Source organism: Electrophorus electricus, chromosome 11, assembly GCF_041902795.1.
Source record: "Electrophorus electricus isolate QZ-2024a chromosome 11, ASM4190279v1, whole genome shotgun sequence".
NCBI classification, from domain to species: domain Eukaryota; kingdom Metazoa; phylum Chordata; class Actinopteri; order Gymnotiformes; family Gymnotidae; genus Electrophorus; species Electrophorus electricus.
In genome coordinates this window covers 21,277,070-21,378,976 of record NC_137507.1, presented here as the reverse complement: position 1 = coordinate 21,378,976, position 101,907 = coordinate 21,277,070, and the positions used below count along the sequence as shown (strand labels likewise).

At 39.0% G+C, this 101,907-nt stretch overlaps 9 protein-coding genes and 1 long non-coding RNA gene across 22 annotated transcripts; 5 read left to right on the top strand and 5 right to left on the bottom strand.

The window, feature by feature from the left end:
- Window positions 1–2,162: 2,162 nt before the first annotated feature.
- Window positions 2,163–36,605, top strand: slco5a1b (solute carrier organic anion transporter family member 5A1b). 2 transcript variants are annotated; one of them, XM_027020849.3, is made up of 23 exons: window positions 2,163–2,444; window positions 6,387–6,437; window positions 8,008–8,121; window positions 9,822–9,912; window positions 10,708–10,828; window positions 11,210–11,540; window positions 12,524–12,712; window positions 12,854–12,897; window positions 13,651–13,973; window positions 15,423–15,509; window positions 15,832–15,911; window positions 16,071–16,135; window positions 16,834–17,046; window positions 17,262–17,459; window positions 18,359–18,506; window positions 31,771–31,844; window positions 31,982–32,059; window positions 32,146–32,265; window positions 32,496–32,662; window positions 34,342–34,395; window positions 34,548–34,612; window positions 35,270–35,343; window positions 35,519–36,605. In XM_027020849.3, the coding sequence occupies exons 1-23, from the start codon at window positions 2,357–2,359 to the stop codon at window positions 35,588–35,590; spliced, it is 2,847 nt and encodes a 948-aa protein (XP_026876650.2). In that variant the 5' UTR covers window positions 2,163–2,356; the 3' UTR covers window positions 35,591–36,605. The 2 variants fall into 2 exon arrangements, with proteins under 2 accessions (XP_026876650.2, XP_026876649.2); XM_027020848.3 differs by having other exon boundaries at window positions 2,164–2,444; window positions 12,422–12,712.
- A 1,831-nt stretch (window positions 36,606–38,436) lies between these two features.
- Window positions 38,437–40,912, bottom strand: LOC145659992 (uncharacterized). Its single transcript, XR_014126206.1, has 3 exons — window positions 40,772–40,912; window positions 40,287–40,458; window positions 38,437–38,574 (listed from the first exon to the last, which is right to left on the bottom strand). It is a non-coding gene; the product is annotated as an uncharacterized LOC145659992 (long non-coding RNA).
- lactb2 (lactamase, beta 2) lies at window positions 40,366–42,620 on the top strand. Of its 3 annotated transcripts, none has more exons than XM_027020830.3 (7): window positions 40,366–40,499; window positions 40,737–40,900; window positions 41,044–41,164; window positions 41,302–41,480; window positions 41,673–41,821; window positions 41,948–42,035; window positions 42,377–42,470. In XM_027020830.3, exons 1-7 carry the CDS (start codon window positions 40,378–40,380, stop codon window positions 42,412–42,414), a joined length of 861 nt encoding a protein of 286 aa, XP_026876631.2. In that variant the 5' UTR covers window positions 40,366–40,377; the 3' UTR covers window positions 42,415–42,470. The 3 variants fall into 3 exon arrangements, with proteins under 3 accessions (XP_026876631.2, XP_035384080.1, XP_026876632.2); XM_035528187.2 differs by having other exon boundaries at window positions 41,673–41,833; XM_027020831.3 differs by lacking the exon at window positions 41,948–42,035 and having other exon boundaries at window positions 42,377–42,620.
- A 316-nt stretch (window positions 42,621–42,936) lies between these two features.
- On the top strand, window positions 42,937–55,947 carry slco5a1a (solute carrier organic anion transporter family member 5A1a). Of its 4 annotated transcripts, none has more exons than XM_035528186.2 (10): window positions 42,937–42,967; window positions 46,167–46,604; window positions 48,465–48,597; window positions 49,001–49,191; window positions 51,011–51,175; window positions 51,329–51,527; window positions 52,662–52,821; window positions 53,380–53,615; window positions 54,242–54,306; window positions 54,716–55,947. In XM_035528186.2, the coding sequence occupies exons 1-10, from the start codon at window positions 42,940–42,942 to the stop codon at window positions 55,168–55,170; spliced, it is 2,070 nt and encodes a 689-aa protein (XP_035384079.1). In that variant the 5' UTR covers window positions 42,937–42,939; the 3' UTR covers window positions 55,171–55,947. The 4 variants fall into 4 exon arrangements, with proteins under 4 accessions (XP_035384079.1, XP_035384077.1, XP_026876659.2 ...); XM_035528184.2 differs by lacking the exon at window positions 42,937–42,967 and adding an exon at window positions 42,980–44,540; XM_027020858.3 differs by lacking the exon at window positions 42,937–42,967 and having other exon boundaries at window positions 46,462–48,597.
- A 282-nt stretch (window positions 55,948–56,229) lies between these two features.
- Window positions 56,230–64,115, top strand: gtpbp4 (GTP binding protein 4). 3 transcript variants are annotated; one of them, XM_027020861.3, is made up of 16 exons: window positions 56,230–56,378; window positions 57,395–57,565; window positions 57,715–57,818; window positions 57,979–58,115; window positions 58,222–58,322; window positions 58,565–58,657; window positions 59,590–59,781; window positions 60,159–60,224; window positions 60,317–60,406; window positions 61,279–61,389; window positions 61,682–61,811; window positions 62,006–62,106; window positions 62,261–62,458; window positions 62,643–62,708; window positions 62,884–63,027; window positions 63,616–64,115. In XM_027020861.3, the coding sequence occupies exons 1-16, from the start codon at window positions 56,331–56,333 to the stop codon at window positions 63,766–63,768; spliced, it is 1,905 nt and encodes a 634-aa protein (XP_026876662.2). In that variant the 5' UTR covers window positions 56,230–56,330; the 3' UTR covers window positions 63,769–64,115. The 3 variants fall into 3 exon arrangements, with proteins under 3 accessions (XP_026876662.2, XP_026876661.2, XP_081580075.1); XM_027020860.3 differs by having other exon boundaries at window positions 62,628–62,708; XM_081723949.1 differs by lacking the exon at window positions 63,616–64,115 and having other exon boundaries at window positions 62,633–62,708; window positions 62,884–63,033.
- A 291-nt stretch (window positions 64,116–64,406) lies between these two features.
- On the bottom strand, window positions 64,407–68,098 carry LOC113584126 (uncharacterized). Of its 3 annotated transcripts, none has more exons than XM_081723951.1 (4): window positions 66,579–68,098; window positions 66,421–66,487; window positions 66,278–66,330; window positions 64,407–65,176 (listed from the first exon to the last, which is right to left on the bottom strand). In XM_081723951.1, the coding sequence occupies exons 1-4, from the start codon at window positions 66,891–66,893 to the stop codon at window positions 65,174–65,176; spliced, it is 438 nt and encodes a 145-aa protein (XP_081580077.1). In that variant the 5' UTR covers window positions 66,894–68,098; the 3' UTR covers window positions 64,407–65,173. The 3 variants fall into 3 exon arrangements, with proteins under 3 accessions (XP_081580077.1, XP_081580076.1, XP_026876663.2); XM_081723950.1 differs by having other exon boundaries at window positions 64,407–65,038; XM_027020862.3 differs by having other exon boundaries at window positions 64,407–66,330; window positions 66,579–67,090.
- On the top strand, window positions 68,084–72,121 carry LOC113584119 (uncharacterized). Its single transcript, XM_027020852.3, has 4 exons — window positions 68,084–68,438; window positions 68,525–68,628; window positions 69,047–69,104; window positions 69,185–72,121. The coding sequence occupies exons 1-4, from the start codon at window positions 68,192–68,194 to the stop codon at window positions 69,913–69,915; spliced, it is 1,140 nt and encodes a 379-aa protein (XP_026876653.2). The 5' UTR covers window positions 68,084–68,191; the 3' UTR covers window positions 69,916–72,121.
- tmem71 (transmembrane protein 71) lies at window positions 69,131–78,363 on the bottom strand. 3 transcript variants are annotated; one of them, XM_027020854.3, is made up of 11 exons: window positions 76,742–76,883; window positions 76,409–76,459; window positions 76,275–76,320; window positions 75,692–75,901; window positions 74,312–74,502; window positions 74,054–74,233; window positions 73,884–73,953; window positions 73,681–73,739; window positions 73,456–73,505; window positions 73,062–73,128; window positions 69,131–69,699 (listed from the first exon to the last, which is right to left on the bottom strand). In XM_027020854.3, the coding sequence occupies exons 1-10, from the start codon at window positions 76,755–76,757 to the stop codon at window positions 73,105–73,107; spliced, it is 897 nt and encodes a 298-aa protein (XP_026876655.2). In that variant the 5' UTR covers window positions 76,758–76,883; the 3' UTR covers window positions 69,131–69,699; window positions 73,062–73,104. The 3 variants fall into 3 exon arrangements, with proteins under 3 accessions (XP_026876655.2, XP_026876656.2, XP_026876654.2); XM_027020855.3 differs by lacking the exons at window positions 69,131–69,699; window positions 76,742–76,883 and adding an exon at window positions 78,241–78,363 and having other exon boundaries at window positions 70,515–73,128; XM_027020853.3 differs by lacking the exon at window positions 69,131–69,699 and having other exon boundaries at window positions 70,515–73,128; window positions 76,742–76,882.
- Window positions 78,364–87,773: 9,410 nt separating this feature from the next.
- On the bottom strand, window positions 87,774–94,584 carry ift57 (intraflagellar transport 57 homolog (Chlamydomonas)). Its single transcript, XM_035528747.2, has 11 exons — window positions 94,244–94,584; window positions 90,523–90,697; window positions 90,204–90,322; window positions 89,967–90,054; window positions 89,814–89,879; window positions 89,338–89,457; window positions 88,784–88,855; window positions 88,460–88,591; window positions 88,268–88,330; window positions 88,112–88,178; window positions 87,774–88,007 (listed from the first exon to the last, which is right to left on the bottom strand). The coding sequence occupies exons 1-11, from the start codon at window positions 94,396–94,398 to the stop codon at window positions 87,826–87,828; spliced, it is 1,239 nt and encodes a 412-aa protein (XP_035384640.1). The 5' UTR covers window positions 94,399–94,584; the 3' UTR covers window positions 87,774–87,825.
- A 923-nt stretch (window positions 94,585–95,507) lies between these two features.
- Window positions 95,508–98,146, bottom strand: cavin4a (caveolae associated protein 4a). The gene is made up of 2 exons (XM_027020851.3): window positions 97,618–98,146; window positions 95,508–97,184 (listed from the first exon to the last, which is right to left on the bottom strand). Exons 1-2 carry the CDS (start codon window positions 97,996–97,998, stop codon window positions 96,555–96,557), a joined length of 1,011 nt encoding a protein of 336 aa, XP_026876652.2. The 5' UTR covers window positions 97,999–98,146; the 3' UTR covers window positions 95,508–96,554.
- Window positions 98,147–101,907: the final 3,761 nt, after the last annotated feature.

The following is a 101,907-nucleotide window of genomic DNA, read 5'->3' as shown; positions in this document are numbered from 1 at the left end:
CATAGATATGCCAAAGGCTTCCATAAGGAGAAAAATACATCAATTTAACACAGAACATTTTATCTCAACACAAAGGGCAGGCTACATTTTGTTTTTAAAAAATAGGTCTTTTCAGGGAGATTTGTATTAGACTGATTGAAAGAGGAAAGTGTGGAGAAAAACAACTACTCACTATACACACAATACCATGTCATCTAAGAAACATTACCATGAGCATATATGGCTGCCTGTGGAATTGGATTAATTTAAGCACAACAATAACCCTAAACTATTAAAGCAACTATGGGGGTTTTCAGAGCCAAAAAGTAGAATATTTTGGCCCAGGCTGAACCACACTGTGCCTGAGACAAAAAGCCTCTGGTACAAACAATACAATGAAAAATTAAAATGACTGCATACCATACCTGGTAGATTGTAGAGGAATTACAATTTTGTTAATTATTATGTGAATTTGTTCACTTGCCTATGACAGGACTGTATATGTACAGTTATGTGCAAAAATAAAAGAAGTGTGTTGAAAACAACTGAGAAAAAGCTCAATCCTCATAATCGCATTTATTTCCATATACACAAAGACACCGGGAGCACTGAACATTCAATTCCAAATGAAAACATGAACGAAATATCATTTTTTAAAACTGAAAACGAAGAAAAAAGAATAATTGGCTGTTCAAAAAAATAGCAGTGTCAAACTCAAATATTTATATTATAAACTGAAAGTTGTTTACAGATTTAGCTTTTCTGTTGATTACTGAACTAATAGTTGTATAACCTTTATTTCTGCTTTACATTAAATGAGTCAATTACACCCAATTAGCAGCGTGCATGTCATGACTGTTGATTCTGTTGGTTGACCATTACTCGGCTACACCTAGTCATGAATTTTTTCCCCATGTTGTATTATCTTTTTCTGCCAAAATTTAAATACATTAGTGATTATGGACTGATATTATTTTGCACATAACTGTATATATCTGAAATTCCAAATTAAACATATTTTAACTTGTATAATTACCCTTGAATTAGGCTGTACCTCAGTCTACACGTCACTGTTACATTTCAGATCCTTTGAGCTGGCATAAAGACAAACTAAAATTACAAAAAGTCTAAAAGGACAAACCTTGACACTGTCCAATTACTTACAGACTGCTCCATTTTGGTGACTCAATCAGACAACAGCAAAACCTTACTGAAATAGGCAATTATTCTAATATTATGTTTATTGTATTGAATATTGTACTTATACACAGAATAAGATGTAAAAATGTACTATGCCCATCCATTAGAGATTTACATATGACCCTGCCCACTCTCTATTGTAAAACATTTCTAGAAAGCAGTGACATTTTCTAGGATGTCAGTGCCTTATGTACAGGCCATGCATGGTTACCAAATGATTTGTTGAGCATAAAAAGTAAACCATATGTTATTGCCGTGTCAGACATCAAATCCCCTGGCAGAAGTCATGGCCAATATCCAGAGTTGTTAATGACAAAGTCTTTCCATGCTTTCTCAGGAAAGTTCTAGAGGCATGATGGATTTTGTTGACTAGTGGAAAAAACACTGTTTGTGGTCACTCTGAATTCTTTCATTAATATTATTAGGTATTGGCAGCATAATAAAGAACGTCGGCAGCAGGCTGCTAAACTCCCATCATGTTATGTTGCCCAAAATAAATGGAATCGATATACTCGTCATACCAAAACTAAAACCTCAGAGATATTATGAATGTGACTAGAAATTATATCACCAGTTTTTTTTAAACGGTCCTGTAATCATTATTGCTCTAGTACAATAATAATCTAGAGTTTATTATATAACGTATTCAGTTTACTAGACGATTACTTCTGTATGCGGTGTAACTGCAGTACATCGATGAGTATTAATGTCGTGTCGATGAACAGAAATTCCAGAAGCACCTACAGTATGTTTCCAATAACATTTCTGATTGGATCTTTTAGGTTTTCTAATATAAAACGAAAAGGGCCTCCTAGCATCTGGTCCCTGAGGCAGACTTGTGGAGGTCAGTTGTCATTTACCGGATCCGTTTCGGTTCGTCCTGTTGGCCTCCTCCATGTTATTGTTATCTTAGTAAGAGAGCGCGCGCGCGTAAGTGACTGACGTCAAAAGGAAGCAGGCGGGCCGCGCTCTGGGTGCTAGGTGGTCATTTGAGCATCGCGCCGACTGCAGGGACAGCTGACAGGTTTCTGCGCACACTTTACGTCTCATCTTTCTCTCCTCCTCCCGCTTTCTCTTCCAGCGTCAGCTGTCTTTGCACCATCTCTTACACTGTCAATATCTCGACAAACTGAAAAATCACTGAAATGGATTATTAACGCGTGCTTGTCATGGATCTATGAAAGTAGGAATGGATTCCCGGTATCTGCTCCTGTCTCTCCTTACGCTCCAAATCGGTCTTACCGTTACAGCGGATGGGAAATTCGGTAGGTGTTTTTGCCACTATGCAGCGTATATGGCATGAAGTAAAGACCTGGAGCAAGCAATGCAGCCTCTGTCGGAGTCGTGTCAATATTAGCTCACATCCAGTATTTGCCGAACGCCAATAACACGCGGGCCCCTAGTTTCATTATCTTCTTTTATCGCCAATGGGTGAAAAAAAAGATGTCAGCAACCAGTATATTTTACTGATATACCCTTAAGCGTTTTTCTTTACTGTTAACCTTGTTTTGCTTATTTATGCTGTAACTAATATAGGTAGCGCCGTATGAGTCGGCTGTCCTGGCAGGCTTTACGGGACACGATTGGAACTGCTTTATTGACAGATGGATTATTCTGTTATCCTAAATGTCTCTAAATCATAGACAGACATAGATAGCGGAACCGAATCCACCACTCAGTCTACTGCAGAGTGCTTCCCGAAAACACAGTCAATCGCATGTATAATCGGCAGAGTTTAATGTAGGATGGTCTGTGTTTCGCTAGAATTGCAGGGTATTGCCGTGTTGCGCTTTATACGCTTCTCCGTCGTTACATAACGGGTAGGGGGCACGAGCAGTAATCAAAGTGGAAAGCCACGACTACAGGCCTACACTAGGACGCTCAACGATATCAAATCTATCTTTTAGAGAAGCGTATCACAAACGGTGCCAAAGAGGTGGGCAGCGCATTTAAAATGGTATATTGTGTGCAGCAGTATGAATGCAGTGGAATGACATCAGTAACTTCTGAGAAATAGGATATACATTTCTCATCTGTAATATCTTTTATATGTTTTTACAAAATACAAAGCTTTCATGTGGATTTATTTAATCTAAGATAGAGAATGTGGGGTGATAGTCTTACTATATCAAAAACCCACTTTTGGTGAACATAGATATCCAAGAATACAGGAGTGTGTGTGTGTGTGTGTGTGTGTGTGTGTGTGTGTGTGTGTGCGCGCGCGCGCACATATGTGTACATTCGTGTGTGTTTAAGAGTAAGAGAGAAAAGGAGAGAGACAGGAAGAAACAAAGGAGAGAAAGAGATTCATTAACCCAGCTCTTGTAAAGGTTACCTTGTCAATCAGGGGGTAGCTGTAACCATAGCAACAGGTCTTAGCATCTTTAATTCATAGTGATGGCTCATGACAGCATGTAGGACTGGCATTCAGTCTCGTTTGACCTTCATATTGTTATGAGTGTTAGCCCTTTAATTAAAACCATCAAAGCATTTGATCAATAACTCTGCAGCGATGGCCTACATTTAAACAATTACTGACGTATTATATTCAAACAATTTTATTAATGCTATTATTTTATGGATTCTGATACAGTGAACTAAAGGCTGTGTTTGTTTCCATGTCTACCTTGTAGCTACTTTCTCTGTGCTTGCTAATCTGATGTTGGGGCAATTGGAATGCTGTACAATTTCAAGAGATATCATGCTCTTTAGGCTTTTTTAAAATAATGAATTAATTAAAATTTATATTGTGTTACATTGATTTTTTTGCTATTATAATCAGATTTTGTTTTAGTAGATCCTGGTCTGTCTCATTACCTGTATCCATCTCTCAGAATCTGTTTATATTTGTGCATTGTTCAAAAAGATTCTCTATTCTGAAAGCCTTAACTGATCATTGAATAATAAATCTATAGCATAATAATAATAATAATAATAATAATAATAATAATAATAAGCATCATCGTCATCATCATTTTTTAAAGTAAGACATTACAAACATCCCATGCTTTCAAGGAAATTGTACAGTCCCAAGATATACTCAGGCATCTTTTTTGCAGTCCAGTCTTTGCAGAATTACGACAAGTTGCCCAGACCAATTTGGCAGTGACGTTGACACACAATGCATCACACAATGCGGCGTCTATGTATACACTGTATATGTCTATGATTGTGACCAATTGCTTTTTATTTTTTATCAGCCCTGCATAAAAATATGACCTATGCAAGAGTGTATGTTTACTTTTTACATTTTGCTGTTTAATACACTTCAAGCTTTACCAACTACCTTATAGGGGACTATATGCCAGTTGGTGGAACAAACTGTAACTTGCACTACTGTCTATTTAAAATAATTGAAAAGAAACCTAGCCTTCTGTATTTGGGGGTTTTTGTTGATTTATTTATTTTTTTGCATTCTAGTGAATCGTGATGTTCAAACTTTGGTGTGAACAAAACTCTAAATATTTTTGGTGAATATGTTAAAATGCTTTACTACTTTAATGCTAATATAATTAACACAAAAACCCATGGACATGATTGAACTAGTTTTGCAAGACTACTTTGAACATAAAGATGGACACAGTTATGTGTCCTGTGGAAGACTAGGGAAGGTTTTATTTATTTTATTTACTTTACTGTAGAAGCAAACATTTCACAACTAAATTATTATAACACTCTAAAATATCAAGAAAACGTGTTTAATGAGAATCATTTTCAAAACAGGTTACTTGAGGCTTCAGTCAAATTTAGAGATCCTGTAGCATGCAGTTGTATTAATCACATAGATTAAGGATTAATTCAAGATCCTGGTATCAGTGGGTTTTCTGTCAACCCTGCAGAGAAGCACCTGATTTTTAAGTGGCATGCTTACTTGTTTAATGAGGTCTAGCTACTCATAAAAGAGGACATCCTAGATCTTAGATTAACACAATTAAACACTTGCTAAATATAAGTTGCAAATATGTTTGTACATTCTGTATTGTATTCATGCTTTCATGGTTTTCCTACCCACATTTCTGTTTTCTATGATAATGGCCTGAGAGGGAAGCATGAGTGTAAAGTAAAAAATGGTGTCAGAATAGCAGGATGGAGTAACTGGCGAAAAAAATGGAGTTGTTAGATTCTAATTAGGATCTATTGTAGGAAAGTGTAGTGGCTCTGTAACTAAAATGTGTGTGTGTGTGTGTGGGGGGGGGGGCATGTATGATTGAGGGTAGTGAATACAAAAGAATTCTGACTGAAAGCAATTTACTCAGTTTGTCTCCCAGGCCTCAAATAAGCCAGCAAATAAGCACAAATACTGTACTCCTCACATCCCACTTTTGAGACATGATTAAATAAGCACAGATAGGTCACTTTCACATCCCACTCTTCAGATATGATTAAACGAGAACACACTTCTCTATCAATTTTCACTCCAAATGTGCAGCTAAACACATGCAGACTCTTGTCTGAGTGAATTTGATAGGCTTGTCTTCAAATTAAATTTATTGGTTATTTCAAATTAAAAAGGCAGTGTTTTATGCATGTTCCATGGTGTGTTTTAATGTGTGCTTTTAAATGAACTACAAACATAACATTCCTTAGATTTGCATGGGGCATAGAACAAGTTGATGGAACTGCTTTTAGGAATTCCACTATACTGCTGATGCAAACATGTAATATTATTTCCACCTTATGGTAAGACTTGTTAAAGAACAGAATGTAAATAATTTTATATGTTACAGGTAACATAACTGCTAGAAGACCTGTGACCAGAATTATTGCCATCAAGCAAATAGATAAAATATATTAAAATAAATTAAAATCCTCATTCATAATTTCCACCATAACTATCTTTATGCTTGGGGTCATTCAGGACCATGTTAAACCTAAAATTGCTTCTTACTTCAGAAGCATGTATTTAAGAACAAACAACACTAGCAGCATAATTTAGAATTTTGAGGTGAAGTGCAGAGAATACATTGTTAAAAGTATTAGAATTTTCCTTTAATCATTTTATGAATATGACTGCTATTTTAAAACTAATAATATAACTTGTTGGAGACAGATTAATTATTTGAATTTTTAGGTTATGCATTTATTTTGAATAAATATGGACTTATGGAAATAGTGGCATGTGTGCTGAGATTACACATAACCAGTATAACTTTGCTTTAAGTACTCATTTTCTCTGTATCTCCCCATTCTCTTCTTCTCTTCCCCAGGCTGCCTGTTTGAAGAGAGTCTGTGTAAGAAATATGAGATTTGTGTCAATGGTAAGATGTGTAAACACACTTATGATCATTTAAAAATATAGAATCACTGACCTGTATATAAGCCCAAGTCACTATAATCACTATACATATATGTATACATACATACCTTGGTGTAACACAGTCTCTATTATACATTTATTAACAAAGGTCCAGAACAATGGCACCTTAAACTCTTCTTTTAGTTCAGCTGTCCTTTCTCTGTGTGTGTGTGTGTGTGTGTGTGTGTGTGTGTGTGTGTGTGTGTGTGTGTGTGTGTGTGTGTGTGTGTGTGTGTGTGTATGCGCATGTGTGTGCTTGTGTAGTGATGTGTGGACATTGTGGTGACCTGCTTTCACATGATGTTGACTGGGTGTGGCAAAACAAATATCATTATGGCTACAGTTTGCTTTCCCAGCACTCTAGAACTCTTCTGAAATGAATGTCACACATTTATTTCCATGTATCCTTTTGGTCTGTGAGGTTTGAGTTTAAACTGATATGGCCATAATCACCTAGATCAACCACTTTTTTATTTATTAAGTTCAATTACTTGGACATAAGAAAGTGATGAAATACATGGAAAAAATTGGAATAAGTGGAAACAGCTGTGGGTAAGTGCCAGAGAGAACAGTAATCTCGGACCAGACGAGAAGCTTTTACTTAAAGTAGGCTATAGATTTGCAGATGTATAGTGGAAAATGATTATGGTGAGATAGCAGACATATATTCCATATATTACCACTCAATAATACAGTGGGTATCACTGAAATCACAGAGGTCAATTGATAACTGTATTGTAATGCTAATTTGACCCACTTGCAGGTGTGTGTGTGTGTGTGTGTGTGTGTGTGTGTGTGTGTGTGTGTGTGTGTGTGTGTGTTCGTATCTGTGTTCATGTGTGCTTTTGGTCAGATGCTTGGTAAATCATGCACAATTTTTTTCAACAAGTGATATAATCTAAGTAAAACTATTTTAACATATTCAATTTTATACTGGGTTGCAGTTTCTGCAGAATTTGTAATATATCATTGTGTATTCAGAACAAAAATACATTTCATGTGATAAAAGGCATCTGTAGGAGACATTAATTACTTTTTATTATTATTTTGTAGTTTAGTCTTAAAGAAAATTATTGTTCTAAGCATGCATTCTGAAAATATTTAGAAAACTAGTCAGTTACTAGGGCCTAGCACAAAATATTTGTGAATTCTTCTTAAGCATTGAGCAGTTTTCTGTTTTGTCTAATTAACCTGTTGTGTCACCATATAAATATGTTTCACATTCAGCTTATTGAGAAATGAATTATGAATTATGTGTCTGTCACAACTCAGATAAGTTCATTTTTATGCCAAGATGTAAACCCCTGACACCAAACAAAGTGTTTGGAGTGTTTGTTCCTAAGCTGCAGAAACACCTGATCTCTCCCCTTTAACAAAGAGGGGAAGATTGTTATTGACCAGGTGCTGCGATGTGCACATTTGGACCAAATCCCTATAGAGCCCTGTAGAGTTCACTGGAGACAGCCAACCTATGTCTCAGCTCTATGTTCTGGTGGTTGGAGGCATTAAGAGTTGGTGTCATTACTTTGCAGATGGCATGTTTGGTCATTGCCAGATGATGATGGTATCGGATGTGTACATGTATGACATCACACCGGGAACACTACAGAGGTTCCGCTCACTGCTTCAGAAACTCTCACTCCGAGGTATATATGTTCCTGCCACCATGGCAACCACACTTGCATTTGTACTGTCACAGTAGTTACTGTGGTGACTCACACCTAAATGTATCATTCCCAGAGCAAATGATGCACTGTAAGATAATGCTAAACAAAGTGTGTGCACGTCTGTGTGTGCTCGTGTGTTTGGAAGAAAGAGAGAAAGAACCTTACACACATTGATCCATAAATGTGTGAATCTCTTTGAGCTGCACTGGTCTGCCATCATAGAGCAGCGACTCAGCTGCTACACCAGAGGGCATTGAAAAAAGTCTACTGATGTGCAAACAATTAGACCGACTACATGTTTTAATATCCAGAAAATATCATTATTGATCTACATTCACACCATTTAAATTACGATTCAAATTTATGTGTATAACACTTTTTTGTTGTCATAAAGTAGCATTACAAAAATCAACTTTATAGAGAATCTGAATCCAAGCCACTAATGAGCAAGCCAAAGATGACAGTGGCAAGAAAATACTACTTAAGAGGATTTTCCAATGCTCATAATAGGAACCTGTTTTTCTCTGGTCAACCATCTAATAACACAAAATAAATGTAAAAAAATCAAGGTGTTTTTTTGTGATAAAATAAAAAGAACAGTCAGTTAAGAAATGACTAATGAAACATACAGCAGTGAATAAAGGCCCAATCCCATCTCATCCCTGGTCGCTACCACTTAGCCCTATTCGTCCATTTTGCATATTCAGATCTAGGGGTAGGGTGTCCAATTTTTTTGGGAAAGCGGGGTAGGACAAAATGTGAGGGCTATATTGCCCTCCAAATGGAGTGTTATGAGAAATCTCCTCCACATTTGAAGGCAGAATTTGACTAAAGTACTGCAGCAAGGATGCAGAGGGAGTACAGAGGGAGGTGATGATGGGCTCTTCACTAAAGTATCCTTGACACCCAGCCAAAGTTTGTAATCACATCAGGAGACTTGTAATCGCATCAAGTGGCACATGCAGATAAGCCTGTCAGGCAGAGCTGGAGGGTAAGTGGCACATGCAAATGAGCCTGCTAGGCAGAACTGGAGGGTAAGTGGCAAATGCAGGTGAGCCAGTCAGGCAGAGCTGGAGGGTAAGTGGCACATGCAGATGAGCCTGACAGGAAGAGCTAGAGGGTAAGTGGCACATGCAAATGAGCCTGCTAGGCAGAACTGGAGGGTAAGTGGCAAATGCAGATGAGCCTGTCAGGCAGAGCTGGAGGGTCAGTGGCACATACAGAGGAGGCTGTCAGGCAGAAATGGAGGGTCAGTGGCACAAGCTGGTGGGTCCAAGGTAATTGCACTGGTCGAGAGGGCAGACAACAAGGAACTCCCCTTCGGGGTCGAGCTAGCACCAGCATTTTACATCTTAGCAGGCCTACCTATAACAGTTTACCTGAAAAAGGAGATCCAGAAGGTAGCATAGGCATAAGGCTTCCCTGAGACATAAGTGCCCTTCTGCTCCAAACTTAGTTCTTTATGTCCCCCAAAAAATTCATTTCAAATGCTTGACTAAACAAGTATGTTTTCATTCTAGACCTAAAAATTGACACCATATCTGAGTCCCAAACATTGACTGGAAGTTTATTCCAAAACCTCCACTATACTCCACTATTCCATTAATTTTTTGTGATGTAGAGTTTCTCACAACAGATATTGTTGCGATCAGAATTAGAAATTATAGATGTTCCTCCAGACTTGTCATGGAAAGATGACGTCACTCAGCAGGTCCTCGCTAATGAATTCTCTAAACTACGCAAGATCTCCCTACCGCCACCTGACTCAAGGTAATTCACACAATACACAAATACACACCAGTTCACAAAATTCATATCTGAAAGCTGGGAAAAATGCTTCTTGTGACATAGATTCATAAGAAAAATGTAAAATTAAAAAATAGAAGAGTTAACTCTCCTCTAATTTTATTCAGGAGTTTTCTACAGAAAGACTATGGTAATTGCAAATAGTTCCAAAATTCCAGCATAATGTTATGTGAGTTTCTTGCTTTCAAAATGTAGATTTTTGGACCTTTTGAGAATTTAAATCATACTATGAGCAATTTACTCATCATAAAATCATAAATCATACTTTGAGCAATGTTAACATCAGGACTCAAATATCTGCACATAGCCTACAATTCTCTCTCACCTGCTGTCCAGGTCAAATAAAGATTGATCTTTGACTGACCCTTTTCTGTATAGAAATCCTTCACATTGCAGATATTCTAGCATATTCTCCAATATACCTGATACAGCCCGCAAAATGGCTTGATAATTACTTGTTGAGCTGAATCCGGTGTGTTCTGGCAAAAATGGTGTCAGACATAGGAAATGATAATTGCTGACCTATAAAAGAGGAATTTGTTTTTCATTTACCTGACCCTTTTATCCAAAGTGACTTATAATTACGACCGAATACAACTTGAGTAATTGAGGGATAAGGGCCTTGCTCAGGGGCCACAACAGTGACAACTTCACAGTGGTGGGACTTAACCATTGTACATTAACCACTGAGCTACCACTGCCCCCACTTTTTAGCATAGGACTGATTATGATAATAATTCACTTGCTGCTGCTGTACAGGCCAGTGGTACAATCAGTTCCTGTGGGAAATGGAAGACTGAAAAAGTTGGAGGTGGAGCTTAGCAGGAGTTTGCAGAAGTACCTGCTCAACCTGGGTTTGTTGCCTAAGCAAGGCAGTCAGGTACAGTGCTTGTGTGTGTGTGTGTGTCCTCAAAGATGTATGGTTTTTATACAAATTACAGCTTCCATTCTAAAAAGTAAACAAAAGATATCTTTGGTTTCTTAAGAAGAGAGCTAACTCATCTTAACATTGGTAAAAATCACTGAAGCACTAATGAATAATATTGATGTGTTCTTGGTTTTCTTTGGTTTCTTTCTGTGAAGAAACAAGCCTTTCAGTTGTTTATGCATTAAAGTTCCCTAGCAGCATTTATCATCCCTCTGGTGATGATATGAAACTTGGTGATTATATTGTAGATTTTGAGTGCTTCAGAGAAAACTTTATCTTGGTAAAAGTTATTAACAGCATGCATATTTACTGGTATGTGTTGGTTGTGTACAGGTCAGTCATATGAAGTCTTCTCTGCCACTGCAGTATTATCCTTCTGGGAAAACCCATAATAAAGTTGACTCCACCCCTCCAGAGTTCACCCCAGAGTCAACTTATCAGCAGGCATCTTACCCTGACCTTACACATTACCAGAGTGACACAGCATACATGCCCCCACAATGGGAAGCTGTTCCAGACCTCCTTGTTACTGTTCTAAAGCAGTACCTGTCACAGAACAGCCCACTTGAACCTGAACAGGGGGGCAGACAAAAATTAAACACAATTCTCCTGAAAGGTGGATCCTCACAGTCTTCGGGAAGGGACCCCTTGACTCCCATAGACGGTATGATCTGTGTCTCCCTCCTGTCTTTAGGTGGCATATTTATAGTATTATATAATTTTTATATTCATATTCACTGTATGTGAATACAGTGTATTTCTCATATGATATCTTATTTGTTTATTCATTTTTGTATTCGCAGTGTTATTAACAAATTGAATTTATTCCTGTACAATTACATAGGAAACACCTCAGAGTTCAGTGACAATATTGTGAGTGAATTCGCTCACACCAATACTGTGAATTTAACTAAATTATATTTTAGATGCCAGTAATAGTCTATTCAACTCTAATCAATGCATTAAAATAATCAGCATTTTAAGCTCTCAGGCCTTTGAGGTACTTGCACAAATGTATCTATAATGTTACAAAGTAAGCCTAGCTATGTTATTGTTTTCCAAATAAAAGTTGTATGTGCGTGGGCAGGTTTGTAGAAAAAAATTATTGTACCTGTCCACATACAACTAGAATACACTTTGGTATTATTGTCACTTTAATTTCACCATCAAATCCTGCCTTGAAGTGCTTTCAGGGATTGCTTATTTAGGGAAACATCATTCCTAGCCACATGTCGATGTCCATGAATCACTGGTTCTTTTGTAATAAGGCTGGATCACTGTCAAGTCCAGCTGCCTTTAATTGAAGCAGATAATTGCTTGGTATCACATTTCCCCTAATAAATGCAGCCTCATTGCAATATGTTTTGCTACTATTGGGCTGCATATTCCAGTAGAAAATTGACGTATACCCTCTATATACATTCCTGCGTGGATTTTAAGGACTTGTGACCTTAATGCTTTTACAGTAGCCAATCAATTGGCTGCTGCTGAAGGTTCCCTATTCTGCAGTTTTAACCAGGTACTTCATTACTCTGCCATCCTCAGAAACCTTCATTCAGAACGTTCTGCGAAATGTGGGAAAGCACAATGTGGATGTTGAGAACCTGAGTGCAGCAGATCTCAACAAGCTGGCTGCTCTCATCGCAGATGCTCTTCAGTTGGTGGAGCAGCAAGCAGAGCAGGGATACACACCCCGAGACCTGCAGGAAGACGACCAGCCTGGGGACCAGCAGCGTGGGAATGATTCAGGGGACCAAATTATTTCAGATAAATCAAGACAGCAGAGTGAAGAAACTTCATCTCTCGATGAAAGGTTGACAAACCCATCTGGGGCAGGTAAAGACACACAGAGATTGACAATCTACTCAAAACTATTCGCAAACTGCTAGTTCTTAAGAATAATCAGTAGATCCGTTTCATCAAAAATACATGTGTAAAAATGAGATAAGGACATTGTGCTGTCCAATTCTGTTGCAGAGAGTCAGACAGGGGAAGAGGAGAGATCTGTTGCAGACCACACGGTGAGCAAGTATGGGAGAAATGGAGGTGGAGAGAGGGCTACTGAATTACTTTGTAGGTGTATGTTCTGTGTTTTCAATATGGGTACAGCATAACAAGTACCCATTTATAGGAAGGGTTTTACTCACTCACCTGTTCCCAGGTGGATGTGTAGCCAAATGATACTGGCTGTGTCGGGCTAGGCAGAATCAGACGCTTGCGGATATAAAACAGGAGCTTTATTAGTGTTCAACTCAGTGGTAGCTGAATAAGCCAGGGTCAAAACCAAAAGAGCAAAGTAAGGGGGAATCCAAATCGTAGAGATAGAACAGTCCATGTCAAAACCAGATGAGCCATCCAAAACCAGGCAAAAAAGGGGCAGGCAAAAATTGGCAATGAGAAATACAAAATCAGGGTGCAGTACACAGGAAGATAATCAAAGATAATAACACTAAGTATGCTTAGAGAATCTAGAGGTAATACTTTGCAGTATATGAGACCTTGAGACAGGCTTATATACAAAATCCTCTGAACACACAGGGGAATTCAATATTCCAGAGATGACCATCTTACTTAACGTCTCTAATTGGCTGAGTCATTGGACGGGTGACGAACAGTGTGCTGGGTAGTGTAGTGTAGTGTGATAGGGGGTCGGGCGGTATGACACTGGCATAAAAAATGTTTGTTTTGAGACATGTAAACTCCCAGATGATGAAGTACAATGGGCCATAATTATCATTTTAATTAACTATATTTCCTGTTTCTTGTGTTGACAGAAACAAGGATTGTTGGCTAAGCTGCTGGAGTACCTGGACAAGGCCTCACTATCAGAGATTAGGCCTTTTATGAAGGGGCGGGGCATATCCATAGAGACAGTTCACAGCAGGACAACCCAACGAGATGTGGGAATGCAAAAGAAAGCCATGGAGCAGGTGGAGGAGGTGGAGGGCTGGGTGCAGGCTGCTGCTCTTGCACCTGCTTCTGTACGGGAAGAAGATACCACAACCCATCGCAAAAAGATGAAAGTGCAGGATCTACAGCTTGATGTGCAGTCAAACACAAACAGTGATGTGTATGGTTACATCATTACAGATGTTGAGTGAGTCTCACACACACACACACACACGGACAAACACACGCACACAGAGGCATGGCAAGATGCAAGTATCAGTGGCTGCTAAATGGAGGGGGGCAGTATATAGGTGCACTGTATGGGATACAATAATTGCAGAAAGCCTACACACATTTTTAATGCTCACGAAATTGTACTTTGCACAGCTTAGGGATACACTGCCAAGCATTTCACTATAATCTTAAACATAGAAATATGCAATATATAGGAAAAATAAAATTGAAACATTAACCAAATACACAGAAGTGTAAATGTAATCCCAATATAAAAAAACCACAAAAAAACACAAAAATAAACATTCAGTAAAAAACTGAGCTTTTTACATGATCTTGCACATAGTAATATTGACTACATTTCTGTATTTCCGAATGTTGCATTAACACTTGAACACTTCAGAACTACCTTTCTCTTTGTAATCAACAAACACAAACCTTTTAAGATCTACAGAATTAAGGATAGATCAAGCCCCTGGTTCTTTAGTAGAACCTCACTGCTTAAGGCAAGAAATAAAGCCTGGAGAATTGCTAGATTCAGAAGGGAGGAATATTGTTGTCTTACATTTAGAACACTTAGAAACAAATGCAAATCTCATTAGGAAAGCTAAATTGGATTACTACAATACTGATTTCTAGCTCTCGGTCAAACCCAGTCAGGTTTTGGAAGGCTGATAATTCAGTGCATAATACGCCCTTATCATATATACCCCCTCAATGAGCAAACTTACCTTCCCTGAGGTTCTCAGTTAGACTGTACATGAGGCTTCCCCCTCAATGTAAACTCAAGATTAAATAAAGAATGATGATGATGTTCAACGATATATGTGTTAAATGTGAGAACAAGAAGAACAAGAATTGTTTAATGTATCAGATGTATTCTGATTGACTCTTGAAAGTATGTTGCATGATTCCATGGAAACGTTTAGGCTAAGCATTGAAGCATCACATTCGCAGCAGTTTGGTAGTTTTAGCAAGCAAGAATAAAAATGAAAATGACCATAAATTGTTATTGTTAACGGATCATTTTTGGTTTTATGAATACTGCTTTCTGAAGGATTCTCTACATAGTTAACCATGGGTGTGTGGCAAGTTTAACACTACTTAAGAAAACATCCGAAATGCTTACTAGAAAGTGTGGACACAGCTTCCTTCTGGAGGAGTCTTCTCAACAAATAATTAAAGTACTTTTAATATATTAATCCATGTATATTTCACATCCCTACAACTCTGTAAATCTATTAACAGAAACATACACACACACACACACACACACACACACACACACATTACACCAGCAACAATGTGTATGGGTACATCACTACAGATGTTACATTACAGACACACACACACATACAGTACACTTGAGCACAGCCCAGTGACTGCTTCTCTCTTGCTCTCTTTCTCTCTCTCTCTTCCTCAGCTCTCTCACCACTGATCAGGGTGTGCATCTGATGGAGCTCGTGTCTCACAAAGCAAAGATCCAGATGACTGATTTCCTTGAGCTCTTGTGAGTCGTGTGTGTGTGTGTGTGTGTGTGTGTGTGTGTGTGCATGCTCATTTGTTTGTTTGTGTGTTGTGAATGTATTCTCTTTCTGGAACTCTCCTCTAGGCATTTATTGAAAGACTGTAATAAACTCATATCACTGTGGTAATACAGTATATATAATATATAATATATAATGTAATATATAATGTAGTAAACTCTAGTATAGCACTAGTAATATAAAGTTCAGAGATGAAAATTCAGCAATAATGACAATCACAAAGGGTTATTTTTCTTTGTGTGTGTGCATGCATCTGATTGTGTGCATGTTTAACTGTGTTTTTAGTGTTGTTGGTCCAGCTGTGACATTTCAGGTGCGCCCTAATGCTCAGAATGTCACCACAGCTGATGTCACCAGTGTTGCAGGTACAGGTTTTATACACATACACACACACACACACACACACAAACACATACACACACACACACACACACACACACACCTTTGCCTTCCCTCTAACAGTCTGTGATAACTATCACACACTCCTCTCCTGTGTGTGTGCATGTGCTTGTATATTTAATCAGTTCGTCAGAAGGCTGCACTGGAGAAAGAAGCCGGAGTCACCATAGTGGAGGCAGGAGTCACTGATGTAAGAAAACTCCATTCATTTCTTTTTACTTTTATACCTCGGACCCCTATTCTCTATTTATCCCACTGAAAATAAGACAGCCTGCTAAGCATTTAGTCATGACATGTTCATTCCCACACAAGAGCTAGATGGAGACACAGGAATAGTTTTCTTTGGACTTAGTCAAAAATAAATAAACTTTTTATGACATGGCAATGTGTGTTTATAAATAATTAAACATAAATGTTAAATATTTGCTGTGGGATAAAAAGGCCATGAAGGATGTAGTGGGAACTCACTCTCTAGCTCTGGCAGCCTTCTGAACGAGAGGTTGGCACATAAGTACACTGCTGTTAATCACACACAGGTCCAACCAATTGTGATCATCCACTCACCATCTCTCCATATCGCAGAAAATACTCAGCCATTCTCTTGGTGTGTTAGACACCAAGTCTCCACCAATACAGCCTACAGGGCACTCTGTAGCCCTTTAAATAATAGATCCCTGTTGGTTCTCCCTGTGGAGAATTGAGTCCTTCTGCTGCTGGGGGTGGTGTGTTGCAGGCAGTGTTCTGGTTCAGCAAGCAAAATAAAATGAGGTCAAACCCTAAAGCTGACAGGATGTCTCTCTCCAACTATCTTTCTCTCTCTATTTCTCCTCTCTATATCCACCCTTTTGTCTGTCTCTGTATTCTCTCTCTCTTTCTCTGTTTGTGAAGAAATCCAAGCTGAGTGAGATCCCCACCAAGTACAGCCGCTCGGAGTCTCTGAAGTTCCTGATCCTGACTGTGATCTCCATCGTGTGCATCATTGGTGTCCTGCTAATCTCCACTGTCATTTATTGCGTCCGCCATCGCTCACACCATAAACTGAAAGAGAAACTCACCAACCTCAGCACAGACCCTGCTACTGAAGCCACAGCTACTTACCAGGTACCAGGTCCTCTGTGCTGATGTTAAGGCCAGTTTCACCAAACAGGAGCAACCTATACATAGTCCAAAAATAGCCACATTAGTAGCTGTGATTTTAGTATGTGTGTGTGTGTGTGAGAGAAAGAGAGACAGTAAACAAGAAAACTCACTTGTTATCCTTTTAATAATATATTTTCAACTCTCATTTTACATTCTTCCTCCCTCTCTCCATGTAGGAGTTGTGCAGACAACGGATGGCTGTGAAGCCACAAGTGGAGAGGGCAGAGCCTCGTCACTCGTCTCGCATAAACAGCGTATCATCTCAGCTGAGTGATGGACCCATCCCCAGCCCTTCAGCACGCACAAGCATCTCTTCCTGGAGTGAGGAGCCTGCCCACTCCAACATGGACATCTCCACTGGACATATGATACTGGTACATGCATATGAACACACAGGCCATTGAGGCCAACACACAAATGTGCACGTTTGTGTATGCGCAAAAACAATCAGAAAAAAATCAGATGGGAATAAAAACAAGACCAAGATAGTGGTGGGTGTTGATGGTGTTTAGTCTTATTGCCATATACAGCAACTGCTGCATGACTTGCAGTGTAATGGAAATGAGTGCTGAATAGTTGCTCATTTTATAGGAAAACTGCTGATGGGTAAATATACGTGAGGAAATACATTTACAGCATTTGCCAGACGCTCTTGTCCAGAATGACTAACAGAAGTGTGTAACGCTGTTGGTCCGAGTGCTGCAGGGTGTGGGGCAGGACGCAGAGACTTTCTCGACAGTGAATGACGTTTATTAACATTAAACGCAGACAACATAGGTGGCACTCACATAAGACATCTACGTTGAACATGATTACACATTAACATTGAATGAAGAACACGTACATATTAATGGTGAGTACACAGACTAACGTTACGGCTACAGCGATGTTTACATAGATCGACTAACATATAAGTAGCGACATAGCTACTTATGCTACATAGCTACAATGACCAGCAACGGTGCGCACAAGGACAGGGGTTTAAATAGACTAACACGCAACATTAAACCCTGAGCACGTGTGTGCAATCCCGGGGGGCGTGGTTACAAAACAGTACACATGTGAATCCCCAAACCACCTGACTTGTGGGGGGAGGAGCATTCCATGACAGTGTTTTTTAGTTTTTTTTTCAAATAGTGCTTAGTCAAATGCAAAATTATACCTTTTCTCTCCAGTATGTACCATATTGAAATTCTGTAGAAGATGACTGAAAACAATAATGTGTCTCTCAGTTGTGTCTGTCTATTTCTCTCTGTGCCCCCAACCCCTGTAGTCATATATGGAAGACCACCTGAAGAATAAGAACCGGTTGGAAAAGGAGTGGGAGGCTCTGTGTGCTTATCAGGCAGAACCAAACACCTGCAGTATTGGCCAGAGAGACTCCAACACCAAGAAGAACCGCATCAGCACAGTCATCCCCTGTGAGCATCTCTCTTACACACACACACACATACACACACACACACACAGACACCTGGAGACAGGCAGTTACTGGTACGTTTATGTCATACAGTGGTATGTGTGACGTCTCCAACAGATTCAGCGGCAAAACATGAATCAATAAACATGCTCTTATTTTTTTAAAAAACCAGATAAAGAAACCAAAAAAACAAAAAAGAAGTGACACAATGGACACTCCTAAAACCGAGCATTAAGAAGGATGAAGGTAAGCTAGCAAAAGCAGAGGGCAAGGAATGGTGAAGTAAACGCATAAAAGCTCTAACATGAAGTACTGAAGGTTTGTGAGCTGGGGTTCAAGTGTTTGTGTGCGTATAGTGCGGAAAAGTACAGTATGTTAGTATTCAGCGGAAAGTGAGCAATATCTGTGAGATTGGAAGGTGCATGTGATGTATGCGGGGAGTGTGGGAATCATAGTGCTGTCTAGGTGCAAACTAGTCCCTTGTCAAATTTATTTATATAGTGTTTTTTACATCAGGCATTGTCACAAAGAAGCTTTATAGATGTGTGAGTCTATGCTTCCAGTGAGCAAGCCAGAAACGACAATGGCAAGAAAAAACTCCCTAAGAGCCTAAGAGGAAAAAAGACTCAAAGGGGGAGTCCATCCTCCTCTGGTTGACACTGTGGTATCAGGACAAGAGGTATAAGTAGACCCAGAAAAGGTAAGAGCCAGATGAGAATATCCACCGCCTATGGTTATTAAAAGTCTGCAGAGATTCTTGGGGCTGGTAGGATGGTACCACAGCTTTATCCTTTACCTAGCAGACATTTCAGCTCCCCTAAATCAGTTGAAGAAAAAGAACACATGCTGGCGTCATTACCTGGAGGGTTCTACATTTGACTTATACACCGACCATGGTGCTCTCACTTGGGCTTTTAATTCACCAAGAACAGTATCTAGGCTGACTAGGTGGACATTGAGGCTCCAAGACTTTGACTTCTGGCTTCATTATAAGAAAGGGTACACCATCGTTGTCCCTGATGCTCTATCAAGGGCATCCCCTGACGTCCAAGGTGTTGTCTGCTCAGCTGTGGTAAAGACTTATTGGTGTGATTTACCGACCTCTCTCCAGGACATTGCGGCTGAACAAGCCTTGAGCATCATCTGTGAACAAATGAAGGAGATGATTCAGGACACCAAAGTGTGCTGGGTCCACTACCAGGAGCAGCAAGGCATCTTGTACCAGGGTATGGCCTCTAGACATGGGGGTTTTAATTATCAACTAGTGGTCCCTGAGGAATTGGTCCCATTTGGGGGCCATTTATGCCACATGAAGACCCTCAGGAAAATCCTGGAAGTGACTTGGTGGCCTACAATCCAGAAGGATGTGTGGTCATTTGTCAAGGCATGTTAAATCTGCCAACAGCACAAAAACCCTAGTGTCCTGCCGGCAAGGTTAATACAACAGACTGAAGTCCAACAACTTCTCTAAATGGGTGGAATATCTATTAAGAGATGGTAAAACATCTCAGGTGTGTAGTGTGATATGGACAAACACTTCACTCGTTGGGGTGTACCAAAATATATAGTATCTGATCGAGGGCCACATTGGACGAGCAAGCTCATGACAAATAATGTTAAATAATGTGTATATACGTATCAGCCTTTTTCCTTTTTGTTTTTTTACTCGTGTTTTCGGTTGAGTGCATACTCCATAAGGAGGGGGCGTGGTACATGAATTCAGGGCTCGCCTCTTGCGCAGAAGATGACTGTAGTTGGGACTGATCGCCCAATACGCAGGACAATCACGAATGGATTATCAATGAAATGGGAAATCCCAGGAACCAGAAGAGTGAGGTTTTTTTTAACACATGGAAGCATCACATCGTAGAACAACATTTGGGGAAAGTTTGCATCTTCTCCCTCATCTTGGATGAGGGTTGGATGACCTGACATGTGATATTATGTAGGGAATATTTGTATAATACTACTTGTAGAGTTGTTGTATACACATATACAGTAGTCTCTAAAAGCATAGCAAGTGTTATTTTGGATTGTTTTTTAGTGTACCGTACCTTTTCTTAGTATTCCTTGTTGTATTTTGCCTGCCCCTTTTGGATTATCTGCCTGGTTATATATCTTCTGGTTTCTGACTCGGACTGTTAAACTCTCCATAATTTGGATTATCCCTTTATCTTTAGACCACAGATAACTGGTAATTCTCACCCCCCACCCTAGTCTGAGATATGAATTCAGACAAGATCCAGAGTGGAGTACATGCATTATGATTCATCCCGTTTATCTGAGGAAGAACAGAGGCGTCGGTTCCAGGAAGGTCTGTGTCTGTATTGGATCTCAAACTCCCTCATCTATTTTCACAGCCCTAGTGGATTGTGGAGCAGAGGGCAACTTCCTTCACGCTTGTGTTATAGACGACTTACACATCCCCGTCGAACCATTACCCAAGTCCCTTCGATTGGCCGCTTTGGACAGATCACCCATAGGAGCTGGGATCATATCTCTATGTACCACATTGATAAAACTCACCACCAGTGCACTCCACTTAGAACTCATCTCGTTCCTGGTCCTACCAGCATCCTCCATCCCGGTTATTCTAGGCCTTCCTTGGCTGGAGCAGCATAACCCAAGTATAGCCTGGCCTCAGATGGAGATAACGCAGTGGTCGGATTATTGTCAAAAGACCTGTTTGTCCTTACCCGCACTTACACTCTGTTCCACGACTATAGAGAATCCTGCTTACGAGCATCATTTTTCCTTTCCTAAAGAATACCAGGACGTAGGCAGCATCTTTAGCAAACAGAAAGCTACACTGTTTCCCCCTCACCATTCCTACGGTTGGGCTATAGAACTCCTGGAGGGTGCCACTTTGCCCAAGGCACATATTTACCCCTCTCTCTCAAAAGGAAGAAAGAGCTATCTATCAGTACATAGAAGAGACACTGAAACAAGGGTTCATCCAGTCCTCCACTTCCCCTCTGGTGTCAGGCTTCTTTTTTGTAAAGAAGGACGGTGGTCTTCGTCCATGCATCGATTACCATAACCTAAACCAGATCTCCAAAAAATATGCTTACCCATTGCCGCTTATCACCGTCGCCCTGGAAGAGCTACGAGAGGCAAAATTCACGAAAATAGATCTTCATAGCGCTTATAACCTTATAAGGAGCAAGAAAGGAGATGAGTGGAAGACCGCTTTTGTCACCACAAAGGGGCACTATGAATACAAGGTTATGCAGACACACATTCAACATGTTAGAACTGTATTGAAGATTCTCCTGAATAATGGGTTGTATGTGAAAGGGGAGAAATGTGAATTTCATACAACCACTACCACATTTCTGGGGTATGTAGTAAGTCATGGTGGAGTGACTATGGATGACAAGAAAATAGATGCTATCCTGCAGTGGCCCGTGCCGACTACCATCAAAAGGCTCCAAAGTTTCCTAGGTTTCGCAAATTTTCATCAACGATTCATCAGAAATTTCAGTAGTATAGCAGGTCCTCTCACAGCTCTTCTCAAAGGATCTTCTAAACACCTTAATTGGACTCAAATGGCTAGGAGCGCTTTCAACAGATTAAAGGAGGTTTTCACGACGGCTCCCATCCTGAGACACCCGGACCCTAACCATTCCATTTATAGTAGAAGCTGACGCTTCCAACATTGGTATTGGAGCTGTCCTTTCTCAGTGACATAATGGGGTAAAAACTACATCTCATGGCATATTTTTCAAGGAAATTATCACCCGCAGAACAAAATTATGGCATTGGAGAGTGCGAACTGTTGGCCATCAAGTTGGCCTTGGAGGAATGGAGACATTGGTTGGAAGGGGTAATCATCCTTTTTTAGTAATTACAGATCATAGGAATTTGGAGTATATGCATATGGCTAGGCAACTGAACCCCCATCAAGCCCATTGGTCCTTGTTCTTTTCCAGATTTAATTTTAAAATCATGTATCATCCAGGAAATCGCAATACTAAAGCAGACGCTCTTTCCCGGGTCCATCAAGAGGAGAGTGAGGAGAGAACCGAGGAGAAAGAAACCATATTAACTACATGGGTTCACCTGATGTCCATCAGATGGGAGATTGACGAGGAAATAAACTAGGTTTCACAAGGAATGTCAGAGTGACAAACGCTACGTACCTGAATCTTGTCGAAACCGTTTGCTAGCATGGGCCCATTCCTCCCTTGCTACAGGTCATCCTAGGGAGATACGTACACGTCAGCTCCTAACCGGTACTGGTGGGAGCATCTGACCAGTGATGTTCACCGCTATGTGTTATCTTGTTCTGTCTGTAGTCAGGGCAAGACACCCAAAATTCTTCCTGTGGGAAAACTCCTGCAGCTTCACATGCCTGAAAGACCTTGGTCGCACATTGCACTGGATTTCGTCACTGATCTTCCTTGTTCTAAAGGAAACACTACTGTACTTATGGTCGTGGATAGATTTTCTAGAGGGGTAAGATTCATTGCCTTCCCAGGCCTACCCACGGCCTTCCAGACAGCTGAAACATATTTGGCATTCCCGAGGATATATTATCAGATAGGAGCCCACAGTTCACATCTCGAGTTTGGTCAGCATTTCTGGAATGCATTGGGGTAACCGTTAGCCTCACTTCTGGGTATCATCCGCAATCTAAAGGACTGTTCAAATCAGGAGCTTAGTAAATTTCTGAGATGTTTTTGTATGCACAATCCTTCGGATTGGTCCAAGTTCTTATCTTGGGTGGATTTGGTGCAGAATTTGCTCACTAGCTCATCCACAGGATTAACCTCGTTTGAGTGTATTCTAGGCTATCAACCTCCTATGGCTCCATGGACTCCTGTTACTACTGATATCCCAGCGGTGGATGTTTGGATGAGACGCAGTGATAAGGTATGGGAGGAGCCTCACCAACGCATCGAACAGGCGATACAATGTTACAAGGAAACGGCTGCCAGACACAGAGGGGCGAATCCTAACTACCAACCAGGTGATCGAGTTTGGCTTTCCATACGGGATTTCCACAAGCTGGGTTCCTGCTGCAATCTGGGTTCCAAGTATATTGGTCCCCTTGAGATCTGGAAACGAGTTAACGAGGTAACATATCAGTTGAACTTATTTTCGTGTTTCTAGGGCCTTCCATGTCTCTCTCCTCAAGCCTGTTGTAGGTCCTTTGAATGAGGTTTACCCCTCTACAACCCATTGACTATGATGGCACTCTGATATATGCTGTGCATCGCGTTCTGGATTCCAGAAGGAGGGATGATACGATACAATACTGGACTGGGAGGGGTTTGGTCCTGAGGAACAGAGTTGGGTTCCTCGTGATGATATACTGGATCCTGTTCTAGTATCAGACTTTCATTCTAGAAACTCTGAAAAACCTGCTCCTCGTTCTCGTGGGTCTCCCCACTGCGTTCTTATGGTGGGAACTCATAATAGGTCGGACTCCACTGTGCCTACAAGAGATCGTCATGGCTGTCCTTGTGCCTCGGCCGTTCCAGACTCTTTGGGGGAGGGAACTGTCATAATGCCAAATCCTCTGACGGACAATACCCAGCAACCCGATCATCACCCACTTGACGACTCCAATCAGATCAGTGTCACCAGAATATTGAACTCACCTGTATGTCCTGATTACTAGATTATATAACATTTATTAGTTTGTTGGATATGTTTCTAACTCTAAGTCTTTGCGAAGTATTGCCAATAATCTCTAGAAGCATACCGAGCGTTATTTTGGATTGTCTTTTTGTGTACCGTATCATTTCGTAGTATTCCTCGTTGTTGTATTTTGCCTGCACCTTTTGGATTGTCTGTCTGGTTATATTGTGATTGATCTTCTGGTTTCTGACTTGGACTGTTAAACTCTCCACAATTTGGATTATCCCTTTATCTTCCCCTTTTGTCATCACACTGGATTATTGCACAACCCCTGAACAACGATTAAACCAACCTGCTATCCGCAAGCATCTGTTTTTGCCCGACCCGTCACAGAATGAGGATAACTGAGGAGCTACATCTTTTTCTACGATTTTGGAAACAAAGGGCAAGTTTATATTTGGCCTATAGTTTGAAATAGACCTGAGTCAAGGTTAGATTTTTAGATCAGTGGTTTGATAACTGCTACTTTGAATGATTTATGTACATTGCCAATGTTAAGGGAGGAGTTTACTATATATAATAGGTTAGAGATTCAATTATTTCAGTCAGTATTTCTTTAAGGTAGTGTGTGGGTAATCTATCTAGTAAGCAAATGTAAGATTTTGGGGAAATTAATTATACTAGTTTAAGATGTTGGATAGGAATAAAGGACTCTAATGTCTCTATTGACATGGTTGTCTCTAATTGCATGATGCCACATCAATACTCTGAATATTATTTTACATGTTTTTAATTTTTTCAATTCTACTATGTGATGTTGGTGTAATGGTGAATGGTAAGGAGGCGGACGCATGTGCGGAGAAGAGTGAGATTCATTAGGGGCAAATCCAGAGTAGGTGTCATTGTAACAGTCCAGGGTCAATTTGCCAATAACAGTCCATGGATACATAATAACAAACAAACAAAAGCACACAAAGAAAAAACAGGGGATGCAGGCTATATCAAAGAGTCCAGGAATAACACAGAGGCTAGGAAAACAAGGGCTAGGAATCACAAATAACAGTCTGTGGCTTTACTTACAATGATCAGTCAAGACACAGGCAAAAATACAGAGTTTAAATACATGAACTAATAAGAGTTAAAAAAGACACAAGTGCAAATAATGAGGGACGTAGAAAGCAAAACTAAAGAACGGAACCACAACAAGGAAGTAAAGCAAAACAAAGACATGAGGCAGAGAAATCATGGAAACATGGATGCTAGGAGGGACTAACTGTGACAGTTGAAATCAGATTTTTTTTACTACTATTTGATGTTGGAATCTGAGTTTTGGCGTCAGTTTTATTTTTAGTTGTGCTCTTATGTTTATCATCTTCTATTAGGGAAGAGAAGCTATTCAAAACTGAAATAAGTGCCTTTGTATAATTATGAAGACTCTCTTAAAGAGTCTTTTCACTTTTAAAGTGAAAGTGTAATTATTATTCTGATTATATTCTCTCTGCAAAGTAACCAAAGTAACCATATTGTAACTAATATGCAGTTCAAATGAAATAAGGGAGTGGTCTGAGATGGCATTACACTGGGATAGGACAGCTATGTTTGGTATGTCTATATGATATATCTGTATTAAATCAAATGCATGTCAACCAGAAATTGTGGGTTCTGTTATTCTGTTATATTGAATGAAAGCAACTGATTTTAGTAGAGAACAAGGGTCTTGAGGATTGACATCTCTAACAATGACTGCTCTTTCTACCAAAATAACTAGATTGATTAATAGGAAATCTGGTAGAGTCCTGGTAACTGGAAAAATCTAAGAAGACTTTTTTCTGGATACATTGTTTTTGTTAATAGAAAGTATTTCAAATTATTTGTAATCAACTTTCTGGTTTATGCCTAATGTGTCATTAGAAATAACTACAATGCCACCTCCATGGTCAGTTAGACAAGGGCAGTGCACATAGCGTTAGCCAGAAAGACCTGTTTAATTTAAGGCTCTTTACTCATTTGGCCTGTTCCAAGTTTTTGTTAGACAGAATACATTAAATCCATTATCATTGGAATGGGTCCAAAGTATATTAAAGCATTGGATAACGCCTTTGCTAATCAACACAACTTTACAATATTACTCTTTGTCATCTCTGACTGGCATATATCATTAGCTCCTACATGAATGACTATCTTAGAAAACCTACACTTGCTTAAGACCCTAAGATTATCTGCAATGTCCAGCACCCTGGCCGTTAATATACAGCTAACTACAGCTGCTGGTGCCCCTAATTTCGCAGTCACCCATTCACTCCACTATGAGGGCTGTGATATGAGTGCACGGCTCATTAACTTCACCTAAGACATCCAGAACTTACACTTATAAATTCACAATGTCCCTAACAACTTCTAAAGTCTGGGTGCATACCTCTATTACTAGAGTCTTTTTCATCAGACTATTAATTAATCTATACTTCCCACAGATAAAACGCTGATGACTGAGAAAGAATAAATAAACATCTTACACTCTGCCCATTGTAGAAGAATGGAACCAGTCATGAACAATATCTTTATTATTAATTAGTTTGTTGGATTATTATTTTTTGTTGTTGTTGTTGAAACTGGAAACGCATTCTGTTGAATGTCTCTTCTGCCCAGAGCATAATTGCTTTGTCAGCTGATAGAAGTATATTCACTCAAAAAATATGATGACCAAGTCTCCAAAGTCTTGTCAGTGTCATTGCTTTCAAAATTGTAGTTCTGATTTTAGAATGCATATCACACAGCTGTTGACCTGTTTAAGCCTGATGAGGGCACAAGCACATGCTCTCCCCTTCTTTGGATATTCAAATACATTATAAACTGGTTCATGAAAGCTTGGTAGTCTCCTGTCAGAGGAGAATCAGAGGTAATGAGAGTTGTTCCCTAGGGCTTTGCTCAATCCATTAAACTGCTAATAACGAAGACCACATATGGGGTCTGGCAAATCTTGGTTATAGGCAAAGTACGATTTACACTGTACTATAACGTTTTCATGTGCATTGGCATCTCCATTGCAATGCTCTGGGTTCACCAGCTGATAAAAAGGGTAGCATGTGGATGAAACATATCTGGGAGATGGAAGAACTAGTTAGGGTTTCAAAGTAGGAGGCAAGTAGGTTTAGGGAAGGCTCTATGGTTTGCATCTCCTGTCTTTGGGCTAGTACTTCTTGTTGCTGCTGCCTTATTGCTTACACCTGTAAATTGAGGACTTCTTCAAGGGATGTCGAAGGCACTGCGCCTGTTGCGCTAGGCTTTGTGTCAATAAACAAGCACATAACAGCACATAAAACAAGAACTTTACATTATTTTTAACACATTAAACATTACATTAATTACAGCTGTGGGGAAGTACATGCTAACCTGAGAACCCAGCTCCTGGCCAGACTTTCATTTAAAAGGTATAATACATACCATCTTACCATACTCAGCAAGTTGTTGTAGACATGCTGTTGACAACATACTGTAACTGTATTTTCGTTATAGTTGGGGTCAGGATTAGGGCCAAGGTCAGGATTTTGTCTTGAGGTTAATATTTCAGATCTGACCCTCGAAATGTTCCACTTATTGCTTGGTGTAATAAACTTGACTATGACTGTATCCAAACAGTCTGATTCATTCATAATCATGTTACTTATACTAATTTAATAATCATCTATAGAGGATCAATGAAAATGTTACCAGTGTGCTTTATTGCGGCAGGGCTGAAGCAGTCTGGAGCTAAAGCTGTTCCTCTGACTGGCCACACAGTCATGGAGAGGATATGAGTGGTCCTACTGATCAGGACTAGCTTTTTCACATTTCTTTCTTGAAATACTGACTCCAAAGAGACCAGACTGGTCTCAATGACTAGTCTAGTCTTCCTGATCAGTTTGTTCAGTTTCTTAGCATCTTCTGCTTTTATGCCACTCCCCCAGCACACTACCAAATAGAAGATAGCACTGGACACAACAGTCTCATAGAAAATCTGCAGCATTTTGTTATATAAATTAAATTCCTCAAGAAATGGAGTCTGCTCTGTCCTTTCCTGCAGACTGCATCAATCTTATATGTTCAGTCTGTGGTCCAGATGCACTGCCAGGTACTTGTATATTTACACCCTCTCCAATTCCTCTTCCAGGATGACAACTTTTGTATGGTGAATTTTTGTTATTTGTAAAGTCCACCCCCATTTAATTTGTTTTAGCTATGCTGAGCTGTAGATTATTGCCACAACACACAGTTATTTATCATGTCCCTGTACTCCAATACCCATCAGAAAATTTCTGCATGTGACAAAGCTCTGTGTTATAGCTGAAGTCAAATGTGTAATAGGAACAGGAAAGGTGACAGGGCCTTGTTCTGTGGCACTGCTGTGCTACTCAGCACCTGCTTTGACATGCACATCTGCAGTCACAAAAACTAGACTCTGGATGTCAGGCAGACCATGGTCGAGGTGATGGTGGAGTAGAGAAGGCTGGATAGTGTTAAAGACACTGGAGAAATCAAAAAACATAACCCTCACAGTGCTGTCAGCTTTATACAGGTGTGTCTGGACCCACTGCAGCATGTAGATGATTGCATCATCAACACCCAACAAACTGCAGGGGTCTACTGATAAGTCTACCACAGGTCTCATGTAGGAAAGCACTGATATCTCCAGGGTCTTCATCATGTGTAATGTTAAAGCCACTGGTTTTTAGTCCTTGACTTCTTCTAATTAAGAAGTGCCTTAAGATCCATGGTTATTCAGGGTTTATTCTGGGGAAGCAGCAGATTTTCTGCCATGGACAAGACTATAAACACAGAATTGAATGTATTCTGTGACATTCAGTCATGGTCTTAATGTCTTCTTTATATGGCTCACATATTGCTTCCTACTCTGTGACCTCAAAGCATCCTCTTAGGGTTGTGTGTCCATTTGCTAACCATTCTTGTATGTACTGGTTGCCAAAGAACAGCTGGTGTATATGAAGGAGTACATTGGACCAGACTGTGATATGAACTTCCCAGTGGTGGAAGGGAGGAAGAGCTCTATGCATTTCGTACATTAGCATACAATAAGTCCAGCAGCCAGTTGTACCATCTGAATGGAAATTCAATGGTAGCCTTAGTATAAACGTAAACTGCCCATATGCTTGAGTTTACAAGCTCCTAAAATTTTAACAGCTGTACCAAGTATCATAGTTTCAACGTACCTTTAAGTTATAACTTAAAACTTACACCTACCCATTGTTAAGTGTAAGGACTGCCATAAATAAAGTCACTCCAAGTTTATCAAAACTCATCAAATGAATGATTAGTTATATGTTGTGTACATATTATTATTAGTATTATTATTATTATTATATGAAAATATATTATTTAAAAACTTTACTAAAGTAGATAGCTAACATACCATAAACATAGCAACCACTAATGTTGAAATATTGTAACAGTTTGAAAAAAATTCCAAGCAGCATCAGAGAACAAACACACTATGAGAACTCTAGATATACACATATACTTTATTGTAAAGCACAATCTCTTTTTAAAACATAATGAATATATACAAAAAGACATACAGTACCTTAAATGGAATACATTTTTCTGTCAAGAAATGAGAAACGAGTGACTTTACTGCATGTAAAAAGTAGGTGCCATACTTCCTGTTTATGTCAGATGACATTAAAGATTGACTGCAGATAAAAACATCATTCAGTGTGATATTATGTGTTTTTGGATCTACAATCACTTTATACACCACTAGTTATGATGCAGCAGAAGTGTCTGTGGGCAATTAAAATTTAATACCTCATTTTAAACTAACTGCTGTCAATGTATGGCTTAGAATAGACTTTACACCCTAACAATCAATCAAATCGTGATAGAGTGGATTAGGTCACACACTGCTTCTGCCGGCACAGAAGAGGTAATATTAACATCAACAATTTTGGACAGAAACTCTCTCGGCAAATAACACAGCAGCAAACCTAATACTTCATAGTCTAAGATACATGTCCAGGCTAATAAGATGGCATCATTTGGTGTTCACAAGCAAAGCAATGTTACCATTTTACCACTTAGCTTTATGTTCTGGTCTACCCAAATAGTGTGAAAGTTGGTCATGTAGAACTAGCGTCATGGATTTACAGCCATGCAGCCATGTTTTGGTGAAACACATAATGCTACATTGATCATACTCTCTCTGATAAAATGCCCATGCTCTGAGTTGATCCATGTTCCTCATGATGATAACAACTGGAAGTAATTGTTTATGCTGCCATTTCATTGTCTTCCTGCTCTGCATGCTGGCTCTGTCACAGCACATCCCCTTCAGCTCCTCCAGGATCTGTTTTTTGTCCCTGGGCAGCATCAGCATGGCATGCAGCACAGTCAGCTGCTCCCAAATGTAACCCAAGTGCACAGCGTTCATCTCTGTGAAAATAAAGTCTGAAAGGGAAAGTAACAGATGAAATCTATATAAATCCAGTTATGCAAAACTTTGTATATTGGTAACATATGTTACTTAATACAAGTACGGTATTATAAAAAGAACACTGCTACATCTGATCCAATGCCCCCAGTAGCAGCCAATATTTCTGGCAGTAGTTTCATTGCTGAGAGTTGTCTTTATTGGAAGCTGCCCACTGGACAGCCCCACCTCTCATTTCCCGCTAACTCCAGTATACGTATGGGCTAGTGCAGTGTCTGCCAACACACTTATTGCTCCTCGGCCACTCGCTTTTAGGAGCTGTTCAGCATGCCATTTCTTCCCTGAGTTCCTCTGCTGCATAGTACTACACTGCTTGCCACCATGTCTCATGCCAAGAAAGAGTTCTGCTCTCTCTGCCTCCGCAGCCACTACTTGGAGGCTGGCTGGTTCACTAAGTTGGTTCACAAAGTTAAACTCGTTTGGTAACAATGCGTTGCAGTAAACGTTTCAATGCTAACTCCTCCTATCCTGTCTTCCTGAAAGCTGGATATTCCTGTCACACTATGCTCAGTTCTACAGCCAACATGTTTATTCACCCACCCTGTAGCCTCCGTCTCACTGGGAGTAGCCACCAGGCTGCTTAGATCACCAGAACCTACACAAAGCATTGCTAGAGGGCTGTGGTCAAAGCCAGTAGGTCATCATGCTCCGGCAGCAGATCCACAAATAACTGGAGTGTTTTCCCCTCTTAACTCTAGTGTTTTCCCCTCCAGACACACTGTCTAGCCATAGTGCTGAGCAACTACACATAGCTGTGTAGAATATGGCTCACAAGCACCCACGTTGTTATAGCGTGGCAGGTGGATGTGTTCTGTCTCTGCTATCACTGTCATCACTTTCTTGGTGGACACTAACCGGGCTCCGCTGCATTCCGCACCATCTTCCCCATTGCTCTTGGCAGGCAAGACCCCTTAGGCAAGGGGCAGACATAGCACTCAGTTCCCTCTTCCTCCTGGCTGCATCTTCTTTACCATGTTCTCTTGAGTTCTTTGGTACACTTCTCGATTGCTTCTAGCTTGACAGCACCATAACAATAGATAAACCACCTTGGAGGCCAGGACATCGCAGGCCTTTCATTGGGTCAAGTAAGAACCCTTCACTCTCCAACTGGCAGATCTTGACAGTTAATTCCCATACCTTGAAAAAAGAGTTACAAAAATAAGTTCTGGTGTGTGTGTGTGTGTGTGGGCATGTTCAGATGATCATTCTAGAATCTGTCTAAAAGTGGAGAACAGCCAAGGCAACTCTGATTACATCAATGCCAGCCCTATTGTGAGTACACACCATGTTCTACAGTTTACTACAATAAATAAATACATTGTAAACCAGATTGTACACTACAATACACAGTGAGTATTATCTGGTATAAGGAGTGTATTGGTGAACATGCAACTGTGTTTGTCTGTTAGATGGATCATGACCCAAGAAACCCAGCCTACATTGCAACTCAAGGTCCCTTGCCTTCTACTGTGGCTGACTTTTGGCAGGTAATTCAGAGTGAGCGAGTGAGTGAGAGTGAGAGAGAGTGTGTGTGTGTGTGTGTGTGTGTAATACATCTGTGTTTTCTGTGTAGATGGTGTGGGAGAGTGGATGTGTTGTGATCGTCATGCTGACTCCTCTAACAGAGAGCGGTGTTAAACAGTGTTACCACTACTGGCCAGATGAAGGCTCTAATCTCTATCATATATATGAGGTACAGCTCACACACAGCTTTGCTGATGACACCAACCCATTCTTTACATATGACACATTCAATGTATTTGCCAAACACACTCACTCATTTTGCATAAGATATGCTGGTTATTTGCATTTATTTGGAATATTAGCAACACTACACTCAGAAGTGTGCACATAGTGTTTTTTTAAGCAGTTTTTTTAATGCTATTTTTGTTGGGGTGTTTGCACATGTATGTGTGTTTGTAGGTGAACTTGGTATCAGAACATGTGTGGTGTGAGGATTTCTTGGTTCGTAGTTTTTACCTGAAGAACATGCAGACCAATGAGAGTCGCACAGTCACCCAATTCCACTATCACACCTGGCTCAATCAACACACACCTGAGACCAACCAGGCTCTTCTTGATTTCCGCAGGTATGCCCTACCCTGCACCCTGCCAACCCTGGTGTGTGTGTGTGTGTGTGTGTGTGTATGTATATATTTAGAACTTACCTTAATGCATTGCTCAGTTATTGTAATGACATGCATAGGGGCATTTTTTCTCCCATTTTCCCCTCTCACTGTCATTCGCTTTCTCTTTGACAGTCAGTGTACTCTCCTTTTTTTTCTAGCCCCACCCACTAATCTCTCTCACTCCTTCTCTCTCTGACAGTGTACTCTCCTTTTTTCTCCACCACTTTTTCTGCAGCTCCATCTCTTAATCTCTCTTTCTCTCTCTCTCTCTCTCTCTGTCTGATAGGGTAATTAAGGTACATTTGTATAGCCAAATCTAAGTCTACGAATTTGAGAACAATGAACTATAAAACATTAGCAGAATAACAGTAATAATGAAATTAGAAAGTTTGAGTTTTGTACATTGATTTACTAAATTAGCAGTTGTAAAAATTGTTTAACAACAGAAAGATACTGCTACCCTGCTGGCATAGTCTTTGATCTCATTCATAGTTGAGTCTGTTTTGTCTTGATATGTCACTTACATCAAGGCTCTTTTCCATCATCAATTTAAATAGTCCTATGGTCTACTGTCTCTTTAGGACCTGTTAGCATTACAGTTTACACTATAATTTAGTTTTAGTTTCCCAATAGCCAATGGACCAATTTGATTTGTTCTAGTTCAGCTTGCTGTTTTTTTCTTGCTCCTGGACTTGTGAGGGGTGAGCCCGTTGTCAGTTGTGCATTAGTTAGCCTAACCTTTGGCTCAGGACTGGCTGAGTGAGGGGACTCATTTCTTTTTTTAAGGGGATGTTTTCTTTTTTTTCTCTCCTCTCATCTCCTTCCCCCCTACCCTTCTTCTCATTTCTTCCCTTAAGCTTTTATCTTCTCTCTCACTGTCTTTTTCTCCCTCTCTCCCTCTCAGTCCCTGTCTTTCTCTCCTTCTTGTTGGTTTGAGCGGTTGCCAGTGTCATTTTTGTGCTGATGCAGCTTGTGAACTGTGACCCCAGTTGCATAGTCACAAAAGTGATCACTGACAGTCGTGACTCCACATCCAAGTGCACCTTGGGATATCCCATTCTTTCCCTATTTCCCCAGTGAGACCTTGCCTTTGTGCTAAAATTCTGAACTCAGTCTGCTCTACAGTCTGCTCCCTTCCTTATCCACTGTACTTAGCCATTGGACGGGAAGACAATTTCTCTCTCTGTAATTCTCTCTTCCATCTTTTCTGTGTTTATCCTCCTTTACCCCTAGATCCTGTCACTTGTCTAGTGTTCTAATGTCATATATGTTCACATACTGTAACTGAAGCCCTCAGTGTCTGATGGAGCTTATGTTAATGTGACAGCTTTATGTCCCAGAACCTGCAGGCACAGCAGTTCATGTGAGTGTGCTACCAGCACACATACTAGATGAAACTACAGGGAATGTGTGGCACGCACTTACTGTGTGCTACTGTGCAGTGGTGCTGTGTTCGGTTCTGGGTTTGTTTCTGAAGCTGAAAATTGCTGAAGATTAGAAACACTTAGTGTAAATGATAATATCTGCAAATGCCTGAGTCTGAAATGTGTGTGTGTGTGTGTGTGTGTGTGTGTGTGTGTGTGTGTGTGTGTGTGTGTGTGTGTGTGTGTGTGTGTGTGTGTGTTGGTTTTCTCTCACAGGAAAGTAAATAAATGTTACAGAGGAAGATCCTGCCCAATTATTGTTCACTGCAGGCAAGTATACACATGAAAACAATTAGAAACACAAATGCACACACACACACGAGAGAGAGAGAGAGAGAGAGAGAGAGAGAGAGAGAGAGAGAGAGAGAGAGCATAAGTCTTATAATTAAAATGATCAGTAATCTCCTCCCTCTTTCTCCCAGTGATGGGGCTGGTAGGACTGGGACATACATACTGATTGATATGGTTCTGAATAAAATGGCAAAAGGTAAGTGCAGATGGAGAAGCTGATTAAAATATCTTTGTAAAATCACTGGCACACTGAAAACACCATAATGAAATAAAGTAATGAGTTTAAAACTAACCATGGTTAGACTCAACACTCTTCACTGTGGTTTGGACCTACATATGTTGCTCACATCTTTTGAGAGTTTTATACCAATGTGTGTAATTGCACAAGGCCTAGGGTTCAGAAATTGTGAATTTAAATTCCACGTAGTCAACAGAATTTTAACTTTGAATCAATGGAAGCTGAATGTTAACAAAATTAACCTAACATCTTTAATTCTGGACTTTCTGATATGTTTTGAAATATGCATAGTAGCTAATGCTTTAACATTATACAACTTACTGAGTATGTCAAAATTAGCATATTGCTATATGCTATATAAAATAATTATAAGTTTTATAAAATTTATTTAACTATATTTACCTATAAAATCATTTGTATTTCTGTTATTAATAAATTAAGAGTGTCATCATCCAGTCAGATTGATTCCTTTAGCCTATCTCTTGTTGACCTCATCAGTGCAAATTCCATAACAAATTCATTTCATTAATCTAAAAGAGAATTTATTCTAAATCCACAAGAGACTCTCAAGAGACTGAAGTGATTAGCTTGGTTGACTTGTGTATGTTTATGAAGGTGCTAAGGAGATAGATATTGCTGCCACACTGGAGCACCTGAGAGATCAGAGGCCTGGCATGGTTCAGACAAAGGTATAAATATACACACTCATATACACATATACATATACACTCTCGCACACACACACACACACACACACACACACACACACACACACACACACGCAGGTCTCACTCGTTTTCTCTTTACATGTCTCCTCTCACTAATTTTTTAACCTCTCACACATTTTCTCATTATTTGCCTCAGGAGCAGTTTGAGTTTGCACTGACTGCAGTAGCAGAGGAGGTGAATGCCATCCTTAAAGCCCTTCCTCAGTAAAACATAGAGGAACAAGAGGAAATAACTTTACCCTTCTCTTTTCCCTTCCATGTCTCTCTCACTTTCTTTCACCCTCCCACCTCATCATGTATGTCAGTTTTATCCCTGGTGTTTCACCTAGGCTCAACAACTCTCTCTGTCTCTCTGTCACTTTCTGAGTGTTGTATATAAACTTCTCTTTCTGAGCTCTTTCTCTTTTTTGATGTGTTCTGACTCTGTAGTTCAGGCAATGTTCTACTGCTCTAAGATTTCTCTGTTAAATGTTTGGACTATATTAATCATATTGTTTCAGGTCTTTATACATATATGAATGTGCATTTCAATGCTCCCCCACTTTTAAAACTTTGTAACCCATTTTACATTTAATCGTCAACAAATGTAAATTACAGATGAATGTTTTGCTGAGAAAAAGAATATGAGCTAACTTGCCAACACTGACAAAGGTAATACTTTAGGATGTACCTGGCAGAAGCTGTGAATCTCTCTTTGGAGTGAAAGTCTTTAAAGCAGCATAATGATATCATCATAGCTTAATGATTATCCCATAGGATCTGCATCATCAAATTTACTCAAGTTTTTTGAAGAGACAGCTTTAGACATATGCATACATGAACTGTAACTTTAGGCCAAGGATATGACTTTCACCAAGCCAAGGAAACAATCATTAAACCATCATTTTAAACCTTTGTTTTATCAGCCAAGCTTGAGTTAAACCTGTCTCCCAAAACTCAAACATAAAGCAGACCACTCGTGTCATTTTGTATCATAGTAGGTATAAGGTTTGATTGACATTGTGGAGAAATGTATTCTGATGTTGAATGGGGTTGGCTAGTTTTTTTTTTCTCTGGTGAAATATATTGCACACCTGGTCTTATAGAGTCAGCCATTACACCTCTCTTTAACATTTGTTTCTGATAATTGTACATAAAAGCAAGAATTCTAACAGAAGCTATTTTTGCTCCCTCAGAAAATTAAATGCTAGTCTTGTGAATAAAGTTTAATTGTTTGTGCTGTATACTGAATTCTTTGTGCTCTTATATTCTTCAGGTGTTTTGTAAATACACACACACACAAACATTTTATACACATTTAGTTGTATATTGTTTTGCTTTTGCATTGTCACTATCACATTATAATAAGTTTTGGATTTTGATTATTTTTTGCTGTGTTGGAATAGTTATCTCCAATGTTCCCTTTAATGAAAGTGACAGATATACTTGATTAACAATACTATAGGATTCCAAAAAGATTCTACAGGACTTTTTGTCTTGTCTAATAGAATTCTATTGGCTTCTTAATGTTCAATGGTCTCACTGTTATAAATATGAAATAATTCCATTAGATTTAGGGGTATTACAAAAAAAAGAGTGCCAGCGCAAATACTGATATTTATTCATCAGAATGTTTTAATTACATGCTGATACAATGTATACATGAAACGTGAAGATGATACCGAAGAACAAGTGTGGAGGAATGGAATTTCATTATAAAAAATAATGAAACAATATTCCATTGCTTTACATGAATCCATTACATTTTGTAATAGTGGTATGTGGTGAAGTGTTTATTATTATTATTATTATTATTATTATTATTATTATTATTATTAATAATAATAACAACAAGAGGGGGAAAATAAATTTTATACGCACACACACACACACACACACACACACACACACACACACACACACACACACACACACACACACATATATATGCACCACCTGGATTGATTACAAGAAAGCCTGTAATTCAATGCCCGACACATGGATCCTGGAATACTTGAGGCTGTATAACATAAACAGGACTCTTACCAGCCTTCATCAAAATCACTGTACCAGCAGATAGATAGATCTCTCCTGATGGCTAACTATACTGAACACTTGGATAATATAGCCATGCCTACCATAAATAAACAAAATAATGTTTTCTGGATTTAATTTTGTTGACGTTAGACTAGCAAACCAGCGATTTACTACTAAAGATAAGAAAGTTGGCGAGGTTGACTAACTGCTGCCACTTGCTTCTGTGAACCGCGCTCGACTATGTACGCTACACCTCGGTGTGCGCATCGCTTTTAGTCATGCAGCTGTGTGACATCAGATTGAAACATAAGTCTCTCAAGATGCAAGTTTCCCTGCTAATCCAGGACTGAAGTAAGCCAACACATCAAATCTCATTTATTAGTGGCTTTTGAGGAATTGCTTTATACAGTTAAGCAGGTCGTACCTTTTGATACAATGGTCACAATGATCTCTGATATGTTTAATTTCTACGAGTGCAATAATGCACATAGTGAGCAGAGCTAACCGGTCTTTTCTAGCTAGCTAAATAGCGAGAAACTGCTAGGTTACAGAATAACAATTTAGGAACTTCGTTACTCATCTAGGTCACGATTAAGGCACTACTAAACCACAAGAATGTAAACCAAACTAGGATGGTATATTTATGTGCCGATTGCTATTTATTGCTAATTTAGGTAACGTTAGGTAATGCTAAATGCAATTAGCATGTATGCTAGTGCCAAAATATGCGAACGCATCAACAACAGCATATTTACATATATGTAAACAGCATTGCATTTTATTTGTGCACAATAAATCATGTAAATACCAAAGACATAACAGTTGTTTTGGTGTTACAACCCTGGTGAAGGGTTGTTTGTGCTTTTATTTTGTGTTTCTGTTACAGACTGTGCGGCTCTTCACCTGGATGTTTTTCTCTCAGGCTGGACGCCAGCTGCCTCCGCAGCTGCTGTTCTTCCCGATTTCTTGCCTCACCCTGGCAGATCTTCTGTAATGTCTTCTTTCTTCTCAAGGAGAAAATCTGAGTGTATCTTTGCACAAGCCTCTAGGACACTGAAAAGTTTTGTCTGTCAGATCCCAGAAACATGGCTTGTCTCACGTCTTTCAGTATACACCTGCTGACCCACTTCCCATTCTTTGTGAAAATGCATGAAAATACATGAAAATCAGTGGTATCTGGTGGCCAAGTTAAGGTATTAAGCACTATAACAGGGACACAATTTGCAAAGTGGATGGAATCAAATATAGAGAAAAACAGTAAATTATCAAATGTAGTAGTAATTTATTTATATAGTAAATTTAAAGGAGCAAAGTGCTGAACAAATATAGGGCCAAAATAATGACATGAGGCCTGATGTAAAACTAAATATAGAAGACTGTATTAAGTACATAAACATAAAACAAAGAGTAGTTGATCTAAGGACCTCAGTGTGAGAAAGTAGCAAAAATGTGAATAGGTTGCAATTTGCTTAAATTATTTCCTATTTTTATTATTTATTAATTAACTGCATAAGCCACCTTTGATGAAAGCATAGTTTGTAGATATCTGCTGTATACAAAACATACACTACTGTACACCGTTTACAAAACCTGTCCATGTACCTTGTACTTCATCTGTATCAATCTACACTATATTGCCAAAAGTATTCACTCTGCCTTCACACACATATGAACTTGAGTGACATCCCAATCTTAATCCATAGGGTTTAATGTGATGTTGGCCCACCCTTTGCAGCTAGAACAGCTTCAATTCCTCTGGAAAGGCTTTCCACAAGGTTTAGGAGTGTATTTATGGGAATTTCTGACCATTCTTCAAGAAGTGCATTTGTGAGGTCAGACACTGATGTTGGACGAGAAGGCCTGGCTTGCAATCTCCACTTCAATTAATCCCAAAGGTGTTCTGTCGGGTTGAGGTCAGGACTCCGTGCAGACCAGTCAAGTTCTTCCACACAAAAACCTCACTCATCCATGTCTTTATGGACCTTGCTTCGTGCAATGGTGCGCAGTCATGCTGGAACAGGAAGGGGCCATCCCCAAACTGTTCCCACATAGTTGGGAGCATGAAATGGTCAAAATTCTCTTGGTATGCTGAAGCATTAACAGTTCCTGAAAAACAACCCCACACCATAATGCCCCCTCCAACAAACTTTACAATTGGTACAATGCAGTCAGACAAGTACCGTTCTCTTGGCAACCACTAAGACCAGACTTGTCCATCAGATTACCAGATGGAGAAGTGTGATTAGTCACTCCAGAGAACACATTTCCACTGCTATAGAGTCCAGTGGTAACTGCATCCCATGCCTTGCATTGCGCTTGGTGATGCAAGGCTTGGATGCAGCTGCTCAGCCATGGAAACCCATTCCACAAAACTCTCTACACACTGTTCTTGAGCTAATCTGAAGACCACATGAAGTTTGGATGTCTGTAGCAATTGACTCTGCAAAAAGTTGGCAACCTTTGCATGCTATGCATCTCAGCATCCGTTGACCCCAATGCGTCTGCATGACTAGGTGCTTGGTTTTATACACCTGTGGCCACGGAAGTGAATATAACACCTGAATTCAATGATTTGGATGTGCGATCGAATACTTTCGGCAATACAGGGCAAGTAGCTAAAATTATATTGATATTTCACTGGCTAGATAGCGTCAATTCATGAAAGCCTCTGGTGGGGAGTGCCGACCTATACTTGCGGGATATCGGAAGACATCGGGGACATCTTCATCAATACTGGAAATTAAATTGGACATGCATATGCTTATAAATCTTTCTAACGAGCACAAGCGCGTGCTAACTTAAGACTTGTATTTTGAAAACAAAGACGGTTTCGAAACGGAAGCTCTTGGCTAACTGTGCCTGTTTTGAAATCCAGCTCTAAAGGATACTTTTCCACCTGTAGTAACTAGTGGAATACGATTCATAGAAGTATATGTATTTTAACATCGTGATTTTTATTTGTCTCTTTACGAGCGAAAAATGTCTGTTGTGATTCCTCGCATCGAGCAGCTTTCTTCCAGAGTTATGCGTGTGCTTGGCTGTAACCCCGGTCCGATGACCCTACAGGGAACCAATACGTACTTGGTGGGCACAGGGAAAAGGTACTAAAACAAGTCAATTGCGCTACACTTGAAAAGGACATGTTAGAAGCAGTATTCTGAAACGTCGATTTGTAATCATCGCGATAATTACTCTCTCCTCGACCTTTTCGTGGATTAATTATGCCATCCCACATTGATATAAGAATAATTTTCCCAGAGTTAAATGACAGATGTTACTCCGTGCCCTTGCCCATGTGTTTTTGTATGTTTATATGTGTGCTATGCGGGGTGTGTGAGGCGTGTGTTGATAGATGCGGGGGAACCTTCCATACCTGAGTACATCAGTAATCTTAAGGAAGCGCTCATGCAGAGTAACACCTCAATCCAGGAGATCCTCATCACACACTGGCATTATGACCACGCTGGTGGAGTACCTGATATCCTCGCACATGTACACACAGGTCAGAGGATCATGTATAGTCATAATCACAAAATCACAGTTTTGCAGTCTCAAATGATGCAGTGGCCATAAGACACCATGATTCTGCTGGTCAGTGATTGAATTAGTCGTGTGTGTGTGTGTGTGTGTGTGGGTGGTTTTCAGATCTCCAGGTGAAGAAACTCCCTCGTACCCCTCCTCAATCAGAGGAAGTTGGAGAGAAGAATAGGAAATACATTTACCTGAAGGATAGAGACATCATCAAGACAGAGGGTGCTACACTACAGTGAGCCTACCACATCTGCTATAAAGTGTGGGCATGGGGGAGAGCATGAATAATAGAGAGTGTGGGATGTATCTGCTATGCGGATAGCAGAGTCTTTGTGTATATATTGTTTGTGTGTTTGTACAATATGTGTGCAGGGTGTTGTTTACACCAGGCCACACTGATGATCATATGGCTCTGTATCTGGAGGAGGAGGGGGCAGTGTTCTCCGGTGACTGCATTCTTGGGGAAGGAACGGCTGTGTTTGAGGACCTACATGACTATATGCTCTCACTGCACACACTGCTTGATGTCAAGGCAGACCTGATCTACCCAGGTGTGTGGTATATACATACCTGTGTAGCATAGTACAGTTAGTGCAGAAAATACTGGCTGCCAAATTGCAGTTTACCTGTGGATGCACTACAGAGAGCTCTGACGCACATTATTTATGTAGATTTAATTAACACAGGCATTTCTTTCCATTGATTTAATTTACCTTGAAAGCTGTGTGTGTGTCCTGTGTCAGGTCATGGTCCTGTCGTCCTGAATGCATGCAGTAAGATCCAGGAGTACATTTCCCACCGCCTTGCCCGGGAGCAGCAGATTCTGAGTGTGCTCAGAGATAATGCCATGGATGCCTTCAGCTCCTCTGCTCTAGTTAATCTTGTTTACAAGGTGACACATCCAGTGAGCGCTGCACAGACATGTTGTGTCCCATTAGCAATCGACTGGTGTTCTGTGGAGTCATTTGTTTATGACGGTGGTGTTTTGAATTATGAGGTTATCTTGTTTTGATATTAGGACACACCTGAGCATCTACACAGAGCTGCAGAAATCAACCTGCTTAATCATTTAAAAAAATTACAGAAAGAAGGAAAGATCTTCCTAGGTACATTCATTCATTGACTATTACAAAAACTTTATCTATGCAGACTGGCCACTTTATACACCTGTTTTGTAAATATAGGTCATCTGTTTGACATGCACAGTTCATCAGCCATGCTCCTTCAGATGCTCCATCACATGACTACTGTTGATTGGGTATTGTCTATTCTCAACCCATTATTAATACTGACATTGTAGTAGCATGGTTGTGGGTTTTGAACTAATAGAAATTTGTCAGGTGCTGCTGTGGCGGGTTGGTACATGTCTGTCCTGTTTTGTTGACAGTGGTCTGCTGAACAAAAAAAAATATCCAGAAACATCACTCTTTGTTGTTTTTTTTCACAGTTGGAGATTCAGAGAAGAAATGGAAGAGCAGTCTGTGAATGTCTGCTCAATAGCATCCTAACAGGCATGTTCATAATAAAGTGTTTATCATTAATTTTGCTTAAAGTCATTACACTTTGATGATCTGTGCTTCTGGCGGTACACTAAATAATGGACAGACACGAACAATGGATGGCCATTAGATGAAAGTGAACAAATTTAAGGAATAAATATATATTTTAAAATAAATATAGCAATATTAAAACTGCAGTTGCAGGTATTTCTTTCATATCCATCGGCTTCTGTAGTGGATGATGGTGTGTATATTGTGATCATTTAGTAAACTACAATGAGAATATGGCATTTGTGGACTAGCATTTAATCACGAATCCGAACTTTTAAAAATATTCTCAATCTGTTTTACTGAGATAAATGTATCATTATTGTAAAATATAACACGAACCTTTCAACGTGAGTATATGATCAATCTAGGCGCGCTCTTAATTGTAAAAACACAATCCGAGTAACTATTTCTAATACCGTTAATGCAAGCACGCAGTTTAAGTGAAACAACCCGGAAGTTGATGCCTGTTCCATTTCGTTTTACAGGCGGTGAGTTCGAGCAACACGGTTAAGATTTTATGTTTGCAGATTATTTTTCAGTTGCGGTAAGAAGGTACTAGATTTGCTTATGTGGTAGGAAGATAGTAAATTTGCACAAAATAAATTACTCGATCACACAAAAAAACCCTATAGATAAATAACGAATAAAGACTCCATCCGTCTTTGTTGTGACTCGTGTGACGTAGCTCCTTGTTAGCATTCCTGCGCTGTTTGGCTGAGTGAGCTCGAGAAAGAGCGAATAGGACGCCGTAGCGAGCCCGTTACTCCGCAGCCGGTAAACAACCGTCGATGCGACCCTTGCTAAGCAAGGACAAGACTGCACTGGAAATATGCTTTCTTTAATATGGTCTTTATAGATGTTTTGCTGTATATTAAAATGGATCAATTAGTACAGAGAGTAGAAGATACCGTAGCGTTATTCGGTGAGACTCGAGGAGATTGTATTTTTTGTCTTTTGTTCTGTCGGGACGTTTGTGGTGTGTTCCGTTGAAGCATGCTAGTTAACTGCGCTAACGGGACCGCAGTACTGTTGCTTTTGTAGCTACCGATCGATTTTAGAATAAACTCATTTGCCAATGGTAGGGAGCTTTTGTTAGCTGTGAGCGGTAATAGTCGTTTGTGTGGTTTTCCTGTAAAGAATAACATACCGGATGGCAATTCTGCTTTGTGTTCTTGGATAAGCTCGCCTTTTAACGGTGGCTAGCTAGATATAAAAGATTTTGTATTGTCTATCATCATAATTTCAGCCTAAGCTACACTGTCGTATATCAAGCACAAACTTTAAGAAATAGAGTTGGAGGTAGATTTTCTAGCCCACAGCAACGTAAAACATGGTTATTACTAATGAGGGAGAGAAAATGACTAGCTGACCTTACCAAAGCGCAGTCAATCAAGCCATACACACAAGTCTCGTGATCAATCACAACTAGGGTTTGGCTTGGAAATGTTAATTTAGTCATATGTGAATTGTATAGATACCCACACAGCCGCTGAAATAGAGCCAAGTCGCGAAACTGCTGTCGTCTTGGGTTAGGAAGATAAGGCTAATAAATAATATTAATAAATATATACGGTACTGGGCTACTACCAGTACCGTATAGAATGGCCTCTTGGGATCGTGGAGATGCTGCAGACGGAGACGGCACCATGCCGATTAAACTCTTTGAGGATCCTGGGCAGGCCCTTAAGTCGAAAAGCCTTCCTGTACTCAACGGCAACCAGACATTAGAAACAGATGGCACTGGTAGTCCCCTGCAGGGACACAAGACACTTCTTTCAGATACGCACGGCGCGCCCCGGGGCGGCTCCCCGTCCAGGACTGACCGCTCCCCGTCCTCTGCCAGCCTGGTTGGACTGGGTTCGACTCGCAGCTCGGAGGCAGGCGCGAGGACCCGCCGCGCCACTTTGTTTCTGACCTCGCACCTTCGTCGCGTCTCCGTAAGGCGCTACGTCCGCGTGATTTTTTCGGACTCGCGCTGCTTCTTGTTTTATATGTGTTACCTCACATTTATCCAGTCGCTCATGGTGTCCGGGTACCTCAGCAGCGTCATCACGACCATAGGTAAAGTGTTTTGCCACCTTGGTTACAGGCAAACTCGCTACCGCTGTCATGTTTCTCCTTTCTTCCTCTCCTGTCCTGCTCTTTCCTCTCCTCACCTCAGATGTTTTTCTGCATTCTTTCCCTTTCTTGCTCTTCTAATATGTACGTGATTTGCTTTTCTCTTATTTTCTCTGGTCTTTTATGGCCTTGGTGATGATGATATGCTGTAAGGGAACAGCAGAATATCACGACTAAGAACAATAACAGACCAGAGGAAAGAAGAGAAAAGTAAGGCACTGAAGAGAAGACATACTAATACTAATGTTCAGTCCTGTTGGCAAATTTAATAGACTTTAATGGGAAGTATTTGGATTAAAACACCAGATACTCAAAATGAAAATTTCACATAAAACTATACCTGGTCCTGACCTCCCTGATGTCCTAAGCAAAATTTATGCTAAGGGCCCTCCTACCTGACCTGTGAGCCATGTAAACCATTGTCTGTGTTAGTGTTGGCTAAGACTGAATGTGGATCAACAGGGTTCATGCTTGTACTGTCTGATAATCCAGCATAAACTCAACTGACACATTTAAGTATAGAACCTGTAAATTATAGTTAACAATACTACTATTCATTTTTAAAATCTGCATCAGGCCCATTCAGACAGGCCCCCCCAGATTCCCTTTTAAAAGGCTTGGCAGATTACTTGGGTTATTATTTACTGAGAGATCTGAATCCATATTGCCCGGTATGCTCAGTTAAATCAAATAAAATTTATATAGCAGTTTTTACAACAGATGTCACAATGCAGCTTTACGAACGTCTGAGTGCAAGCCCCCAGTGAGCAAGCCCTGGGTGACAGTGACAAGGAAAAACTGCCCGATGATGAGGAAGAAACCTTGAGAGGAACGGTCAACATTTTAAAGTCAGTATTTAAAGAGTAGTCAATGTTAATCCCTTGCTTTCCATCTTACATTAGTTCGGAGTTGTTACTAAACCTTGAGTGAGAAGCTTGAGTGGTCTGGTCACCACAGAGGTTGCTGCTGGAAAGCATATTAATGCCTGTTCATGAGCTGTTTATGAACAAAGTTGGCATGTGTAAAACGTATTGGTTGTATTTCATTCTCACTTTTATCAGGCGTAAAGTCATAGAACACAGCCCTGGAAGTGGCTGGCAAACAAGCAAGACACAGATAGACCAAGAGATGCACTGTTCTTTAAGGTTATCAAAATATGGAAACTATAGAGATATGCACTGCGAGCTAGCATGTCAATTAACGTTACTGTTATTGGCGGACATCAAACCTGGAGAGGAGAGAATACCCGTTAACCTAACTGCTGTTACAGCATTTCACTCTCATTATTATTTTTTTTCTCTTTTCATGACTAGAACCAGATGTCCTCTCATCGAAGTTGTTGACACTGACACCCTATTTGAGAATCTCTTAATTATAAGATTCTCATCCCCCCCCCCCCCCAACACACCTGAGTGCCTTTTGAATTTTTGGTACCTCAGCAGTTAGAACAAAACTGGACAGGACAAGAGATTTGTGTCATTGTGCTGAGAGTATTCTAGATAATTACTACTTATTGCATAGTCTAAGCTATTTATTACTGAAGTGTGTTTATGTATCTTTGTGTTGCAGAAAAACGATACAGTCTGCGCAGTTCAGAGTCTGGTCTGCTTGTAAGCTGTTTTGACATTGGAAGCCTCCTTGTCGTCGTCTTCATCAGCTATTTTGGTGGGCGGGGTCAGAGGCCACGCTGGCTTGCTATCGGGGGCGTTTTCATTGCAGTGGGTGCTGCCCTTTTTGCTCTCCCACACTTCATCTCTCCACCCTATCAGCTGGAGCAGCTGAACACTACAGGACGAGGAGATGGACTCTGTGCTAGCACCAATAGCAGTAGGAGGGAGGGTCCAGAGGCATGTCCTTGGGACCAGGAAGAGAGTGAACATGCTCTGTATGTAGCACTTTTTATATGTGCTCAGATTCTTGTGGGGATGGGGTCCACACCCATCTACACGCTTGGACCCACATACCTGGACGACAATGTGAAGAAGGAAAATGCGTCGCTCTATTTGGGTGAGTTACTTGGGAGGAGGTCCATGCCCAGTTTCATGAATGTTTATTGAACAGTGTTTGTGACTTCTGGATTCTGATTGGTCAGTGGTTCATTGATAACAGCCGTTGAATAGTGGCTGCTGTGGTCACTGACCTCCTCACAAAAAGATGGAACATATTATCCAACTTGTTGGGCATTTTCTTCTAGCTCTCTGTTGTGACATTATCTCACAGCTATAAAACTGTGGGAAGTAAAACATATAAAACATGATGCATTTTCTTCAGATTGCATACATCTTAAGACTTATTTTGGCACAGTGACTTGTCCATTAGGCCCATTTCATACTTAATGAAAATTCATCAAGAAAACAACCAATAAATGTTATGTCTCCAAACAGCTTCTGCGACCAGAGATTTGTTGAACCTAGCATAGCTGCAGTCATATTAACATACAAGTGAACAATCTACCAACATAGCCCATAACAGCTACCATCTTTCAGAGCCATAATATTGCACAGTGCCCAAGGTATTCCACAGTTCATACAGTATTGTACTGTACTTTAGATCTGATTTATTTAAAGCCTTAATTATAGCTGGCACAAATTAGTGCTTGAATTTAAGTTTACATGTTTCACAATGACACAAGAGTGTGGACATTTGTATCATGGTTTCAGTCTCTGTTTCAGAACTGTTACACCTTTAACCTGGATATTTATAAAACCATACCTAATCAATAAGAATGTCATGGATAATGACTGGACTGTGATCATTCAGGGCCCTGGGATCAAATATCTCCTCTATTTTTACCACATTAAAAACAATGTGATTAACATCAAACCACTGAACAAAGTTTGCTATTTCAGAGTGTTAATTTAATGGCTCTGACATGCCTACTGCTGTCAGTTGCGCTTTGGCTGTTGTACATATTATGTCACGTGAAAACATTGCCCAGTTGGAAAATGCAATGCAGATGGATACCTTTTCTAATGACATTTAGTTCAATCAGCTCCATTTATTTTGCTATATGTTTCAGTCTTTTTGTGTGTGGCTGAGGGACTGTACTGACTTGAAGATACTGTCTTTTTGTCTCCACATTCAATAAATCACTTAATTTTCATGTTCTAACAATAATTTTAGTCAAGCCAGTATGACACATTGTGTTTTAATACATTATAAGGCATATCACAATCACAATGTAACATATTTAATGTAATCACAATGCAATATTTTTGGCCATATCCTGCAGTCCTAACCAGTATGTCATGAAATCACTATTCATTTTGAGTGTGTTGTTGTTGTTTGTTTTTTTAATCTCAGTGTTTAGGGGTGTAATCTAACAGTAAGATTGTCAAATTATTATAGTATTTTAGAAAATATAATTGTGCTAAACTCATGGAATACCTTTATTTGCATTATTGTACAGATAAATATATAAAATATATAAAAATAACTACTAAGATAGGGACCATTTGTTAAGGACACAGAATTATTATGAATTTACAATTATGTATTTACAAGGACAGTTATCATTGATGAAACAAGTATATTCCAGCCTAAATATATATTGGTATTTGTTTTGCTTCAGATTGAATGTCACATATTGATGACACATTAAAAGCTTATTTATTATCAGCTGTCAACCAGTTCAGAATCTTAAAGTCTGCTTGAGGGTGAGCATCAAGTGCAGACATGACCTTTGATGACTCCAGTTGAAATCCAGTGGCATTTCAAAGGCAATCAGTGTCATTTTTGTTGCAACATATTTTCAGTGCATAATACAGTATAACAATGTTACTAAAATAGAAAATCGGTTGCACTCACGTTACTGCAGTGTCACACATGCACAATAGAATATGACTCTTTGTGTGTGGGTGTGTGTAGCAATCATGTATGTAATGGGAGCTCTAGGACCTGCTGCTGGCTATCTGCTTGGTGGGGTTCTGATCGGGTTCTATGTGGACCCAAACACTGCTGTGAACATCGACCAGAATGACCCACGTTTTGTAGGAAATTGGTGAGAGTCTCATACACACTTGCTAACTCGCATGCTTGGTCAAATATTCCTAAATATATTCATATTCATTCACATACTCTCACAAATGTACGTAATTTATTTTACAAATTGTATATAAATATTATTTAAATGGATTACATTTGCAACACTGCCTTCTTCTTAGCTTCTTTCTGTTTAGTGGGATCTGTCTCTTTTTTGCCTGGACTTTCAGAACTCAAAGTAACTATCCTCATAACCTATTTGTGAGCCTCTCTCCATGGGGAGGGGTTTACTACCGTGATCTGTTTCTCTACATCTTCCATGGTTAGAGGGACCTGCTTGTGTGATATGGCCTATCTCTCTCCCTCACGTACTGTCTCACTCACTCTCTTATGTCTCTGCCTCACCACCCTCTGTCTGTCAGGTGGAGTGGGTTTCTGTTGTGTGCTGTGGCCATGCTGCTGGTGATCTTCCCCATGTTTGCTTTCCCGAAGAAGCTCCCCCCTCGCCATAAGAAGGGTGGGAGGAAGAAGAAGAGGACAGAGGATGATGATGTTATGAAGGAGAAGAGCCAGGCCGTCTCCTCTTCCATTGGTTTCGGGAGGGACATCAAAGGTAAAACCTCAGTTAAACCTTGGTGTAGGATCCTTACATGATTTGTATGTCTGTCCTGCTTCCTGATAACCTTTCCTCATCTCACCATCTTCTTTCCCTGACTCCTTTCCTTGTCATTGTGTTCAAAGTTGACAAAATAATAAGAGTAAAGGAAAAGCGGAAGGTGATAGCATAGTTTTAGCCCAGCATGCATTTTGCGTGTGGGATAATTAAGCAAGGAACTGAACTTAAAAGTGCATGCATATCCCAATTGAAACTGCAGAAACTGTATTGACAGATCAGCACTGATCAATAATTAAATTACCTATTTTCTAACAGTTTTTTTTATCTATGTATGCAGTTTTAACATTTTGTTTTTTTCACCACCAATGACTGTTTGGCAAAGTAAATAATACCCAGATGAATCAGACCTATTTTTTCAGTGCAGCGGTCAATGTATTCCCATTGTGATTCAATTCATTCTCTTCATTTTGGTTCATAGTTCATAGTTCTGGCTACAGACCAGACAAACGGCTTCAGTTTTTGATTTGTTTAAAAGAAGAAGTTGTCAGTGGTACATTCTCACTAGTGATATATGTTTTAGTTACTTTTCTAGTTCTTTTGTTCTTTGATCAGCTACATGAGGCTGCATTGTTATTGTAGAATTTTGCTTTTATCAACAGCAAAGTTAGAGTTAATTTTCTCTCTTCTGCATTAAGAGACATAGCTTTATGCCAGTTATAGCTACAAGCAATACACCACCCTAAATATGGCTGAAATGGATATGACAATAACATGTTCAAAGTAACCTTATATCAGAATACACTTCATACTTTTCAGCAAATATGCTTCTATGAATGTCAATGACTTAGCATCTTAGTGAAAGGTACTTGCTCTGCAGGAATGAACACATCTGGAAAGTAGTCAGATTCAGTTCAGTGCGGCATATGAATACAGTCATTCACTGAAGCACAAAGACAAAAAAACATAAGTTTAACAGAAAACATTTTCTGTGTCTAGACAAAGTAATTATGTTGAACATTTCTGTCCCTTTCAAAGAGACAAACGTGTACAGAGTGTTCTGTCTATTTGGAAATTGGATGGGGTTCAGTAGGAATGAGGGGGTAGTTTTATTTGAATTAGCTTTTAAGCAATAGCTTTTAATCTAATAATCCATTACTTATAAGGGGTCAAATGTTGTTATATTAGATGAACTGTCCCTTCAAGCATAACTGCATGATGTTGACTACCAATGGTATATCACCTTTTATATCATGTGAAATGGATTGATGTTACTGCTGCAGTCTTTCACAGACACAAATATTATGATATGTTCTTTGAGATGGAAATAAGTGCATTTTTTAGTTGAAACTGAGGTGACCTTCATATGGAGTCATCGTGTGTACAGACATGATACAAGGATACTGGTCTCTTCCACAAAGCAAAGTTTGTCACTTCCCAACTGAGGAAGACATCTGAAAGACAATTTAGATTTACTCAGCTCTTTCAGTACTTAACATGGCGCATTTAGAAATATCTTTGAATCTGGAGGAGGGGAAGAGCAAATGTAGGAAACAAAATTAGGCTCTTGGGAACCACGGCTGGCTAGACACACTTGTATTTTTGGAATATTTTATTTCTTGCAGCAGGAGACAGTTATGAGAGAGGGGTGGGTCAGCTGTCACAGGTCAAAGATTTTATGATCCATGTGAGGGAATGTGGGTTGAGAACATTTTGGTTGTTTGATATTGTGGGTTTTTTATTGTTTGCCTTCCAGTAATTCATAACCTTTAGATAATTCAATATCTATTCAAATTTTTCTTTCTCTTTATCTCCTTAGAGATGCCGAAGGCAGCCTTACGTATCCTGAGCAATGTGACGTTTTTGTTTGTGAGTTTGTCATACACAGCAGAGTGTGCCATTGTCACAGCCTTCATCACCTTCATCCCCAAGTTCATTGAGTCTCAGTTTGGGGTTCCAGCATCGAGTGCCAGCATCTATACAGGTTAAAGCCCACACATCTACACATGCCTGAGCTGTATGTGTTCTGTAAGTGTTCATCGCTCTATTCATTATTTGCTTTTTCTTCCTCTTCTCTCTTTTTCTCCCTTTTTGTGTGTGTATGTGTGTATGTATGTAAATTCTCTGTATGCTGTAGGGTTGATAATAGTGCCAAGTGCTGGTGTGGGTATAGTGCTGGGAGGTTACATCATTAAAAAGCTGAAGTTGGGAGCAAGAGAGTCAGCCAAACTGGCCATGATCTGTAGTGGAGTGTCTTTGCTCTGTTTCTCCACACTCTTCATCGTTGGCTGTGAGAGCATCAACTTGGGAGGAATCAACATACCCTACACTACCGGGTACGAATATTACATACTTAATACATATATTCTGCAAGAGTAGTAATTTATTGTGCACTTATATTGTAGTCTGACATGTAAGACTATTGAGCACAAATTAAATAAAAATCAAATAATTGAAAGATTCTTGTCCCTGAATTAACAAAGTCATATATCCACCTGACCACTTGTCACTAACCATTAACACAGCATTTTTCTTATTCCTCATAATTTTTAAACCAGAATTGCTGTTATTCATGAACAGCTTCACCCTGTTTCCCCATTGCCTCACCACAATTTCTCTACTGCACTTAATCTTGTTTCATATGCTTCTGAACCTTTTTTCAATGATTTCCAACATTCTTAACTTCTCTTTAGTCATCAAAACCGTTCTACCTTCACTTAAGACTGTCAGTTACTTAGTTATCTTAGTAGTCCAGGCTAGGATCCTACTTCTTCATGGGTCAGTCCTGAGTCTCCTCCACCCCATAGCATAAATGTTCACTATTAGACTGATGACAACCGTTTATCTCTACCAATCCTGGTGCCAAGGGTCGAGTGTAAAAGTGCAGTAAAAACAGTAGTCTTTCTTATTCATCCAGATCCACCCTGTGTGCACCATTTGAATGATGGCAAAATTATAGTCAGGCACAAAAATGGAGAACAAAATCCCTCTTCTGTAGTGTAATTCATAAATACAATTTGATTATTAATAAAGAGAGAATTAAAAATGACACTCTTCTCTGACTTTTAAGTTCTATATAACACAGAAATTATTTAAATTCATGCTCTCCCTCCATAGTGCACTGTATCAAATGTATCCACAGTATAGTAATTTTTTGTTTGTTTTTAAAAAGAACTATTTTAAAAACTGTTTTTAAAATGAACTATTATGTGGTTTGAGAAGCCTCATGGTAAGTGGTTTGGCCTAAAAACTGTTTGATGGAAATCTAGACCTTGTTAAAGGAAGTGAAGTACAACAGTTTTTAGGCCAATCCACTTACCATGAGGCTTCTCAAACCACAAAATAGTTCATTTTAAAAATGACTTGGCCAGACATCATTAGTCCTTTGTTACTCTAAGGTTTTTTTTGCTTTTTTGCCCAAGATGATTCTTTACGTTAGTGTTGAGCTCTCTCTTTCTCTCTCTGTGCAGGCCCACATTGACTCTGTCTCATCGGAATCTAACTGCAGGGTGTAATGTGAACTGTGGGTGCCGGATTCATGAGTATGCTCCTGTGTGTGGTTCAGACGGTATCACCTACTTTAACCCCTGCCTGGCTGGCTGCAACAGTGTCTCCAACGACAGCTCAGGCGTGAGGACAATCAAAACACAAATATAGCAATATTGTTTAAATAAATAAATAAAATGCTTTAAATATCTATCTATCTCCAAAAAGAGTGAAACTAAAGTGATTTAATGCTTTAGTGGTACACATATTAAACTGAATGACAGTGTAGAAATTACAGGTAGGAAAAATAGTACATGTATATTTCTTATTTATTTCTCTTTCACTAACTTCATTATGCAGTGTCACCCAGAGGAGGGTGCTTTCCCATTTTGAATCTTGGCATGTCTTTGGATTTCTTCTTCATGATATCTCAAGCAGTTTTCCCAAAAATTCTGTAAAACTGCTTTGTGACGGTGTCTACCATAAAGAGCAAGTTGTGAAGTAAAATCTAAATCTAACAGATTTTGTCTGCAAAAGTGAACAATTCAGAACCTGATTTCTCTGAGTCTGTCACTCAGAATTATCACTAAAATTGGAGAGAACATTGTTCATTAGATTTAAAATAACATGGTACACATTTAGTCTATTCAGTGTATCATGCATATGTATACGTGTAATCTGTACATGTGTTTTCTCTCACAGATCAGGAACTATTCAGACTGTGCATGTGTGCAGAGCAGACAGGTAATCACTCCATCTGGAGGGAATCACGAGCTGCAGGTGGTCATTGTGAAAACATACCTAAATGAAAATGGCTACGCGCTTGCTGGCAAGTGTGAGCGCACCTGTGGAACTCTCATAACCTTCCTGATCTTCCTCTTCATTGTCACTCTCATCACTGCTTGTGCTCAGCCGTCTGCCATCATCGTCACCCTTAGGTATGTTTCTCTTCCTTTCTCTTTTATTCACTATCTGTCTTTTTATGATGAGTTTTTCTTTCTCTCTCAAATTATTTTTGTCAAATGAAAAAAATGCTTTGGGCCTTCTGTTCATATCCTTAATAAACATAGTTAAAAGGCCACTGTCTTAGTAGCATCTTAATTATGCCCCAGTAGAAGTAAAATGTATTTGATTTGTAATAATTGGGGACCATTTGTTGTACCATACATCATAACCTGCAATGTTTCAATACTTCACAGACATACATTTAATAATTTATCATGTCTCATAATAAAATGGAATTTCCCATCTGTTGCATTCTTGGATTAATGTTATATAAATAACTTTTATGTAGAATTTTGCCATCTTAAAATTATCCTCTATGGAAGTCAATGGGAGTTCATTTTTGCACCAACTAAACCAAATAACTGATAGATAAACCCCAGTAATTTGCTAAATTGCGTTCTAGAATATTTTCAAGTGTCTCTAACCTTTTAAAAATCTTGATTTTAAAGGTTGATGACTAGTTCCTTTTAAGGAAATTAATTTGATTGCTCAGACATGTCAAAAAGTGCAAACATTTTCCCTAATGCATTTATGCCTTTTTTTTTTTTTGCTTGGCTAGGTCTGTAGAAGAACAAGAGAGACCATTTGCTCTTGGGATGCAGTTTGTTCTTCTCAGGACTCTTGGTATGGGAGAATGTTTTGCATTCAAGTGTATACTTAATTTACACAGCATGATCATTAGTGGACACCAGTGATATTTAATTTTAATGGTATGGGGTGTGATTATGGTGGACAGACAAAAAAAACAAACAAACCTTACAACCTATCAGGTAATGAATCCCAGGGCCTCAGTTTAAATCTCAAATCAGCAATTAGATTTGCTTGGATGACAAACAATGTAAACTTGTATGGCCAGATTTTGGTTAGCAAATATCAAGGTTTTTATGAAGGAAACTAGACTAGATGTTGTATAATTTAAAAAATTGGTTTTAAGGTTTTTAAAAAAGGGGGGGGGGAAGCATTGACAGAATAGTGTACATTAATAGTATGGTGGAGAGTAAACTAAATGGATTTGTGCCCTCCTTCCCTCCAGCCTATATCCCTACTCCAATCTATTTTGGTGCTGTGATTGACACCACCTGCATGCTGTGGCAGCAGGACTGTGGTGTTCATGGTTCCTGCTGGGAGTATGATGTGACTTCCCTGCGCTTTGTCTACTTTGGCCTGGCCGCCAGCCTTAAGTTCCTGGGCTTCCTCTTCATTTTTCTCACGTGGTATTCACTTAAGCGGCGTGAGGAGCACACGCACTCGCACACACACCCTATCTCCCCATTGGACACAGTCAGCCAGCTGATTTGCCACGCAGGGGGTCAAAAGGGTCACGCTCGTACGCGCTCCTGTCCTGTCTTCCTCCCACGACCCCCTGAACATTGTCATGTTGCAGCCATGGCAACTGGACATGCCCTCAGCCGCGGCAGCAGTTGCCCCGGCAATGGCTTAAAAGCAATAACTCCGCCCATCAGGTCTCTGGAAAAAGTGGTGATATGACTGCAGAGATATCCACACACACTTACATATCTAAGGACATAGAGGGGCATACGTGAAGACCAGGTGGAGTCTCGCCACCTCCACTATGTCCAGGTATGAAGAATGCCCTGCACAGAGCCATTGCTGGTGCCTTTTTCTTTTGACTTGTGCACACACACAGTTTGGGACACACTGGACATAATACCTCAACAGGACAAGTACCTCTCTCATTCTCCTTACACACAGTCTTACATTCTACAGGGCCAGTACTGTACTTTTTCTCCTTGTTACACATACACACAGTAAACGATTCCATGTTAAGTATTATTCTTATTGTTTTGTGTGCACACATACTTGTCTGTTACCTTATTCTATTGTCATTTGTCATTCTCTTCCTGTGGTGGTTTGTTTTGTTTTTTGTTTTTTTTCCATCTGTAAGCAGTACAATGAGACTGTAAAGGTGCTGCAGAGACTCTCAAACCTGTCTTGCCCATCTGTTGATTAGTGAGATGGTCCATTCTTTTGTAACCTTTAGTAAGGAGGGATGAACTGGAATTGAAACTGGAAGCTGTACTATGCAAATTCTCCTTTCCCACTCCAGTGTATGAATTTAGCCAAACAGAGCAGTGGTACAGCTGTGAATGCTGTCCAATGCCAAATGCTGAGTGTGTCAATATTTAAAGTATTAGTGGCTGTATGAATGCAGATCTTCACTTAGGGATCATGTCTCTCCTACACTGGATGTTTCATCAGTGTTTGATGTCTAAATTAAAGGTATTTTGATTAAAACAAAAACAACTGGTGTCATTTATGGTTATCACTGAGGGTCACCTGTGTTAAATGAAAATCGTTTCTGCCCTTAAAGTTATGAATTTACTACATTTACTGGGCATTTTTCATATTCTCCTTTTTAGAAGTAATTTTTCTGATATTCTTTTATACGTTTAGCGAAGGGTTATAAGACCCAAAGGACTAATATTGATCACAACCTACTTTTGCTACAAAAAACACTGATGTATGAACACGGAACATTACATATTTTCGCTGTGACAGCGAGGTGGCAGTGTGAACAGAACGGGAAGGCAGTTCTGTTAAGGCGAATGCGCTGAGAACTCGCTGCATCGGCGACTTGATTCGGTCCCTTTCTACGCAGACGGGAGGACCTCACATGTGTTACGAACATGGCGCTCTACAACTTTAAAAAGATTATGGTGGTCCCCACCGCCAAGGTACATGTTTCTGCTTTGTTACATCCGAATGTGTAATTTACTCTAATATACTTTATATGAACATATTTGCAAATGTGGTTGCGATACCGAAAACGTGTCCACTATAGACACGTGTTAGTAACTTCACTAGGTTAGCTGTCTCGCTAGCTTGCTAATCTTACCTCATACCTAGCTACTGCTACTTAATGCTTGTTTCATTTGAGGATGCCAGACTTAACTTACCACTTGTTATTTGTAGCTACAGTTGTTTACAAAAGGCATAATAATTTATTGCGATTAAAGTGGAGTGATTAAGTCTTGATTTCTTGTGATCCTATAAAAAGGATCGGCAAAGAAAATTAGCTAGCTACAGTACTTGGCTAGCTATTTAGCTATAGTAGCTACCTGTAGAGTATACATAGTATTGTATAGAGACCAATCCAGGGGTCCTATTACCAATCAAAGTTCTGCGGTCCTTTAACGGCCTTTTAGATTGCTAGCTAGCTTGTTCAGGTATGGTAGGAACTAATGTTGCTGGCTAGCTAAATTTGTCTATTTTTATACCGACCACGAGCATTAACCAAAGCGCAGAGGAGCACGGCCATCAGACAGGCCGGAGCAGGAGTCGTGATGTCATTGTTCAGAACTGATGTTGGGTCCAGCTAAGGACGCATGGATTAGGCTACTGCAATCATTATTTAATTGGATGATGTTACTGAAATATGTGCTTGTTTTGAACTAGTACAAAATTGTACATGGCGATTCTTGTGAAATTACATCCAATTACGGTGTATCGACTGTTTCTTCTCAGAGCTGTTGTAATCAGACTGGAGTGCTCATGAAAGGCTTGAGCAGAGAAAACATACATGATTTTGAGATCCATTGTGGTATACTCTTATATAGGATTCTGTTTGTCTTCTACTGGCATAAAATGATTGAAGTGCAATTGGTGCCCTTAGCCAAGTGGTGGCTGCCTAAAGAGGTATGCTGTTTGAGAACCATCCTACTCATGACTAATGTCTTGTTTGTTCCTGCAGGATTTTATAGACTTGACGCTGTCCAAAACACAACGCAAAACCCCTACTGTGATCCACAAACACTATCAAATCCATCGTATCCGCCACTTCTACATGCGCAAGGTCAAGTTCACACAACAGAATTACCATGATCGCCTCACGCAGATCCTCACTGACTTCCCAAAACTGGATGTGAGTTACACAGTTAAACTCGTGTTATTGGTATCCACACTTGGATGCTTGACTTAGTGACTCTTTTCCCCCTCTTCCTTTAACCTGCTTTTGCTTTCTTCTCTCTCTCTCTCTCTCTCTCTCTCTCTCTCTCTCTCTCTCTCTCTCAGGATATACACCCATTCTATGCTGATCTGATGAACGTGTTATATGATAAGGACCATTACAAACTGGCCCTGGGTCAAATCAACATTGCCAAGAACCTAATTGATAAGTAAGATGGAGTTCATGGTTATTAGCCAGAACCTTCTGACCATAATGTTTTTGATGCAGGATCTTGCTCTTTTAAAATGGAAGCTAGTTATCCAAACAGAGAATTTGTGTGTGTGTGTGTGTGTGTGTGTGTGTGTGTGTGTGTGTGTGTGTGTGTGTAGTGTTGCTAAAGATTATGTGCGTCTGATGAAATACGGGGACTCACTGTATCGCTGTAAGCAGCTGAAACGAGCAGCACTTGGACGCATGTGCACCATCTTGAAGAGACAGAAACAGAGCTTGGAATATCTAGAGCAAGGTACCCAGGCCCACATACTCATTCACACTAAAACTCAGGTCTTTTTCTGTGAAACATATGACTGGCATAAGTAATCATAAATGTATTACTTTTTCTTTTGCTTCAGTTCGCCAACATTTATCTCGACTACCCACGATTGATCCAAACACCAGAACCTTGCTTCTCTGTGGGTACCCCAATGTTGGCAAGTCCAGTTTCATCAACAAGGTGTGTGTGTGAGAGAGAGAGAGATAGATCTATTATAAAGTATGCTACCCATATGGGCATAAAAGTCTAACTGTTTCAAAGACTTAAGAAAGATTTTCTGATGTTGAGGTATACCTTTGTGTGTCTGTTTGTGACTATGTTATATAGGTAATGAACATTGAGTTTGATGGTTTTGTTAGATACTTTGGTCCTATGTGATAAAGGTGACGTGTCTGCATTTCTTTGTGCGTGTGTGGTATCAGGTAACCCGTGCAGATGTGGACGTACAGCCATATGCCTTCACCACTAAATCTCTGTTTGTGGGTCACATGGATTACAAGTACCTGCGCTGGCAGGTGAGTCTTAACCTTTCAACTGTTAATTAGGTGCTTGTACACAATTCATTCACAGATAGTTTTGTCTACTATCTGCTAATTAATCTGCTAGTTTTTTTTCTTCATAAAACAGACATGCTAAGGTACTCGTACTGTAGGGATGCCTACTGAAAGATGTCTGTGTTATAAATATTAGGTGGATTCTGAATGCTATGGAAGGTTCCATGGTATATTCTGGAAAATAAGTCACAAGCCCATTTGTTTAAGTGCAGCAAGTGGATGTGTAAAAATATCCAATTATTGACGACACTATGAAACCATTATTGTAAAAAGCATGCTACAACTTCTGTATTGGGCAGCTATGAACAGACTTAGGAGGGGGTGGATTAAAATAATTGTGCACAGCCACTTTCCTAAGAATCTGCATCAAAGTGATATTCCCATGTAGAGTTGGTTAAAATGTGCATGTTGAAGGCAGTAGAAAAATATTATTATTATTATTATTAGTAGTAGTAGTAGTAGGTTGACACCAGCAGTCAGTGGCATGTCAACCAGAGATTATAGTGTTTAGTTTGCTATGTTCAGCACTATAAACTAATGGCATGCATTCTCTTTACAGAGCTATGGAAAGGCCAGTCACTAATACTAATTTTTAAAAATGCTGAAAAGAATGTCACATATTTATGAGAAATATTTGGACACATTGGTGTGGGGGCCCCTTTTAATGTGAGATTTTGACCAGTGTGAGGCCCAACCCCAAATGCCACACCTGGTCTAGAACAGTTGTACAGACTCCATGTCCAATACTGTCAAATGCTTTTTCAGTGTGTCAGACCTGCTGATGACTAGAATTAGGTTTAGTTGTTTAGTCAGAAACTATATTGCGTCTCTTAAGGAAATAGTTAATGGTTCTTGTGACAGTCACATCTCAAGAATTTTGTGTGTGTGTGTAGGTACTGGACACCCCAGGTATCCTGGACCACCCTTTGGAGGAGCGGAACACGATCGAGATGCAGGCGATCACAGCACTGGCCCACCTGCGGGCCGCTGTGCTGTACGTGATGGACATCTCTGAGCAGTGCGGACACACACTTTCACAGCAGCTTGAACTATTCAAAAACATCAGACCCCTGTTTGCTAACAAGGTGCATGCGCACACACACACACTCACAAATAGCTTCACAACAGTATCAGTCTCCATGTTTTTTCCCCAATAAAAATGCTACTTTTAAAAAAAGACGAAGAATACAAAGTCTTGAGAACTAACAAAAATGTCTTCAATTCAAAATGCCGCCTTTTCAATAGATGCTTTTAATATGACTGTGCATATGCAGGAATTGTGAAATGGAAAACCCAAAGTTTTTAATTTGAAATTCTTATAAATCTTATCATTTTCAGCAATATTGTATGAACAGAGAGAATCATATGTCAGGATATAAATAATAATAATAATAAACATCATCATGGACATCATTTTCACGATTACATTTAAAATTATGAAACTGATTTGTTATTACTGCAGCCTCTGATCATTGTGGCCAATAAATGTGACGTGAAGATGATCAGTGAACTGTCAGAAGAGAGCCAGGTGAGTTTAACCTCACTGTCCTTTTTAGAATTATCTTCTAGTTTTAGAATGTTTGGGTAAGAAAAATAATCTTAGGAAATGTGTATGTGTAGAAAATCTTTGCAGATATCTCATCTGAAGGGATCCCAGTGATTGAGACCAGCACTCTGACAGAGGAGGGAGTAATGAAGGTCAAAACGGAGGTGCGTGCGTGTGTTGTGCGCGTGTTCATTCATTCAACCATGGGAATTAGATCATGGTAGCGTCTCTTGAATGTCCCCTTGTTTTATTTCTACAAGAAGACTAACACTACTATTATGGGGCCAAGGTGTCAGAATTTTGTTCACCAATTTGATCATATCAATATGATTGTGCACCAAATGTAAAAACAAATTGCGCAAAATTCAGTACTTTGAATGGATATCATAAATGATTATTTGTGATTGTAATAAATTAACTATTTATCCTACTGAAAGTACAAAAATACTACTCTTTTGTAATTTTAATGTGACTATCCTCTTCTAAATGGAACAAAAACATGTAGGCATGTGTCAGCATTTCAGAACTAGATATCTGCCTTGAATGTCATAAATGCTATCAATTACATTGACATTTTTGGCATTTAGCAGATGCTCTTATCCAGAGTGACTTACAAAAGTGCATTGGCATTTACTCATAGAATGTATCCTAGCCAGTACAGTAGGTCGGAGTTCAGATACCACTGAACTAGAATACTGCTGAAATACAGGGATCAACGCTGATACCTAGTGCAAAACATGTAAAAGCTATAAGTGCATCATACCTAATAAATCCTGGGCATACACAACATGCCCTCAGAGCCTAGTAGTAAGTTGTTATTTTCAGTGAGAATACATAGATGGTATCAGTAACGTTAAATTTGTTTGAGGTAAAATAGGTTCTTATTTCTCAGTGCTGTGAGTTTGATAAATGCATGCAAGCTCTACTTTAGCCCTTAGATCCGCATAGTTAGGCAGCAGAATTTACTCTGAGCTCTATAATATTGTAAGTCCTTAAGTTTTTCATTGATTGTTAAAGGTGATTTTGTGTATTTCAGGCATGTGATAGGCTGCTGGCCCACCGTGTGGACACAAAGATGAAAGGGAAAAAAGTCCATGATGTCCTCAATAGACTCCACCTTGCCATGCCAGCCAAGAGAGATGAGAAGGTACACATACACATGGCCTTAACAGGCTCCAGAGCCAGGTCAGATAAATGAGTGTACAGCAGTGCAATAGTGGCACTGGTGAAGTTTTAGAGAATGGTAAAAATCAAATTGCCTAGCAAAGGACTGTGAGGGTCTGAGGGTTTTTAAAACTTCATTCAATTAAATGACATTTTTGCAGTCTCTTTATATATAAATAAATGGTTCAAACCTGAGGTAAGAGTTTGCTGTTTTGAATCTTATTGAGTGACTGAAATCTATTAAGAGGTTAAATGCATGACTTTCAATTTGTTAGGAAAGACCTCCATTCATTCCTGTGGGGGCAGTGCTTCATAGGAAGACAATGGAGGTAGACCCTCCAAAACGTAAACTGGAGAGAGACCTGGAGATGGAGCTTGGAGATGATTACACACTTGACCTGCAGAGTAATTAATTAAACAAACAAGCACTCATGTACACAGGACATAGAAGGCATTTAGACTTGGATACACTTAAGCGTCAGAATAATTACATAGAATTCACCTATAATGCAAATCATGTTAATACACAGAACTATAACACTTAAAATTAGATTTAAAGCTTTACTGCATTCAAGACCTCTGTATGTGTGTATATATAGAATACTGGGACTTGATGAATGCTGATGAGAAGCATGATAAGATTCCTGAGATCTGGGAAGGACATAACATTGCTGACTACATCGATCCTGGCATCATGAAGGTAAGAACTTGATCAAGTGAAATATTATTCAACCTTAGCTGTATGGTAGGGTAAAATTGAGTGTTGGTATGGCTGATGTAACACACAACCCAGTCACCTAATCCTAACATTTAAAGTGTTTGAAATCGTGTTCTTTCTTTCCCTCCCATCCCAGCGACTGACTGAGCTGGAAAAGGAGGAGGAGCTCCGGGAGCAAGCGGGCGAGTATGACTCTGATGAAGAAAGTGAAGATGAGGAGATGCAAGAAATTCGGCAACTTGCCAGTCAGATTCGAGAGAAGAAAAAGTTGAAGATTTTGGCTTCGAAAGAGAAAGCTGTGCAGGGACCCAGAATGCCCCGCACTGCCAAGAAGGTACAGTCTTGCATACTTTTTAGCCTTTAGGAAGTTTGGAGAAAGAACTGCGTGTTCTTTCTTTTATCACTCCTTGAGTTTTTCATTGGATCAGTTAAGCTTGGATAAAAATCTAAATTTTTTAAAAATATGGTCTGGTAGATGTCTTTCTGTGTTCTGACTGATTTAGTCCAGTTGCCTGCAGGTACAGAGGACAGCCTTGGAGAAGGAGATGGAGGAACTTGGTTTGGAAATGGCAGACAAAGATAATGTAAGAACACTTTATACCGTCTGCTCTCAATGCATGTTTGGAGATGTGTGAAGTTCTGTTTTGTCTGTGTGTCTAGCAGTGTTTTTGTTGTTGTTTTTGTACATCCCTTTGCTAAGTACCCAATGCATGTGTCAATTACTGCAATTTTTTAAATGTGTACCTTTGCTTGCTGTAGAGCCACTATGCACAGCAAGCTCGGAGGTCACGCTCCCTACTCAGGAAGAGGAAGAGGGCTGCGTCTGAACCACCTACCTCACGCACACGCAGTCAGAGTGCCTCAAAACCACCACGTGACCAATCCGGAATCAGAGATGCCAAGGTACTGCTCATATTTTATGAAACTCAACAAAATGTATCAGAAAATGTGATACTCCAGAGTATCACCCACTTTCTTAAGGCCTCAGTCTGATGGGTTCACTAAATTGTCTTCAGTGGATATCAGGCCTAAAATAATCTGGATTTTGCAGCTTTTGCCCAACAACACGTGGCACTTTGACTAGCTCATTTTTCACATCATTACTTGAAGAAATGTACAAGAGGCCATTTCCTAGACATTGTGTTTGCACTCATGCTAGAACTTTACATGCAAGAGTCCTGTTTTCAAGCTCTTTTTAACCCATCACTATCTCTTGACAATCTGTTGGTAAAATAAAGTTCAAAATACAATAAATTGTAGATATGCAATGAGGGAAGTCAGATATGCTTCTGGATAAATAGTTGTGGAATTTTGAACTTTGTTTGGTTTGGTTTGACATCTGACTTGCTAGATCTGTTAAACCCCTCTGGACTAATGCAGAGAGCTACATTAATATTCTGGAAATTGATATCAGTCTGATTACAGCTGGTACACATTTGTATGCTTGTGATCTGTCTTAATCACATTTTCTGTCTGGTACTTCTTCCCCAGATGATGAAAAAGGTGAAGACAATGATGAAGAATTCCCAGAAAGGGATGAACAAGGAGAGCAGAAGGGGAGAGTCAGATAGACATATATTCAACCTTAAACCCAAACACCTGCTTGCAGGAAAAAGAAAATCTGGAAGCACCAGCCGCCGGTGAACAGACACACGTTCTTTTATAAATGTAGTCATAAATTTTGCTTTTCCAAATAATTATGTACTTGTAGCCTTTCAGAAGGACATTTCAGCAACACCTATGTATGAGTGTGGTGATTTTAAATATAAAATGTATTTAAATTCGCCTGATCAGAGGTGGTTGGAAAAGGATGAATAACTCATCACCTCCAGGTCCAGCATTAGAATTAAAAGACAATATGAAAGAGTAAAGGTTTTGATGTGTTGATTAATGCAGTACATCTGTCTGCAAGTGCAACTGCGTTCTGCAGTTTGAGTTGAAGTAGATAAATGTGTCAAACAGCTGATGAGTCAATAAATCAGACAAACTTATCTGATGTAGAGTTGAGTGGTTCTAGATTTGTGTATAAAATTGTTGATTTGGTAGTTCTTCAGTATTACACACACTCTTGGTGTGTTTCTTTTAGATTTTTTGGTCATGGAAACAGCCCCACAGCTAAAAATACAAAAAGGTTTTGCAGTCTGTTTTTATAAGGGTCCTCAATTACTACTCCAGTCGAGGATACAACGGGCAAGCTAAATTTTTTCAAAATATGATCGTTAATGCTGTTCTTTGAGGAACATACCCAAACACAAATATCTCTTACAAATAAAGCAGTTTTATTATAAAATGTTCTAACAATAAGTAACTAAAACAACTGCTGTTTCTCCAGGGTGAGGGTAACATTTAGTTACAATACGAGATACATTAGGTCTTAAATCAGGGCAAGGACAAACTAATTTACTGAAAGCGTATTTTGGAATTTTATAAGTAAGGGTGTGTATCTGCTTCACTGAACTGAAATTCTTATCAACTAAAGACACTACTACAGTAACTAGCAAAAATGGAGCTGAAGAGTGTTTTGTGTCGTATTAAAAGAAAGGCCTTTGTGATGATGGTAAGCTGAATTAATTAGTGACAATACGTTACTGTAGTAAGCTACATAAACCTCCCTGAGCTTTAACAGCTTCAGCAATGTGTCAACCAACCCTCACAGCCCAACATGGTCCAGTTCATAGTTAAAACCACATATAGTGGTAATGCAAGAACATGCAAATACTTGAAAAACGTGACACTAGTCAATGACTCCTTTTCCACCCATCTTATGAGTAAAATAAATAAGGGTTTTATTGAAATATATATTATAATTTCATAGTTTTGCTTGTCCAATTTGTGGTCAAACAATATCACCTTTTCACAAAGGAAACCCCACATACCAGTAGCCTCGATTTAAAATTCTGTTGCCTGGATAGCACTGCAATGGTAATGGAAAATGATTTCAGATACATGTTCAAATACATCCTCTAGCAAGTCACAACTGAAGCAGGATTTCTTGTCCTCTTCCTTCCTGTGTAGTGCACACAACAAATCCAGCTTATTCTGCTCAGATCTACTGTGAAAATGCAGAGTACAGACAGTAAAGGTCTAGGTCCATCTGTATATCATTTTTTGAGCACTACTTCAAAAGGTTTTCACCATCAAGAATTGCTTAAAAGGTTTGGGCAAAATACTCCCTTAATTTATTTTTGCTTTCAATCCTTTTATAGTTTTCCATATATTTTTTAGAATGTTAGAATTAGTGTAATGAATTTAGTGTAGAAAACTGCCTGCATGAACATTGTTTGCAGTGTGAAGATATGCCCATTTATTTGTGTGATAATATATGTGTATTTATGTGTGTGTGTGTGGTGTCTGTCTTAGTCCTCTGTTTGTGTGTGCGTTACTCAGGGTGGTGTTTCTTGGTGTGTATGCGCAAATACTGTTTCCCAGCAAATCGTTTGCCACAGTGTGTGCACTCATAAGGTCTCTCCCCGGTGTGAACTGTCTGGTGGGCCGTCAAGTGACCAGACTGCGTGAAGCGTTTGCCACATTGCTCACAGCGATACGGACGCTCACCAGTGTGTATGCGTGTGTGTGTGTCTAAGCTCTGTGCTGTGGTGAAGCTCTTCCCGCAAATTGAACAGATAAAATGCCTCTTGCCCACTCCACTCCCTCGCACAGAGCCCCGCCCCCCAAACAGACTTAGCCCTCCCACATTACCCATGGCGACCAAATGCTGAGCAGCATAGAGAGGGGAACTGTGGGTTGTGAGTGGGTCTGTACTGATTCCAGTGGAGGGGACATGGGAGTGAGAGAGTGTGTTACACATGGAACGTGTGCTCCAGTCCAAAGCAAGGTCCAAGTCATCATCACACACTGCAGACTCCCTCTTCACACTCACTTTATCTGGAAATGCATGACCATGACACGTTCTGTCTGTGTGAATATCAGATAGTGTGTGTGCATCAGTGTGTGTGGTGAACGAACACAGGGGTTCATCCGAGGCTGTGAGATCTACACTGGAATGTTGGGACTCTTCAGTATTTGAGTGTGTTTCTGTGAATGGGTGTGTATGAGGGGCTGGGGAATGTGGGTCTGCTAGTGTGTGCATGTTTGTGTCATCATTTGCAGAGTGTGTGTCTGATGGGCCATCCTCTGTTGAGAGCTCAATCACCTCCTCATCGGGAGAATTGTGTGTAACCACAGCAACTGCCTCACTGATGTCATCTGTGGAGGAAATGTATGCGTTAGAAAAAAAAGACTCAGGCAGGCCCCTCATTACTGTGGTCAGGTAAGAGGTCAAAGTTGACTCAGTACCTTGTGGCTCCTGACCTTCTTCTTTGACCTGCACTGTGATGGGTCCCCGCTCCTCTGAATCACATGACTGTACAGCCATCAATTAAATGATCAACAAGCATAATGATGACAATGTTAATGGTTCGTGTTTTATGCCCAATTACAAACAAAATTCTCACCTCAACCAGGGTGCGACGGCTCGATGACTCTCGGTTCCCACAGGGTTTTCTGCTCACTGTTGCCTCACATAGCGCTCTGTCACATCGGCTATCACGGGACGACGTCTCATCACTGTATCCTCGCGCTGCCACAATAGACTCGATGAGCTGAAGTTTCCGTCTGAGTTCTTCATTTTCTTTCTGATGCCGTGAAATCTCAATGTGTAAAATTGCGTAACCATCATCCACGAGCTCGCAGATTTCGGTCACTGCCGCCCGAGTCAGGGTCTCCATGATAGTGGCGAGCTGGGTGTGAAAAGCCCGGTAATTCGCCATCCTTTCCACTTAGAGCCGAGTATTTTACCACGGTATCTTTAGTTTAGGTCACAGCTGACCGACGGGATGGAAAGAACCTCCAACCGTAGAACTACCTGAAAAGCAACAGTCTATGGTATTTTACAGTACTCAACCGTTCCAAACGATGCAAATTGTGAAAGGCTATCGATTTAGTGTTATTTCCGGATCCTCCTACTTCGATTATTTTAAACTAAAAGTCATCTGCTATCATTAATTGTAAATGTACAAACATTGACGGGTAATCAGGATAGAAACAAGACCCTACTTAGATGGAAATGAGAATCTAGACTGGAATGGTTAGTTCAACCCTGCAGAACAGTAAGGTATTATCTCCTGTAGCAGGAATGACCAATTGACCGCTCTAGTAATTGGAATTTTATGAGTCATAAACATAAACGGTTTACAGAAAGATATTGTCCACTTTTATTATAATTGGTTTTTCTCAATGCTTGCACAATCCCGGCTATATCAATTCTGTTATAATTTCACAATGTGGACATTTAATGTTACAGTTGAATATATTTAATTTAGGCCAAAATGCGCGGTCTAGTAAATATATATATTTTTTATAAATATATGTTTTTAAGTTAGGTGAGTCATAATTGCACTGAAGGCTTAAACTGCAAATTGAGTAACTTTAACTTTAGAGTAAATATGGCACCGACATGACTGGGAGGTAATTAAGACATCAAAAGAATATATGTCACATAGTTGTTAATAAGGCCTTTAAAATGCTTTATTATATATCTACTAAACAATGACAGAAAGCACCGTGAACACAACCACTAAAATACTTTCCAAGACTTAATAAACTGTTACCAAAGGCGGCCTGATGTTAAATAACATACATGTATATTACTACACAATACATTATACATAATCAAGTAGTTTTCATCTCTGTGGCAAGCAGACAATGTGACAAGAGTCGAATTTGTTATTTTCATAGCAACACTGATTAAAGTTGTGGTTCATTCTTAACATATTCCGCAGTGAAGTATATCACATAAGGGCTGCTTTGTTCCAAGTTCATACTGATGACGATGCACATAAATGTTGTCTTTGTAATTATTTAATCTCTTCTCAAATGACTTTATTAGTTTTCCCCAAATATTTATTTTGAAATATTTTGCTGAACGTGACCGGAAGTCAATCTTTCTATTGGGTCTAGCTTCACATTGTTCTAGAAAAAGGTTAGGCATTCATGTCTTGCGTGTGAAACGAAATTAAAATTTACCCTTCGATTAACTAGACATTTCCCTGGGATCTAAGATCGCGCCATGTCTGAGTCTTCACGCTTCCATTCGCAGTTGGCGTCCATTATGGAGGTTCTCGCGAACGCTGCGGTGGCGGAAATATGTGAGCTCGTGGAGGATGGCTATGCGGTCCTGCGCTTGGAGATTTCACGTAGGGAAAAAGAAAACGAGGGTTTACGAAGAAAACTGCACGCCCTTGAATTGCGAGTGGCGCGTGAAAATGCACAACGTTCCGCTGGCAGCTACGTTTGTCTTGAACGAGCAAAGCGTTGTAAGTTTACGTTTTACAATAGGTAATGTTTAATGAAAAATTGCCAGTTGTATTCAGCTCTCGGAATGATTAATTACTGTCGTCAGGTGAACCCCGATGTCGCGTGGAGATGGAGCCAAGCTGCGATTCAGCAGGAACAGATCGCGTTCATACGGAAATCCAGTCCTCTCCGACTGCCTCTCAAGCACAGGTGTGATCTCGGCTGCGCTTGTACCTCCGAAACAGGAAATCGCTGGCATCAACATTTTCTTATATCAACACGTTCATTTTTCTACAGACTATTACTTTCACCAGCAAATAATATGAATGTCAGGCCTAGTTGTACGGTTCCCTTTTTAGTCCTGTGAACAAAGTTATGAAAAGGTTCTGTATTTGCCAACTGCTGGTAGTTCGTGTTGTATGATACATACATCACAGCCCAGGTTGTCCAGGTACTATAGATTTCCCATGCTTCCTTTTGCTAGAACTAATTACCAGCACTTTAAAAATCCAGAATTGCAAATTGCATTTGAAATGGATACTTCTGATCTAATCTAGTGCTATGGTTAGGTGCATGCAACCACCTCACTAATTTGATTGTTTACTAGTTTAAATTTATGTCTACACAGCCAAAAGAGGAGTGTGATGTCATTCTGATTGGGGAAAGCAGTAACTTCCAGACACAGGGTAAGAAAAAGCACAAACACACGATATTTGGTGATTACAAGATGGTAATGTGTTAATTTATTAATTTGATTGTTTTACAGAGGATGAGCAGTCTGTCACTGACGAACAGATTATCCAGCCAATAGGAAGCGAGGAGCAGGATGAGTCGAACCTATTTGGACAGAGAGTAGAGGCAGTGGACCACTCCCAACCTAGTGTGCATACACTCTCAGAATCAGTCACACACAACACACACACAATTGATAATCAAACTCACAATCTCACACCTGCATGCTCTTATTCTATGACTTCTGACCCTTTATCAGCACACAACACAGGTGATACACACACACCAGACGTGCCATATTCTTTGCTTGGGGCAGAACATGCACCTCACACACAGAATTCACAGACATCCCATCCTATCCACAGTTCACTTCCAGTCGTTGCTGCGGAGACAGGGTCAGGGTCTGGGGTTGGAAGTTTGTTTGTGTGTCCATTCTGTGGGAAGTCACTTGCATCTCTCAAGACCTTGAAGACCCACATGCGCGTCCACACGGGCGAGAAGCCATTCGGCTGTGCTCAGTGTGGGAAACGTTTCTCAGACTCCAGCAACCTGAAGCGGCATCAGAGTGTGCACACAGGTGAAAGGCGTTACCGGTGCTCGCACTGTGGAAAAGGCTTTGCCCAGTCAGGATCACTCAAGGTGCACCTCACCATCCACACAGGTCAGCGGGGGTTCCGCTGCATAAAGTGTGGAAAAACCTTCATCTCAAATGCACAGCTCAGAAACCACCAAAGTCGTCATCATCCTCCTCCCACAGTGACTTGAGGTATGCATGTGTGTGTATATATATATATATATATATATATATATATATACACACACACACACACACACACACACACACACACACACACACACACACACATACTGCATGCTGAGTGGTGGATTAATGGGACAGAAGTCGTATTTGTATCATATGGGTAAAGTCTGCAAAATGTTTGTAAACATTTTTCTTCTTGTGTACACTATTGAGTAGCCAAGAATGTTCCTGTCCTTAAACCTTCTATCCTTGTCTTGTCTGTGATAATTGAAAAATTAATTTTGATTAATTTTTTAAAATATCTTTGTTTTTTATATATATATATAAATATTTATATATAAATATAAATTTTATATATATATATATAAAATACATTAGGAAGAAAAATTCAAATAACATGAAACTTTGGAACTGTACTGTCCAAAGGTTCCCTATTTAATTTGTGATAGTATATTTTGTTATAGTTGCAGTGTACTTACAGTAAAATTTATTTGCAATGTATACTTCTGATGGCTGACTCCTTGCTAGTACTGTTCATACTTAAGTTACATTTTCATGCTCATCGTCTGAATTATATTAAAATGGAGAAAAATGAAAACTAAGATGGTTATCAAATTAGTTTATTGAGAATTATATTCTGCATTTCATGACCCATTGTAAAAATACATAAAATACCTGGTAAAAACACTTGCGATTTTGCAAAATTCTGTGTACAAATGCACCATACAAACTATGTAAATTTATTACATATTTATAGACAGCTGTTCTATTTCTACTATCACTGTAATATAAATGTGCCAGCTAAGTAAAATCTATAGTTAAGGTTAAATTTGAATTAAGTGCATTTAATCCCAAATTGAGAATTGCAGTGGGAATATATTCATGCATGTGTAGCAAATTAGTTCATGTATTACAGCACTGGCAGTTCAGTGGTTATGGCCCCTGGTAGGTACCATCATGCCTGCAGGTCACAGGGCACATTGACTGCTTTCCCCATAAGCAACTCGCAAAACCTCAAGTACTCTTTTGGGTACTTGCCAAGTCACTCCATTCTTCTTCAAACAATGTGTTCAATGTAACAAAGTCTTCACCTAAAAGCATTTGTCTTGGTTTGACACTTTTTAAAGTATTTAAACACTGTCCATGTATGGTAAAACACTTTAGACAAGCTTCCTGGATGTGTATTACTTCCAGTTCTTCGACTAAATTGCAGTGCCAGTGGTGACTTACCATTAAAAATTATTTTTGCCTGCTTACTTCACATTCACTGTCACAAAACAACATGCCCTTGGTATATAATGTAGGGTTTAAATACAAGCTAAATGCATCTTAATAATTCATGTCCTGCGGGCCATGAAGACTGACTGATAATTCATTATCACACCAACATAGTCATCACATGAGTGCTGTTCCTTACTGACTTAAGCGATTATTATTTTAAAAATCAAGTTAAATATGCTGATAAATTTCTTTTTGCATTTCATGCTAAATTTAACAGCTCAGTGTCCTTATGTCCAGAATTTCTTACTCATTTACTCAAAACCAGTCTTTAAATCCATAAATTGTAAGTTACTTTTATGCTTGTTTGTTTTTAAGCTTATACAGGCACTTTCCAAGCATCCAACAATTCTGTTGTTCAATAGCACCCAAATATTTAAATATTTGTTCAAAGGCTCACTGTAATATTTGTTTATTGGGTCTATAATCCTGTTAAACAAGCTAGTTTGCACTATGCAGCACTAGCAACTATGTCTCAAAATATTAAAGAAAGGCTAGACCATGTAACAGAATTTACATGTAACAGAACAGAAGTCATACCCTCTTGTAGTGATTCAATAGTTCAGCACAAACTCAAAGCACCATAGTACTAGGGAGGTGCACCCTGTAGCCAGACTTCAGGTTCAGATCTCAGCTGAGTCCCCAAGAATGAATTGGGGAAGGCACTTAAGAGCAGTAAGCAATATGCACTACCAATCCACAGGAAAGCTGGCACTGATTTTAGGCCCAATATCACTCCTCATTTAAAGGGGAAAGTTTGCCATTTTACACTATCGCAAATTTCATTTAAAGCACAAATGGCAAAATGCAAACAACAAAGAGTATAAGCTTATTGTGATCCATGTGGTGGCACTGTGAAATTGAACTGCTATGACAATTTTACATTGTGTTGTTTCCCTCTGATTTTAACTTAAATAAAGTTAATTGACCAGATATCTCTGGAAATGTATGGATCTTTTTAAATGGTTACTGCCAAAGTCAAGAAAGCCCAATCAATACATTAAAATACATTAAAAATACATAAAGTTTGTGCTGATCTCACCATACAGCAAAATTTAGATCGGTAGTTCAAATAATCTGCTGAGCTCATTACAACTGAGTTTATTATATTAACACCACATTACAGAACGCTTGCACTAAGCTCTGAACTCACATTAAGTCATGTTTGTTGAAGGTGGCCTGCTTATAACACTACCATGTCGTCAAAGCAGCAACAGCCTATTTTTTTTCTATTTCTATTGATGTCACTGTGTGCACAAAAAGGTCATAATTGATTTGCTTTAAACTCTGAATACCTGACCCAGAGAACAATCCAAACAACCAGGATGATTAGATTATATACAAGTTAACAGTACCAACAAGAAGTAATAACATTAACAAAATTATACCAATAGTACAAATGTAGTACACGCACTAATTTGCATATACTCGAGGGAGCTTTCACTATAACACCATTTGCTGTGAAGAATTATAAAAACTGAGTGCCAGTCATGATTTGAATTTCTACACACATAAGTTATATCTTTTCTGATTGCCTGCTTCTAATGTGCTCACCGCATCGCCAGGTCCTTTCCTTTACTTGGAATGCCTTACTAATTTGAAAACTTGTTTTTCTGCAGTGGGAACTGTTAATAAAAACACCCTGAAATATGTGGATACCAAGTAGACTAATAAAAAGAAAAGGATGGTGTATGAAAGGGAGACATTATGCATTCAACATTAAAGAAATTACTATAATAATCCGCGTGATCTGAACTTCGGCTACTACAGAATAATGAAGTGTTGACACAAACTTGTGTCCTCACATTCAGATTCAACTTCACACACAGATTCAGGTGTGTTTGTGTGTGTTGGTGTGTGCATGCACACGCACATGCATTTGCCTTTGTGAAATTTTGTCCACACGCATTTCTTCATCACTCATTTCTGGAGGTGATATCCTATATGAAAAACAAAATTTCTGTTTGAACAGTTTCGCCAAGGTATATACCTTATTTGTACAGTGGTGCTTGAAAGTTTCTAAACCCTTTAAAATTTTCAATACTTGTGCATAAATATGACCTAAAACACTATGACCTAAACATCAGATTCTTACAAAGTCTTAATATTAGATAAAGAGAACCCAATTAAGCCAATGAAACTAAAATATTATACTTGGTAATTTATTTGTTGAGGAAAACTGATCCCAGTGTCGGGTACCACTGTACTTAACTAGACCAAACCAAAGTCTCCCAAACCAAAGTTGACCATTGACCATAATAACTCACCTCAGTCTTGGTTTGACTCCATCGCACTGTTGTTCCAGACTTGCATTTACCTAAGAGAGTTGGCACAGAGTTTCATTTTCTGAAGTCTGAAGCTGTTGTACTGTATTGTGTGTGTTTTCCTGAAATTATTTAAGACTGGGATTAAGTTTAGTTTTGGGGTAATACCTCATACATGTAAAAATAATATGCGCATGTGGTGATGAACATGTGTGTATGTGTACTCACATATTGATGAGATGAGATAAACGATGGCCACTACCACAGCAATTCCTTCCATCACACATCTGTCAGGATTTGACATCAGTGCATTATCAGCAAGAAACAATTTCATCAAACACTGTCAGAAAACACTATACAAATCCCAGTACCTACAATTTAATACAGAAATCATAAATAATCACAGTAATCAGGAATTTCCCTTATCATACCTGGAGAACACAGTGGCACAGAGACAGAGTGTTAGGATGAAGAGGAGAAGGGCTTTAAAAATCATTCCATCTAAAAAAATGATAAATCAGCATTACAGTAAATCTTTGTGAAAATAACAATAATCAATTAAACTGTACTGTGGAGCTGTACATTTAAAATCTCTTCTTACCTGAGGGTTGGTTGGTAGGTGGATAATGACTGTTATAGAGAGATTCTGTAGGTGGTGGGACATCCAGCAGGCCAGTCAAAGACTGGCTAGGCTGCTCATCGGCAGAGTAAACTTTATACTGAGACTCCTCCTCTTCCAAAAATGTTTGTTTGTCTGGAGGAGGATGAGTTTCTGTAGGATCTGTAAAACAACGTGATATTATTCTCTCTCTAAAAAAAATAAAAGTTGTTCAAAGCTTTTAATAAAATGAGCCCTTACCATATGTAAAACAAATGGGTGGATCATTTTCAGTGCTGTTGGTATCATCTAACCTTGATGATACTTCATCCACAGTAGTGGAGTCTGTTCTACTGAAGACACTCCCCCCCAGCCATGACTGACATGACTGGCTGACGTCATTCAGAAGGCTGGCCAATGAACTTCTGACTTTCCGCCTTCGACGGAAAATTCTGCAAACACACACAGTCATAGCAACTTTAATTAATAGAGCTTATTAGTACTGGTAAAGTTAGTACATATTTATTGTCTTAGACAAAAACATTATTTTTCTTAGAGAACCTATTATTATTTTAATAAAACTAGAAGTGGAACAAAATATTTTACTATTTTATTTTTTCTACTCTAGCCAGGGCTTTAGTCTGATTCTTAACACTGACCTATCTGTTCTCACATGAGGATATGTATTTGATAGAACATACAAAGCATATCTGTAAATCATTCTGGACAAGAGTGTATGCCAAATGCTGAAAATTGTCTTTCTTGAAAACACAATGACTTTGTGTTATATGTATGCTTATACTACACTTTACCACTGGTATATACTGTAGACTACTGAAATTATTTCAGATCTATGTCCTGACTACTAATCAAGCTCTATGATCTGTATATAGATGGATTTTATGAGGAGAAGAGAAAATGTCTGCAAAAGACTTATTATATTATACAAACACATTAGCCACTTAGCAATCAGAGCCATGAGCTACACATGAATACAAGCAGCATCACAAAGCAGGAATTCATGAGATACAACAGTCACATCTAGAATAAACCGATCAAGGCGCACGTACATGTGCACACACACAATCTTCTTTTATCCTATTCTCTAAAATAGTCAGTCTGCACTTTTCTTACTAATGTAATCTGACATGCCTGACTTGTCTGCATGGGATTCTAGTCATGCAGAATGGATGACCATTTTTAAGATATGATGTAAGTTCTTTAAATGATTCCCTTTAGAAGTTGCAGATATGAGCTCAAGGAACTTCTTTACACTGAGCTAATGCATTAAATTCTGTTGTACAGAAATGTAATTTATTTTCTTTCTGAGAACAGGACTCATGTGATGCAGTACTGATTGTCCTTGATAAACCAAGTTTAGTGCTGGTTTAGCAAATAATCTCACTGATGACCTTGTCACAAACACAGGCATAAAGCATATAGTATTTAGTTAACAGTGTTAGCAGAATATTTATGCTGTGGTCTCAATTGGAAGAAAGCATAAAGGTACTATGTCTCTTGTGGTTCACCTGTAGAGCAAGGTTCTCTTTCAGAAATGTTGACTCTAACTTCACCTTCATCACTCCCTCCTTCTCTCTCTCTGTCAAACTCATATATAGGACGTTTCTCTCTCTCACTGACCGGATAAGGTTTTCTTTGTAGGAGATGTTGGTCTGTGTCGGAGTGAAGGTCAGGTTACCCTCATCATCAGTCCCAATGCTGTCTTCTGTTAGTACATAGTAACCATTGGCAAGGAGTCGTGGACTCCGCCGGCACACACATACTGAGCCTGTTACTGGATTGGTGGAGAAACACTCGTAGGAGGAATCGGAGAAGAAGGATGTATCAAAACTGAGGGAAAGAAATAAAAATATTAAACATAAATATCTAATAACACATGCAGTCATTGTGTGTGTGTGTGTGTGTGTGTGTGTGTGTGTGTGTGTGTATATATATATATATATATATGAGATTCCAGGTGATAACTGGTTTGTACTGTAGTAAAAGATGTAGAGAGATATTGAAAATTGTAGTGATCAGCTGATGGACATTTGTCCAAAAATATTGTATTTTGTTGTACTTCACTACAACATAGAATCTCTCTCTACCAGTCTCTACACTCAGACACTCTGCAGTAACAAGCTTTGTCTTCATGCATTGTGGTCTTTACAGGTGAACCTAAAATAAATATTAACATAGATCAAAGTGTATAAAATCTGCAGACCTGTAGCAAGCTTGGTCTTCCTGCATCGTGGTCTTTACCGGTGAACCTAAAATCAATACCAACATATAGCAAAGTGTATAAAATATATTTATGTGTGAGAGACAGAAAGAGACAGATGATGATGTCATACTAACTTGTAATAACTCCTCGGAAAAATGAAGCCATTGCTCTCAATTCTGTACAGCCTGCAAAACAGAAACACACCTACAGGTAAACACAGCCATATATGCTTGCACAGTCAAGCATACACAGTTCCACATATGTATCAGAATAACGCTATCCGAGGAACTCACAGACACACTATTGCAAACTTGACCAACTTTATCTAAAACCATACGTTCAAGATACTCCCACCACACATGCATGAATACACAAGCACACACGTTTACACAGAAGAGCCTACCATATTCAACCCCCCCCCCCCCTTTAAAATATATGAGTATTTTCTGACGTGTAAACTGTCTCACTTATCACACAATCCATTATGGAAAGGAAGCAGATACTTCAATATATAAAATATAACACTGTGTAAAAGGAGAATGCCAGAGGAACAGAAGCCCAGGATGGGAAAAGGGCGAGGGAGAGGAGAAGCAGGAAGCAGGAAGGAAAAGAGGAAAGAGGAGGGTTAGTATGGGGCTGACAAATACACCGATGATGCTGGCAAAATGGGAGGAGACAGTAGAATCCTACTATACTTCCTGTTAACTGTTTGCAGTCTGGAGAAGAGTGGAGATAAGACTAAAGCTGTGCGCGCGTGTGTGTGTGTGTTCACATGAGAGTGAGAGTGAATTGGTCAGTGGTAACCAGGCTGCCTAAAACAGATGCACTGTGTGGTTAGACCGCTCACGCAACATGAACAAAGGAAAAGTGAAAATGAACGATCCGTACACTTCTGTAATAGTATAAATATGTCCTCAGAGTAATCACATGGCAGGGAAATTCTGTTTTTATTTGAACAGGAAAAGACGCGAGAGTCTGTTCAGAATGTACTTTAATGAATTCAGTTCCAGTGTTAAGGAGCATTATGGTGAAACCTTAGCATCACTCCAAAAAACCAACACACTAATTACGCATAATATGGGAGCCAATCAAATATTTTTGACTGCCAAATCATTGCTTTAATCGTCTAAATAAAAGTCTAAAATAAGGTAAAACGCTAGACGCTCGGTGGCGTTTTCAAAACGTAAAGAAACTAAAATAGTGCATTTATTGAGTATTGAATGTACTATTTTAGCTACGAACAAGAGCGCTACATCCAAAATAGAGAAGAGATCAAGGGAAATTGGACAGCATTCGTTAATTCTTCAACTTGAAATAACCCCAGCATCGATTTAACTGAACAATCTGTTTGTATTCAGTACAAACACGCGAAAAATGCACAGAAATAATAGTTGCTGAATTATTTAACAATGAAGATAATAGCAAATGTCGTTATTAAAACAACTCATTGTAAAGTGAAAGCCACCCAATGTTTTGAACAAAACTGATCGACACTGTCGAAGAACTTGAGGGAATGTTCGAGGTATCAAGTGTACAGAAAATAATTGCATCATGCATTTATTATGTTCCTCGATCTGTCTTTATCCTGTCAGTTGTTGATTACCGTAGGCTTCAAAAGATAAATAACACTTAACGGCCTACTCAAACGAATTTCAGTATTTTGACAGTAGCCTGGAAAACGGTGACGTAAAGGTCAAAACAATAGCGCAGATAATACAGTTAGTTAATTCTATATGATTGAATTTAGAAAATCCACTTAATCTCAGACAGTAGGTGATTATATCATTTTGAAGAGAAATGGTGATATCGCCACAAGAACAATATTCAGAAGCTTCAACGAAACACACTACAACGCGAACGAAAAATGAAAAGTAAAACATTTCAGCAAAACCAGTTCTCCACGGGAATATAAATCGACACGTCTTTGGCACAGTAACAAAGCAATAACGATTTCAGTCCAACTTACGAGTGTCTTTTCCAAGCGGAGGTGAGAGCTCTAAATTCACTTCAAGAACGTCAAGCAAATCAAAGAAAACAAACCACTTAGTTACGCCCACAGCTCTGCTCTACAGTACTGGGCTGCTATGGTGTATAGAAATCACCGAGTAGGGGCTTCCCTACGTGTGACAGGTCCTTTAGTTCATAATTCATATTTTACACACACTGTCATATACAAGTGCTAATTAGATACTTGTTTACTACTATAAGGGGCAATACTAAAACATTATTAATCACAGTATCAGTATTTTATAAAGGGCAATAGCCAGTCTGTCTTACCTTGAATTCAAATTTCAGTGGAAATACAAATTAAATTAGTGAAGTAAAATGTAATGGTAAATAAGTAATGGTATTAAAAGGCAGCATCAAACACACACACACACACACACACACACACACACACACACACACACACACACACACACACATATATATATATATATATAGAGAGAGAGAGAGAGAGAGAGAGAGAAAGAGAGAGAGAGAGAGAGAAAGAGAGAGAGAGAGAGAGAGTCCCTACCACCAGTATGTTTATTTAAATAAAATTTTAACCCAAATTTGAACAAAATGGGCTGAACACTGAATTAGCATTTAGGTGGACAATAAAGATGTAAATAAATATGACAGATATTTTATAAAACAAAAAACTCTTTACAACATCATGCAAGAAATGCTGACTGAAGACACCATTGTAAAAAGAAGTTATAAAGCTTGGCAGATGTTTGAAGTTCAAAACGTTATTTAGCTTTTTCAACAAAAATATGAATATCACACTAATAAACAGTTTAAAAAATGTCTTACCTCAGTTATTTGACCTGGTTTCTCCTTTGATGACAAAACTTTCTTTTTTATTACTATATATCACCCCTGGTCCGTATTTAGATTTCCTTAATGAATTTGCTTATTTTCTTTCCAGTGTGAACTGCCACATGGCATGAATGTAGTTGTCAATTGTATTTTGAGTACAGTATGTACAGATTGCTGAACTTATGAAACCCCTTTTAAATATCTTATGTGTAATGTAATGTATTCTATGTATTATTGTGCTTTCTATATCATATTTTTGGGCTAGTTGTGGAAGTGACATGAAAGTAGTGTTATGATAAATGTGTTTAAGATGTGTGATGCCTTTTTCTATCCAAGATGTAAAGTTTAATATTTTTTGTGGATGGTAAAATCCAGATTGTTCCAAATGGGAGAGTGAATAGATTGTGTGAGTTTGGAGTGTATCTTGTGGAATTTCCACCAGGCTATTAATGTCATGGCTACCATCAAATTGTTGAAACTTGACTGTTTTTTGATTGATAGACTGATACATTTTATATCTCTCCATAATGTTTTTCTATGTCTATCCATATTCTATCTAATATATTGTGTTTTATCCATTTTATTGAAGATATTTAGAGTTCTGTAATGTTGTGAGTTTGATTCTAGGTGATTTATTTTTCCACTAGAATCCACTTATGATGGTACCCAAAGGTTTAAAGCAGGTTGGCAGGGACTGGATGGGAATAATTGAAAACAAATAATTTACTTTAGGTAATATTAGCATTTTAATTGTAGCTATTCTTCCAAAGAGTGTAAGGGGCAAATTTGTCCATCAATCAAGTTTGTTACTTATTGTTTTAATAATTGGAAGCCTTATGTGGTGTAAAGAATATGGATCCATTTAATAAATGATTCTACAAGTCCAAATCTACATAGCATAGTGAATAAGAACTTCCAGTTTACTCTATTGAAAGCTATTTCTGCATCCAAGGTGACTATTGCTGGTGGTATTTTTTGATGAGAGGTATATTCAATTTTATGCAACATCCTATGCATATTGGTGGAGCAATATCTGCCTTTGATAAAATCTGTTTGGTCTGGATGTATTAGTTGATGGATTACTGTTTTGATTCTTTTGGCTAGAGCTTTACTTATGATTTTTGTATCAGTATTCATAAGTGATAGTGGCCTGTAACTAGAGGGTAGTGTGGGGTCTTTATTTGGTTTAGGTGGAGAGAGATAATGACTGTATTCAGATTTGTTGGCAGTGCTTCCATTTTGTCTAAATTCTAGTACCAGTCTGTTAAAAAGTGAAAAAGTGAAGCTAGAATTGGCCAAAAGTATTCATAGAACTTTACAGGGAAACTGTCAGGTCCTGGAGCTTTGTTTTTAGGCATGATTTAAGGCTTTGTGAAATTCTTCTTGCGATATTAAGTTTTCAAGTGTTTGTTTTTGTTCTTCTGTTTAGTTTTGGGAGATTGAATGTAATGTTCGAAACTAATTCTGGGGACATCTTGAGTTTTATTTATATATATATATATATATATATATATATATATATATATATATATATATATATATATATATATATATATATATATATATATATACATACACACACATACACATACACACACACACCGGAGAAGACAATGTTATCTCTCATGCTATGTCCAGTAAGTCCAGTATTGTTTCTTTCGTTTATTTATTTTCTTTTTTGACCAGTGAAAGTTGGGTTGTGATTTAACAGAGTGTTGTAAACTTTTGTTTTGTTTAGTGAATGTCACAATCAGTTCTTGACTGATTTCTAGACATTCACGCAGTGCTTGGAATTCCTTGTGTAATATCTCGACCAAAGAGAATCTGGCGTCCAGCGCAGCTAGTTTATTATTGATGGAAAACACGATCACCACCGCAGGGTGGTGATACTGGTTCTTCCATTACTTCAGGTGAGCTAGGTGGTCGTGGTCGCTTACCGCATTTTCTTCTTTTTATCTTTGTTCATAATGACAACGTTGTTGTAGTAGTCAATGTATTCCTCTTAGGATTCCAGGATGTCCAATGTGCAATTCCAGAGAAAAAAAAAAGAAGATTTGTTTTACAAGATTTTTGTGGTCATCTCGATTCTCCACCATCTAGATTCTCGCACTCTGTCTTGCAAGAGATTGGTCAGTGCGCCGTTGCCTCTGTCATTGCCACATATATGAAATTTTATTCCCTTTTATAAACTTAAAAAAAATGTGTGAGAAATGGGGAGAGAATGAATGCTGATGTATGCACTTGAGTTTGATGTACAAGTATGTACAAGTGTATGATGATGCATGCATGGGTTGTTTGACAGAGTATGTGAGAGTTTGACAGTGTGGGCATGAGAATTCAATAGTGTTTGCTTTGATTTTGGAGTGTTTAAAAAAATGTATCTAGTAATTTTAGTGTCAAAATCTTGCATTTGAATATCACCCAATATTGTTACAGATCACTTTTTTTTTTTTCATTAAAAACCACTGTGGACCTGTGGTTCAGCTGTGAAATTTAGATTGTTAGGGAATTTTTTGTGTGTGCTTGTATGTGTGAGAGTATTATACTATATTTTTACATATAGGCTATCATGCAAGGACAGATAAATATAAATAAAATAATACAACTTTGCTTACAAGACTAAAGACTATTTTTTCCTTCCACTGCCATACAGCATCTCTCTTAATGTGTTGATATTTATTGCCTTGGTCATCCTCTGTCAGCAAAAGGAATGATGGAAAGCAGAAAAGGAAACAAGTGGGAAAAGAAAAAGGTTATAAAGGTCAGATGGCCAGGAGAGATAGACTACTGCAACTCGCTACTTGCTGGTCTTCCTCTAATAGCCATCAAACCTTTACAACTTGTCCAGAATGCAGCAGCACGACTGGTCTTCAATCTTCTGAAATTCACACATTACTCCACTGCTGCACTCCCTTCATTGGCTCCCTGCAGTTGCACGCATCAGATTTAAAACCTTGATGCTTGCCTACAAAACCAAAAATTGACCAGCCCCTTCATATATGAGGTCAATGGTCAAAGCCCGATCCGTACCTCAAGTACTTCGAACCTCAAGTATGGCTCGGCTTAAAATACCTTGCTTCAGGTCTCATGGACGACAAACATCGAGACTATTTTCTGTCCTGGCTCCAAGATGGTGGAATGAACTGTTTGGACAGCAGAGTCCCTTGCAGTCTTCAAATGTACACTGAAGACCCATCTATTTGCAGAATATTTAAAGGACAACTGACACTGCTCCCATATTAACTGACTAAATTAATATTTATTGTAGGCTATTGTTTATGTTGTTTAACAAACTCTAGCACTTATTGTTTATAGCACTTTATCATTGTACATTGTACATAATACCTTATGTATTTTGTACTTCTAGGTATCAGCATTCATCCCTGTATTCTACAGTAGTTCATTGTTTGTTTCTAACCTACTGTACTAGGATATTCTATGAGTTAATGACAAAGCACTTTTGTAAGTCGCTCTGGATAAGAGTGTCTGCTAAATTCCGTAAATGTAATGTAAATGGGAGAAGCCATGGCAAATGAGATGGGTTGAGGCTCAGTAGCATCATGGCATCATTGGTAGGTGTACCTTGGCAGAAAGAGAGAATATATTATTAGGCCTGTCCAGGTACAAGGGTGTGTAAATTGGGGAACTATGTTCAATGATTGACTCTAGCTATGGCAGCATAGCTAAAAGGATGGGGCCAGAAGGAACCACAGGCATGAGGGCACCCTGGAACATCATCACTCCACTGTTTTCAGTCAACAAACATGAGTGACAAAACGTGACAGCATCATAAAATCCCAGTTGACCATAAGTCTCAATGTCCATCTACCACTTTACCTAAGATGGAAAGTAGTTAATAAAATGCCTGACTGTACAGATAGGTTTTCAGCCTAGCCTTAAATATTGAGTCTCAAACATTTACAGGAAGGTTTTTCCATATTGTGGGACCTAGGAAAAGGCCTTACCCCGTGTGGTAGATTTTCTTATTCTTGGTACTAGTAAGGACCCTGCACATTTTGGTCTAAGGTAGATATAGCAAGTCATGATCCACTACGAGTCCTCTAAGATACTGTGGGGCAAGACCATTCAGTGTTTTGTAAGTCATTAGAAGTATTTTATAATCAATACCAAATTTTAGTGGGAGCCAATGTAACAAAGCTAAGATAGAAGTAATGTAAGCAAATGTTCTAGTTCTAGTAAGAACTCTGGCTGCTGCATTTTGAACTAGCTGGAGCATGTTTAGGTACTTGGTGGTACAGCCCGATAGTAAGGAATTACAGTAGTACAATCTTGAATTGATGGACTAGCTTTTCTGCATCATGTGAGGAGGGTATGTTCCTAATCTTTGATATGTTCCTGAGGTGGAGAAAGGTTGGCCTAGAAATATTATTTATATGAGTTACAAACGAGAGACAGGGATCCATAATCACTCCAACATCTGTAACTGTTAAAGAAGATGTGATTGGTAGACCATTGAGTTTCTTTAAGTAATTAGAGAGAAAGAACCTAGCTGTCTGTGGGCCTAATAGAAGCATTTACCTAATGCTTTTATCCAAAGCAACTTACAATTATGACTGAATACAACTTGAGCAATTGAAGGTTAAGGGCCTTGCTCAGGGGCCCAACAGTAGCAACTTCGAAGTCAAGCACTGTAACCACTGAGCTAGCACTGCCCTTCTGTTTTGTGAGGATTAAGTGAGAGAAAGTTTCTCAACATCCAGTGTCTGATATCCTTTATACATTCCCCAATAATAATAAGATGATATATGTCATCTGGTTTGGCTGAGACATATAGCTGAGTATCATCAGCACAGCAGTTGAAACTAGCACAGTGTTTATGTATAATGTCATCTACAGGTAGCATATATAAAGAAAAAGCAGAGGCCCTGGAACAGATTCTTCTGGGACACCATAGCTAACCTTGTTGTATGATGAAAAGTCTCCATTTATGTTAACTAACTGGTAGCAACTGGCTAGACAAGATTTAAACCAGAAAAGGGTTATTCCTCTAATCCCAACAATCTATCAACTTTTTGAGCCTATCTACTAAAATGTTGTGATCTATAGTGTTAAATGCACTCAGATCAAGCAATATAAGCAAAGAAACATAAGCCTGATCAGATACCAACAACAGGTCATTAACATTTTAATCAATGCTGTCTCTGTACTGTGATGAGGCCTAAACCCTGACTGAAAGATTTATTGTATCTGGTTGTGATTCAGGTATGATTTTAGCTGCTAAGATACAGCTATTTCTAGGAACTTGGAAATAAATGGAAGGTTTGAGAACAGCCTGTAATTTGACAGCTGACATGGGTTGAGGTTAGATTTTTTGACATGACTTCTAATTTGAATGAATTAGGTATGTAGCCACTGTTCATGGAGGAGATTATTACATTTAGTAAAGGTTCAGTAAATAAAGTGGCAAATGGATATTAGCCCACCAAAATGAAGTGAAGTTCAAGATGTGGTGCATAATGCAAAGACAGCTTTTGCACAAGGGCCTGATGGGGTGCCATTTCGAGTGAATAAAAATGAACCTGAGCTCTTGAGGTTTTTGTGGAAGATGATGATCGGAATCTGGAAGAAAGGGATTAAGGGATTAAGAGTGGAGAAGAGCATGGGAATCTGTGCATATAGAACAGATTTTTTGCAGTGTGAGCGCAGAGACTGGCAGCATACTTGAAGGTGAATAAAGTAGTTGATACATCAGTATAAAATGCAGGCCTTTCTGGACTTGGAGCATAGTATTACAGCATCAGATTCAGGTAGCAAAGAAAGAGGGTAGGGATCTACATGTGATTTTCTTTAATTTATTTAATGCATTTGGTTTAGTGCTACATAACCTCTCATAGAAAGGATTTGGATTCTTCCAGGTACCAGATAAGGGTACTAGGCTGTCTGAAGCATATTTTGAGGTTATTCAGTTCTGTTTTAGTACAGGAGAATTTATTACATCCTGGCAGAGATTAGAAATTGGCATAATGGCTGGTTGGACCATTTCACCATTAGCATTTACAGTGGCAATGGAGGTAATAATTAGGGCCTCTAAGTGGGTTGTAGGTTGGGAGAGGCTACCTCCAATTAGGGTGTACATAGATGATGTAATGCTTACAACTACTTTGCCGTGTACCTGGTGGTTGCTAGGGAAGATGAATGATATTCTTAGGTGGGCAAGGATGAAGGTTAAACCTAGGAAGTCCAGAAGTCTGTTAATTGTTAAAGAAAAGCTTGTGCAGGAAAATTTCATATTGGAAGGAGAAGTGATACCATCTATACTGGAAAAACCATTGAATGATAAAGAGCAGGTTGTGGGGCTAAAGATAGAACACCAGTAACGAAAGCAGGAAGGAACTAAAAACCACAAACAGCATGTCATTGGACAAGTACAATGTGGGAAATCAGGTCTTAGGTCGGGTGATTCCTGGAAAGCATTTAATAAGGCCAACTCACCAGAAAGAAGGTGAACGATGGCTTGATTTATTCATTAGTAGAAACAAGATGCACATTGTGCAGCAGCAATGTCGCAAGGAAAGCAAGGCCGATGGCTTTAATAGGAAAGTGTGGAGAAAAGAAAAATCACCTGGCAAGAGCTGTGGGGAATGGAAGTGAGTTGCATCAAGTTTTGCTTGGAGCAATTTACAACGTCCTTCCAACTCCACAAAAACTTGGATGGTGGGTAGGTGAAGACCCAAGTGTAAATAATGTGCAGGGGTTGGCACACTCAAACATATCTTATCAGCGTGTAAAGCTGGAATACAGATAAAAAAACTACAGGTCCCACAGTATATTGCATTAACTATGCTGAGGCCAGACATGGTGTTGTACTCTAAAAATGAACAGACAGTTTCCTCTATAGAGCTAACAATTCCATTTGCGGATGCAGTGGATGAAGCTTTTAAATGGAAAAAGCTGACTTTGTGGAGAATGTGAGTTGAGAGAATTTGGGTGGTAGGCACATAAAAAACCAGGAGATAAACATTATGGGATTTCTAGCAAATTCTGCCATATCATTGCTTGTGCAGTTTGCTGTTAGAGTTCGGCATCAGAGGCCATGAGTCCTGTGAAGGAGTTATCAGAAGTAGCTGAAAGGGCTGGTTGTTGTGTCATTGGGCAAAGATGTAGATGTAGATCCAAATGGAATCAGTGGCATGGAGCAGGCATTAACAGTGCCGGCTTTAGTCACTGGGGAGTCCAGGATGGTTCTGTTGTGCTGGAGAACACTTGCTGATATAATAAGTAAAATCCATGTAGAACTGCCTTAGTTGCTGTGAAGGCCTTCATGAATTTTGTGGGCTATGTTTCTAGTGGCATAATGCTCAAAGAAGTGACCTTTAGGTAGTAGGTAAAATCCATGTGGAACTGGCAGTACTGAGCAAGCATTAATGGTGCTGTGGGGCTGGGTACAGGCATAGTCACAGGGATGGCCATCATAGATTTTTTGGGTTGTGTTTGTTAGTGGCATTGTGAAACTGGTTTAGTGGTAGGTGGTGCTAATGAGAGAGTTTATGATCACCCTAGCACAGATCTCAATCCAAAACCAGACCATGAGTAAAATTCAATTTCACCCAGCTCTGCCACTTTTTCTTTTTTAAACAGTGATTGAGAAGTTTTTATTATTATACAGTACATTGAAGGCAAAGAGTAATGTCACTGACGGTTCCACTGGTTGGTCCTTTATGGATGGTTTGTGAGATGTAGCCTGCAGTGCATTAGTACACTATTATACCTAGATTGGCAACATGTCAGATGGTTCCCTCATGGGTCAACTTGCCCTGGGCCCCACCCACACCAGACAACCATACATACACAAACCTACCAATTTTGCATTTAATTTTAAAGTTCTAGCACTAATAAGTTCACACTTGATGATGTTTGATGGAATGGTTCATTTTTATATATTTTGTCAGGGTAAAATTAAACTATAGGCTTAAAGACAAAGCGCTTGCATCATGGACTGAACTTTACTGTAAAATAACTTAGCCTACAACTGACTACCTTCAGGTGTTCCTGTAGCTAATGACTCTTTTAATGTCCCTTTAGAAAATGACTCTTTAGTGAGGGTAAAGCTTTTGTAAACTGTACCCCACATTAGGGCCACCCATTTTACATCAGATTAGGGTAAAATGTAAAAATAAATTAGTAATTTAGTGGACTTTGTACAAGTATTTATAGAACACAACTGGTGTATCTACACAATCTTAGTTGCCCTAAAGAACAAGATTATCTGAATTAGAAATAAAACAAAGATTTAGGTTTCCTGAGGGAGTCAGTTATTAAGTGGAAATACATTTTGTAAGTAGTGTCCTACATGATACACTGTCAATGATACAAGTGGTGGTAAACATTAGTGTACCTTTTAAGGACTAGTTACATTGAAACAATTTTATGACAGCACAAAAATGCCGTCGCGGTACAGTCCATTTACAGCATTCACCTGATGCTTTTTTTTTTTTAAAGCACCTTACAATTATGACTGAATACAACTTGAGCAATTGAGGGTTACGGGCCTTGCTCAGGGGACCAAGAGTGGAAATTTGACATGTGGTGGGGCTTGAACTGTACCATAACCACTGAGCTACCACTGCCTTCACATAAGAGTCTGGCTTATGCGAAGTAATATATTTTAACATTTAAAAGCATCATACATTTTAAATGCAAGAAAAATATTTATAAAGTTAAACAAGCATAATATTTTGAGTAATAAACATTTATTAAACATTTATTCAAAATAGTAAGTGTGTGGTTATGAATAGCTTTGTGTGCTGGTTTCTGTGATGTGTATGGCATGCATATCTCTGGTCATGTTGTTCTTCTCTTTCAGTTTAGCCTGCAGCAGTGTGTGTTCCACCACCCCCATTCGCACATCCATCTCCTGAATCTCCTGCTTCAGCTTAGTCAGACTCTGACGGATCTTTACAACTGGAGCTACATAACAAATAAACATACACCCAAACCAATCATCAGGGTCACAAAATTCTTAGTATAAAAGCCAGCAATCAGTGCGTGAGAGTGTTTGTGTGTGGTTTTACCTCCATCTGACATGCTGCTTCCTTTCTCCTCCATTTCCTGTTTGACTTTTTCTAGCTCCTCACTGATCTACACACAATGTTACAGGAGTGTTAGAAACACTCTGTGAAAGCATTATAGGGTTATTACAGTTACTGTAAAATGTATGGTGGTATCACTTCTGCCAGAGTTCTGGTTCTGTCAGTCACTCCTCCACTGCCGTGCTGATACAACTCCTTAGCCTGATGCACAAACATACACACTATTAACTACACTCTTGCACACAGCCTGACAGATGGGATAAATATAGAGATATCAAATAGTGACATTTCACATTTCAGTGCTGAGTTTTAATTGGCTGTGAAGTTTACCTCGCTGAGTTTTGACTGGGCATTTCGGTAATCTGTAATGAGGTGCTCCAGCTGTGTGTTGATGTACTTCTCTCGACTGCTCACTTTCTCCTGAGTTTTGCTGATCTCCTCCACCAGTTTATCCAGACACCCCTACAACAGACAAGCATATAAACAAAGTTACACAAAAACATAATATATATTAAAGAGTTAGGACACTGGCACATATTTTACTTTCATCTCTCTTTTTTCAGCAGGACATAATACCAAAGATTTATAACGCTAGATGTCAGTTTTTTTAGTAAAAAAATAAAAACACACTTGTCGTTTGTGACTGTAACACACCTTGGCCTCCTTTAGAGATGTTTTGATGCCATCCTGGTGCTGATGCATTTGGCTCACATGGATCCGCCAATCCTTAAAGTTAACACAGTAACTACTCAAAATCAGAAGAAAGGTCATAATTGTTTCATTTACAGCTTTAAGTAACTGGTTTTAAACTCATTATGCCTCATTCAAGAATAAGTTAAATTATTTACATTTAAGTGCCCTACACAGTTAATGGTACTGTTGGTAATGGGAAGCAAAAAAAGGAAATTTTCTCTCATATTGTATACATAAGATCAAACTGTTAAAAAAAACAAGAACACAGCCTTTCACAGCCCTTTTCATTTAAAAGATTAGCCCTTGGATAACTGTGAGGGCCATTAATTTTAAAAAGCACTGTATATGCAGTATTTTAGCCAGCCCAGTATCAGCATTACATAATCAATGTGGTATAAAATGAAAATATAAAAAAATATATGTTTCAAATGTAAATATAAAGATCCAAATGTTTAGGATCCTTCACCACTTTATAACTCTAATAATATTTGGTCTGTGGTTGTTTAGGCTCCAACCTTGATGTCTGAGCGGATGGTGACTTTGAGCTGGGGCAGAACTCTCTCCACCTCCAGATTCCACACAGCATAATCTGTAACTGACTCTAGAATCATCTCTGGCCTTGCCCCATCCACCTCCTACACACACACACAGACACAAAGACATGTAAAAATATCCTCACTCTTAAAAGAGGGTCCACTACCAACAACTGAAGAATGTAGTGTGGGGGTGATTTCTCAGGACATGGCACAAGCACACTGGAGTTTTATTTATAACTGGAATAAGTTTATATATATATATTATCATTGAACAAGGATTTCTCAAATAGCTAAAAACATTTGTTCCAGTTTTAAATAACTAAATAACATTCCTGAATTTAATAAGCATCAACTAAGTAATGTATTGCATTAATGTTTGATAAATGATGAGCCAGTTGACTTTTCAGTTTCAAATAAAATTCATGCCAAAGAGTGTGGCTGGATCTAAAACTCACACGTTGATTGGTTCTGGACTTGAGCTCCTCCAGATCAATAATATCCTCTTCCTCATCGGCCTCTTCCTATACAGACAAATACATGTTTCATGTTGGACCACAGAAGTGATGTGTGTGCATGTATAAAGGTGTGCACCAGTGTGTGAACCTCACAATCATCTCCTCCACTTTGTTAAGTGTGAGCTCAGCATCATCCTCCAGCACAGACTCCTCCTCTAGCTCCTCAGAGGGGTAGACAGGCCTGAGAGAGAAAGAAAACGAGAGAGCAAGACTTCATGTTCTAAGCTCTTATTAGTGAGTCTCTTATATATATATATATATATATATATATATGTGTATGTATGTATGTATGTGTGTGTGTGTGTGTGTGTGTGCATGCACACAAGCTACCTCCTCCAGATAAAGGCTCTACTCTTCAGTGCTTCTTCTGCCAGGCGGTCCAGGACATAACACACATGCTCCCCAGAACCAGATTTCAGCTTAGAGGGAGGGAAATCAACTACTCCACCCTATACGCGCACGCGTGTATGCGCACACACACGCACACACACACACACACACGTCATAAAGACAACAGTACTTGGGGCAATGTAGTATGGGTATACCGTACTTTCATACTGTCTAGGCCTATCTGTTTCTTTGTCTCTCTCACTTTCACACAAACACATGCATGGACAGAGCTCAGTGTTCCTGTGTGGCTATAACTGACCAGTGCCCGCAGTTGGGAGAGGATATTAGAGACAGTTGCATTAGGGTCTTCATGTTCCTGTGGCGTCTCAAATGACCGGCCGCACAGAGTGATGAGCCACGCTGCAACCACACTGAACATGTAGAACTGCTCACCGGGGTTGCTCACTGTGTATGGACTTGCCACAAAATAATGCCTAGGAGAGAGAGTCTTAGAGAAATTAATCTCAATAAAAGTATTGGACATGCATCTCTCAAATGATAGGGCTTCATTGCTTTCATTGCTTCACTGTGGTGCTGGCGATGTAGGCAATATACACAAGGATACAGAGATGTGCAGAGGGGTAAATGCAATGGCTTTTGCCCTCTTTAGACCTTGTTTTCCATACAACAAAAGTTATAGGTCTAATTCTGACCTATGCACTGGTTCTTGTCAACATCTTAAAACAACAAAATTGGTTTTGAATGTATGGTAGCAAGCAGGTCACCTACCCATTCCAAAGTATTTAACATTTCTGAATGCCATTTTTACAATTGTGGCTTCCTAGCCAAGGTCACAAATGTGTATATCTAGCCCCACAATGAATTAGCTGTTTATAGGCTAATGTGTGCCTGCTCCCCTCTAGCAATCACTGCATCAATGAGGAGAAGCAATAGAAGCAGATTACAGATCAGGAGAGAGTTTTCTGTTTGTTTGAAAAAAAGTCAAGATTTTATTTTGATCATAAATGAGGACAAACTTAATTTAATACTAATATATTTGATTATAGCACTCCAGAATCATTACCCTCATGTCAAAATATAATGCTTACATGCTCAGTTGGTGTTTCCAATTTTGTGGTAAAATATAATTGCAGTCTAGTATAGCTTAGACTTTGTATTTATTTAAAGTCACAGGGAACACAGCATAAACTTGAGTGTTATATTAAATATCTACCAAAGCTTGAATGAAGAAGAAATGAGATGCAGATAAGTTAAATTGTTCAAAAAACAGCTGAATCTGCTAATCAGACCTGTGTGAGGGTGAATTTTATGTTGAATTAATTACGCTTTTTTGAGGGACACAAAGGGGAACATGGCCATTCAGTCGAAAAAGTGAAGAAAGAAAAAACTAAAAAATTATTTCTTAAAGTAAATGCTTATATACACTTTACCCAAGGTAAACTACACTGACATTAACTACAGGAGTGCCACAGCCCTAGACATTTATGTAAAAGGCCAGTTTTTTCATCCTGATAGGAAAACATTTATTTCATCAGCACCCATAAATAAGACTTATCTGATTCTGCACATTCAGAATTATTTGCAAAATCTTCACTGGTGGGTTTTTTCCCCCCACTTGTACCATTATATTCAGCTCTGCTTGAGTAGCATAGCAGGTTGTACTGCTATAATACTTATTATACTACAATTTTTTTTTTTGTATTTTACAAAATGATTCCTAGGTCTTTAAATTATTATATATGTTTTAGCCAGCTACGTAGGCCATTCCATTGATATTAACTTCAATGGAAACAGAAATATTGATGTTGACAAGGTTCACCAGCAGAGGAATCAACATTACAATTAATAGCTAGCTACAGTTCTTTTAGCTCCTTTTTAATAAGGCTGTGTCACACCCCTGTCAGCACTCAGCCAAGATAGGACCTACGCACAAGCCAATCACATCCCTCCATCACAGCACACCTCACAGTTACCATCCTGGTCTCAATCACCATAATACTAATTACTAGTCAGTCACAGGCAATAGTGCAACTTCTAAATGCGGGTTTCTTTTCATGCTTGACAAAACAATAACATTTTGGCATTTTCTATGCTTTTAATCATTTTGGTGAGTGGTGTCAACATACATATAACCCTCAAACAGTAATGTCAGGTTGCACTGGTTTCAAAATGTGTTGGTCCTCTAGCAGTGACTTCACATGGTAAAGCGCAAAGCTTTATCCAATTTACACCAAAGTGAGAAATTCTGTAGAAATTAAAAGTTGTCAATTATTCAAAATTGGCATATGTATACTGTGTAAACTAAGTTATTAATGTCAAGCACTCACAGATTAGGTTCTTTGGATCTTTAATTAGTATATTAAATAATGTCAAGCAAAACTGCCAAACTATATTTGAAAAGTCTATCTAGCTGTATTATTTTTAAAAACATTATTTGCCTGGTTGACAAAAAGTACTCTGCAGTAAAAAAAAAAAAAAAAAAAAAAAAAAAAAAAAAAAATTTATATATATATATATATATATATATATATATATATATATATATATATATATATATATATATATATATATATATGTGTGTGTGTGTGTGTGTGTGTGGTGTGTGTGGGTTTTTTTTTGGTTTTTTTTTAAATAGATGAAAGAGGAAATGAGTGTGTGCTGAGCAGGTAATTTGAACAGCAGAGTTTCCAAGAAGGCAGCATGTCTGCAAGTCCTTATGTTCTTATTTTTATTATTTTTTATTATCTTATTTTATTTAATGATTTTCCCAACTTTGGCATGTAAATCTTATTTAGCTATGTAAGTCCAATAATCACATAACAGGTAATATATATTCTGTAGTTCATTTTTGCAATTTATTTAAAATGATGAATTACAAACACAGAACATCAATTCTAGGTGGACAGGTATATTCTATGTGGTGACAAGTTCAATTTCACTAAAATTATGTGTCACAACCTCAGGATCCTCCAGAACCTTCCAAAAGGTCTCCAGTATAGACTGAAGAACACTGTGTGGACAGACATGAAGTAAAAGTAACTGAAGCCTTTTATCAGGTAGGTTCAGAAGTTAGAGTGACTGTCTTTGGATAACCATTCTATTATTGTAAGAGGCTAGTGAAATAAACAAACAGATTGACAGCTCCTCAAAGATAAGCAAATGATGGGAATTAAACAATTATATTGCAGTGCTGTCAGAATAATAAAGTGCTTCTTTCCACAATTACTGTGAATTGTTTCTGCTTTATCTGAAACGGTAAATTTCATTCCATTACACTTTATGAATCAGGAGTGCTAAAGCAGACAGACCTATTAAATGTTATAAAAGAAACTGTTACACTGGGTGGTGGGTTTCCATATGGAGGGGATCTGGTCTGAGCCGCTACTATTCTCTTTGCATCCGATAAGGGCAACCTTTGAATCATGGGCATTCACGCATTCGGTTAGCCTTTTTAACAGGGTAGATTTTTGTTGATGTGCTAGATGCATCTGTTATTACTGTTATAGCATGATCCAGCATTGCGACGACATTCCTGGGTAATGGCAGGATGTTAGAGCCTTCACATTGAACCTTCACGTGTACTTTAATTTAATGTCAACCTAATTTGCTATGGCCTTAAGCCTTAAACGGGCCTATCCCTGACTGCATGCAAGCGAGAGTCACGAAGCGCGACAATGTGCGGTAAATCCTGACATGGGAAAAATCTAATAACGTAACAAGTAGCATTACATTTTACAGCCTAAAGTAATTCGTGCTGTTACAAGATGGCAGGCAATAAATGACAACCAGCTATACAATTCTGAAACGTTAGCTATGAATTTTGCGTCATTAGCCGGGAAATTAGCTAGCTAGCTAGCAAATACTCTCAAACAAACCTCGCAAGATAGCTAGCTAACTTTTCTAAGGCAAACAAATCTATTCGTGTTTTATAAATTAACCTAGCTATCTTGGCTAGCTATAAAATAGCTAGTTAATGTAGCGAACTACATGATTCAGTTTTAACGTTTAAAAGCATTTACCTGGACAAAGGTTTCATGTTGTGCTTTACAAGAACTTGTTCTTCGTAATCCAGCAGTTTTAATTTATCCAGCAAGTCTTCCATAATCACGAACATCTGATGCTGTGCTCCTGGACCCCTTTCATCATCTTCTACTCGCTTACTATCGTCTGCCATGTTTTTTTTGTCCAACTAGTATCTACTCGGTTGTACAGATTTCATTAACTATGTGCTGATGAACAGGTTTTGTGATTTCGTTGCACTGAAAGCAGTGATTGATATTTCAACGTTAATTATTTGGCTGGCTAATTGACTAGCCGATGTAGGATACGAGTGGTTTGTTTTAGTAACTGTTGTCAGGAAATGAGGGTCCAGTCAGATTAACACGTGACTAAGCGTTTCATGAAGTTGCTTTGCTGAGGTACTGAATATTTTAGATTGAATGCTAAATGACAACCTTTAATTAAGTATTATGAAAATCTGATATTATACATAATTACAAAACCTTTGGAAAATAATTATGGAAACAAAAAGATTGTCTTTTAGTGTATAAGTTTCTTTGATAAGTGTTTGCATCCCTGTATTTAGCTGTACATGGTAGTATGTTAGTGTTGTTTTATGGTTCCTGTAGCAGCACAGGTGCATGATTTTTGTTTCTAAATATATGATATGAGCCACTAAACCAACATTTGATAAAGTGTATCTTCATGTCTATGTGTGTGTGAGAGAGAGAATGCCAGCAGAGCTGCTCAGCTGTTCATATTTATTTCAAGTCATCTTTTTATAGGCAACTTGTCAGATACACACACTCCTAAAAATATACACACTTTCTCTACTACACACCCTATAGATTATAAAGGTTCATGGAATAGGCAGAGTAAATCAGTAATTGATCTTTGAGTTCTGTAGTAAACATTATTGCTGATAACTGAAACTGAACATTTTATGGGTGAATATTTCAGCTGCTGTTGTCTTTGTAGGTCATTGAGTTAGTGTTAATTAAATAGCTCACTAAATTGATAAAGACCTGGGCCTCTTTCATAACAGTCTGTGATGTCATATTGACCAATGAATTTAATTTATCTAATTTCTGATGCTCATTTAGTTGTAAATACCATAAAATATTTTAATTGTTTAAATACATCCACTTCATTGACTGTTGTGTGTGAGAAAACCTTATTACTCATTATTTTAGAGTTGGTATTTCACATTCAAGCAAACACATGATTGTTCTGTACAGAATTGAGACACCATTCTTATACCACACAAAATACTCAGAAAATACATTTTTGTTACTTCAGTACCTTTTAATTCAACTCTTTTAATTGTTTTTTGTACACGAACAATGTGAGTTAATCATATAAAAAAAAACTTAATATAGAAAGACCAAAGCTGTGAAAGAAAGGTGAAACAGAAATAATTTTATTCTCCCCCTTTAGATTTTTTTTAGTTACTTTATCTTGTACATACCATATGTAACAAGTAGAGACTGAAGACTTCTGAAATACTTTACGCACACACATACACACACACACTCATACTGGCCAACTTAAAACCTTATAATTACCACCCTATGTTATAATTATGACCACCTTACCATATGACCACCTTACCATAAAAACAAGCAGACATTTCCCCCCTCTCTCTCTCTCTCTCTCTCTCTCTCTCTCTCTCTCTCTTTCTCACACACACACACACACACACACACACACACACACACACACACACACACACACACACACGCACACACACAAAAACATATCATTGTTGCAATTGAAATATCTAAAACACTTCCAAGTAGAAATGCTCTCATGTCTTATAAAGGGCTGCTTGCAGATCTGTGAGGCCTTTGTCCTGCTCAGTTTAGTGTCTTCACTTTTCCAGTACTTTTTTTATCAGCTCACAGACTAATTATCATGCCCTTTATGGAGTGGAGCAGGTGTGCATATGCAAGTGATGCTTCAGGGCTAGGAGTGACAAACACTGGTCTTTGCAGTGACATGATCCCCATGACTGGGAGCTATAATTATTAGTGATTTGGGAATTATGATGTACAGACAACTGTTGCAGTCTCAATAGTTGGCTACATCTTGGATTCTTTTATCTTTGCCACAATTTTTTGAGACTGAGAGGTTTTTAACAAGTCAAATTTGCTATGAAATAGGCTATTACATCTACACTCACACACATACACATTCTAACTGTCTCGTTCACTTATAATTTCTATTACTCTTTCTCACCCTCTTTTAAAGTACATCATTCATCTCTAAAATGTGAAAATCTTTTTCATGCTTCTTGTTTTCTCTCTTTTTCTCTCTTTCTACATATCTACTTCACTTCTCTGCCATTTCCATGGTGAATCTGCTTTGCCCTTCTTCTAGAATACGAGTGGCTCCCTCCTCGGATATAGGCCCTTCCCGCTTACTTTCTGTAACAACCTCTGTGTAGGTGACCTCTGGGCTGGACTTTCTGCCTTTGGGTGGTGTCACTGCAGTCTCGGCCGCAGCACCCTCCTGACCTTCGGCGACGGCACGTTCCTTCTTGAGTTTGATAGTGGGCGCTTTCTTCGTGATGTTCTCCTTCAACCTCTCACCACTCTGGCGCATCTTCTCCCTCTGCTCAGGGGGAATGATCTTCTCTCCCAGGGTGTTGATCTTGGTACCCAGAGTTTGGCCTGTCTTGCTCAGACTTTCCTTGGTTTTGCTGAGATTCTCACGGGTTTTCTCGCGGGTCTTGCTCATGTTTTCCTTAGAAAATGCTGCTTTGATGTTCTCAATCCTCTTCAAGCCAGTTTGCTTCAGCCGTGCTGCCCGTGATGACTCTGCTTCCTCGACCACCATGTATTCCTCGTCAGATGAAAGATCTGCAGGGATCTCGTATTCGTCAGGCTCCACCTCCACATTTGCAAGCCCCTCCCCTTTGGGGGTTTTTGTTACAGCAACAGAGGGAATTTGAGTCTCACCCTGAAGAAAAAAAAAAGACAGACAAAGATAGAAGACAGAGAAAGCAGACAGAGAGAGATAAAGATTGTGGGGAAAAAGGTGGATAAATTAATCCAGAGGTACTACAGATTTCTCCACCCTCTCTTTCACTAGGAGTCAGATATAAAACAACAACAACAACAACAACAACAACAAAGTAGCTGGTCAGTTAAATTCTGTTCCAATTAACTATCACTGATTACTAAATCAATTGGATTCAAGGTGGTGAGCTGAAGACCTTGTTCTAATTGCTTAATTTCCAAGTTACTTCCTTGCATATCTATTTTCCATTACTTAAGGAAATATAAGATTTTATATTTAGGTTAAATTCAACATATTGCCTAAAAAAACATACCTTGACCATCAAGACTATGCAAATGCATTACCATTACTCTCAGTATGTGTGCATGAGTACCTGATAGATGACCACTCTGAACTTGTTCCTTGTGAGAAGTTCATCTTGCGTTGTCTCTACTTTCTTCACCCGAATGTTCTGTTTCTCCACACGTGAACGCACCTCCTTTACATGAGTGCTCACCCGCCGGGCCTTCTGCAACAGCTTGTCCACTGTGGTTGCTGTGGCACCATGATCCTGAGCCAGTTTGAGGACCTCTGATTGGATGGCAGCAACGGATGTCTCAAGCTGCTGTTGGCGTTCCTCCATGCGCTGCTGGCTGGCCTGAACACCATCGATGATGGTGGAGACGCGTTCTAGCAGCGACAGGATAGACAATGCTGACACCGGCTGACCAGACTCATCTTCAATACCCAAGATAACGTCTCCTCTCTTGTCCATCTCCAACACTCTCACACACTCAGATTGTGGCTTGGAAAAGGTAGGTCCTCACACACACAGAGATTTTGGGAGGCAGTAGAACAGCCAGGCTGTGAGACCTGGAGCTGAAGACTAATCAAACGCAAAGACCCGCCCTCCCAGACAACCCTTACTGACTCACACAACCCACACACACATACACACATACTCATCGCAGAGATATAAATACAACTGTAAGAGGACACTGGAGCATTTTTGGAGGCAGCAGTACAGGGAAATGGAAAGCCCCACTCAGAGTGTGTGTATGTACATGTGGATTATATTAAATTGGTGAAATATTATATTAACCTTTATGAAATATTTACAAATGGAGTGGTATAGTGTTTGGTGTGGGCTGTGTATGTATGGGTAAGTGTTAGGGCAGTTACTTTGGCTTCAGAAGGCTTTGTCACTAGCAGACCCCTAGGAAAATTTAGCCAAGCCAACTGAAGACAGCAGCTGCAGCTGCCGTACACACTCACTCACACACCGTAACCTGAGCTAGTGTGTATTTTCTCCTTGTGGAATTCAAATCCAAAACCAATTCTTATCCTGACATTTAAAGACTACACATCCCAGTGTGCACCCTGGTTATTAGGTCCATGTGACATAGAATAGCTGTTAACATTTTCTGGGAAACCCAGTTAGGGGAGGTGAGAAAAGAACCTCACAGTATGCAACTAGATGTGGTAGACCAGCGATGCCCAGCTCTGGCCCTGAAGGTGCAGTTCACTGCACCAAATACACCTGATTCAACTCTTCAATTAGCTTCCTCCTTTAGCTGCTGTGTTTGATTTGAGAAATCACCAAACCGTACTGCACTCTTTCCAATCATCACAAGATATGTACATACATATATGCATTATTGTAATATTCTAATGAGGCATTTGATATTTGTCAGGTGGTACCGTACATAATCAGATTTGGAATAAATCAAAAATATTTTCACTATTTTCACTATAGTGGTTTCACTATTGTTCTGTGTAATGTGCAGACAGGAATCAAATGTGAAATTATTATTTTTAATGTACTAGTTAGCAATTATTAGACAGAAATTATACTGTTTTCAGGTATTTTGACATATTTGGAAAACATTTGTTGTGTACTATTCCAAGGCTAAAAGGTCATGTTTAAGAAGTTTAGTACATGTCTGCATGAATTCCTACATGAAGTAAGACTATGTACCTAAATCATTCAAACTAGCAGTTATCAAACCACTGATCAAGAAAGCTAACCTTGACCCATGTTAGTTGTCAAACTATAGGCCAATTTCAAACCTTCCTTTTTTCATTTAGAAAGTTGTAGCTCAGCAGCTAAGCTCATACCTGCATCAGAACCAAATACATGAAGACTTTCAGTCAGTGCATAGTATCAAAACGGTGCTAATTAAAGTAGTTATTGTCCTGTTGTTGACCTTTAAACTAGGTTGTGTCTCTTTGCTCATATTGCTTGACCTCAGTGCAGCATTTGATGCTATAGATCACATTTTACTATATAGACTTGTTAGGATTAAGGGAATAGTCCTTTCCTGACTTAGGTCTTACTTAACTGATTGTTACCATTTTTTGAACATAAATGGTGACATTTCAGCATACACCAAGGTTAGCTTTGAGGGTCTGGTCTAGGGTCCATTCCATTTCTTTATATATACTACATCTGGATAAAATTATATATAAACTGTGCTAGTTTCCACTGTTATACTGATGACAGTTATATGTTTCAGCAAACCAGAGGGCAACATCAGCTAAATATTATTGAGAAATTTGTAAAGAACATTAATAACTGGATGTGGAGAAACAAAACCTATTAGAATCGCTCCTATTAGGCCCATGGGCAGCTAGAAGTAAACTCTCTGATTATGTAATACATTTTGATGGTTTCCCAATTACACCATATTAACAGTTAAAGATCTTGGTGTAATTATCTACCCCAGTCTGTCCAGTTTGAAGTACATGTAAATAATAATTCTAGGATAGGCTTTTTCCACTTCAGAAGCATTGTGAAAATAAGAAATATACGATTGCTACATGATGCAGACAAGCTAGTTCATGCATTTATCACCTCCAGATTGGACTTCTCTAATGCCTTGCTATCTGGTTGTACCACTAAGTTCACAGTTAGTTTAAAATGCAGCAGACAGTGTTCTTACTAGAACTAAAAAGTATTTTAGTATTTTATCACAATACTTCAATTTTAGCTACATTGACTCCCAGTCAAATTTCATATTGATTCTAAAATACCTGTAATGACATACAAATGAGCACTAATGGGCAGCAACATGGCTTGGTGGTAAGCATGTTTGACTCTCAGCACTATTGTCTTGGGTTTGTGTCTCTATTGAGTTTCCATGTTCTCCCTGTGTCTGTGTGGGTTTCCTCTGGAGTTTCTAGTTTCCTCCCACACTCCAAAAACATGGAGGTTATGTCGGTTGTGTGAATGTGACCTGTGTGTAAGTATATATAGATATCTGTGTGTGAATGTGTGCTGTAATGGTTGGTGCACTGTCCTGGTCTTAACCTCTTCTCCTTCCCCTGCACATGGTACAGTCCCCCATGGGCCTGTGGCTTCTGCTCTCATCGGTGTGTGATTGATTGTAAAAGCTGATATCTGTCTGTAAAGTGTCCTTGATTCTGAGAAAGGTGCTTTGTAAATAATAATAATACAAAGCACTGCCCCACCTTATGATCTGCAGGGGCAGTGTTTTCCTATAAAGCTCCTATGCTATGGAATAACCTTTCTGTAAATGTTTGAGACTCAGATACAGATATTTAAGGCTAGGATGAAAGCCTATTTGGTTATTCAGGCATTATATTAAATACCTTTCATTTTAGGTAAAGGTGTAGATCTAGGGGTTCATGGACAGTAAGAGTTATGGTTTGCTGTGATGCTGTCAATCCACCTATTTTTTTGTCCGTTTGTTGGCAGAAATTGGCAGTGCTGATGTTCCAGGGAGCTCTCATGTCTGTATTGTATCTGGCTATATCCTTTTAGCTGTGCTGCTATAGCTAAAATTAAAGTTGTTGGAGTCCACTCTTGCTCATTAAAAACCCTATTTTATAAACTTTAGTATTTGGCCATGCCTAATATCCTCTTTCTGCCAGAGTAAATCTACTCCAGGTGTCATGTTGCTGCTGTGCCTTGTCCCATCTCTGCTGTGGTTCCTCCCACTTCCACCTCAGACACCCTCTCTCCACCAACCTGGTTCCCTCCCCATCTCTGAATAAGGAGGCTCTATGCTGACTGTACAGTTGTTTGTGCTAGATGGGTTTCTGACACATGTATTGAACTACTAATTGACTTCTAGGAACCAAAAATGAACCTCTTACACTTCTTACTAATTTGGTGCTTTGTTTATATTGTTCCTGTCATGGTGTCCAGTGCTGACCAGAGGATGGTCCCCTTTTTGAGTCTTGGTTCTTCTCAAGGTTTCTTCCTCATGCCCATAGGTAGTTTTTCCTTGCCCCCATCATCGTCTAGGGCTTGGACTCAGATATCCGTAAAACTGCTTTGTGACAACAGATCTAAAATATTTTGAATTAGCATTTTGATTATCTCAGTATGTATGTGCATGTATAAATAAATGTAATATCTCATCAATTCAGATACCTATATACTTTGTAGCTGGACTAGACAACATCCATGGGTTTGAGCAGAGTAAATGTGAGAGCCCCCCACCCCCATAGTTTTTTACCAGTCAGCCAAAACTGTAAATATGTATGTAAATATGAACAAGTTTGGAAGCAGAGTTCCAGACTTCACTTAGAAGAGACCAATTATCAGCTTGCATTATCAGCAAGCCATTTTTTCCAAACAATAAAAGCAGACAGTTGTTCTCTTATGGACAAAATCACAGATGACTGATGTCTCTGATAATCCTGAATGACATCAAAT

Excerpts from the sequence above, each read along its gene's own strand:
- slco5a1b (XM_027020848.3), top strand. The coding sequence starts at position 2,357 with ATGAAAGTAGGAATGGATTCCCGGTATCTGCTCCTGTCTCTCCTTACG. Across the intron at positions 2,445-6,386 it reads TACAGCGGATGGGAAATTCG|GCTGCCTGTTTGAAGAGAGT; the intron begins GTAGGTGTTTTT and ends TCTCTTCCCCAG. Across the intron at positions 13,974-15,422 it reads TACATCATTACAGATGTTGA|CTCTCTCACCACTGATCAGG; the intron begins GTGAGTCTCACA and ends TCTCTTCCTCAG.
- lactb2 (XM_035528187.2), top strand. The coding sequence starts at position 40,378 with ATGTCTGTTGTGATTCCTCGCATCGAGCAGCTTTCTTCCAGAGTTATG. Across the intron at positions 40,500-40,736 it reads TTGGTGGGCACAGGGAAAAG|GCGTGTGTTGATAGATGCGG; the intron begins GTACTAAAACAA and ends GGGGTGTGTGAG. Across the intron at positions 42,036-42,376 it reads AGAAGGAAAGATCTTCCTAG|TTGGAGATTCAGAGAAGAAA; the intron begins GTACATTCATTC and ends TTTTTTTCACAG.
- slco5a1a (XM_035528184.2), top strand. The coding sequence starts at position 44,081 with ATGGCCTCTTGGGATCGTGGAGATGCTGCAGACGGAGACGGCACCATG. Across the intron at positions 51,176-51,328 it reads GAGTGCCAGCATCTATACAG|GGTTGATAATAGTGCCAAGT; the intron begins GTTAAAGCCCAC and ends TGTATGCTGTAG. Across the intron at positions 53,616-54,241 it reads GCCATCATCGTCACCCTTAG|GTCTGTAGAAGAACAAGAGA; the intron begins GTATGTTTCTCT and ends TTGCTTGGCTAG.
- gtpbp4 (XM_027020860.3), top strand. The coding sequence starts at position 56,331 with ATGGCGCTCTACAACTTTAAAAAGATTATGGTGGTCCCCACCGCCAAG. Across the intron at positions 56,379-57,394 it reads TGGTGGTCCCCACCGCCAAG|GATTTTATAGACTTGACGCT; the intron begins GTACATGTTTCT and ends TTGTTCCTGCAG. Across the intron at positions 62,709-62,883 it reads AAATGGCAGACAAAGATAAT|AGCCACTATGCACAGCAAGC; the intron begins GTAAGAACACTT and ends TGCTTGCTGTAG.
- LOC113584126 (XM_027020862.3), bottom strand. The coding sequence starts at position 66,893 with ATGGCGAATTACCGGGCTTTTCACACCCAGCTCGCCACTATCATGGAG. Across the intron at positions 66,488-66,578 it reads GCCGTCGCACCCTGGTTGAG|TCATGTGATTCAGAGGAGCG; the intron begins GTGAGAATTTTG and ends ATGGCTGTACAG. Across the intron at positions 66,331-66,420 it reads AGAAGGTCAGGAGCCACAAG|ATGACATCAGTGAGGCAGTT; the intron begins GTACTGAGTCAA and ends TTTCCTCCACAG.
- LOC113584119 (XM_027020852.3), top strand. The coding sequence starts at position 68,192 with ATGTCTGAGTCTTCACGCTTCCATTCGCAGTTGGCGTCCATTATGGAG. Across the intron at positions 68,439-68,524 it reads TCTTGAACGAGCAAAGCGTT|GTGAACCCCGATGTCGCGTG; the intron begins GTAAGTTTACGT and ends TACTGTCGTCAG. Across the intron at positions 68,629-69,046 it reads CGACTGCCTCTCAAGCACAG|CCAAAAGAGGAGTGTGATGT; the intron begins GTGTGATCTCGG and ends ATGTCTACACAG.
- tmem71 (XM_027020854.3), bottom strand. Across the intron at positions 75,902-76,274 it reads GAAGACCAAGCTTGCTACAG|TTTTGATACATCCTTCTTCT; the intron begins GTCTGCAGATTT and ends TCTTTCCCTCAG. Across the intron at positions 73,506-73,680 it reads TTATCTCATCTCATCAATAT|GTAAATGCAAGTCTGGAACA; the intron begins GTGAGTACACAT and ends CAACTCTCTTAG.
- ift57 (XM_035528747.2), bottom strand. The coding sequence starts at position 94,398 with ATGGCAGACGATAGTAAGCGAGTAGAAGATGATGAAAGGGGTCCAGGA. Across the intron at positions 90,055-90,203 it reads AGAGCCTTTATCTGGAGGAG|GCCTGTCTACCCCTCTGAGG; the intron begins GTAGCTTGTGTG and ends TTTCTCTCTCAG. Across the intron at positions 89,880-89,966 it reads ACAAAGTGGAGGAGATGATT|GAAGAGGCCGATGAGGAAGA; the intron begins GTGAGGTTCACA and ends TTGTCTGTATAG.
- cavin4a (XM_027020851.3), bottom strand. The coding sequence starts at position 97,998 with ATGGACAAGAGAGGAGACGTTATCTTGGGTATTGAAGATGAGTCTGGT. Across the intron at positions 97,185-97,617 it reads TCAGAGTGGTCATCTATCAG|GGTGAGACTCAAATTCCCTC; the intron begins GTACTCATGCAC and ends TTTTTTCTTCAG.